The sequence below is a fragment of the Leptodactylus fuscus genome, chromosome 1 (assembly GCF_031893055.1).
Source record: "Leptodactylus fuscus isolate aLepFus1 chromosome 1, aLepFus1.hap2, whole genome shotgun sequence".
NCBI classification, from domain to species: Eukaryota; Metazoa; Chordata; class Amphibia; order Anura; family Leptodactylidae; genus Leptodactylus; species Leptodactylus fuscus.
Genome location: NC_134265.1, coordinates 215,809,009 through 215,953,187, shown reverse-complemented (window position 1 = coordinate 215,953,187; position 144,179 = coordinate 215,809,009). Strand labels below are relative to the sequence as shown.

Genomic DNA, 144,179 nt, shown 5'->3' with positions numbered 1-144,179 from the left:
AAACACTCCCTTTCTACGATACTGTAGTTTTTCTCTGCAGAAGTGAGTTTCCGACTCAAGTAAATGACCAGGTGTTCTGTGAAAGGACTGCGCCTAACCCCACATCTGAGGCGTCAGTCTGTACCACAAACTCTTTGGCATAGTTGGGAGTGATCAAGACCGGTTGTCTACAGAGGACCAATTTCAACTTTTGGAATGCCTGCTCAGCCTCTTCACTCCATTTGATGAGGCTAGACCTCTCTCCCTTGGTAAGGTCAGTCAGGGGAGCTGCAATACAGGCAAAATTGAGTATGAACCTCCTATAGTACCCCACAATTCCCAGGAAAGCCCTCACCTGCTTTTTACTTACGGGACGGGGCCAATTCTGGATAGCATCAACTTTATTTACCTGGGTTTTGATTACCCCCTTCCAATTGTGTACCCCAAATAACGAGCTTTCTCAAGGCCCAAAGCACACATTTTGGGGTTAGCAGTTAAGCCGGATGCCCGAAGAGAATCCAGTACAGCCTGGACCTTTGGCAAGTGACTCACCCAATCAGGACTGAAGATGACAATATCATTCAGGTAGGCTGAAGCGTACCTGCGATGTGGCCTGAGGATTTTGTCCATCAACCGTTGGAAGGTTGTGGGGCACCATGTAAGCGAAAGGCATAGTCACGTACTGGAAAAGCCCATCTGGAGTAGCAAATGCTGTATTTTCTTTAGCACTCTCCATGAGCGGCACCTGCCAATACCCTTTTGTTAGATCGAGAGTAGAGAAATATCTGGAAGTCCCCAACCTCTCGATCAGCTCATCTACTCTAGGCATTGAATAAGCATCAAACTTCGAATTTTCATTTAATTTACGAAAATCGTTACAAAATCTGCCTGTAATATAATAATAAATTTTATTTATATATTGCCAACATATTCCGCAGTGCTGTACAATTTGTAGGGTTCAAATACAGACAGAAAGATACATTACAAAGAAAGTCATTTCACACAATGGGACTGAGGACCCTGCTCGCAAGAGCTTACAATCTATGAGGTAGAAGGGGTGACACAAGAGGTAGCAGGGGCGGCATTGCTTATGCAGAGGTTTGTACCATCAGGTTTGGGAATCAGGACAATTGGATTTGACCATGCACTTTTAGATTCTTCAATGACCCCAAGGGCTAACATATCGTTAACCTCTTTTGTTATGGCCTGTCTACGAGCTTCAGGTACACGGTATGGCTTCAGATTGACTCGTACCAGCGGCTCGGTGACAATGTCATGCTCTATTAGATTAGTATGCCCAGGTGTCTCTGAAAATACATCAGTATTTCTCTGTACCAGTTCTTTTGTCTCCTGTGACTGAACCTTAGACAGAGTCTCAGCTATTCGTACATCAGGGCAATTATTACCAAGTGCACCCCTTGCTTTAGTGGCAATCTCTCTAAGGGTACTTACGGCGGACAAGGATTCCCTGTCTTTCCAGGGTTTCAACAGATTCACATGGTAGATCTGTTCAGGTTTCCTCCTGCCTGGCTGGAGGAATTATCTCATAGGGACCTTGCCACTTAGCTAGGAATTTACTTTCCACCATGGGCACGAGCACTAACACCCGGTCCTCTGGATTAAATTTTCAGAGCTGAGCTTCCTGTTATAAACACAACCTTGAGCCAATTGGGCTTGCTCCATATGCTCTTTTACGATTGGCATTACTGCTGCAATTCGATCCTGCATCTGGGTGATGTGCTCAATAACGCTACGGTAAGGAGTTTGTTTCTGTTCCCAAGTTTCCTTAGCAATATCTAATAGATCTCTTGGATGTCTACCATATACTAGTTTGAATGGCGAAAAACCTGTGGAGGATTGGAGTACCTCTCGAATGGCAAACATTAGATAAGGCAGCAAACAATCCCAATCCTTTCCATCTTTGCTGACCACCCTTTATAACATTCCCTTGAGGGTCTTATTAAACCTTTCGACTAGGCCATCTGTCTGGGTGTGGTAGACAGAGGTTCTTAAGTGCTTAATACCTAGAAGCTTACATATTTCCCTCATCACCTTAGACATAAAGGGGGTTCCCTGATCAGTCAGGATTTCTTTAGGGATACCTGTCCCAGAAAACATATAAAACAGCTCATTTGCGATCAGCTTTGCTGAAGTGTGTCTTAGGGGCACTGCTTGAGGGTACCGGGTAGAATAATCTAATACAACCAATATGTACTGAGGTCCCCAAGCAGATTTCACCAGTGTTCCCACCAAATCCATAGCTATATGTTCAAAGGGCACCTCTATAATTGGCAGGGGTACTAAAGGACTCCTGAAGTGTGAGACTGGAGCGGTCAATTGGCACATCGGGCAGGAGCTACAAAAGTCTCGCACATATCTGTCCACCCCTGGCCAATAGAAACATTGTAATATACGTTCTTTGTTTTTTTCATAGCCCAAATGCCCTCCCAGCGCATGCTTATGAGCTAAGTCTAGTACCACTTTGTGAAAGGGCTGAGGTACCACCAACTGCTCAATGACTTCATCTCTTATTTTACTTACCCTATACAACAAATCTTGGTTCATAGCAAAATAAGGAAACTCTTGGTCAGCCCCCGGATACTGGGGTGTACCATTTAGCACCTTAACATTTTCTCTTGCATGAGACAAGTTTGGGTCTCTGACTTGTGCAGTTCCAAAATTGTCATGTGATACCTCCTGCTGACCTTTAGTGTCACCAGCTAACACAGTCAGGGGCGAGCTATTCTCCTCTGGGACTGTGGCTACTGCTGGCACCAAACAGTCCGGGTGAAAAGGTTCAGGGTCAGCTTTGGGCAACCTTTCACACCCATCCCGATTTTCATCTGGAATCTTCTGGTTTTTCCACAGGTTCCAGAACACAGGAAAATCTCGACCAAGTATGATGCTGTGGAACAGAGACTGGACTACACCGACCTGGTGACAGACAGGTAGTCTCTATTGGGACCTCAGCTATTGGGTACTTTCTGATCTCACCATGGATGCACAAGACACCAACAGTATGTCCATTGTATTGTGCAGGGTCCACCAGAGTTGCACATACTAAGGTCACCACACTACCAGAGTCCATGACAGCAGACATAGTCCGGCCCCCCACAGTTACCACACACATCTGGGGATCACCATCAGTCGCCAGTTCTGCTAAGCAGGCAAGTTGAGTAAACAGTGAGACTCGCCAGGCACTGCTACAGTCCATGGGCTCACTGGTCAGAGGGCAGTGTGCAGCTATTTGTCCCATTTCATGGAACTGCCAGTAGCATAAATGGGATTGGTTACCACTTTGGGTTTTGGATTACATAGTTCCAGTTGCCTCACACCCCTGATGGTGGGTATTGTCTTACCAACTCTTGGGGATGTTGGTCTGGAGGAGTTCCTCAGTGGCCCGATATTTCTCTATGAGGCAAACTAGCTGGTCTGCTGTTGTGGGTCCTGCTTGGCCAACCCAGCATTGGACTTTAGGTGGGAGACACCGGGTGTATTTGTCCAGCACCACACGTTCAAGCATTTGGGCAGGGGAGGTTTCCTCTGGCTGAAGCCACTTCTTTGCCAGGTGGATCAGGTCATGCATTTGGGACCTGGGCGGAAGACTTTCAGAAAATATGATGTACCCATCTGGCACGAACATGCATATTTACACGGGCCAGGATCTCACTTCTGAACTTTGTTTAATCTCTGGCATCAGTTTCACACAGGTCATAGTATGCTTTCTGGGGTTCTCTGGTTAGAAAGGGCGCACGACATCAGCCAACTGTTCTTTTGGCAGCCTCTCTCGTTCAACCACACGCTCAAAAACATGAAGATACTCTTCTATGTCATCAGTGGATGTCATCTTCTGAAGTGAACCTTGCACAGCTGCTCGAGCAGTGGGCCTCAACGTCTGGGTCTCAGCAGAGGATTCTCCTCCCGTCTTTTTAGCAACCAAGGTTTCACACATCACAGTCAGCTGTTTCATCAACATGGCGTTCATCTCCTGCTGTTGTTTCTTGGACGCCTCTATAGCACGCTGTTGCCGCTTTTCAGTGTCCAGCTGGGCTTGCACCAGTAGTCTCACAACGTCCTCCATAGTGACAGCATCCCCCTTTGGCTCTCCTATGGCCTTCACCCAGGACATAAGGCGGTGGAGAAAAAAATTGGAGGAAAAAAAAAATAGGGGTCTGTCTCTTTAGGACTTGTTTTAAACTGGGCTTGCCCGAATCCGAAGCACCAAATGTGGGGGAGGTATGCTCAGCGGTAGCAGCAGCGGACCCAGACAGTCAGAGACAGAAGCCAAAATCAGGTTCAACAGGGTTTTAAACCTGTGCGTTTATTTTGCAAAAATAAAAGGAATTGGCAAACAAAATAAACCCAGGCCTTAACTTCAGGCAAAAATAGTCAACACAAATACCTGCCTGGGCAAATAAACAGCTATACGTGTGATTTGCTTCAGCCACACGAAAAAAAAAAACAACCAAAACAGGATCTGTGGTAAACACTAGTCTCACCAGATATCAGGATGTGTGGCCAGGAACTGGTTCCACCACTCTCCCCCAGGAACTAGCCAGGTCTAAAGTCTTTTCAGGCTTTATAGGCCTGTAATGAGGTCCAGCTCCCACCTGTGCATGCAAGTTCCTTCCTGCAGTGGAATAAGAAGGGTTAAACTCATAGGTGAGGTTTTGATACAGCCATGTGAGGACCTCAATTACCACACATAAGAGAGAAACCTAGGGGAGATATATCGTCCCTCCAGAACTTTCCCTGTCACTTTTTCACAGTACCTAGAAAGTCCCTCTGTAAATTGAATCTAGTTTTTTTCATTCTGTTCAGAGTTGTAAGATTAAAGTTCCTGCTCTCCAACTCCTCTGTCACAACTACGAGTTCCAGTGGAGAGACCGTTCTCTTCGCTACTTAGGCATTCACCTACCCTCCTCCTATGCAGCATTGTACTCAGTCAATTACCCTAGGTCAGTGCACACTGCAACCCAAAACCCACTAAATTATCGCAAAGTGCCAACACTACAATTTAACCTTAATACTCTGCGGATCCACAGTTATGGACATATACAATACAGTCGTGTGAATGGGGCTTTACCAAGCTTTCAATAATACAAACAACTTTGTACTGAAATGTAATAGTTTGCATTTGGTATTTTTAAACAATTAATGTTCACTATTTACATCACACCGAATCTGTTCTATAGTGACCGTGCAATGTTATTAAAGCCTGTACTAATATTACGTTTGCCATAAAACAGATACTGTGTGATATAAATAGTGATGGGGCCCCTACACAGTACAATCTGCCCCACAGTGAACCCCCCGCTTTACAATCTGCTCTACAGTGGCCCACACATAGTATTATTTGCCCCAAAGTGACGCCCACACAGTATTATATGCTACACAGTGGCCTTTGTACAGTATTATATGCTACACAGAGGCCCTCACACATGCTCAACAGTGGGCCCCTGCAAAGTATTATATGCTCCTGACTGGGCCTGAGCACATTATAATATGCTTCACTTTGGGCACCCACACAGTATTATATGGTCCACGGTAGACCCCCACACAGTATTATATGCTCCACAGTAGGCCCCCCCCCACAATATTTAATGCTCTACAGAAGAGACCCCCCTCACAGTATTATATGCGCCACAGTAGGCTACCCCCACACACAGTATTATATGTTCCACTTTAGGCCACCCCACACAGAGTATTATATGCTCACAGTAGACCCTCAGTAAGGTATTATATGCTCTATAATAGGCCCTCCACACAGTATTATATGCTTCACAGTAGGGCCCCCCACAGTATTATATGCGCCACAGGAAACCCCCCACTCAGTATTATATGATCAACAGTAGGCTCCCCAACACAGTATTATATGTTCCACAGTAGCCCTCCCCCTACACAGTATTATATTTACCTGAAGACCCATGAAGAACAGCCAGGCGTCCTTCTGACTGCAGGCAGTGATGACTTAAGTCATCGTGCCTGCGTCAGGGCAGAGGTCACACTCTGCAATCAATGTATTCCGCAGCCCCGTGGCCTACACAGCTACCCTCCTCCTGAGTTTAGGCAGGAGTATCATTTTAATAGCAGTGATCCACCTTATCAAGGACATATGAAAGGGATGCCAATTATCCAGGAGAGCTCAAAGATTACGGAACAGCCTAGGGCCATGTTGGCAAACCTATAGCATGGGTGCCAGAGGCGGCACTTAGAGCTCTCTCTGTTGCAACATGCACCATTGCCCAGATTGCTGACTAAAGGGGAATCTGGTAGTGGACTTCCCGTTAGTGAGTGATCTCTTCTTTCAGCTGTAAGTGCAAATTTGTCATTAAAAAATCAGGAAAAATGGGATTTCTGCACATCCTCATAATTTTCATCTCCAGATTTCTTTCTAAGTCCCCTACCAGAGCTACTACTAGTTATTACCACATCCCCTGCCACTATTATCTCTGACACCAACAATCACAGTCTGTGAATGTTTTTTATGTTTGTATCCTCCCCTGGGTCTCCGATTATTATACTCTGGGGTCTGATATTAGTGATAATGATGATTCTGATTCTTTCTTGTAAAAGACCTGGCAACATGACTTTGGGCACAGGCACCTCTATATACTGCTGGAAAGCTGACAGTGTGCTGAATTCAGCGCACTGTCGGCTTTCCTGATCTGTGCCCCGGGTAAAGAGCTATCGGTCCCAGTACTGTAGCTCTTTACAGTCAAAAGGGCGTTCCTGACAGTCTGTCAGGAACTTCCTTCTCCACAGCAGCGCCTATCGTGACAGACTGTCAGGAACGCCCTTCTGATTGTAAAGAGCTACGGTTAGGCACCGCTAGCTCTTTACCCGGGGCACAGGTTGGGAAAGCCGAGAGTGCCGCTGAGTGCATTATTAACAACTTTCCTGAGAATATACATATCCCACAGTGTAATCATTAGTATCATGTAAAAATTTCTTCTTTTTTACATTCATAATAGATTGCTCAAGATTTTCAGCTTTTTTTTCTATATTGGTTTTAAGTGCCAAAAAGTTGACATCCGATTCAAATTTTTTTAGCTGGTCATCTAGCCGAACAAGGTGTTCCCCAGTCACTGTGATCCGTGGACATTTCCAGCTGGCCGTGGGCCCTGTACACCTCCGGGTCCCTATTGCAGTCGCAGTCCCTGCGAGTATGATCGTTACGCCCCTGCTTTTGGGTAGCTTTTTGAATCCACATTGAATTTTATGTGGCATGATATATATGCACTTCTCCTGCTGCTCTTTTTACAAGTATTTATTACAGGCTGGTTACCTTTCATATTTGTGTCCATTGTGTATCACATGTGCATAATTATTTATTGGCCCTTTTGATAGTCTTCCTCGTGGAGTAATTTTTTTTCTATGTCCAGGCTATTTCTATCTTGTCAGGGTGTCCTGTGTCATATTTTTGTGCAGTTAGACTGCATTGGTGGACATTTGCAGAGGCCCCAAGATAAAATAAATAATTCACAGATATGACCCCATTTTAGAACCTAAACCCCTCAACTAATTTCTCAAGGGGTATTATTATCATTTTGAGTGCATGATTGCTTCCTGAAAATCAATGTGCAAAGTGGAAATTTAATTATTTAAAGAAATATGACATTTCAGTGCCCAATATGTTGCGCCTTCTTTGTTACTTTACATGCACTGCTAAAACTTTTCTTTTTCAACTGTAAAGGAGGGAGGGTTGACATTCCTCCAGTGCTTGGCAATAAGGGTCTTGGCTGCAGTGCAGAGGTAGAGGAACAGCCCAGAGGTCTTACTACCTAGGTGTCTGGAGGGGAGGTTCAGGAGATAAACAAGGGGACCCAAGGGGACCCCCTGAAAAAAAAAGAGCATCCGTCAGTCCTGACTTCCCTCCAGAAACCCAGGACCAGAGGGCAAGTCCAAAAAATATGATACAGAACACCCTCCGAAGAACTGCAACGCCAACACCCCGAGGGAATCGCTGGGTTCAAGGCATGAGGAGAGCTGGGGTGTGATACCAGTGCATCAGAAGTTTGTATTACGTTTCCCTGAAAGTCATGCGCTGGGAAGACTTCTGAGCGCGAGACCAAACAATCTGCCACCTCCCACCTAGACATACAGCGATGCCTAACAGGCGAGCCAGTCGATATACTGAAGAGATGAGGCCCCTACTGGAGGTCCCAACCTGACAAATCTTTTCAAAGGTCGTAGGGGGGAAAACTCCAGCAGAGTCAAACAGAGAACGTACAAAGTCAGCCACCTGGGAATAATGAAGCCACTCAGCCTGGGGAAGACCAGAGTTGGCTACATGGTCAGAAAAGGACCTGAGCTCCAACATCAAAGGGTCAACTATACCCGTAATCCAATAAAGGCCAGCCTCAGACCACACTCTAACCATGGCAGGAGTCAGACTATCCGGAAGGAGGGGGTTATACAAAATGGACACCATCAAAGAGCATGGGGACATCAGAGAGAATCGTATGGCACAGGCCGACCAGATGGATCGAGTGAAGTGAAAGGGGCCAAGCAAGTACAGGAGGGGGGGAGGGGGGGGCGAGGGGGAGAGCCAACCCACAAGAAAGCGTTGGGATGCATGGGCGCTAGCCAGAATTTCTCAATCTCAACCCACTTGGTATAAGCCAGGATGGAAGACCAAAACAGGATACAGTGCAAGTGAGTTGCCCAATAATAATGCAAGAGGTGCGGGACAGCCAGACCCCCATACTCCCTCCCTGACCGCATAACCGAACGAGGGATACGATGCCGCCTAGCCTGCCAAATGAACTGAAAGATGGCTTTCTGCAGATTGCGGAGGTCAGCTCAAGGGACTACAACAGGGAGCATCTCAAAGTAATATAAAAGCTTTGGAAGAAAGGTCATCTTCATCGCAGCTATTCTTCCAAGAAGAGAGGTAGGCAGAGGCTGCCACTTATCCAAAAGAGCTCAAAGGTCAAGGAACAGGCAGGGGGTACCGTATTTTTCGGACTATAAGACGCACTTTTTTTCCCCAAAATTTTTGGGGAAAAGAAGGGTGCGTCTTATAGTCTGAATGTGGCGCCTGGCATTCGCTGTAATAGAGAGGCGGAAGCCGGCAAGTGATAGATGCCGGGGCCTGAGACATCGCTGCGCTCCTCTGCCCTGCATGAGGCCAGCAGCGGGAGGAGTGATGCTATTACGCTCCTCCGTGCCCCCGCCGCTGGCTTCATGCAGGGCAGAGGATCGTAGCGATGTCTCAGGCCCCGGCGTCTATCCCTCCCCGGCATCCGCCTCTCTAGTACAGCGGATGCCGGGTCAGTATCGGTGGCCCCTTCTCCCACCGGGGCCGGTCCCCACCGGCCCCGTACCTGTGAAGTTGCAGGCCGGCTCCTGCGCGGCGATATCGCAGGAGCCGACATGTTCGGGTGACAGCCGGGAGCCTAATGAGGCTCCCCGGTCTGTCACTGCTATATATTAGTATGTGGGTCTATGACCAGCCGCCGTAATACTAATATACAGAATGTCCCATAGACGGCAATACACTTGTATTGCTGTCTATGGGACTTGCGATCAAGTGACCGCAGGTTCAAGCCCCCGGGGGGGAATAAAATAGTAAAGAAAAAAAAAAAAAAGCTTTAAAAATATGAAATAAATAAAAATTCTAAATCACCTCCTGTTTTTTTTTCAATGCAAGGTGATCTAAGCAATAGATATCCCCCAAAATGGTATAACTGAAAAGTACAGCTGGCCCCGCAAAAAAAACGCTCTATGCATCCCCGTACAGCTGCAGGGTCACCTGTCAAGGTGGCCTTGCAGCTGTTGCAAAACTACAACTCCCATATATTAAATATTTTACCAGTTTTTGCTTCAAAATTTTTTTTCCCTATTTTCCTCCTCTAAAACCTAGGTGCGTCTTATAGTCCGAAAAATAAGGTAATTTGCCGAATAGAGGGTCACATAAGTGGAAGAAATCTGAATCCCCAAGTAGCGAATAGAAGAAGTTCGCCACTGGAAGTCATAATTCGCCCAAAGGAGAGCAAGACTATCCCGTGAAATACTGTGTTAAGAGGAAGCACCTCAGTTTTTGAGGGGTTCACCTTGTGATCTGAGAGATCGCCATAAGCCTTAAGCAGACGCAGAAGGTTGGGGAGGGTAGTGGGGGAGGGTAGTGTGGGAGAATGTGAGGGTGAAAAGTACACTGTTCACAAAAAGAGAAACTTTGAACTCCCTGTCTTGGATCCCAATACCCTTGATGTCCGGATCGTGGCGTATCATAGCTGCCAGAGGCTCAATGCATAGGGCAAAGATCAAAGGGGAGAGAGGGCAACCTTGACGAGTACCATTACGAATAGGAAAAGCGGTCGAGGAGGCGTGAGGTAGCTTAAATGCGGCCATGGGTGGGAGTAAAGCGCCTGAATAGCTGCCAAAAAGGGCCCAGAGAACCCAAAGGCCCGCAATATGGCCAGCATAAAGGACCAATTTAGGCAATCAAAGGCCTTCTCAGCATCCAAACTTAAAAGAAGGGCCGGAGTAGAGTAATGGTTGACCACCTCCACCAAGTCCACAGTCCTTCTGGTGTTATCTCAGCCCTGATGGCAGGGAACAAAGCCCACCTGGTCATAGTGGACAAGGAGAGAGAGCTAAGCATTCAATCTATTAGCCAAAAGCTTAGTGAAGAGCTTCATATCCGTATTCAATAAGGCTATTGGGCGATAATTAGCGCAATCATGAGGATCTTTACCTGGCTTAGGGATCAGAGTAAGGAGGAAGCATGGAGCATGAAGCAGGGAATCGGGGAACCCAAGAGAAAAGAGTTAAAAAGGGTCAGGAGATGGCCAGAGAGTTCTCCCTGAAAAATTTTGTGGTAGTAATAGGTAAAACCATCCGGCCCCGGGGGTTTACCATTGGGGACATCTTTAATGACATCTGCCAGCTCCTCAGATGGGGGAGTTTAAAGATGTCAGAGCAGAGAAGAAAGGCGTGGCAGATGACAGGCCGCCAGGTACTCCATGAGCTGAGAGTGGCCGTCTGCACAAGTAAGCTTCTGTGGGAGCGGTAGGTTATACAGTTTGGAATAATAAGAGTGAAATGCAAGGGCCACAGCGTCTGGGTGGTGTTGGAGGATACCAGAGGAGTCACAGACAGAATGGGGGTAGAAGCTGCACGCTGATCCCTAAGGGTCCTAGCCAACAGCGTATGGGACTTATTGCCCCGCTCAAAAATCGTTGGCGGGAATTCAAAAGAAGCCATTGCACATGGCGAGTCTCCAATGCACGGAGATCTGCCCGAGCAAAGACAAGGCAACGGAGGTCCCCCAGGAATGGAAGGGTAGAAGCTAGGGTAGACATCAGAGATGCACCCCGGAGGAGATGATGAAGTCGGCAGTCAACAGCTGGAGCACAGGATTGAGGCGGGACCAGTGGAAGATCGGCCCAGGCAAGATGGGAAAATCTTGAGAACTAGAAAAAAAAAATGAAAGAAAAGGAGAGGAGAAAGAGGGAGGGAGACGCAAAAGGAAAAGACACAAAAAAACAAGAACACAAGCAAAAAAGCAACAAATGAGTAAAATACACAAATAGACCATATAGGTTGCTCAAGTCTAAATCGCCTGACCAGAAGCAAAAATCAAATGTCCAAGTGTGAGTCAACAAGGACACCTTGTGCGGCCAACTAGTAGACCCACAGCTAAACATAGCTCCCAGAAATGATGGTGCACGAGGGAGCCCCAGTGTGCAGGCCAAAAGCAACAAACGTGTGTGAGTAACACCAGTAACTGAGAAAAATTATGTGAGGGAAGGCACAAACCTGCCCCATCAGTAAAGCAGGAAACAGTCCGCAGGAAAAAGGAGAAAACGGGACCTGGAAAAACAGAAGACAGGCAATAAAGAGTCCACAGTAGCAACAAAAAATGATGTGAAGGCTAGAAGAGAACCCCTGGGAGAAACATCATGAACTTCAAACTTGCAAAGTCCACAGAAAGGATAGGGCAGTCAGGTTGGTAGAGGGGTGCATTAGGGGGGGATTAGGAGAGGGCAGTTGGCGCCTCCTCGGTTTCTGGACAGTGCCGACCTGAGGAAGGGGCGGAGGCAGGGCCAGCAGTTCCCAGTCAGGCAGATCTGGGGCCGAATATCCAAGGTAGAATGGAAAGGCTCCAAGTCTTCATAAACTCGAAGGGTAGCAGAGCGGCCCTCATGCCTAGCCGTCAGGGTGAAGGGAAAGCCCCAGCGGTATGGGATCTGGCGGTCTCGGAGAAGCTGAAGGAGAGGGCGCAGTTGTCTCTGCTTCTGAAGTGTGATCAGCGAAAGGTCCTGGTAAAGTTAAATCTTAGCCCCTCCTAAATCAATTTCATTAAGCCTATGGGCCTTAGATAATATAGCCTCCTTAAGCACAAAGTCATGGACAAAACAAACAACATCACGGGGGATGGAGCCAGTACCTTTCAGACACAAGGCCCTGTGGGCCCTAGCAACTTAATCTTCTGCGTGCAAGGCTCCTTCAAGATAGTGTTGAAGATGGTCTCCAGTGTAACGTGCAAGTCCTCCTTGTACGTGACTTCTGGGAGCCCCCTGATTCCAATGTTATTGCGCCTGCCCTGATTATCAAGGTCCTCCAGGTGACGCTGCATGTCATTGACAGCGTGAGAGTGAGAAACAACAGATTCCTGAAGTTGGGAAATATAGGAGTGGGTCTGATCATGATCATCCTTCAGGGTATCAACCCGTTGTGCAATGTGCAGAAAGTCCTGTCTCAGAGGGGAAATTTCTGTGCGGATTTCCGCTCAGCAGGAAGCTGTAACTTTAGCAACCAGTGAATCAAAATCCTCTTTAGAAGGTAACTGAGCAAGATAGTCCAACCATGGTGGAGGAGCAGAGGAGACTTGAGAAGGCTGAGGCTGAGGATGGGAGGAGAGCTGTGTGGAGGCATCAAAGAGCGATAGAGATGGGATCGCCTCAATATCAGAGTCCTCTTCCAAGGGGCACGGGGGAGAAGCCTGTGGCAGGCCAGCTGCAGGGGGTAGGATGGAGGGTCCCCCACAGCAATAGAAGGCACAAGCTGACAGGAAGGAGGAAGATGGCCCCAAACATGCAAGCCGGAGGCCTGAGGAGGAAGAGTCACGCTGGGGGAACAGAGGCTATGGAGCCCATGCTACCCTTAACAGATACCTGGGAGGACGTTGAAGCCATGCTGGAGGTCTGCGGAGTGGCCAAGAGGTCCAGAGGAGCAGGTCCTGCCGATGGAGTCCACTGGAGAGGAGGCAGACAGTGACAGCGCAAGAGCTGCTGCAGCGTTCGTTGCAGAGGCGGGTGGCACCGCCAGAGAAGACAGCTGCCGCCTCGAAGAGGATCGCAGGCCCTACGGACCAGGCTGCAGGAAGGCTGCAAGGGTAGGCTGACCAGACCTGTCGGCAGGAGGGGGAGCATTGGAGGAGGATGTCCAGAGGGTCCTCTTGCCAATGGGGAGGGTTCCGTTTTTGCGGCGGCAGAGCAGGAGCGCTGACTACACACGTCCAACTCCATCAACGTCCCAGCCACGCCCACTCCTAAAACTTTTAAGTGAGTTATCCTAGGTACAAAAAGTTGTATATGGGTGTGCAAACTGCTGCTTAGGCACACAGCTTATGAGCTTTTGAAGTATAGATTTAGAGGCACTGGTTTATGGACACCATGTTGTTTTTGCAGAACCCCAGAGGTTCCAGTTAATTGAAATTCTCCAAGATGTGAACTTATTTTGTAGGGGCAATATTCGAGTCTTTGCAAACATGAGATGGCATTATCTGCTCATCATAAAGGTTCACATACTTTTGCCACTCACAGATATGTTATTATTAGATCATGTTCTATGTTCTTATCAAACTGGGCACAGAAGGGAAGGAGCACTATTTGGTTTTTGGGGTACAGATCTAGACTTTGAGGTTTGTAGACAACATGCTGCTTTTGCAGGACACATGAAGTGGCAGTAAAAAAGATAAGATAAGATAATCCTTTAATTGTCCCACAATGGGGAAATTTCAGTGAAACAGTTTCATGGTTGGTACAGTAGCATATAACAAGAGAGAAACACATACAAGCACATGGCAGATAGAGAAATACTAGGAATCATAGCAACTAAAAAGAAAGAAACAAAGACACACTGCAGGATCATTTAGTTCTCTGTGTGAAGTGATGTTGATAATATAGCCTGACCGTGGTTGGAGGACACGAGGAGGGGGTCACAGAATGTAGCTATAACAGGCAGAAACATTTTTTTTTTTTTTTTGCAGAAGTGGGGGACATATGCAGCTATCACGATAACATATGGTAGTTCTTTGGTAGGTAGTGAAATCTCATGCTCACAGCTGATAGTCCACACTTCCATGCAGGTTTCTCCTTCACGTTTTGTCTGCCTCATGGTGACCATGCTGTCCCTAGCTCATGGGGGGATGGTAAGAGGCACATGTCCACACAGGAAATTTGAGCTCATTAGGTCTTGAGTCTTGTCCATGCTTTAACAATAGAAACAAAAGGAAAAAAAAAATACTCCACAGGGTCTTCCATTCGATTATTGTTGCTAATTCATAGTGCTAGGTTGCTTGAGTAGAGGATTCTTGAAGATACAGACAAAAAGAATGAAAAGGAAAGATAAAGGTCGCTCTCAGCTTGGAGCTCTGTATCGAAGCTGCCACTCATGCGGTGCCATCTTGGGAAGAATTGAAATACTCTGAGATGTGACCCCATTTTGGAAACTACAACCTTCAAGCAATTTATCAAGGTACGTAGAGAGCATTAATCCCTTCCTGCTGCAGCCTTCTTTAGACTTCCTGACAGAGCTCTATTTTTCTTTTTTTAAACTGTAATTTTTATTAAGTTTTTCAATAAAGTTTCATAAAATAAACAACATAAAAAACCAGCAACAACAACATAATATTTCAAAATAATAATAGCAGTCTAGGACATCATAGAATAGCCAAAGTAATGGTCACAGCAAACAAAAGACAATAGACTAGACAAGGGGAAGAGGGGGAGGAAAGGAAGAGAGAAGACAAGAGAAGTACAGGTGAGCAAGAGAGGGAAATCAAAAACCATGAGTAACACAGTAAGCGTCCCAGGATGACCAGGTAGAGTGGAACCTTCCAATGTATAATTTAATTGTGGCTGTCAAATACTCAAGACTGTGCCTAGCGAGAATTGACAGAGCCAGCAGAGAGGAGAGATAGTAGGATTGAGCTTATGTAACAATACAGGTGTATGGTACCAATACATAAGTATCTTGTGCTGGGTTTCTCGGAAGGTGATACAGGAGGAGGACTTAGCAGCCCGAGACCAGATGACCTGCCAGTGAGCACTGGAAATCCGACACCCCAGGGCCTCCTCCCATCTGGCCATATACCTATGATCCAGAGAAGAGGACATCTCCAACAAGGAGAGAAGCCTATAAATAGCAGAAATGAGGCCTCTAGTGGAGGTGCCTGCTCGGCACAATTTTTCAAAGGGAGGTGAGACCTGCAAGGAGCCCAACTGTGTTTTAACAAAGTGCGTTATCTGTCGATAAAGCAGCCACTTAGTGACCGGCATGTCCAACGAGGAAGTAAAATGCTCAAAGGGCCTGAGCTCCAAGGACAAGGGGTCAACCAGATCAGCAACGTGAAACAGGCCACGTCTGCCCCAAGGGTGTGCCATAGCAGAGGTGAGCCCATCCGGGAGGAGGGGGTTGTAAAGAAACAAAATCATGAAGGACGATCAGGAGGCTAATGGAAATTGCTTAGAGCACACATTCCAGATGTCTCTAGTGAATTTGATGGGACCAAGAAGAGGAGTGGCAAGTGAGAGAGGGGAACGCGACCACAGAAAAGCATTGGGGTGGACAGGAGCCAACCAAAGCTTCTCTACTTCAACCCACTTAGTGTAGGCCTGTGACGTCACCCAAAACGGAATAGTCCTGAGATGATCACAGATCTAGGAATACGGTGGCGCTTAGCATTCCAGATAAACTGAAATACACTCTTCTGAAGGGAGCGAAGCTCTCCTCTAGGTACCGCAACAGGGAGGGTCTCAAAATAATAAAGTTTAGGAAGAAGGGAGATCTTGACCACTGAGATTCTAACCATGAGAGAGATATGGCAGATAATTGCTTCAATGCCCCATGGGGACAGAAAAAAAAAGTTATAAAAAAGTTATAAAAAAGTAAAAATAAAAAATAAAATAAAATAAGTTTAACCCCTTCCCGCTGATGGCATTTTTTGATTTTCGTTTTTGACTCCCCTCCTTCTAAACCCCATAACTTTTTTATTTCTCCGCTCCCAGAGCCATATGAGGTCTTAATGTTTGCGGGACAAATTTTTCTTCATGATGCCACTATTAATTATTCTATATAATGTACTGGGAAGCAGGAAAAAAATTCAGAATGGGGTGGGTTTGAAGAAAAAATGCATTTCTGCGACTTTCTTACGGGCTTTGGTTTTACGGCGTTCACTGTGCAGCCAAAATGACATGTCCCCTATATTCTGTGTTTCGGTACGGTTCCAGGGATACCAAATTTGTATGGTTTTAAACCCCTTAAAAAAAATCCAAAACTGTGTTAAAATTTTTTTTTTCTAAAAGTCGCCATATTCCGACGGCCGTAACTTTTTTATACGTAAGTGTACGGGGATGCATAGGGCGTCCTTTTTTGCGGGGCCGGGTGTACTTTTTAATTCTACCATTTTCGGGAAATGTTATTGCTTTGATCACTTTTTATTCAAATTTTTATCAGAATCAAAACAGTGAAAAAACGGAGGTTTGGCACTTTTGACTATTTTTCCCGCTACGGCGTTTACCGAACAGGAAAAATATTTTTATAGATTTGTAGAGCGGGCGATTTCGGACGCGGGGATACCTAACATGTATGTGTTTCACAGTTTTTAACTACTTTTATATGTGTTCTAAGGAAAGGGGGGTGATTTGAACTTTTAATACTTTTTATATTTTTTTATATTTTTTTAAACTTTTTTTTTTTTTTTTGCATTTATTAGAACCCCTAGGGGTGTTGAACCCCAGGGGGTCTGATCACTAATGCAATGCATTACAATGCTAATGCATTGCAATGCATTGCAAGAAATCATCCTCTCTTTTGCAGGCTGCATAGACCAGCCTGCAAAAGGGAGAATTTGCAGACAAGCCTGGGAGCCTTGTACAGGCTCCCGGCTGTCATGGCAACATGCTCCAGGAGCCAGCGATCCCGGGCAAAATGGCGGCGCCCATGCGCCGCTGGGAAAATGGCGCCTCCAGCGCCTTTGACCGCGGTGCCGGTGGGGTTAATGCCTCCGATCGGTCCGGGGACCGATCGGAGGCATTAGAGCCGGTTGTCTACTGCTTAAAGCAGTAGACACCCGGCGGCTATGGCGGCCGCCCGGCTCCCGGGCGGTCGCCATAGTTACAGACCCGACATGCGCCGTACTATTACGGCGCATGTCGGGAAGGGGTTAAAATAGATTAGAAATAAAGCCCCCCAAATCCCCTTTTCCCTATATAAAATGTTTTATTATATAAAATAAAGAAAAATAGAAAAAAACATTACATATTTGGTATCACCGCGTCCGTAATAACCTGAACGATAAAATTAAAACATTATTTAACCCGAACATCATAAAAAAAACGTAGAAAGCCGCACAAAATAATGATTATTCACCACCTTTCCCTTACAAAATGTTCAATAAAAAGTAATCAAATGGTCAGATGAAAACCAAAATGGTGCCATTAAAAAGCAGAGGTCATCCCACAAAAAATAAGCCCTAAACCAGCTCTGTCTAGCGAAAAATAAAAATGTTATGCCTTTCAGAAGATGGCGATGCAAAAATAATAGATTTTTTTTCCCTACATTGAATTTTATTCTGCACAAATAGCAACGCATTAAAAAATCATATAAATGAGGTATCGCCGTAATCGTACCGACCCGCAGAATAAAGGTAACATGTTACTTATGCTGTTCGCTGCATGGGAAAAAAATAAATGCTAAAAAGCAATGCCAGAATTGATGTTTCCTTTTACATTCCACTCAAAAAGAGTTAATAAAATGTAGTCAATAAGTTACAGGCACCCCAAAATGGTGGCATTGAAAAGCACATCTAATAGCACAAAGAACAAGCCCTCATATGGCCACATTGCCAGAAAATAAAAATCTAGCTTGTACAATGTGAAGACAAAACCCCCAAAAGTCGCCAAATCATTAGGACATGGCTGCGATTAGAAGGAAATGTATAAGCTGTGCGAGCGTTTTCAGGGGACACCCCATATTTAGAGCTTATGAGAGATAATACACCAGCGCTGATCCCCCAGAATGCCCCTCTTCCCCGTCCGTGTCATAGGAGCTAGTGGGAAAATAGAATGGGATTTGGTATACCCAATTTACTCCACACAGCTTACATATTCACTTCGGGGTTACTAATGCTCACTACATCACTTGATAAATTCTTTGAGGGGTGCGGTTTTCAAAATGGGGTCACTTTCTAGAGGTTTCCACTGTTTTGACTCCTCAAGGGCTTTGTAAATGTGACATGGTTCCTGAAACTGATCACAGCCAGATCTGCCCTCTAAAAGCTCCTTGGCGCGCCTTCCCTTCTCCGTCTCGTGGTGCATCCATATATTAGCTTACACCCACAAGTGGGGTACTATGGTAGTCGGGAGAACTTGCATAACAAATTGTGGGATGCGTTTTCTCCTTTAACCCCTTGTGAATGTGCAAATTCTAGGGCTAAACGAAAATATTAGTAAAATAAAATCAAATTTGAAAATGTCACCTCCATTTTGTATTAATTCCTGTTAAGCACTTATAGGGTTAAAAGACTAGGTATATGTTGTTTTAGCTTATTTAAGGGGTGCAGTTTTGAAAATGGCACGCGGCACAAAATAGCGCCTTGTGTACGGTACCGGCTCCCACTGAAAACAATGGGAGCGTATACGGCCCGCAAAAGATCCGGCGGCGTGTACGTACCAAATGACGATCCACAATACTCCGTGTGAACCCGGCCTTAGTGTAAAAGTCCCCAGAGAAGCGATTTCATCTGGGTGATAGCGGAGGATCCCTCCACGATTGTGGACCGGATGGGGGACCGAAGAGGCCTGATGATCCCAAAGGGACCTAGCTAGCAATGTGTGAGCCTTGTTACCCCACTCTTTGTACCGCTGACAACTATATAATAAAAGACACTGGGTGGCCTGCGAGAGGACTTCTCGCAGGTCCGCTCGGGCAGTAATCAGCTGATGAAGTAAAACTACAGAGGGACGCTCCACCAAGGACTTAATATGAGTATGCAACGCTACCTCCCTAGCTCCCTATCCTTTTTCATACGAGTAGCCAAGGCAATGCCGTGCCCTCTCATCACCGTCTTATGCGCTTCCCAGAAGACTGAATGAGATTGAACGATTGAACTGACCCCACATTAGCACTAAAGTAGTCCAAGAGATGTTGACGGAGAGCTTCACGAGAGGGGAGGGAATGTAAAAGAGATTCATTAAGACACCAATGACATCTCCTAGGAGGGAGTGGAGTGGAGGACAGAGAGACCGAGACAGACCCGTGGTCCGAACACGAGATAGGCCCTATGTCCGCACCAGTCTGGAGACGAAGTGTCAAAGTATTACCAAAGAAATAATTGATCCTGGTGTGTGTGCTATGAGTGTGGGAGTAAAAAGTGTAACAGCGGGCAGTAGGGTTGTCAACTCTCCAAAGGTCATAAAGAGCAGCAGACCAAATAAGGCATCGGAACTCCCGGGCAAGGCGCACCTGAGTAGCACCCAAAGAACTATCCCTAAGGGACAGATGATCCACATGCTCAGAGAAGATCATATTAAAATGGACCTTTCACCATATCTGGGCACAGGCAGTGTTATATACTGCCAGAAAGCTGACAGTGCGCTGAATTCAGCGCACTGTCGGCTTTCCCGATCCGTGCCCGGTGTAAAGCGCTATCGGTCCCGGTACCGTAGCGCTTTGCAGTCAGAAGGGCGTTTCTGACCATTAGCCAGAGACGTCCTTCTGCCTCGCGGCGCCAATCGCGCTGTGCTGTGGAGCCGGGAGGAACGCCTCCTCCCTCTCCTGATAATGCTCGTCTATGGACAATCTGTGCGAGCAGAGGGAGGGGGCGTTCCTCCCGGCTCCACAGCACAGCGCGATTGGCGCCGCGAGGCAGAAGGACGTCTCTGGCTAATGGTCAGAAACGCCCTTCTGACCATAGAAGAGCTACGGTACCGGGCCGTAAGCTCTTCACACCGGGCACAGATCGGGAAAGCCGACAGTGCGCTGAATTCAGCGCACTGTCAGCTTTCTGGCAGTATATAGAACTGCCTGTGCCCGGATATGGTGAAAGGTCCTCTTTAAAGTCTCCTCCTAAAAGGAGAGCCGCACCTGGGAAGTCCTGAAGCCGCCGCAACACCCGCTTAAGAAAGGGAATCTGGGAGGAATTGGGAGCTTAAATATTACAGAGGACGATGGCTCGCCCATGCAAAAAGCCTTCCAATATAATAAAGCGCCCTTGAGGGTCCAAGTGTGAAGCTGTAACAGAAATGGGACAGGACCAAGACAGCAAGATAGCAACTCCCCCTTTCCTGCGATTAATTATGAAACGCTGAGTAAGCTACCGGGTAATAATGGCGAGCAAAATTGAAAGAACCCTTCTGGTCAAAATGTGTCTCCTGTAAAGAAGACCACATCCGTTCGGAGGGACCGGAGCTCGCGGAGCACGATTTGACGCTGGAAATTGGAGCCCAGGCATTTCACATTTAGAGTGACACACTTAGCCATCGGGGTCTAGCAAAATGACGACAGCATATGAAAAGCAAAAACCAAAACCAGCGCAATCAAAGGGAGGGCCAGAGGGAGGAGGTCCAGAGAGGCAGGCCAGTCACACAACAGCTGTCGACCGGGAACGCTAAACCTGTAAAGAGGACAACAAAAGGAAAACACAAAAGGAGAGGAGACATACAAGGGAACAAAAAATAGAATGTAAAACAAGAAAACACAAAGTGAGGTCATAATGGCCGGGACTAAATCTCCCGACCAGGGCTAGAAAAACAAACAAACACCCAATGACGGTGCAAACCAACACACCCAACGAGGCCAAAGTAACGCCTCGTAGCCAGGCCAAGCCCTATAGGAGGGGGGTTGAGGGACGGGCAGTGAACCGTCAATAGGCCAAAAAAAAATATCGCAGTAATACCACAGTGACTACGGGGAGGCGAGGTGCGACAAAAAGGAAAGGAAAAAAAAGGAAAACTCACATCCTGCTCAGCCCGCCGGGCAAATAACAACATAAAACAAAAATTATGTAAGACCAACCAACAAGCATATGCAAAACCATAAGGAATCCCTTAAGGGGAGAGAAGAAAAGTAAAAAATTAAAGACAGCCTCTGAATTCAGGAAGATGATGAGGTCCCCCGTTGGCCCCCGGAGGCAGGGTGTAGAGGAGGCGACTGGCGGGACGACGCCTGGGAGGCGGCGGGGGGGGGGGGGGGTGTCTGCGATTTCTCAATTCAGCAACTCCAGGACAGACACATCCACGGTCTCACAAAACTGAGCAAGATCAGCATGACCAGAGCTCTAATTTTCATTTTATACATGTCACTTTGTGATAATAACTTTAGAATGCTTTAAGTCACCAAAGTATATTTGAGACTGTTTTTTCATGACACTTTTTACTTTGCGTTAGTACTAAATTTTTGTCGATATGTTTTGAGTTATAATTATGAAAAAAAAAATTGGAGGTTTGGTAAATATTTGGACAAAATTGCAATATTCAAAGTTTGAAATGATCTGTTTTTCATACAGGGGCTAATTCCATTCTAAAAGGGTGCTGAAAAGCCTCTGTATTATGCACAACCATAAGTCCCCCCACTTTCAAAACTCATCCCTTAACCACTTCAGTAATGGGCCACTTTGTGGTCCAGGACCAGACACATTTTCGGGTTTTTTGTATGTGCGGTTTTGAGGGCTGTAACATTTTTCTCATATGTCTCATTCAACTAATTTTTGCGTCTTTTTTCGGGTACACATATGGCTTTATTTTTATGTTGTTTTTATTTTCGAATGTGTTTTAATTTTTTTATATATCCGGGAAAATATAAACATAATAGGAGGGAAATTGTGTCTGGTTTTCACTTTATTATTTTTTTTTTTAAATTTAATAACACATAGTTTTTCCTCTCCATTACGGTAATAAGTTTGTATGGTGTTATCGGGGGTGGGACTATAACCTTTAATAACGGCGGTTTTTTAGCGTATTAATTTATTTATTTTTTAAATTATTTCATTTTCATTTTTTTTTTTTACTTTTTTATTATATTTTATTTTTATTTTTCAGATTGTGTCCCCATAAGGTCATAAGAGACCTTTGGGGACATCTAATCACTTTTTTTTGTTAGGGAGGCTGATTTCCCCTGTAACTGAGGCTTCTACATTTAGCCTCAGTTGCAGGAGGAATCCAGCCTCCTGCACACTGTTCTTTACACTTACAGAGCTGATCTGGGTCCTGTAGGACCCAGCAGCTCTTGTAAGACACTGAGCCCAGCGGATCACGTGACCACCGGGTCAGAGGGCGGCCACATCATGGCGGCACCCATAGCCGCGTATACAGTGCTCATTGTATACACAGCGATCGAGAAGGCAGGGATGGGAATAAAGCTTCCTTGCCATCTCTATGGGAGCTCCAGCTGAAGTTACAGCCGGCTCCCAGCTTCAGCAGCAGCACGATCTCCGTGCAGCTGCTGTGTTCTGATTGGACGTATCGGTACGTCCTGTCAGAACTAGGCAACCAATTCCCGGATGTTTATAGTCTATGGGTGGTCCGGAAGCGGTTAAATAAGTGAAAAGAGCTTATGGGGAGTTTAGAAACCCATTAAGCGTTTCACAGGAATTAATACAAAATTGAGATGAATACACGTTTCTTTCACCAATATTTTCAGTTAGCCCTGACACACATTCACAAGGGCAAACAAATAAAAAGTCCCACAAATAAATAAAAATATATGTATATGCTAGCGGCTAGTACCGACCCACTCGGGTTAATAAATATCTAAAATTTATAAAGCTCGTTTCTATACTATATAAAGCTCATTTCTTACTATATTATGAAGCCAGGCACATGAGTGGTATGTAAGAAGGGTGATCGCGGGTGTGCCAAGCGGCTTGGTAAGACTGAATGCTGATGTCTGTAGCACTCATGCAGACGCCCTTTCTAATCCCAAACATGCTTCAATATCAATATCAATATTGCAATGCACAACTACAGCAGGTCCATCGCTGCACATGCACAGTTTATCTATACACACACACCAATAGACAGTGTATGCAATATTCCGTTTTCAAGCTTATTTTTTATATCAGAAGGTTTTTTTATATCAGAAGTTCTAGACATCATTATTATTGCTGGAATCATTTCAGGTATGGAGCATTCTCTCTCAGATACCAAAATTTAATTTTTTTTTTATTGTGAAAGATTCTCTGATCCCTCCCCAAAGGGGTGGATCTCACATCAGTCTTGAGGTATATAAGGTTCTGTATACACCTTTGTTTTTCATGTGCCAATTTGTATACACTTGATAAAGGGGGTATTCCCCAGACATGCATTGTTTGTAATTGGACTGCAATAAAGAATCATTTTGGGGTGAATACAGATGTCGTTACTATTTGGAATATAATTCCACTGGTGATCTTCATTGGCCCTTTGCTGGGCAGGTATTGGTGGAACTTAAGCCTTCTTATTCTCTATGCTAATCATTTTTGGGGTAGTGTAGCAAACTTTTTACCAAAGTGCTCGAGAACTGGTCTAATTTTATGTAGACGATCAAATCTTGGGTCATTTTGGGGTGGACATTGTGCATTATCATTGTAACGAACAACTTTTAGAATGGACATACGGGTCATGGCCATACGGTAGAGCTACAGGAAACACAGAGGAGACGCAGCTTGTGTCCCAAATATATATACTGACTTATAGGTGGTTCAGTGTGGGTTTGCAATAGGCTTCAGCCCCAAGTGTGGGTCCTGGCCTCGTAACATACAAGGCTGCAGAGCCTGCACTTCAGAACAGATTCTGGAAGTGAGTGGAGGTGCCTGGGTATGACCTGGAGAGCTGAGTTTTGGTGAGACCCAACTGGAATTTGTTGTGTTTTATTTAATTGTGTGGCCAGAAGTAAGCCACGCGTACAGTCAGCTTTATTCTGCATTAGTTAGAGCTTGGACGATCAGGAGTTTTGTTTTGCCTTTTGCCTGAAGTTAAGGTGGTATTTTATTTTGCTTATTTTTGTACCTGATGTGAAGCTTTAATTATTTTTTTTACTAAATAAACTTGTTTGCACCAGATTTTGTGTCTCTGTCTCTACCTTCCCCACAAGGGCAATAAAAGGGGGTCATAAACTGTGTGGGGGGCACAAATAGGGGAATCATATGCTGGGGGAATTAAAAAATGGGGTCATATACTGTGTGGGGGCCATAAAAAGTGGTCAGATACTTTGTGGGGGGCAAAAAAGGGGTCATATATTGTGGTGGGGGCCATAAAAAGCAGGGTCTTATACTATGGAGGGCAAAAAAAGGTTTGTTATACTATGTGTGGAACAAATAATATTTTTTGATCTGTCAATGCTGGGTCTTAATTAGGGGGGACCCATCATACATCCAATAAAAGACAGGTGGGTATCTTTTTAATTTTTGGGGGGGAGGGCACCAGTGGTGAACCTAGCCTCCCTGCTGCCTGAGGCGGACGATCGAAAGACGCCCCCCGTCCGGGGGGTGTGTGGGGGTGATGTTCATCTTTTGATCGTCAGCCAAAGACAACGGGGGGGGGGCATTACAATAAATACAATGCAGTAATACTTACAGGAGACGTCTCCCCACATTTCCAGTCTATTCCCTTTGGACCGCCATGACCACTTCTTTCAGCTGTGACTTGACTCTGTAAAGTTTGAAACATAGACATCTTTGACTCCTCAATTCTCCACAGCGGCCCCTGCAGCCTATATTATGCCCCACAGTGGCACAATAGAGGTTGCAGGGGGGCTGCTGTGGGGCATAATAGAGGTTACGGGGCCACAGTGGACCCTCCAAGCTCTATTATGCCCCACAGTTGCACACCCATGAACTATTATTATACTCAGGGGTCTTTTCAGACCCCCGAGTATAATAATCGGAGCCCCAGGGGAGATGAGGGAACATAATAAACACTGTTACTCACCTCTCCGGGACCCGATGTTAAAGAGGACCTTTCATGGGTTTGGGCAAAGGCAGTTCTAGGGCAGGCTTTGGGCCTATATGGTAATATTCCAGACCACGTGACGTCTGGGCATTACCATATAGGCCCGAAGCCTGCTAGGAGTAACATCGCATCCCGGAGAGGTAAGTAACATTGTTTATTATGTTCCCTCACCTCCCCTGGGGCTCCGATTATTATACTCGGAGGTCTGAAAAGACCCCCGGGTATAATAATGGCGGTAGTGGGATCGCGGCCTGCCCAGGCCTACTCACTGCCGGCCTCCGTGGCCTTTAGTACAAGGGGAAGCGGGGGCGGCAGTGAGCAGGTCTGGGGAGGTAGGTAAATAGGCCACTACCTGCTGGAGATACTCCAGCAGGTAGCGGTCTATTATAAAACAAAAAAAGAAGTTTTTATACTTACCGATCTTGTTGTTGCTCCTGCCGCCTCCGCGATCCTCTTCTCATGCAGGCTGACGTCTGCGTAGGCGGCATCACTAGGCCGCCTACGCACGCTGATACGTACTCAGACGTCTAGGTATCAGCGAGCGTCATCACGTGATGACGCCGCCCACGCTGATACCTAGACGTCTGAGTACGTATCAGCGTGCATAGGCGGCCTAGTGACACCACCTACGCAGATACGTAGACGTCTGAACCAGCGCAGAGAGAAGCAGCTCTCCTGAGCTGGTTCAAAGTAAAAAAAAAAAAAAAAAGTAGCACGTGCGCTGCCCCCCTCCCGTGCGCTGCCCGAGGCGGCCGCCTCACATCGCCTCATTAGAGGTGTGGCGCTGGAGGGCACCTTCAAATAGTTCACTTCAGGCAGCAGAGAGACTAAGTTCACCTACGGCACCGCCTACAATAATTTCCTATGCCACCTGACTACTTTGGCTAAAAAAAAAAAGCTGTGGTTTACTGGTCACATCGATCACCTATTGGGGGTCACCTAAAGGTGACATGCTGTTAGGGCACAACAGTCACCTTTAGCAATTTTTTCCACAGTCCCCACCAACAACACCAAGCCTCCTTGCTACTAAAGGCTCTATATATAGGTTGTGACTGACTGATCCAATGTAGGGGAGTCCATAAAGGCCATCTTTATTAGATCACTGTGTCTATTGACATGCCTTGTCTTTCGCGACGTGCCTTACTATTACAAGACTTTGCAGGGAGTAATTTCCAGCAGCACCATACTATAACAACAGATGTTGGAAAGGGGTTCAACTTCCCAGAAATGTATTAATGTTTTAGAAATTACTGCACAGCTGAAAAGTGAAAATTGCAATATTTTCAGAAATATGTTATTTCGGTTCATAATAATTTTTTTGTGGATTGTGACAGCAGAAATAAACACTCCAAAAACTATTTGGAAAGCCTGCTTAGCAACTTTTGGAGCATATGCTTTTTATGGCCCCCGCCACAATATATGACCCCATTTTTCACACAAGCTGGGCGAAACATATTGGTAATTGAAATGGTATATTTTTGGAAAAAAATGCAATTTTCGCTTTTCATCAATAGCTGCTCACTATGCCATATTCTTTAGGAGTAGAGATGAGCGAGTACTGTTCGGATCAGCCGATCCGAACAGCACGCACGCATTGAAATGAAGGGACGTAGCCGGCACGTGGGGGGTTAAGCGGCCGGCCGGCGTCAAAGCGGAAGTACCAGGTGCTTCCATTCATTTCAATGCGTGCGTGCTGTTCGGATCGGCTGATCCGAACAGTACTCGCTCATCTCTATTTAGGAGTATAGTGTCTCAGTGGTTCTAAAAAGTGATCCAGAATCCAGAAAAAAACTGTCCTAAAAGTCAAAGTGCGCATCCTTCTTCTATTCTGATCACTACTTGGGTTAAAATGATCACTATACTCATTGAGAAATTTGTTGAGAGGTGTAATTCATAAAACAGCAAAACATCTCATTCACATTCCCGCAATTGATGTCAGTAGTTGATCTGCGAATAAGTGAAGATCAACACTTTTGTTTTCAATAATTTCATATATCCCAATCACATTCTTCATAGACTAATATAGAGAAAGTAACTGCCAGAAAAGTGGAGAAGGAAACATATGCCTTTAATAAGAATATAGTACAAAGTTTCATATTTTAACCTATACTATTTTATGAACCATTTATGAACAGTTGGTTATACCTGGAGGTAGGTTTTAACCTTTAAGTACTATCATGGTGACTATCATAATGATATGTGTATGATAGTGGTGTATGATAGACACCATGATAGTACTTAAGGGTTAACTATACAGTATACTGCTTACTAATAGGGGTTGATTACATAGTTTGTGTTACAGGTAAGAACAAGAATGGAGATACATGTGAGCTAATGGAGACAGAATCAAAGAAAAGGAAGAATCAAATGAAAAGAATTTTTGCACAGCAGGATGATAGACACAGTGCCAAAGTGCACCAAGATACAAATAAACAAAAAACAGGATAAATACATACCAATAACAAAAGAGTGACAATAAGTAAGAAGTGGTAGAGTTAAGCGCCTGTAGTGCTTTAGTTTTTTTTGTATGTGAGATTTGGAAAATCTATGGGTTGAAGATGGAAGACCAGATCAGATGAGAAAGAAAAAGGGGCGATAGGAGACATGGTCCATTAAATCTTAGTCTAATTCTGTTTAGTGCACTTATACGAGTTTGCACTTATAAAGCTGTTTCACTGAACTGACCATGAAATATATCATAGAGTATATGCTTCTTTATGGAATGCCTAAGTATTGAAAACTGTAATTGACTATGCTTCTTGTGTTTTTATGGATTTCCTCTTGGTACTCTGGTTTCCTTCCACATTTTAAAAACATACTCAAAGGGAAAATAGATTGTGAGACCTATATGGGACAGTGACGAACAATGCCTGTAAAGCACTGCATAATATGTTGGTGCTATATAAGTAAGCTAAATAAATAACTACTATAATAAATGAACCATTGTGGCAAAAACAGGCCAGTAGGGACAGCATTGTGATGTTGACAGAGGGAGTCTCTTCCCTCTCTCTAGCTGCATAAATGCCACGGTCTGCAGCTAACATCAACATGCTGTGTACAATGCATTTTTGAAAACACAGCTTTTCCAATAGCTATTTTTCCCCACAATGAGTTTAAACAAAATCACATTCACTTTGATGGTACTGTAAAATGCTGCGAGTACACAACATGGGCCTTAACCACAGGGTGTTTATTAACTCTATGATACAGCTAACACCTGCTGATGCTGGGTATTAAATATGAAATTCCAGAGCCGTAAATGTAAGTCACAATGTGGAAAAGAGTTAAGTGACAACACTATATTTTTACTGTACAAATATTTAGTCAAAGCAATTTTTATTTACAATTTTGCAACACTACATATAAATATTCATATTTACAACTACACAACTCTCATATGTCATCGTACAGAGAGCATTTCTAAATATTTGGATTTAATACTATTTTCTAGGATCAAGAAAGGCAAGACTGATTCAATGTAAAGATGTCTGACAAACATAAAGGCTGTTAAATGATGAATACAAAAGATGTTTCATATCATTTAAATGTAATTTACTCCAAAATTGACTACTAATTTAATATTTTCTATTTGTGTATGAGTTTCTTTTACACAGCATAAATGAATGGCATCAGCAAAATTGTCAGCAAGACTTTAACCGTCTTTTAAAGGGGTATTTCCATCTGAAGAATCTTATCTATACTGCTAGCTTATGTAAATTCAACAGTTTTCCTAAATGCATTGCTTTAGAAATACTGCCTTTTTTGCCTGCTATCTGAGATTGTTTATTCATTATTGTTGAGACACCCGTCCTATAACTGATATAAAAAACAGGTCAGGAGGACGATTCACTGCTCTCTGAGGGGTCTGAGTACTCTTGCTGCTCTGTGGTCAGGACAATCAGTTCAGCTAATGTTAGGTTCACACTAGTATTTGGGATTCCATTCTTCAGTCCACTTGGAAACCCTATCTGCTTAAAAGAGGTTACCTGTGGAAACCTGTAGACTCCATAGACTATAATGGGGACTGATGGGTTTCCACCCAGTTTCCGCCTGAAATTGCTAGATAGAAAAGTTCTGCTTACAGGACTTTTCTCTCCACCTATTGGTTACAAAGTCCCTAAACACAAGTGTGAACCAACCCTTATTGCAGTTTGCTGATAAAAACTCAGACAGTGCCCATTATGTCCCTACGTAAACACAAAAATTACATTGAGTGTAATGCAAGTCTGTTGTCTCTGAGCATATATTAGGTTTCTAGTAATTAGATTTCTAGTAATCATAATAAATAAACTTCATAGGTGCTTCATAATGTTTTGTTCAACAAACAGTCAAAGCCCTCCCACCAGCTTGCTGAAGAATACAGAAAGTGAGAAGAAGAGACAGCAGGCAAAGGAGACGAGAGAGGAAAATGGGAATACTTTTAATTTACTTACATTTCTAAGCATTTCCCTATGTAATTTTTCATTTTGAATGGGTATTCAATCTGAAGGATCTTAGCTGCTAACTTATGTAAATTGAACAGTTTCCCCATATAAATTGCTTGCTATGCTATGTGACATTATTCCTCCAATTGTTTACACAATGTTGCCTTGGTCTCAAGATCTGGTTATGAAATGAATTTTGTATATGTCGTGTTTTTCATCCATTGCCAAGTATTTTACATTGACACATAGTCTTAAGTCCTTTGTTCGGAGCAAAAGCAGCTGAGCATCTATATCTCAAGCCACTAATGAAAGTGCTAAAGAGTTACAGGGCTTCACAACTTATGAAAAGTAGCAAAGCAGCAGAGCTTGAAGGTATATATATATATATATATATATATATATATATATATATATATATACGAAGGAATATATACAGTCCTATGAAAAAGTTTGGGCACCCCTATTAATCTTAATCATTTTTAGTTCTAAATATTTTGGTATTTGCAACAGCCATTTCAGTTTGATATATCTAATAACTGATGGACACAGTAATATTTCAGGATTGAAATGAGGTTTATTGTACTAACAGAAAATGTGCAATATGCATTAAACCAAAATTTGACCGGTGCAAAAGTATGGGCACCTCAACAGAAAAGTGACATTAATATTTAGTAGATCCTCCTTTTGCAAAGATAACAGCCTCTAGTCGCTTCCTGTAGCTTTTAATCAGTTCCTGGATCCTGGATAAAGGTATTTTGGACAAACAATTCAAGTTCAGTTAAGTTAGATGGTCGCCGAGCATGGACAGCCCGCTTCAAATCATCCCACAGATGTTCAATGATATTCAGGTCTGGGGACTGGGATGGCCATTCCAGAACATTGTAATTGTTCCTCTGCATGAATGCCTGAGGATTTGGAGCGGTGTTTTGGCTCATTGTCTTGCTGAAATATCCATCCCCGGCGTAACTTCAACTTCGTCACTGATTCTTGAACATTATTCTCAAGAATCTGCTGATACTGAGTGGAATCCATGCGACTCTCAACTTTAACAAGATTCCCGATGCCGGCATTGGCCACACAGCCCCAAAGCATGATGGAACCTCCACCAAATTTTACAGTGGGTAGCATGTGTTTTTCTTGGAATGCTGTTTCTTTTTGGACGCCATGCATAACGCCTTTTTTTATAACCAAACAACTCAATTTTTGTTTCCAAAATGAAGCTGCCTTGTCCAAATGTGCTTTTTCATACCTCAGGCAACTCTATTTGTGGCGTACGTGCAGAAACGGCTTCTTTCTCATCACTCTCCCATACAGCTTCTATTTGTGCAAAGTGCGCTGTATAGTTGACCGATGCACAGTGACACCATCTGCAGCAAGATGATGCTGCAGCTCTTTGGAGGTGGTCTGTGGATTGTCCTTGACTGTTCTCACCATTCTTCTTCTCTGCCTTTCTGATATTTTTCTTGGCCTGCCACTTCTGGGCTTAACAAGAACTGTCCCTGTGGTCTTCCATTTCCTTACTATGTTCCTCACAGTGGAAACTGACAGGTTAAATCTCTGAGACAACGTTTTGTATCCTTCCCCTGAACAACTATGTTGAACAATCTTTGTTTTCAGATCATTTGAGAGCGGGCTGTCCATGTTCGGCGACCATCAAACTTAACTGAACTTGAATTGTTTTGTAGAAAGAAATGGTCCAAAATACCTTCATCCAGGATCCAGGAACTGATTAAAAGCTACAGGAAGCGACTAGAGGCTGTTATCTTTGCAAAAGGAGGATGTACTAAATATTAATGTCACTTTTCTGTTGAGGTGCCCATATTTTTGCACCGGTCAAATTTTGGTTTAATGCATATTGCGCATTTTCTGTTAGTACAATAAACCTCATTTCAGTCCTGAAATATTACTGTGTCCATCAGTTATTAGATATATCAAACTGAAATGGCTGTTGCAAACACCAAAATATTTAGAACTAAAAATGATTAAGATTAATAGGGGTGCCCAAACTTTTTCATAGGACTGTATATATATATATATATATGTACTCAAATATATATATATATATATGTGTTTGTGTATATATATATATATATATATATATATATATATATATATGTATGTGTATGTATATATATGAATGTGTGTGTACATAGATTTATACTGCATCTACATTTGGCATTTGCATGTCTTAATGGCTAAAACAGAGCGTATGTGTCCATTTCTGCTTCTGAAAGTATGCGTTTCATATTCCAGTGGTACACAACCATTGCCTGATCCTTCAGCCCATACTAAGCAGTTATCCCTTTTCTGAGAATCCCTAAAAGAAAAACAAATATCAAGTCATTAGAGTGCTATGTAACATGTATCCACCCTGTACCCCAGGAAGTTGTGCCATAAACAACCTGGATAATGAGAGGAGATCAGATGTGCTTACCGGAGTAGACAATGATTTCCTGATGAACAGCTGCCTAAGCATCCTCCTACATCAATTTCCTGTAGGATTTACATGACAAAGACAGTCAAATTACACCTCCATTTCTGTATACAATACAAGAGGCAAATGAAAAACACTTATTTGATTAGTAGAAACCTTTTTGCATATCAACAACTGTTTCTGCACCACAGGAATCGTTCAAACGTAACTAGTTGGATCAGATATTAGGTGATTTGTGCAGAAAAAAAGTCAATTATTACAGGATTGTCACTATATATACATCAATATGTGTGGTTTTTTTTTTTTTTTGTCAAACATTTGGGAGAAAATCAAGCAGGTAAGTTTACATTCTTTTAGGTTAAGGCCCCCCCCGAAAAGCTGGTTTTGTTGCAGATTTTGTTCCCTTTTTTTTAGTTAAAGCCAAGAGTGGCTTCAAAAGGTATGGGTAATTTAAAATAAGCACTCATAGTTCTCCCCTTCTACTAAATCCAATCTTGGCTTTGGCTCAAAAAACTGCAGAAAAATCTTTAACAAAAACAATTTTTCTGTAACGCGGGACCTCAGCCTTAAGCTATTTTCACACGACAGTGAATTATGTTTTTTTTAATAGATGTCACACAGCAGCAATAAATTCGATTCAAGTGAATGAGGGCTATTCACATTATTGTTCTTTTGAAGGTACGTTGTAACAAAATATGAAAAAATGTCACAATATAAGGCGTGTTCTGTTCTGTTTCACAGATCCCTCCATACACTCAAATGTATGGCACATCAGTGAAGACAGGTGCCCATCAGGTACATGACAGCCATGAAAAATAAATATTTTGTATCGTTCGTTTTGCATCTCGGTCATTTGAATGTAGCCTTAGGGTATGTCCTCATGATGTATGGAAACTGCAATAGATTTTGGATTGTGAATTTTGTTGCAGATTCACAGCACACTATGTATAAACATATATTACATGCTTAAAAATATAAGGAAAATGTTTGTTTTTGTAACGTGTTAGCCAGTGGTTATGAAATATAAAAAACAAAAAACTTACAATTCTTCAGTAGGTGATACCTTTTTTAATGGCTAACTCATAATGATGACAGAATATGACGTTTTGAAGCTTACTATGAGCTTCTTCTTCAGATATGTCTATATCTATGTGTCTATATATGAAGAGGAAGCCCAGAGGAAGCTTTGAAACGTCATATTCTGTCATCATTATGAGTTAGCCATTAAAAAAGGTATCACCTACTGAAGACTTGCAAGTTTTTTGTTTTTTTTATGCTTAAAAATGTGCAGTGTAGGTCAGTTTTCATGCATTCTACTATTTTTTTCCACAGCATACGGATATTACTTAGCAAAATCTAATCCACTTTGTAAGTACAGAGAGATGCTTCAGATTTTCCACCTGCAAAGGCCAAATAAATCAGTAGCATGTCCAGTTCAACGTGAGCATACATTAGTTATTGATAGCTGTCTATGTTCTTAAATTGACAAAAGCAGCCACAGTCCAAGATCTTAAGTCAAATTAAAAATTTTTTGTTTATTCCATGTGTAGCAATGTTTCTATAGTAGCTATATTAGCTATGTTAACACTCATGAGTAATGTATAATCAATCTTAGTAATGTACCGTGTTTCTCCTAAAATAAGACCTACCCCGAAAATAACGCCATGGAGGCTCCTTGTAATTCCCACATTGATCTGGCATGATGGTCATTGCACCGAAACGTCCCTGCTTAACATTGGATCAATCATTCATGTATACCTAAATACCGTTTTTTTCCATGGCGCATCAACCTATGTTACCTTCACAATAAATGTATTTGTTTATTCATCACTGAATCAAGAGTGTGCAGCAGATAATTTCTTTTTTTGGATACTGATATGGTCAGAGAACCCATTTTCTGCTTGCACCTCAATCCAATATATGAGTGTGCGGTTCCACTGTTTTCTTACATTTGGTCTACCATGAAAATAAGTCCTAGCTAAATTTTCCAGGTATTTTGGAGTAGGTTAGAAATATAAGCCCTACTCCAAAAATAAACCCTGGCTAGTTTAACCCCTTCCTGACATCTGCTGGCAATTAAGGCAGATGCTGGGTACTTAAAGATGGCTGCAGCTACCAGAACTACTGTACTAGGTCTCCGTTGTAATGTACAGCAGAGACCCAGAGTTAAGGCCTGTAATCAGTGTGTACTCATTGTTGAGCGTGAACTCCTCACCCCTCCCCCCACAGTATTACAACTGCCCAGGGCCAGTCTGTGACCTCCTACCTTCCCTTCAACCCAAAGCAGCACACCTATACCCAGGGCTGGTCTCCACTGCCTTAGCCACTGTTCGGCGTCTGCGCTAATGTGCAGCAGAGTCCCAGAGTTAATGCCTACAATCAGAGTTTACTCTGATCGCGGGCATTGTTGAGTGTGAACCCCCCTCAAATCCCCTCCACCACAGCAACTGTATTGAGTCTCTGCTGAAGTGTACAATAGAGAACCGGAGTTTATGCCCGCGATCAGAGTCTCCTCTGATCACAGGCATTGTTGAATGTGACGCCCCCCTCCCAAAGTATTACACCTGCCCCGAGTCAGTCCGTTAACCCCCTAACAGCCACCCTGTTCCTTTGACAGCCGGGAACCTAATGAAGGCTCCCAGGCCTGTTATAGGAATATTACTATTGAGGGGGGGTCATAATATACCCCCCTCAATAGTAATGTGGAGAATCTCCCATAGACTGCAATATGTTGAATTGCAGTCTATGGGATGATTGCAGGTTCAATTCCCTAGGGAATATTAATAGTAAAAAAATAACAACCCCCACACAATAAAAGTTCAAGTCCCCTCCACTTTCACTACAAATGCATATAAACTAAAAAATTATGGTGAAACGTATACATATGAGGTATCCCTAGGTCTGAAATTGTCCGGTCTACAAACTTATAAAATATTTTTCCTGTATATTGAACACCATAACGGGAAAAAAAATCAAAAGTGCCAAACTGCCGTTTTTTTGCCATTTCACCTCTGATAAAAATGTAAATAAATAGTGGTCAAATATGTGACTGTTGTTCATGTAAAAAATTAAGACCTACCCCAAAAATAAGCCTTAGCTCTTTTTTTCGGAAAAAGAAATAATATAAGACCCTGTCTCATTTTTGAAGAAACATGGGTATAGCTGTTGTAAAAATAGAGCAGTTAACATGTAAATATACTATATTCTTTCCAACAAAAAAAAGAAATCAAATAACTAGGCTATCTTTATATACAACAGATGTATTTCAAAGATTAATCATTTAATTACCTTAAGCTTCTCCTCTTTAATGCCCTTGGCATTATATATGACTTCATAGTAATATTCAAGATAAGTGACCCTGTAGCACTTTTCCTTCATTTCACATGTTTCCACAGTCTGCACTACTTCTGCTCCATTTGGACTTTCAACAATTACATTGTCAAATTTGGTTGGGGCACACTGAAGACCTGTAAGTTATATTGTGTGTTATATTAATGAACCCACAGAAGAGAAATGTCAGAAACCAGTACATAATACTAGCTGTTGGGATCAACTGGTGCTGGAGCAACTTACTCATGTAACCATAGCAATGTTTGAAACATACAGTTTACAAGTAGCAATACAAATGAACATACTTGCATATTCATAACTGGTTGGATACTTTATGAAATCAAAAGTATATAGTCTGCATTTAAAGTTCATTATATATCAGTTTTCACAATTCAATTATACCTGAACTAACTGTTGGACTTGAACATTTCCCAGTATCTATTGTTGATTCAAAGGGTGTGTCTGGGAAGAAGGTCTTTAGAAATGGCATTCTGATGCACTCCTGTGGGTTGGGATTGCATTGACAGTCCTCAATCACCTCCACTTCTTGAATTCCCTGGAACAGCAAAACCCTCTCTAGTCCAACATTTGTTGGTTGACAGCTGGTCTCATGGGGACATGATGACTCTGAGCCTGATGTTAGCACTGTGTCAGACATTCTCTCTCGTAACTGTAACAATACAATATAAGTGTAACATGTTTTATGCAAAACAGAATCAGAAACAAAGAAATATAATGTACAAAGGGATAAATCACAACATTAACCTTTTTATTTTTCAGGAAGTCCAGCATTGATGAATGTTTTGGAAGCCCATGAAATCCGTAATTGTAAGAATTTAATCTTTGAGGGACTCCACAGTGGGATCTGCATAAACCAACATCCACACTTACAGGACTACCTGAAATATCTGTAAAGAATAATGAAAATTAATATTGTAAATGCACAAATAACATCACAAATAATAAAGTAGTTTAAGAGATACAGCACCAACACATCTTACAACAGTGGCCAGAGACATAAATTCCTACCTTGTCCAATATAGACAAAATTGCTTTGTCGTTTACAACATCCTCGTTCTGTAAACAAATTCCTGTTCATCACACCGTCATCTGCAAAAGGGTATACTACCATTAGATGACAGTAATCAAACACTTGGGATTGACATATCTTGGATTGGCTATAGTTAAGTGCGGTACATTATTTTAGAAAAATGTGTCAGCACTACAAACATATTGGTTAATAGATAACTGAATGAAAAAACAAAAAAAAGTTACTACTTTTCCAATGAAGAAACACAATGTGAATACTTACAAGCAGCAGAGAAGAAGCAAAAAAAAGTGCAGATGTTGAGCTTGACTAGCAGTGAGTACTCCATGTCTGATTCCTAATATTGTCTCCAAGATACTGGTTGAGTTTCTACACTTGCAGTGTAGACTTTTATATCCGTAGGGAGACAAATCTAATATGTATATTGGTGCCAATGCTACAATAAGAGGCTACTGGGATACTGAGATTGTAATCTTAATACAACACAAAAGTGGTGTCAAAGACCCTTAAACTAATTGAATTTCCCCACTCAAATGTCTCTGAAGACAGTGGTTAAACTCCACATCAAAGGGTTGCTTCAATACCAAATTACCCCCTAAGCTTGGCTCATCTTTTGCTTTTATTTACTTACTCTGCTTGAGGTGTGAGATCCAACTACTTTTGCTAGCCAAATGAAGCCTTAAGTAGCTTTAAGTATCTTCCATTTGAAAAGAAAGACAAGTGCTATTATTTTCTTGTTCTCTGTTGTCTCTTATCTGTAGTGATGAAAGCTTTTTTTTAGCTTTCATCACACTCCAATGTTTACGTTTGCTGTGTTTTATTTAAAAACTGAGACTTCAAGGGATTGTAGTCATGCAGCATGGAAAACAATACCTGCATTCTATTAAGTTCTACAGAAATATAGTATGTTATATAGGAATACATGAGTATCAAATTATAAAAAAAGTGACCATATAAGCGTATGATCACACAGCAGAATTATGCTGCAGAAAAACAAAGGGCGATATGCTGTCAATAATCTACATATTTTAGTTCTTCATTAGGATGAGGCCCCATGTTACAGAAATGCAGCTTTATTTGTTGCAGATTTTGCTGTGTTGTTTATAGCCAATAGTCAGGAGTGGCTACCAAAGGAATGGAAAATATATAGCAAGTTGTAATACTTCTACCTTCTGCGCAATTCACTCCTGGCTTTAACCCCTTAGTGACCGGCCATTTTTGGATGTTTAAGATAAGTTCACACATGGTTTTTTGGTCGAGAAACTGAGGTGGAGGCCGCCTTAGGTTCCGGACCAAGATACGGATAGCTGCGACTGGATACCGGTGCAGTGCACCGGCATCCAGTCGCACACTCCACCCCGGATTAGGACCAAATGTCGCTTCTTTTTCCGGGAGTCATGCCACTTTTGCAAAGCCCCTGAATTGCCAATAAAGTGGAATCCGCAGACATGTCACCCCATTTTGGACACTACCCCACTGATGGGATTCATCAAGTGGCATAGCAAGCATTTTTAACCCTTGAGTGTTGCATTTATTTAGTTTCCAGAAATGAATGTGCAACTGATAATGAGAAGTTAAAAATGAATTTTTTCCAGAGATTCACCATTTCAGTACCTGATATGTTGTGCCCAACTTATGTCAGCAGAGATACACACTCTAAAAAATGGTAAGTGGGTATCCTGGGCACAACAGCTTTTGAAATGTTCATCTCTGATATAAGTCGGACACAACATATTACGCACTGAAATGAAGTATTCCTGGAAAAATGGTCATTTTCACCTCTCACAATCAGCTTCGTATTCATTTATAGATAAGTTATAGCAACACTTAGGGGTTAAAAATGCATATCAGGGGATTCCCCTTTACTGGCGTTTCAGCTCTGCAAAAGTGTCATGGCATCCAAAAACCAAACCGTCTGTGCGCCAAAAACCAAATAACCCTTCTTACCTTCTGAGTCCGGCTGTGCCCTAATATCAGTTTATACCCACATATAACATTATGTACGTTATCCGAGGTACACCAGTGTCATACATGTGGCATAAACTGCAATACCTCATTTATATTATTTTTGTATGTGTTAGTAATTCTGCAGAACATTTGGGGACATAAATCAGTGTTTTTTTGCACTGCCATCTTCTGAGAGGCATAACATTTTTATTTTTTGGTTGACAGTGTTGGTTGAGGGCTTATTTTTGCGGGACAACCTGTGCTTTTTATCAGGGGCGGATCCAGGGCCGGGCAAGCCGGGCAACCGCCCGGGGCCCCGCGGCGCGGCCGGGACCTAACAAAATGGTCCCGGTCGGCATGTCCCGATTCCAACTGATCTCAGCGTTAAAGCAGGAGCTGACAGCTCCTGCTTTAAATGCCTATGTATTCAGCTCATCGGCGGTAGGACGCCGATGAGCTGAATACATAGGCTTTTAAAGCAGGAGCTGTCACAGCTCAGCTCCTGCTTTAACGCTGAGCTCCGGCATTTGTAGCCACGATGTGATGATGTCACATCGCGCCTACAATATGTGTATGAGGGAGAGAGCTGCGGGGGAACGAGGAATGGTGAGTGTGTGTGTGAGAACGGCATGACACTGGGGCAGATGGAGGGGGGAGAACAGCATGACACTGGGGCAGATGAACGGAGGGAGAGAACAGCATGACACTGCGGCAGATGAAGGGGGGAGAATGGCATGACACTGGGTCAGATAGAGGGGGAGAGAACAGCATGACACTGGGGCAGATGGAGGGGGGAGAACGGCATGACACTGGGGCAGATGAAGGGGGGGAGAACAGCATGACACTGGGGCAGATGGAGGGGGAGAACGGCATGGCACTGGGACAGATGGAGGGGGGAGAACGGCATGACACTGGGACAGATGGAGGGGAGAGAACGGCATGACACTGGGGCAGATGGAGGGGGGAGAACGGCATGACACTGGGGCAGATGGAGGGGGGAGAACGGCATGACACTGGGGCAGATGAAGGGGGGAGAACAGCATGACACTGGGGCAGATGGAGGGGGAGAACGGCATGGCACTGGGACAGATGGAGGGGGGAGAACGGCATGACACTGGGACAGATGGAGGGGAGAGAACGGCATGACACTGGGGCAGATGGAGGGGGGAGAACGGCATGACACTGGGGCAGATGGAGGGGGGAGAACGGCATGACACTGGGGCAGATGAAGGGGGGAGAACAGCATGACACTGGGGCAGATGGAGGGGGAGAACGGCATGACACTGGGACAGATAGAGGGGGAGAGAAAAGCATGACACTGGGGCAGATGGAGGGGGAGAACGGCATGACACTGGGGCAGATAGAGGGGGAGAGAACAGCATGACACTGGGGCAGATGGAGGGGGGAGAACGGCATGACACTGGGGCAGATGAAGGGGGGAGAACAGCATGACACTGGGGCAGATGGAGGGGGGAGAACGGCATGACACTGGGGCAGATGAAGGGGGGAGAACAGCATGACACTGGGGCAGATGGAGGGGGAGAACGGCATGGCACTGGGACAGATGGAGGGGGGAGAATGGCATGACACTGGGGCAGATGAAGGGGAGAACAGCATGACACTGGGGCAAATGAAGGGGGAGAGAACAGCATGACACTGGGGCAGATGAAGGGGGGACAATGGCATGACACTGGGGCAGATGAAGGGGGGAGAACGGCATGACACTGGAGCAAATGAAGGGGGGGGGAGAACGGCATGACACTGAAGCAGATGAAGGGGGGGATGGCATGACACTGGGGCAGATGAAGGGGGAGAACGAAATAAATAACTCCAAGAAACTCACCGTGTACCAATCCCTACAAAGGGACTACACCATGGCCACCTACCTGGAGAGAATACGCCACCCCAAACACAGGCAGACCCTGAGCCGGTACAGACTGAGCGCCCACAACCTAGAGATAGAGACGGGGCGATACAGGCAGACGTACAAGCCACGAGAGAACAGACTGTGCCAGCACTGTGACCAGGGGGCCCTAGAAGACGAGAGCCACTTCCTGCTACACTGCACCAAATACTCAGCTGTGAGGGCCGTCTACTACCAAAGACTCTCTGCCCACATCCCAGACTTCATATCTGCAGACGAGAAGAGGAAACTCTACATCCTACTGGGAGAAGAAGAGGCCACTGTGGAGATCGCTGCCCAATACGTGTCCAGCTGTCACCAAATAAGAGGAAGATGAGACTCCACGGACTGTTATATTTATCCCAATACACCCGCCCCACCCCCACCCCACCCGCCCCCACCTCCCCATATAGCAGTCACCAACGAAGAGGAAGATGAAACTCCATGGACTGTTATACCCCAAACCACCCACCCCACCCCTCACCCACCCGAGTCCAACCCCCCCCCCCACTTTACTAGCTTTGGCAATGCCAAATATCTATTCGGACGTGCCAATAAAGCTTTTTTGATTGATTGATTGATTGAAGGGGGGGAGAATGGCATGACACTGGGGCAAATGAAGGGGGAGAGAACAGCATGACACTGGGGCAGATGGAGGGGGGAGAATGGCATGACACTGGGGCAGATGAAGGGGGAGAGCAGCATGACACTGGGGCAAATGAAGGGGGAGAGAACAGCATGACACTGGGGCAGATGAAGGGGGGAGAATGGCATGACACTGGGGCAGATGAAGGGGGAGAACGGCATGACACTGGAGCAAATGAAGGGGGCGAGAACGGCATGACACTGAAGCAGATGAAGGGGGGATGGCATGACACTGGGGCAGATGAAGGGGGGAGAATGGCATGACATTGGGGCAGATGAAGGGGGGAGAACGGCATGACACTGGGGCCGATGAAGGGGGGAGAACGGCATGACACTGGGGCAAATGAAGGGGGGGGAGAACGACATGACACTGAAGCAGATGAAGGGGGATGGCATGACACTGGGGCAGATGAAGGGGGGGAGAATGGCATGACATTGGGGCAGATGAAGGGGGGAGAATGGCATGACACTGGGGCAGATGAAGGGGGGAGAACGGCATTTTTTTTTTTTTTTTTACTTTTTCATGTGTCCCTTTAGGACACTTGAATTAGTGATGCTTTGATAAAATTCTGTATTATACCCTGCAAGACACAGCATTCAGTGTCTTGCAGCGTATAGAGGAAGTCAGACACAGAGGGGGTCTGTAGCAGCCTGGGGTCACTGGCCAGACCCCGGGCTGCATTTTTGAAACACCGGCACCCTCCTATGTGGAGCCCCTGGTGTGGCAACCCAATATGCTGAGCTCTGATGGGGGGTTAAGGAGCAGTTGTTAGCTGTCAGATACAACGAACACTTGCTCCATTTACGTTGGCACTTACAGGGAAACCTTCCCTGATTGCTCGACGCAATTTTACTATAAGGCAGTCAAGAAGGACCTGTCAGTGCCGACGTGATTTTACTATGGGCCGGTCGTTAAGGGGTTAAAGAAAAACATGCTGCAAAATCTGCAACCACAAAAAGTTGCATTTTCGCAAAAAAAGTGACATAGCTTTAGTCATTTACATCATTGTTTTTAGCCTCTTCCTGCCAGTGCCAGTTTTGGACGTTCTGCCAGATTCCCATTTTACAAATCTGATATGTTACTTTATATGGTAACAACTCTAGAATACTTTAGCTCTGCCAAGTAATTCTGAGAATATTTTACATGATACATTGTACTTAATGTTAGTGGTAAACTTTGGTCAATATTTTTTGCATTTATTTATAAAAAAAAAAAGTTAACTTGGTGAAAAATTGAAAAAAAAAAAATCACAATTTTCAAAGTGCAAAATGCTCAGCTTTTCAGACTCATAGTCGCCAACTCAAATTAATTAATATTATCTACCATATCTCTGCCTTATGTTGGCATCATTTTTAATTATCCTTGAATTTATTTAGGAAATTAAAGAGGACCTTTCATCAGATCGGGCACATGCAGTTCTATATACTGCTGGAAAGCTGACTGAATTCAGCGCACTATTGGCTTTCCCGATCTGTGGCTGGTGTAAAGCGCTATCGGTCCCAGTACCGTAGGGCTTTACAGTCAGAAGGGCGTTTCTGACACTTAGCCAGAGATGCCCTTCTGCCCAGCAGCACCTATCGCGCTGTACTGTGGAGCGGGGAGGAAGCCCCCTCCCCTCCTGATAATACTTGTCTATGGATGAGCTGTGTGAGCAGAGGGAGGGGGCGTTCCTCCCCGCTCCACAGTACAGCGTGATAGGCGCTGCTGGGCAGAAGGGCGTCCCTGGCTAACTGTCAGAAACGCCCTTCTGACTGTAAAGCGCTACAGTACCGGGACCGATAGCGCTTTACACCGGGCACAGATCGGGAAAGCCGATAGTGCGCTGAATTCAGCGCACTGTCAGCTTTCCAGCAGTATATAGAACTGCATGTGCCCAATCTGATGAAAGGTCCTCTTTAAAAGGCTTACATTATAGGCTGGGGCCCCATGTTGCGCAAACGGCACAATTTAGCCACAGTGTTTTACAGTACCGGCAAAGTGGATGGGATTTTGGATCAATCCATCCACATACTGCAGAAAAAAAAACTGCAGCAGAAATGCTGTTATTTCAAAAACCATTGCAGCATGTCAATTATAGCTATGGAAATGCTGGTGTTTTCCATATACACACATGGGCAAAATTGTTGGTACCCATCTTTTAATGGAAGAAAAACCCACAATGGTCACAGAAATAACTTGAATCTGACAAAAGTAATAATAAATAAAAATTCTATGAAATGAAAAAATGAAAGTCAGACATTGCTTTTCGCTTTAACAGAATTTTTTAAAACTAAAACCCATGAAACAGGCCTGGACAGAAATGATGGTTCCCTTAACTTAATATTTTGTTGCAGAACCTTTTGAGGCAATCACTGCAATCAAACGATTCCTGTAACTGTCAATGAGACTTCTGCACCTCTCCACAGGTATTTTGGCCCACCCCTCATGAGAAAACTGCTCCATTTGTCTCTGGTTTGAGGGGTGCCTATTCCAGACAGCAGCTCCTTCCAAAGATGCTCAATAGGATTTAGGTCAGGGCTCAAAGAAAGCCACTTCAGCTTGCATTATTATTGAGCGACCCATTTGCGCTGTATTCCATTTTGGGCTTCTATCCCGACTTACACCAGATGGGTAGAGATAGAAAAGCTTTGGCTGGCACCCATGCATCCCAATGCCTTTCTGTGGGTTGACTTCCCCCCGCCCTACACTCTCCCCATTTGCTTGGCCCTATTCGTTTCACTTGCTCCATTTGGTCGACTTGCAAGGCCCAGTTTTCCCTAATGTCCCCGTGATCCTTGATGGTGTGCATCCTGTTCAATCCTCTTCTCCCTTCTAGCTTGTCTTCTAGTATAGTCAGGGTGTGGTCTAGGGCAAGCTTCTTTCGAATAGCTGATATGGTGGATCCCGTGTCATTGGAGCTCAGATCCTTTGATTATTTAGTGGCTAACTTGGGCCTCCCACAGAATGAGTGGGTTCACTACCCCCAAGTAGCCCACTTTGTCTGCTCCCTCCATGGTTCCTAAAGAGTCTCCCTCCCCACGGCCTTTGAAAGGATATGCCGTGCAGGCACTTCTACTAGAGGCTTCTTCTCCTTCGTGTACCAGCTTCTTTCCTCTCAGGCTGTTGGCTCTCTTATTAGGCATCGTTACATGGCTAAGTGGGAGGAGGCGGTTGGGAGGGCTATCTCCCCGGGACAGTGGCAGATTGTTTGGTCTCGCGCACAGAAATCCTCGCAATGCAAAACTTTCAGGGAGACACAGTACAAACTCCTGATGCATACCACACTCCGGCTCTCCTTCATGCTTTAAACCCTGCACTTCCCTCGGAGTGTTGGCGCTGTAGGTACCTTATATCATATCTTTTGGACTTGTCCTCTTGTCCTGGGTTTCTGGTGGGAGGTAAAAGCTTTGACGGATTCCCTCTTTTTGCAAGGGGTCCCTTTAGATCCCTTTACGTATATACTGAACCTCCCTCCCAGACACCTGAGCAACAAGACTTCCCGACTGTTCCTTCATCTCTGTACGGCTGTGAAGACTCTCATTACCAAGCATTGGAGGAGTGTGAATCCTCCCTCAGGTATTGAGCTCTTGGCCCGTATTAAGGACGTGAGGAATCTCGAATACTTGACTGCTAGCCTCAATAATACTTTGGACGCCTTCCACTCTGTTTGTTCCCCCTGGGATGCCCACTGTGCATTGAATGGTCTCTGACCCTAGAGCTCTTACTTCCTCTCTTTTTCCTTCTTTCCTCTCCCTTTTGTTTCTGTATGTTTGTCTCCCCCTTATTTTCTTGTTTTAATGTTTACTCTTCCATTTTAGGACTTTGTTCATCATTTAATTCGGGTGTGGCGGTTTCGCCTTTCCCGTTTATCATCACTTTTGTTAGCTCTGTTTCTTTGTTTTTTCCCCCCTTGTTATGTATAAAATTTTTCAATAAAAACTACAGTTGAAAAAAAAAAAAAAGAAAGAAGGCCACTTCAGAATAGTCCACTGTTTTCCCCTTAGCCATTCTTGGGTGTTTTTAGCTGTGTGTTTGGGTCATTATCCTATTGCAAGACCCATGATCTGCAACTAAGACCAAACTTTCTAACACTAGGCAGCACATTTCTCTCTAGAATCCCTTGATAGTCTTGAGATTTCAATGCACCCTGTGCCAAATACAGCAAAGCAGCCGCCCCAGAACATAACAGAGCATATTCCATGTTTCACAGTAGGGACAGTGTTCTTTTCAAGATATGCTTCATTTTTCAGTCGGCAAACATAGGGCTGATGTGTCTTGCCAAAAAGTTCGATTTTTGTCTCATCTGTCCATAGGACATTCTCCAAGAAGCTTTGTGGCTTGTCAACATGTAGTTTGGCAAATTCCAGTCTGTTTTTTTATGATTTGTTTTCAACATTGGTGTTCTCTTTGGTCGTCCCCATGATGTCCACTTTGGTTCCAACATTGACGGATGGCGCAATCTGACAATGATTTTCCTGGAGCTTGAAGGTCACTTTTAATCTCTTTAGAACTTTTTCTGGGCTCTTTTGTTACCATTCGTATTATCCGTCTGTTTGATTTGTCAGCAATTTTCCTCCTGTGGCCACGTCCAGGGAGGTTGGCTACTGTCACGACCTGAATTCTGGTAATAAAATTGTGTTATTTTTCTGGTGGGGATTCGATCCGGTGTTCTGTGGTCTTCGGGTAGTTTCCTTGCCATTAGTCCATTCTGTTTGTGCATTTGGTATCGGCCTTCAGAGTATGCTTGAGGTTCTTAGGAGCGAACCTCAGGTATTGGTCGTTGTCATTATCCTATGGGACGATTCTGGGGCCTTTATTAGGAGGAGGGCTGGCTTCACTAGTTGCCGGTTTTTGTAGTTACCACCTAGAATTCGTGGCTCTGGGAGGAGGATTGTTTTGGTAGTATTACACCTGACTTGGAAGTGGTGTGAGTGTTGTCTTGTGTGTGAGTCTGGTTTGTCCGTTTGTCCCTCCACACTTCAACTCTACCCTGTCCTTCAGTTCTGTTTGCCTGGCACTATCTTGTTGTATGTGAGGTTTGGGTTTCAGTTTGTTTTGCCCCAGTCCTGTGTTAACCCTTTCCTCACCACTCCACTGTCCCTCTCCTCATTCTCTTGTTGCGTATTGTGTTGTGCTGCGTGTCTATTGTCCAGCACACCCCATCCTGTTTGTTTTGTCTCCAGCTGCACCTTGGTTCCTGTAGGGGTGACCACCTTAGCATCCCCAGTCCCTAACTCTCTTGTAGCTCTCGCCCTGTCAGTTAGGCCTTCGTGTTAGAGAGCCAGGAGTTGTCGGGGCCAAGGTTAGCTTGGGAACAGCTGACCACCACCCGCAGGCAGGGCCTAGCTAGCCGCCGTAGCGTCAAGGGAAGTCTCCTTCCCCTGTTCCCTTAGCGGTGCAGTCTGCAGATCGGAGTCTGGGCATAGACACGAACTTGACAGCTACAGTCCCATGGATCTTAAATTTCTGAATAATATGTGCAACTGTAGTCACAGGAACATCAAGCTGCTTGCAGATCGTCCTGTAACATGCTTGACTATAATTTTCTTTCCTGAGACAACTCTTTCCTTCACTTCCTTGGGTCCTTGTTGAGTGTGGTACACACCAAGTCACCAAACAGCACAGTGAGTATCTGTAGCCCTAAATACAGGCTCACTGACTGATTACAAGATTGTAGACACCTGTGATGCTAATTAGAGGACACGCCTTGATTTAACATGTCCCTTTGGTCACATTATTTTCAGGGGAACCGTCATTTCTGTCCAGGCCTGTTTCATGAGTTTTCTTTTTTTTTAAAAAAAAAAAAAAAAAAAATTCTGTTGAAGCATGATTGAAAAGCAATGTCCGACTTTCATTTGTTCATTTTCATTTTTAGAATTTTTATTTATTATTACTTTTGTCTGAGTCAGGTTATTACTGTGATCATTGTGGTTTTTTTTTTCTCCATTAAACGAGGGGTACCAACAATTTTGTCCATGTGTGTAGGTATAATAGGGGCAGAAAGTCCTCAGAGGAAAAGTCAATGCATTGCAATGCAATGCATTTCCGTCGATGTCTTTTCCACAGCGCTTTTTGGCTGTGGCTCGCTATGTGGAGCCTGAGGATTACGAAGCAAATGTAGCACTGGGCAATGTAGTGAGTCCCAGCACCAGACACACTGATCAAATGGGAATAAACAGCGCTGAGCATCAAGCACACTCCATGCCGCACTATACCCGACCCCCCAGAGATGTTCACCAGAGCCTCTGATGGTGGGGATGGACTTGGAAGCTACTGTTGGGCAAAGCAGTAACAGGACAGAGGGCGTCGGACGTACAGTGAAGCATTATTCTCAGCAGACCCAGAAACTGAAATCACTTACCGGAAAACTTCCAGAGACAGGATGAAAGTCTGAAGATGCAGAAACAGCAGTACCAGAAGGTGGCAGCAGTACACCAATAGGGTAGTCATCCAATCCTAGTTGTCAACGAGAGGTCAGTGCAGTACAGAGGTGTAATCCTGGAGAGAGGTCAAACAAGCGAGTCGGTAGCAGGAGAGCAGAGAGGTACCAAATCATGATCAAGGAGCAGGAGTCTATAGGCAAGCGGAGGTCGTGGCAGAAGAGAATGGAGGTACAAATCAGGAGATGAGAGCAGAGCCCGGGATGTAACCAAGAAGTCAGGCAAGAGATACATGGAACACAGGAGAGGAGGAGCTAACAACCAGTACAGACCGAATAGCCAGCGGTGAACGGGAGTGGAAGTGAGAAATAAATAGTTTCTAACAGGCACCAACATTAATCCTTCACCAGAAGATGAGTCTTCTCGGCTAGTGTTAGGAGAAGGCCGGCAACCCCAGCATCGCCGCTGTGGAGGTTCCAGGACTCCTTACACTTAGTCTCAAACAAGAGCTTTCCAAATTTATAAGAAATTTCCAAACCCCATCTTTAGGACCACTTAAGTTCTGAATGGGATTTTAAAGACCTATACAGTCCCTGACAAAAGTTCTGTCGCTTATCCATGTTGTGGAATCAAAAGCTTATAAACTGACTTTAAATTCATCTATTGGTTTAAGAAATGATTCATATGAAAGCTGAAACCCTCCCAAATGTGTTTTTTATAAAGAAAATAAATTTGCCTCACTGGCGAAATATTAATCATTTAATGAACACAGAAAGGTCAGATTTTGGCAAGACAAAAGTTTTGTCACCTTGTCATATAATGTCTCCAATCCTAGTTTACAGCCTCAGCGGTGCTCACTAATTGATCTTTTAATTAGTGGGTGTGTATAAAAAGAACTCCAGCACCCCAGACCTTCACTTCAACTGTAACTTCACCTCTGACAGGATGCCAAAACTCAACCCTGCGACCAAAGCCTTGATTTTATCAAGAGGCTGAAGACCAGATCCACTGCAGAGGTGGCAGGCACCTTTAATGTGTCTCAGCGTCAAGTACAAAGAATTAAAAAAAAGATTTGAACAGACTAGAGATGTTTTTGGCAAGCCCAGGTCCGGCAGACCCCACAAGACAACTGCTCAGGAGGAACGTTTGTCAGAAAATCAGAAGCCAGCCCCTCTTCCACTGCAGCTAAGCTCCAACAGGCCTGGTCACCTCAAGTCCTGCAGGAGACCTACTGGAGCCCATTTGGATCCAAGATACACCCAGAAAACAGTTAAGTTTGGTGGTGAAAAGATCATGGTCTGTGGTTACATTCAGTATGGGGGTGTGCAAAACATTTGCAAGGTGGAAGGCAATATCAATAGCCTAAAATATCAATAAGTATTAGCTTCCTCTTACATTCCCAATCATAAAAGGGGTCAAATTTTGCCGCAGGCTAGTGCTCCATCTCATACATCCATCTCTACATGAAGATGAAGGTGCTCCAGGACTGGATAGCCCAGTCACCAGACGTGAACATCATTGAGCATGTTTGGGGTACGATGAAAGAGGAAGCTTGGTAGACAAAACCAAAGAATCTTGATGAACTCTGGGAGGCATGTAAGACTGCATTCTTCGATATTCCTGATGGCTTTATCAATAAATTGTATGAATCCTTGTCGAAAAGCACGGATGCCGTCCTTCAAGCTCATGAAAATCACACAAAATATTAACTATGGCTCTAATAGCACCACAAATTCATTCAATAATGTTATGAAACATATCTTTGTATTTGAACTGAATTATTGGTTTGATTTTCACATTACTTTATGTGGGCGAAAAAACTTTTGTCTTGCCAAAATCTGACATTTCTGTGTTCATTAAATGATCAATATTTTAGTAGAGATGAGCGAACACTGTTCGGATCAGCCGATCCAAACAGCACGCACCCATAGAAATGAATGGAAGCACCTGGCACGTACACTTTGCCGGCGGCCGGTCACCGTGCCAGGTGCTTCCATTCATTTCTATGGGTGCGTGCTGTTCGGATCAGCTGATCCGAACAGTGTTCGCTCATCTCTATATTTTAGCGGTGAAGCCAATTTATTTTCTTAAAAAAAACATTTGGGAGGGTTTCAGCTTTCATATGAGTCATTTCTAAAACCAATGGATGAATTTAAAGTCAGGTTATAAGCTTTTGATTCCACAACATGTGTAAACAACAGAACTTTTGTCAGGGACTGTACTTTAGAAATCCCCATATATCATTTTCGAAATTACTAGAGATGAGCGAGTAGTATTCGATCGAATACTCGTATCGGCCGAATACCACGTGGGAAAATTCCATTGAATTCAATGCAAAAACCTCCTCGTGCTCCTCATCCTGCTACTTCCGGAACTTGGAGCATCCAAGGTGTTGAACTTTGGTTTCCATGGAAACCGGAACAACATTCCCGTTTTTTCCCATAGACTATAATAGGATTCGATATTTGAACGAATATGACTTGCTCATCTCTAGTAATGACACCACTAAAATAATTCAAAACAGTATTTAGAAATTTTGTAAACCCTTTAAAGCTTTTCACGAGAATTGAAACTAAATGGAGGTGAAATTTAGACATTTAATTTTTTTAAAATATTTTTTTAACTTAGCCCTATGATTTACTCATTCACAAAGGGTTAAAGAAGAAAATGTACACCACAATTTCTCCCAAGCTTGGAAATATTCCATAAGAGGTCTTAAATTGCAGAGCCCCTAACATAGTAAGAAAAACAGAGATACAAAAAAAAGCATCATTTTCAAAAAGGCAAGCATTTTCTTAAAGACGCAGTATGTTAATTTTAGCTGTAGATTACCAATCTCTTTTTCCATATATTTAATAGGGGAAGAAAAAAAGTAAAGAAAAATGAACCAGAAGAAAAAAAACCCAATGCATTTTAACTGCGTTTTTTTTTTAGCTTTATTTCTTCAAGTGAGGCCTAAGCCTTACACTTGTAAAACCAGACACTTTTTTTTTTTTTTTTAATGTAGATTGTGAACCCCAGATAGAGCTCACAATGTACATTTTTCCCTATCAGTACGTCTTTGGAATGTGGGATGGAAATCCATGCAAACACGGGGAGAACATACAAACTCCTTGCAGATGGTTTTTTTTTTTACCCTTGGTGGGATTTGAACACCAGGACTCCAGTGCTGCAAGGCTGCAGTGCTAACCACTGAGCCACCATGTGGCCCCTAAACCAGACACTTTTGAACTTGTTTATTGAATTCACCATGATCAGGTCTTTCTACAGCATCACTGATTCTACAGAATTGCCTTTTTGGTTGGTGAAGAAAACTTTTTAGTTATAACCCTGCATATGGATAGATCATGGAAGAGACCTTGTATTGAACTTTGATTTATTTAGATAAATATGTGACTTTTGGAGATGTAAAGCAAACAGACGGTGTCTGTATGCAGCCTCTCCGCAGGAAAACCTTTTTTTTTTTTTTTGGACACAAAGTTCTGCACGTCCGACCAGTAAAAAAAAAGAGTCTGGCGGTTTGCTTTTAAAACTGACCACTGGGAAGCTGTCCACTATGCAGTTTCTGCAGAACAAAAACACATTTGGAGATGTGTAACATTTTTATTTTTCGGTTTACAGAGTTGGTTGAGGGCTTATGTTTTGCGGGACAACCTCTGATTTTTATTGACAGTTTTAGGGGTATATATGACTTTTTCAAAACTTTTTATAGCATTTTTTGTAATGCAAAAACCTTTATTTCCAGTGTTTTTTCCCCGATGTTCACTGTGCAGGTTAAATATTCTTTCAGTTTTATTGTACAGGTTGTTATGGACGTGGTGATACCAACGATGTATTGTTTTTATTAATATATATATATATTTTTTTATATAATTCATTTTACATAGGAAATGGGAATTTTGCGGACTTTATAACTATATGAATTTTTTTTTCCCATTTTTTATTTGTCCTATAAAGACACCTGAGCCAGTGATCAGAGATAATCGCTGGCTCAGCACTATAGGCTGCAATACATATGTATTGCAGTCTATGGGGAAAGTTAGCCTGACTTCCTCCATCGCAGGCAGGATAAACCAGGTACTTGGGGGCCCAGGTAGCCTGGGGTCACTGGCCAGATCCCAGGGTGCAAATTATAGATGCTGATACCTCCCGATCTCACCATGGGGATACCGGCAGCAACATGACAGAACTCTTTGGAATGCCGCGGTCATGTTTGACCACGGCATCCAAGGGGTTAAAAAACCCCATTGGAGCTCAGCTCCAGTGGGGGATTAAGGAGAAGGGTGTTGGTTGTCAGATACAGCTAACACCCTCTCCTAATGCTGCCAGCGGCATTCTGTAACTCAGACAAATCCCTAGGATGCCACGGTCTCTATTGATCGTGGCATCTTAAGGGTTAAACAGCGGGGATCAGTGTTTTGGAAAGCACATTTTGTTTGCAGATAGATATTGCTTCAACATGCACTTTAGTTGTATACGTGAATTTTTGTGCGATCTCTGTTCGTTACAAAGTTTCAAGAAGGTGGTTGTATATATGAAATATTAATTAGGGTTTTTTCTGAGCAAAAAACATTTTCAAAAAATGTCAGTCAGTACCATTAATAAGTGAATCCAAATACCTTTAGCAATGTTTTGAGTAATTTCTGGGTTTCTCTGTGAGCGCCCTGCATCTTCTGCATTTGTTTACATGGGTAGTTTCTAGTGACGAGCGAGTAGTATTCAAATACCTCGGCGGCATAGGAATGCGTGTAATCGGCCGAACACCAAGGGGTTAAACGTTTTGAATATGATGCATTTAACCCCTTGGTGTTCGGCCGATTACACACATTCCTATGCCGGCGAGGTATTCGATCAAATACTACTCGCTCATCTCTAGTAGTTTCCTGTTCTGTTTTCCTACAACTTCCATGATGCATTGTGCTTCACTCAGCGCTGACTCACACTATCTCTCTCTCTCACTCCCTGTATTCCTAGCTAGCCCGCCCACTACTAGCCTTTCCCAACTAACTAAACCATAACCCCCACCCCATCATACTTACCTGTCTTCCTGTCCAGCATTGTCTCCAGAATAACCTCTGCCTGTACTGTGGTACTTCAGGAAATATCATCCGAGACTGTTCGATCAGACCCCCCACACGAGTGGAAAAGCTTCACTGCCTGAGTGGTTGTCAGAAGAACCACTCAGTGAACCAGGTATTTGCCGGAAATACCTAGTTGACTCTGTGTCTGCAACAAACTTTGTCAAATTTTCGTTATGTCTCAGTTTTAGGCATTGAGCTTTTGCCACTCGACACTCCACTGGCCAGGGGTAAGGTCCAATACAAGACACCTTTAAAGGGGTTGTCCCATCACAAGGACCCTATCTATACTGCTTGTTAATGTGGATGTAAGACTTTTCCTAAATACACTGCTTCAGCAAAACTGCTTTGTTTGTTCACTATCTTACTTTATTCAATTCATTGTTGACACAGCCCTTGACTTATCTGCTCTAAAGTCAAGTGATGTATCTGTCTGCTCTCAGGGGGGAGGGGCTAAGTGCACAGGAGTGAGCCTGTGTTTCTAGCTATTCCTGTGTTTACACCACGTGACCTTCCTGCTCTCAGATAGGGGAGAGGAGCTGCTTTCATTTCTTCTGTTCTCCCAGTTATCAGGCTAGCTAATTCAGTTGTGTTCATTATGGCAGAGACAGGCAGTCTCTGTATGTAACACAGAATGGAGTTGCTGCTGCCTGTACTTCATAGTCCAATATGGGTGGGCGGAGCTGCACGTAAATTTTGGGGCGGAGCTAAACGGCAGGTTACATGTGAAACCCCGCCCACCAAATGATGCAAGAAACCAGGAAGAAAGAAGATTTTACAGCAGTAAAGACTGATGAGTATGCGACATGGGAATACCCCTTTAATTGCTTTGCAAGCGGGCTCTACACATTTGAAGGTAATAAGCATTTTTGTTATGGGGCATCTGTCTTCCGATATTATTTTGGGTTTTCCCCGGTTGAATCTCTATAACCCTATTTTTGATTTGGGTAAAAGGGAGTTGGTAAAATGGGGAGATCAGTGCACATGCCACCGTATTGCTTTGCACACCTTAGATTGTGTCAGGGTGGATACGGTCTCAGCTACTAAAGGTTGGGAATGCACCTCTAGTCTTAACAAACGAAAATATCAGAAACGCCAGACGAATAAAAAACTTTTGTTTGGTCCTCAAGCGGCTGTTGTTGTTCAGGGAGATCTAGAATTCAAGACAGAGAAAATTATGAATCCCTCCAAAACTGGTTTGTCTGGTGAGGATCTAGTGGTCCCTCATAAAAGGGGGAATACTGTAATATCTCTGCCTGTTCGGGTCTCTGCTCCAACCTCTGCTCGCACACTGCGGTACAGGAGCTGTGTTCAGTTTGATTCTTTGCTTAGAGTTTTTTGTTGCTCTGTGTGAACACTGCTCTATTACCTATCCTCTGTAATTGAATTTCCACCACATGTATCTCCTGCACATTGTTTCCCTCTGTCCATCAAATAGTTAATTTTAGCTTGCCTCTGTGATTGACAGCCTGTTTACCTATCAAGTCTGGGGCATATCCTGGACTTCCTATATACAGGTCTTCAGCCCACACAGGTTTGCTGGCTATATTGACTCTGTCCTGTGACTTTGTCTTCGCTAGTTTTATACTTCTCTTACTTTTGTATTACTGACCTCTAACCTTTTGCTTCTCTTGTGACTACTCTTTTGGATTACAATTTTGTACTGCTTTGTTTCGCTGGCTTTGACCCTATTATTTTATACGTGTTTTGTGTGTGATTGTACAATTGAATATGAGTTTTAGGTGCAAATATGTTTTAATGCATTTTTAAAAAAAATAATACCGTGATTCCCCGATAGTAAGACAGCCCCCGATAGTAAGACGTAGTGGGACTTTTGGGGGGGTAGGCTAATGTAAGACGTACCCCGAAAGTAAGACATAGTAAACCAGGGGTCGGCAACCCCTGGCACGCGTGCCGCTCTTGGCACACGAGGCATATCTGGCTGGAACGGCAGCAGCTGCAGCAGAGGAGCGTCCCTTCAGTGCTTTCAGGACGCTCCTCTTTCTCTGGCTGCTCTCTGCCCACCAATGAGAGGAGAGAAGTGAGCTCAGGGGGCGGAGCTTATCCCTATAGAGATCCAGGTCCCGCCTGCAGTGAGGGCTCCTGCCGTCTCCATAATGCACACAAGAGACGGAGCAGAGCAGAGGGAAAGAGAAGCTCCCAGCAAAGTGAAAGTGAAAAAAGAAAACACCAGGTACATGCTGTACTCTGCCTATTAATGTCAGACATTTAGAGTTATTAATTTAGTTTCAGTAACTCCATGTGCCTGACATTAATAGCAGTTAACCCCATCATGTCCTCCCTCACATTAACCCGTCGACTTTTTTTTTCCAATATAAGACATACCCCGAAAGTAAGACATAGTGGGACTTTTGGGGGTAAAAAGAATGTAGGACACGGTCTTACTTTCGGGGAAACACGGTCAGTCAGGTACGTCCTTCACAGCAGCGCCTATCGTGCTGTACTGTGTGAGCGGGGAGGAACTCTTTACCCGGGGCACAGTTCGGGAAAGCCGACAGTGCGCTGAATTCAGTGTCAGTCAGCTTTCCAGCAGTATATAGAACTGCCTGTGCCCAAATCCGTGAAAGGTCCTCTTTAAAGCATACAACCTGAGGATTACATTTGTCTCAATGAGTTATTGATAGCTATGTTCAATATGACAAATTATTTTTTTGAAAAATACATTAAAACATATTTGCACCTAAAACTCAATTGTACAATCTGTACAATTGTATCTGACTGACTGTCAGGAACGCCCTTCTGACTGTAAAGAACTACGGTACCGGGACAGATAGCTCTTTACCTGGGATACAGAGCGGGAAAGCTGACAGTGTGATGAATTCAGCGCACTGTAAACTTTCCAGCAGTATATAGAACTGCCAGTGCCCAAATCGGTGAAAGGTCCTCTTTAAAGAAATATATGGGGTTTAGGAGTGCACATGCTTTTTAAAGTGTGTATTCCCTAAAGCGTGTATTTTATAGGGTGAACCTTTTTTTTTTTTTTTTTTTTAACATTTCCAGCTTAAGGCTAAGGCCCCACATAGCTTTAAAAAAAAAAAAAAAAAAAAAAATGCATTGTGTTTTTAAGATTTCATCCGGGTGCAATTCTTTATCACAATATCTTTCATCTAAATAAACAGCAGACTGAATGGCATTGTCAATACTGGGCACCGATTTGTCTTTTTTTTGTGACAAGTTTCTGTTTCAGCACATTGACCCTGGACCTCTTACAAGTTTTGCATAGCATCTTATCCTCTTCCACATTCCGTACAGTATCACCAGAATAACCCTGGATCTAATTCACCAATGGGGATGGTCTTCGTCCTTGTCCCTGCAAATTTCATGAAGAGCAAGTGGAACCTGCAAAATTTAAAACCCAGAAATGAACGTGGTAAACAAAAAGCTGGAAGTAAATTTGGAAATAAAAAGTAATCAAAAAGACATATATAACCGAAAATAACGGCAATAAAATGCCACAATAAAATTTTGTAGGGGCAATTTTAGGGTCTCTGCAAATGTGACATGGTGTACAAAAACCAACAATCTAAATCTGCACTCCAAAAGCACATAGAGCTCCTTCACATCTGTCCTCCCTGCTGCATGCCCAAACAATAGTTTACACCCACATGTACGACTCTGGTGCATCCCGGATAATGTGCTTAATGTCATATGTTGGTATAAACTGCTGTTTGGGCACAGTCAGGCACAGAAGGGAAGAAGCGCTATTTTGTTTTTTTTGGAGCACAGTTTGGTTTTAGGACATCATGGCACTTTTGCAAAACCCCTAAATTTACCAAAAAAGTGGAATCCGCAGACATGTCACCCCATTTTGGACACTACACCACTGAAGGGATTTATCAATTGTCGTGGTGAGCATTTTTAACCCTTGAGTGTCGCATTTTTTTTTATTTTGCAGAAATGAATGCGAAGCAGATAATGTAAATTTAAAATAAAATTTTTCCAGAGATATGTCATCTCAGTGCCTGATATGTTGTGCTCAGCTTATGCCAGCACAGACACACTCTGGATGCCATGTCATGTCTGCAGAGCCTGTAAAGTACAAGAAAAGTGTATTCCTCAAAAGGCAGACCTGGGCAAAGTCCGGCCCACGGGCCATATCCGGCCCTCTGAATGATTCAGTCCGGCCCGCACAGCTTTGATTAGGGAGGCGTGTCTAGTGGGCGTGTCTTAGTGCCGGCTGAAGATGGATATGTAGAGCGTGTCAAAGTACTGAGAGATGTAAGGAGAGCTGCAGGGTGGAGAGAGAGTGTGTGTGTGTGAGTGTGTCTATATGTGTGTGTGTCTTTGTGTGTGTGTCTATATATGTGTCTGTCTGTCTATATGTGTGTGTGTGTGTCTATATGTGTGTCTATCTGTGTGTGTCTAAGTGTGTGTGTCTGTCTATATCTGTCTGTCTGTCTGTGTGTGTGTGTCTCAGTAACCTAGGGGCAGAGATGGAAGGGGAATGTTACACTAGGGCAGAGATGGCAGATGGAGGGGGGGGACATGAAACTGAGGGAGAAATGGGGGGGACACATGAAATGGGGAAAATAAAGGGGGATATGAAACTGAGGGAGAAATGGAGGGGGGGGGACATGAAACTGGGGGTAGATGAAGAGGGCACTTAGACTGGGGGGACATTAAAAAGTGGAGGTAGCTGTAGGGGGACCTGTCTGCCTCTAGTTGCCCCCAGTTTAATGTCACCCTCCAGCTACCCCTACGGTTTAATTTCTGCTTCCCGATTTTAATGTCCCCCTCTAGTTGCCCCCAGTTTCATGTCCCGCTGCAGCTGTCAATTTATTGCCCCCCTCCAACTACCTCCACTGTTTAATGTCCCCCTCCACCTGCTCCAGTTTCATGTCCCCTCTAGTTTCCACCAGTTTATACTGGGGCACCAGGTCAGGGACTTAATACTGTGGGGCAGTTGGAAGGGAACATTATAATGTGGGGGCATATAATGTACGGTTGACTGTAGGAGGATTGTACTGTGTGGGGGCACATGGAAAGATGATTGGGAATGGGCGGAGTCAACGTAGAAGTGGGTGAAGCTAAATTTGCCGTGGCACGGCCCTCTAACATAGTTTCAATTTCTTATGCGGCCCCATGGGAAAATTAATTGCCCACCCCTGCTCAAAGGAGTGACTCCATTTTGAAAACTTCACTCCTCAAAGAATTTATCAAGGGGAAAGGAAAGGGATACAAAAAGATATCCAAGGAATTGATAATGTCAGTCAGCAGTGTTCAAACTGTGATTAACAAATGGAAACTCAAGGGCCCTGTAAAAACCAACCACGGTCAGGTAAACCAACCAAAGGCCACAATAAAAACCCACACAACATCAGCTGAAATACAGGACTCTCTGAAAATTATCAGTGTGGCTGTTTCAAGATGCACAATAAGAAGACACGAAAAATGGGCTGCATGGTAGAGTTGCCAGAAGAAAGCCATTACTGCACAAATGCCAAAGAATCTCGCCTTCAATATGCCAAACAGCACAGCGACAAGCCTAAAAACTTCTGGAACAAGGTAATTTGGAGAGATGAGAACAATTGAAATTTTTGGCCACATCCATAAATGTTACATTAGGAGAGATGTCAACAAGGCCTATGATGAAAGGAACACCATTCCTACTGTAAAGCAGGGAGGTGGATAACTGATGATGTGGGGATGTTTGATCTTCAAAGGGACAGGAAACTTGGTCAAAGTTAAAGGAAGGATGAATGCAGCACGTTATCAGCAAATACTGGATGCAAATTTGCACTCATCAGGCAGGAAGTTGCGTGTGGGACGTACTTGGATGATTCAAAAAGAAAACGATCCAAAATACAAGGCCAAGTTGACCTGTCATTGGCAAAAAAAAAAAAAAGTGAAAATTCTGGAGTGGCCATCTCAGTCTCCTTAACTCAATAGGAGCCACTCTGGGGAGATCTCAAGCACGCAGTACATGCAAGACAGCCCAGAAATTTACAGGAACTGGAGACTTTTTGTCATGAAGAATGGGCAGCTTTACCATCTGAGAAAATAAAGAGCCTCATCCACAACTACCACAAAAGCTGTCATTGATGTGGAGATCGCTGCCCAATATGTGTCCAACTGTCACCAAACAAGAGGAAGATGAGACCCCAAAGACTATTAAACCCCCCATCCACCACCCAAAGACCTTTAAGCCCCCCCCATCAACCACCCACCCCACCGATAGCCACACGTCCCAAACAAGAACGACGAGACCCCAAGGACACACGAACTCCCAATCCACACACCCCATCCCAACCATTCTTTGCTTTGGCAACACCAAACGTTTTTCTTCGATCATGCTAATAAAGCACCTTTGTATCTCGATGTTAAACTTTTGAACAGGGTCATTATGTTTTGAAAAAAGAGAAAAAACAGAAGTTTGACAATAAATAGCTTCAACCAACCACTATCCATGAGTGGAGAAAAATTTTGTGTGTTATCATTCATATTCTCTGACAAAAGGCCCAAACCCCCAAATCTGCCAGGGTATGTAAACTTTTTAGCACAACTATATGTTTTAATGTCAGTTAGCTTTTCCTGGCACTGGATCGGCAATTATGAATATTGTTAAACAGGATGATGTAATATATTATATTTTGCTATTCTACAACATCCCCCATCCCCAGACTAAAATGGATAGTGCAATATAAAATTTTACAGGATGACAACATACAATATTCACCTATTCTACAATATGTCTACCCCACAGTCCTAAAGAGGATATAGTGCCAACATATTCCACAGCACTTTATAAATCGTAGGGTTCAAGTACAGACAAGATGCAGTATTACATAGTAATAAGTCAATTTATACAATGGGTCCTGCTTACAAGTGGTAGAGGAGGTGACACAAGAGGGAGCAGGGACAGCATAGGAAGTAGCATTGCTTATAAAGTGGTTCAGTCGCTTTTGTGATAAAGGTTATTTTTATTACGCAAGTACATATAAAGTTGTATGAGCCGTGTCACTGTCAGCAGCCAGTGTCATTTAATGTGCAGATGGATCATAGTTACAGTCCGATATGGCATCATATCCTGTGGGAGCATGAACAGTGGAGGGTTAGTTTTAGGGCTTCTAACTGTGTGAAGGTTCAGATTAGTAATTGTGATAGGCCAAATGTTCCTTTAGAATGTGCTTGAAGCTGTAGAAATTAGCATATATGACATCAACACTATAAGGAGTCCACCTATGACTGTCTATTGGCTAAGAGGCTGTAAAGAGATGTAAATGTCACAGACAGATGAAATCGGCAGATGAAAAAGAGGACCATTTTCCACTGCCGGTTTCATTTTTAAAACATCAGTTTCAGGGCTAGTTCACACGTAGTAATTTGGTCCGGATTTTGGTCGCGGGAATGGGCCTAGTCCGGAGAAGGGTGTGTCTTCAGGTCGAATTGCGAGGAGACTCAGCCTGAAGAATGAGCATCTCGCTTCTTTTTTTCCGGGAGCCGGAAGAAACAGCTCCCAGAAAAAAGATCTGAGCGACTCCCATTGATTTCAATGGGGGCCGTCTTTTTGGTCAGGGTTTTGAAGTGAATACGGCCTCAAAACCCAGAGCAAAAAACTCTGTGTGAACTTACCCTGTAAATTCCCATGGAGCTTTTTGGTCTGGAACCTGAGGCGGAGGCCGCTTCAGCTTCCGGACCAAAATACGGGTAGCCGCGACTAAATACCAGTGCACTGCACCGGCATCCAGTCGCGCGCACAGCTCCAGATTAGGCCCAAACGAATGGGCCTAGTCAGAAGGGAGTGTCTTCAGGCGGATATTGCGAGGCGAATCTGCCTGAAAGAATGAGAATCTCGCTTCTTTTTCCGAGAGCCGGAACAAACGACTCCTGGAAAAAAGAACTAACTGGCTCCCATTCAATGGGAGCCGTCTTTTTGGTCAGAATTTTGAGGCGAATACGGCCTCAAAATCCTGACCCAAAAACTCCATTTGAACTTACCCTTGCTCTATAGTCAGCCTGAGGGCCCTTTCACACGGGGCAAAATGGCACTGTTTATGGCACCAAATTTACTGCATGTAAAAAAAAAACAAAAAAAAAACACGCATCCCATTGATTTCAATGGTTGCCACTTGCTTTTTTCTATGCACAGAATTTACCAGTAAAAAAAAAAAACGAGCGGCACTTAATCAGTGCCTTTCAGGTAACTGCAATTTAGAAGTAAGCAGGGAATATACTGTTGGACGGAACTGAAAACCAGGAAGTAGAGAAGAGATATGAGACTAGTGAAAAACTGAGGGGGCATTCACACGATGTAATGCGGCGTTGATTCTGACACAAACTCGTGTCTCATATTTCTATGTCATGTAGTTTGTTATGCCTAAATTAGCATACAGCCATTATTCCTCTATAAAAGCTAAGTAACATGTAATAAAAGGCTGAACACGTTGATATACATCTAGGATGTGTGGCTTTGTGTTTCCTGCGCTCGGCGGCCATTTTGTTTTAATTTGGAACCTACAGCATATGCTCCCTGGGGTGTTTCCCCCAACAGGATTCTGTTTTGCAACGCTGATTCTGATGAGTTTATGTGTCAGAATCAATGCCGCGTTACATCGTGTGAATGCCCCCTGAGATAAGAAACCCCTTTAAAGACCCTAGCAATGTGTCTTATTTACAGAGTAAAGGGGTTGTCCAGGAATTACAGATTTTTTTTTCCCAGGAGGCTGAGGAAGTTGAAAAATAAAAGAAACTAAAACATACCCTCCTGTCCCTGGAGCAACGGTATCCCTTGCCACTGTCCAGTGGTGCCCAGGGCTCCAGAGAAGGACAGGTTCAGAAACAGGAGAGTGGTTTTTTTATTTTATTTAATTTTTTACTTTCCCCAGTCTCCTGGCAAAAATCTTTAATTCCTGCACAACTTCACTTCGTGATTTGGCCTGAAGACACACCTTCCTCTGGACTAGGCCCATTCATTGGGCCTAATCCGGAGCGGAGTGTGCGGCTGGATGCCAGTGCAGTGCACTAGGCTTTCAGTCACGGCTACCCGGTTTTTGGTCCGGAACTTGAGGCGGCCCCTGCCTCAGGTTCCAGACCAAAAAATTCCATGTGAACTTACCCTGAGAGCTGCAAAGTTCCCCACTCGAAACTCCCCACTGAATATAGCTATTCACCTGTGCCCAATCAGTGTAATGCAATGCTCTGATTTGACATTCTATCAGCTTGTGTTTATTCATTTACCATGGCATGAAAAAAAAACAACTTGTATGAAGCAGATGTGTGTATGTAGCCTAAAGCGCCATTTTTTATTTTTATTTTTTTAGATTGTTTACAAATTCTTGTTCAGGAGACACACAACTAGTTTAAAAAAGAATTTATTTTATAAACAAAAATAATACTAACAAAAGGTAAATAATATTAAGTATGCTTTAAAATACTCAAGTGATCTTTCCCTCCCACCCAAAAGTAGTCCCATGGCAATTCCATTACATTCTCTACATAGCAATCAGAATTCACAAATACAGTGGTCATTAAGTGAGTCAATAGCTTTGAGTAACCATTGTTTAAATTTTTTTTTTCTTTTTCTGAAGGGTGCTTAGGAAATTTTTGTCACTTACATTAACTTATTTCCCGTAAGCAGATAACGTTCTAACATCTTTCCTAAGAACACACAAAATATGCTACTAACAAGAGTCGATGTGGTATACAATGCGTTTACTATGTACTATAAACACTAGATAGTGAGAGTGTGGAGTAGGCACTATAATGAAAAATTGTGTGCTCAACAGTTATACTTCAAATTAATTATACAAAATCAATAATTGCACAATTAAAATGTTTAATATCTTTAGGTAATCTGACCTTTTTCAAAATCCTACTCTACTGAAAATTTTCCGTGACTGCACAGTTCTTCGTTAAAGTCAGTTTTTTTGCTAAAGTTTAAAAAGTTATGTATCTCTTTCATTTTTATTACATAAGTATCTATTTTTATAATATATTTTATATCTATCTCTATATATCTATCTATATCTATATCTATATCTATATCTATATATATATATATATATAGTCTAGATAATATTCTAATAGATATAACCTAATATATACAGTATATAGAAATGATATAATAGAATACATTATAAAAATTTATATAATAAAAAGTGTTCCATAAATTGCCACACACAATATGAAAAAAACCAAAAAACAAAAACACCACACACAACAGTTACACTTTAAACCACTGTAGATCTTTTCTTTCGTTTTTTTTAAGTCCCATATATTTTGAGGAAAAGAGAGCCATGAGGTTTTCTTGTATTTCAACTTTGGGTCAATCCAATGCACCTGGTTTAAAAACAAACAAAAATGAAAAAAATAAATAAATAAAATTTTTAGTTTTACTAAACTTCATTCAGAATTTGCGTCTGTATTACATTTTTTTTTATAAACTTTATTAACAGATTTTGTCACACTTTTGTGAAATCCTGCATCTCTATTCTTTCCCTTGCTTCTGTATTGACAGTTGTTCCTACCTTCCTGAATCTAGGCTAGGTTCACACACGTTCGCCGCTTCCTTTTAATAGCATTACTAATGAGTACTTTACAGCCTATTTCTAAGGGCATTGCCAGGGAGACTTTCAGTACACATGTACTTAATGTTGAAGCATTTACCAGAAGGAGAATGGTCACTTCAAATGGCTTCAAAATGGTTATGGTATCACAAAAAGCTGAAATTTTTATATTCAGCATGGACTGCTACATTTAAGTTCAAATTCCCGACTGTCTTTTTAACTAGTGATTAGAGATGAGCAAAGTTTAGTAAAAATTTGATTCGGCCGTTTCTCTGGATTTCACAAAAAGATTTAATTCTTTCCAAATTGGTTTGCGGCAAATAACCGGTTAAGGACCGGGCCCAAAAGTAGGTTAAAGACCAGGCCTCATTTTTCAAAACTGACGTGTCACTTTAAATGGCAATAACTTTGAGACGCTTTAACTTACACAAGTGATTTTGAGATTGTTTTTTCGTAAGACATTATACTTCATGTTATTGGTAAACACTAATCAATATTTTTGTATTTATTTATAAAATAAACTAGGAAATTTGATGGAAATTTGGCAAAAAATTGCAATTTTCAAAATGTAAAATTCTCTGCTTTTCAGGCAGATAGTCATACCGCATGGAAGGGAAGGAGCTACACTGGGTGTTTGAACAGCAGATTTTGCTGGAATAATTTTCAGGCTCCATGTCTCATTTGCAATGCCCTTAGCGTACCAAAACAATGGAAACCCCCCAAAGTGACCCCATTTTAGAATCTACACCCCTCACAGAATTCATCAAGGGGTATAGTGAGCATTTTGGCCTCACAGCTGATTCACAGATTTTATTAACATTGGGACGTAAAAATGAAAAATTACTTTTTTTTTTTCCAATGAATCGTCCGTTTAGCGCCATATTTTTAATTTTGCAAGTAGTTAAAGAATTAAAAGCCCCCCACAGTTTGTTATACAATTTCTTCTGAACACGGCAATACCCCATATGTGGTCATAATCTGCTGTATGGGTACATGGTGGGGCTCAGAATGGAAAGAGGGCTATTTGAATTTTGGAGGGCAGATGTTGCTGGAATAGTTTTCAGGTGCCATGTCACATTAGCTGAGCCCCTAAAGTGTCAATACAATGGAAACTCCTCAAAAGTGACCCCATTTCAGAAGCTACACTGTCAAGGAAAATCAATTGTATCATCATTTTGAGCCTAAAATACGTCCCAAAAATTAATGTACAGATTGAAAATTGAAATTTTTAAAAATATGCCACTTCGGTGCCCAATACATTGCACCCACTTTGTGTTGTTAGAGACCTGCACTCCTAAAACTATTAAGTGGGCCATCCCGAGGGGCAAAAAATTATATATGTAGGTGTAAACTGCAGCTTGGGCACACAGCAGGACTCAGAAGGGAAGGAGCACTGCGCTTTTTAGCTTTTGGGGTACAGAGTTAGAGGGACTTTCTGGGTGCCATATTGTTTTTGCAGAGCCCTGGAGGTGCCAGTAAACTGAAATTCACCAAGAACTGTCCCCATTTTGTAGGGGCAATGTGCAAATGTGACATGGTGTCCAAAAATTAAGAATCTAAATCTGCACGCCAAAAGCACATATCTCTCCTTCACATCTGCGCCCTGCTGTGTACCCATATGGCAATGAATGCCCACATGTATGACACTGGTGTACCCCGGATAACGTACTTAATGCCATATGTGGGTAGAAATGGCTGTTTGGGCATAGCTGGGCACATAAGGGAAGGAGCGCCATTTTGGTTTTTGGAGCACAGTTTGGTTTTTGGACGTCATGCCACTTTTGTAAAGCCCCTGAATTGCCAATAAAGTGGAATCCACAGACATGTCACCCCATTTCGGACACTACCCCACTGATGTGATTTATCAAGTGGCGTAGCAAGCATTTTTAACCCTTGAGTGTTGCATCTATTTAGTTTGCAGAAATGAAATTGCAACTGATAATGAGAAGTTAAAAATGAAAATTTTCCATAGATTCGCCATTTCAGTGCGCAGAATGTTGTGCCTGACTTATGTTAACAGAGATACTCCAAAAACTGTTAAGCGGGTATCCCGGGCACAACAGCTTTTAGAGCGTTCATCTCATACAATGCGGGAACAACATATTATGCACTGAAATGATGTATTCCTGGAAAAATGGTAATTTTCACCTCTCACTATCAGCTTCATTTATGTATAATAAGTTATAGCAACACTTGGGGGTTAAAAATGCTCTCTGTACCCCTAGATAAATCCTTCAGGGGTGTAGTTTCCAAAATAACGTCTCATATCAGGGGATTCCACTATACTGGTGTTTCAGCTCTGCAAAAGTGTCATGGCATCCAAAAACCAAACTGTCTGCTCCAAAAACCCAATAACCCTTCTTCCCTTCTGTGTCCGGCTGTGCCCTAATATCAGTTAATACCCACATATGACATTACGTATGTTATCCTGGGTACACCAGTGTCATACATGTGGCATAAACTGCAGTTTGGGCACACAGCCGGGCACAGAAGGGAAGGAGCGCTATGCGGCTTTTGGAGTACAGATTCTGTTGTTTGGTATCTGGACGCCATGTCATGTTTGTAGAGCCTGTAAGCTACCAGAAAAGTGGATTCCCCAAAGGAGTGACCCCATTTTGAAAACTGCACCCCTCGAAGAATTTATCAGGGGGTGTAGTTAAAATTAGTATCCCAGACGTGACTGCACAGCGGATGGCGAAGAGGGAATATATAAGCTGTGCGGAGAACTTTGCAAACACCACATTCCCTACTATGTCCCAGTAGCTCTTATGATTGGTGGAGTCACTGTGGGAGTCACTTTGGGGGTCACTTCTGGTGTCTTTACCCTCATAAGCTGTAAATCTGGGGTGTCCCCTGATATATGCTCACACAGCTTATGCTGGGTGCACAACAGCGTCTGGACTCCGTTATCGTTTCCGTCTTCTGCATGCAGAAGACGGAAACCTGTCGTGCAGAGTCCGGCCGTGAGCGCCGGTGAGCGTTTTATGCTCTCCGCGGCTAAATAGTTTATTTTTAAACCGGACACAGAGTACTGTATGTTCGACTGTGTCCAGTTTGAAATAAAAGCGGTTTCGCCACGGAGAGCATAAAACGCTTACGGGCACTCACGGCCAGACACTTTTCAAACCCATTCAAATGAATGGGTTTGAGAGATGACGGCAGGTTTGTCGTTTTGTGCAGAAAATGGAAACCTGCAAAACGGAATCCTGGGTGAAGATGTGAACGAGCCCTTATATAATCCCATCGTGACGCAGCCAGTTGTATTCTAATAATTTGGCGATTTTTGCTTGTTTTTGTCTTCACATTGTTAGATGCTATATTTTCTTTATTTTCCTGGTGACGTGGCCATATAAGGGCTTGTTGTTTGCGGGATGACATGCATTTTGTAATGACACCATTCTTGGGTTTCTACATCTTATTGAATACATTTTATTAACTCTTTCTTGCTGGATATAAAAATTTTTTTTTTCGGTTGACAGTGTTGGGTGAGGGCTTATTTTTTGCGGAACAACCTGCGCTTTTTATTGGTACTGCTGTTGGGTGCATATGACTTTTTGATCACTTTTTATAGCATATTTTGTAAGGTGAGATGGCGAAAAATCATTACTTCCGGCAAGTTTTTTAGTTTTTTTCCCCGTTGCTCACCGTGTACATTAAATATTATTTCAGTTTTATTGTACAGATTGTTACGGACGCGGCGATACCAAATATGCATTGTTTTTATTACTTTTTAGTGCTTTTTTGATAGAATACATTTTCTATAGAGAAAAAGGGATTTTTGGGCTTTATAACTATAAAATTTTTTTCATACACTTAGGACACTTCAATAAGCAATACTTTGATTGCTGACATAGTATGCAATGTGAGACACAGCATGCATGTGTCTCACATTGCATACTGTAGCAGGATGTCAGGCTGGATCACCAGGTATGTGGGGGCTCCGGGCAGCATGGGGTCACTGGCCAGACCCCAGGCTGCCTTTTACTGATACCGGCACCCCCAGATCTCACCGCGGGAGGTGCCGATCATGACATATTGTCGGTGGATCTCTTTCGATCGTGCCGTTTCACGGCGCAATCAAAAGGGTTAAAATGTCCAGTTGGACTCAGTTACGACTGGACGTAATCCCCCCCCCCCCCCCCGTAACCAGAGAAACTGTATATTGGTGCAGAACAATATGCCTTGCAGTAACACATGGGGAGTCTGATGTGGAAGTCAAACAATAAGTATTACACAAGCATGACTGGCTTCGCTCTTAAAACCGTTGCATACCTTACTTAATTGGCAACAGTGGCAGAGTGTGGAGATTGCATCAGCCTTATGATAACATACAGTGGGGTGGCAGCAGCGTGAGTAGGCCACAGAGTGGCAATTCAATATAAGGTGGAGGTAGCAACAGCCTTAGGAGGCCACAGAGTGACCCATTGACAGAGTGTGGTAAGACAGCATGCATTATTTAATCTGCTGCATCAGGCATTGGTGGGTGGAAATCCTGGCTGATCCATGCTGGATTCATTTCACAAAGGTGAGCCTCTCCAAATTTTGGGTGGACAGGTGAGTTCTCCTTGGGGTAACTGCTGCCACAATACTGGCGGGGTAGGACAACTTTTCTAGGGCAAACTTGGCCACTTATGGCTACAAATCCAGTTTTGGCTACCCAGAAGTCCAGTGGATCTTCCACGACGGGAGGCAGGGTGTACCCTAAGAATGCCACCACCTGCTGGTTTGAGTTCCTACTTTGTGTCTACAACCCCAGGCAAAAATTATGGAATCACCAAGTCCCTGAGTATGTTCCTTCAGTTGTTTAATTTTGTAGAAAAAAGCAGATCACAGCCATCTGGCTTTAAGAAAAACTAAAAGAAATCCGGAAAAATAATTGTGGTAGCCAGTAACAGTTAGATTTTTAGAACAAGCACAGGGAATAAGTTATGGAATCACTCAATTCTGAGGAAAAAATTATGGAATAATAAAAAACAAAATAACACTCCAAAAACATCACTAGTACTTTGTTGCACCACCTCTGGCTTTTATAAATGCTTGCAGTCTCTGAGGCATTGACTTAAGTGATAAACAGTACTGTTCATCAATGGTTTACATTCAGAAAAGCTAAAAGAAAGCCATTAACACCTAAACAGAAAAAAAACAAGGTTACAATTGGCTAAGGAAAGGCAATCGTGGACTGTGGATGACTGGATGAAATTCATATTCAGTGATGAATCTCGAATTTGCATTGGGCAAGGTGATGATGCTGGAATTTTGTTTGGTGCCCTTCCAATGAGATTTATGCAGACGACTGTCCAAAGAAAACATGCAAATTTCCAGTCGATGATATGGGGCTGCATGTCAGGTATTTTGTTAGTTTTTCACGATTCCATAATTTTTTCCTAAGAATTGAGTGATTCTATAATTTATTCCCTGTACTTGCTCTAAAAATCTAACTGTTTCTTAAAGCCAGAAAGTTGCCATTTGAAATGCCTTTAGTTTTTTTTCATGGGTGTGATCTGCTTTTTTTCTAAAAAAATTTAACAACTGAAGGAACATCCTCAGAGACTGGTGATTCCATAATTTTTGCCAGGGGTTGCAGCTGCTGATGAGCAGCTTCTTCACTATGCGGGTGAAGAAAGCTATTCTTCATCGACTCTAGGCTCAGGCTGCTGCTGCTAGAGCCCATACTGCTACTGCCACCCCCTCCCACAGCTGCCATGCCAATGGAAGTTGAGCGCTCAGGGCCACCCAGTCAGACATGTGAGAGGATGGACGATGGAGCAGATAGGCAGCGGCCAACTTGCTATATAGCATGTCTCTATAGTAGTTCAGTTTGTCTTCCCTCTCAGTGGTTGTAAAAAAGGCCCCCAATTTTCCCTGGTAACAAGGGTCTAACATGGTGGAGAACCAATAGTCATCCCTCTGCCAAATTGTGACAATTTAGCTGTCCCTGCACAAGCAATTGAGCATGCATCGGGCCATTTGCGCAAGTGACTCCGAGGGACTCCCTGCATCCATCTCCACTGCATACTGCAACGGTGTGTCTGGGTCATCTGCCTCACCCTCATCATCTCCCTCTTGCTGTTTCGGTTGCTCCTGCTCCTCCTCTCCACCCATTTAGCTAGACATTGCTTGTGCCCCAATGTCCTCCTCATCCTCCTCCAGTTCAGCTCCAACAGGGCTAATGTGGCCGCACGATGTTGGCGCCACATCTCCAGTCCTCAAACCAGTCAGATTGAAAAGAATCTTTTCCAGGATGTAAATCAGTGGAATGACGATCCCGTAGTCCTGGCAACTGACTAACAAAGTGGGAACGAGCAAAATGGGAACGAGCAAACAGCAGGTGTCATGCATAAGCTGCCACTGGCTAATGTTAAAGTTACATAGGGGAGTACATGTGAGAAGATGTGACAGTAGCCTTATGAGGCCCTATAGTGACCCAGTGGCAGAGTGAGGTGAGGCAGCATGGATCATATAATCTGCTGCATCAGGCATTGGTGGGTGGAAATCCTGGCTGATCCACACCTAATTCATCTTCACAAAGGTGAGGCTCTCCAAATTTTAAGTGGACAGGCAAGTTCTCCTTGGGGTAACTATGGCCCCTGCTGCACTAAACATCCGCTCTGATGCCACACTACTGGCCGGGCAGGACAGCTTTTGCAGGGCAAACTTGGCCTGTTGCAGCCACAAATCAAGTGGATCTTCCACGACGGGTGGCAGGGTGCACTCTAAGTATGCCACCACCTGCTAGTTCATGTTCTGCTCTGTGTCTAACTGATGAGCAGCTTCTTCACTACGCAGGTGAAGAAAGCTGCTCTTCAGCGACTCTAGGCTCAAGCTGCTGGAGCCCATATTGCTCCTGCCACCCCCAACCACAGCTGCCATGCCAGTGCAAGTTGAGCACTCAGGGCTCCCCCAGTAGGACATGCGAGATAATGGACTAAGGTACAGATAGGGAGTGGTTGTCCTCCCTCACAGCAGGTGTAAAAAAAAAAAAAAAAAAAAGTCCCCATTTTACCCCAGTAGCAAGGGTCTAACATGGTGGAGAGCCAGTAGTCATCCTACTGCCAAATTATGACAATTTGGCTGTCACTGCGCAAGCAATTGAGCATGCATTGAGCCACTTCACAACTGACTCTGAGGGACTCCCTGCATCCATCTCCACTGCAATACTGTCAGTGTGTCTAGATCATCTTTTTCTGGTAGCAGGGGTCTAACATTGGGATGACTACTGGCACTCCACAATTGCGATCAGCTACATAGTCATCCATTAATGTCTGCAGGTCACTGATGTCCTCCTCAACTGGTCTGACTGCTCGCAACACCAGCTCCCACACCACTCTCCTCATCACTACTACTGGAGGAAACGGCGGATGTCTCCACCAGATCTAGGCTGGGTACTACCTGCTGACTGTCCAGTAGTTGCTCATCCTCACAGTATACTGGATCTGAGCCCACAGAATAGAGTAATTCTCTAGCTAAGGGAACAGAAAAGGACAGAAACAGGTTGAGGACACCTGAGGGCACAGGTCCTGCTCCTGGGCCATGCCAACTAAGGGTTGTGTCTAACGAACCCACAGACTCCTGGCTGGGGGTGTGTGATATGACTTGGGATGAAGTGGATGAACGAGTCTTCAACCATTGAGTTACTGTTCATGACACGACTGCAACTTGACACTGGGAGCTTAGGCCTCTGTAAGTGACCCCTGGCTGACACGCCCCCTTACTGTGCTGCGAACTGTGTCTGCGCCAGAAACATTTAGCCCTGTGGCCCTCCCCTGTGCATGGCTTGTCACCTCTCTGTCTGACATGCTGAGAAATGGCCTGTAATTTTATACTGGGAACAAAATGGTGAATATGTCCCCAATTTGTTTCCCCACTATTAAATGTGAGAATAATAGGTAACTGTGGAGATCAGATTGGCATCTAAGAATGATTGATTTTTCCCATGACTGTATTAAGAACTGGCTTGTAATTCTACACTGTGAACACTATGGCTAATAAGCCCCTAATTTCTTTCCTCGCTAATAAACGCCTTTAAAAAGGTGTGAGAACAGAAGAGTGCAGGTATTAGTGGATGATCATTAACACTTTTTTTTTGCTGGAAAAGGCTTTTTGTGTTCCACCTTGAACACACAGGAATGAGTAATGAGCAGCATTATAAAGGCAGTGAGTGCTGCAATGTGTATTACGTTTCTTTCTGTTAATGACACTGCAACCAACCCAAATTCTCCTTTGATTTGCTCCCTATACTTTTCTTTCACTTGCAATCCTCTTTCCCTGAACTTCTATCCATTTTCAATCACTGTTCCTAGCTCCTGCTGAAGTCTGTTCCTGCAATAAGTGTGATGTGAAATGACTGTACCTAAAATAGCTGCTGGTTTTCATAGAGCTGTGACATCACAGGGGCGGCCGGCTGCTGATTAGTTGCACACTTGCAATTGTGGGTGATCCTGTGTTCCCAGAGTTCCCTGCCCCTTGTCCCAACACGTTCAGCAGGCATTTTATTAAAAAATGTGATGAATTGAAACTGAAGCAATCTGGATTCTTGGCAAATCGAAAACTTTCTGAAATTCAGATCGAATTCCACTTCTGCAGAATCAATTCGCTCATCTCTACTAGTGATATAGCTATTTTTTATTTTTTACAGGTAGAACTTCCAAGTCATTTTGAAAATCTCAGCTTTTTTGTAATACCAGAACCATTTACAGTAGTGTTCAAAATAATAGCAGTCCAATATGACTAACCAGATTAATCACAGTTTTTGGTATAAATTCTATTATCACATGTCAAACAATTTACCAGTTGCTGCAGTAGATTCTTAGAAAACCAACAAACTCCGCATTCATCATATGCAGGTTTTTGAGTCTGTGTATTTGAATAATTAATTGAAAGCGGGCATGTTCAAAATAGCAGTGTGGGGTCAATTAGTAAAGTTAATCTTTCTGTGGAGAAACGGGTGTGAGTCAGGTGGTCCTTATTTAACCCCTTCCTGACATCCACCATACTTGTACAGTGGATGCCGGGTGTTTAACTATGGTGGCCACTCGAGTCAGTTTTATACAGCAGACACCATGAGCTTGTAGCCTAAGGGCCCGTGCACAAGGAGTAAACGCGCGCTCATTTTTGCATAATACACGTGTAAAAAATACATGTAAAAATCAGACTCGCATTGACTTCAATGACATTTTTTTACACGTGTGTTATGTAAAAATGAGCGCGCGTTTACCCAGTGTGCACGGGTCCTTATATAGAATGAAGCTACGAGGCTATATTGAACATTAATATTACAAGAAACTAATTTTCATAAAGACAAACCTCTGAAATACATGAGTCCCCCTTTGACAACAATAACAAAGGATTAAGTCCCGCCCTTCCTATTTCCGGTCGAAGATCTCTTTCCGGTTTTGAGAGTTTGCCATGTCTAGCAGGGGTATAGGCATACTGTTTCGTGGTTACGACGAGCCTGCTGCAGAACCTCATTTGCTAAATGCTATACAGTATATATATTTATTTGCCGAATGCTATATATATGTATAGCATTCGGCAAATGAACACTGATTCTGCAGCAGGCACGTCCTTGCCACGGGCAGGCAAGAGTTTTTCTCATTGGAATGAATAGTCCGATGTTAGACTCCGCCTCCTCAGACGAGCCTCTGGCAGAACCAGCGTTGATTGGCCAAATCACTGGCAACTGGCCAATCAACGCTGGTCTATTCATTTCAATGAGAAAAAGTCAACTGGTAACAGCATACTTACCTGCTCGTAGCAAGGACGAGCCTGCTACACAATCAGCCTTCATTTGCCGAATGCTATACACTGTATAGCATTCAGAAAATGAGGTTCTGCAGCAGGCTCGTCGTAACCCGAGGACCATACCCTGAAGTACATACCCAGCCCTGGTTAATTCACTAAGGAACAGGAAGTCTTCTTGCCGCCCTTCCATTGCGCATGTGCCAACCGGAAGTTCGCAGGGGGACTCATGTATACACTAATCAGTCTTTTCCTCCCATTTTTACCATCTCATCTTCTTCCAACCATAAAGGGATCATGGTTGCCATTGAAGACTCTGTCTTGTGATATTAAGTCATGCATCTCTGACCTTGCAGGTAGCTATATTATCTTACCATGTGAAATCAACATTGCATACACCTAGTCAATGAATATTTCCCTAAGGGCTAGTTCACACGTGAACTGCCCGCGCGGGTTTTGACACGGAGAGAGACGCGGTGAGCCGCGTCTCTCTCTTGTCAAAACCCGCCTGCCGCGACCATCGCTGTCGCGGCTTAACCCTCTGCTGTCGGCTTAAATGAATGAGCAGACATAGGAGGGAGCTGCCGGGGGCGGAAGAAAGGACATGTCCTTTCTTTTCTCCGCTAGCGGCAGCCCGCCGCTAGCGGAGAAAAGAAGCCCGGCGGTCTCCATAGACCACCATTATAAGGGGAGGTTTTGGACGCGAAATCCGCTGTCAAAAACCTCCCCTTATACTCACGTGTGAACTAGCCCTAACTCTTATCATGGCTGCTTTTTTCTAAAGTAGTTATTATTGACCCTAAACCCTGAGTTGGCTTAGTTGGAACTCTACTGGTCATGACTGACAACAGTGAGTGTCTCTCATGTTAAATTGCTAATAGTAACCCAGAAAATGGTGTACCTGTGTTAGTTTCTTGTGAAACAAACATATTTGCCAGTAGCAATCAGATGTTTACTGCACCTTTGGGTGGTGAAAAATTTAATCTGAGATGGCTGGTTTCAGAATTGTGAGCTTACAGTATGAAAGGGAGGTGGTAAATGGTGTCATCGGTCCCGCTGTTGCTAAGAGTGACATAATTGAGGCTGAATTTTTTGGACAAGCAGCGACTGTGCTGCTGAATGGCTTAAGAGAAATGAGAATCCGCAGATCAGAAACAAATATGATTTAACTGTCCCACTATTTAACTGTGACAGTATACATGTTGAGGAGGTGACCATTAGTGACGTTAAGGATTCATCCATAGTATACAAAAGATGTGTGAAAACGTTGTTACATGTGGCAGAAAATGAACTACGATGTGGTACCAGTGAGGTGAATGCACTTATGACTATGTCCTGGGAAACTAGTGAAGTACACAGTACTAAGCAAGATGGCCCTGACAATTCTGTAAAGCTGGAAGTTGTCAGTTGTAAAAATCTGTTATGTAACCATGTGGCGTAGACATGATACATGTGTGTGGTACAAATGAGGTATGTGCACAGACAATGAAGTTGCAGTGTATTATGTCCCACCCGTAGGGAAGAGTAAACATGAGGAATTTGGAATTAAAAGATTTGAGACAAATGGCTAAGGTGAAAATGTTCCAAGAACCTGCGGTTGATAAAGTACTTTGAGTATGGCTATGGTTCAATGACACAGAATGGTCCATGTGTGGATGAATGTTCCTGACTAGAGATGAGCGAACAGTGTTCTATCCAACTCATGTTCGATCGGATATTAGGCTGTTCGGCATGTTCGAATCGAATCGAACACCGCGTGGTAAAGTGCGCCATTACTCGATTCCCCTCCCACCTTCCCTGGCGCCTTTTTTGCTCCAATAACAGCGCAGGGTAGGTGGGACAGGAACTACGACACCGGTGACGTTGAAAAAAGTAGGCAAAACCCATTGGCTGCCGAAAACATGTGACCTCTAATTTAAAAGAACAGCGACGCCCAGCTTCGCGTCATTCTGAGCTTGCAATTCACCGAGGACGGAGGTTTCCGTCCAGCTAGCTAGGGCTTAGATTCTGGGTAGGCAGGGACAGGCTAGGATAGGAAGGAGAAGACAACCACAACAGCTCTTGTAAGAGCTAAATTCCAGGGAGAAGCTTGTCAGTGTAACGTGGCACTGACGGGCTCAATCGCCGCAACCCAGCTTTCCCAGGATCCTGAATGGAATACACTGTCAGTGTATTCCCGTATACCCGATATATACCCCCGATACCCGTTCCAACGGTGTGCCCCCCCACCTTCACCCCAGAAATACCCTGCAAGTCCCCTAGCAATAGAATTGGGGCTATATACACCCACTATTTTTGCTACTGCCATATAGTGCCATTGTCTCACTGGGAATTCAAAGAATATATTGGGCTTACATATAACTTCAATTCCAGGGAGAAGCTTGTCAGTGTAACGTGGCACTGACGGGCTCAATCGCCGCAACCCAGCTTTCCCAGGATCCTGAATGGAACACACTGACAGTGTATTCCCGTATACCCCATATATACACCCCAAATCACCGTTCCAACGGTGTGCCCCCCCACCTTCACCTCAGAAATACCCTGCAAGTCCCCTAGCAATAGAATTGGGGCTATATACACCCACAATTTTTGCTACTGGTATATAGTGCCATTGTCTGACTGGGAATTCAAAGAATATATTGGGGTTACGTGCACCCACAATTTTTACTACTGGTATACAGTGCCATTGTCTGACTGGGAATTCAAAGAATATATTGGGGTTATAAATACCCTCATTTCTTGCTACTGCCATATAGTGCCAGTTTCTGACTGGTAATTCAAAGAATATATTGGGGTTACGTGCACCCACAATTTTTACTACTGGTATACAGTGCCAGTTTCTGACTGGGAATTCAAAGAATATATTGGGGTTACAAATACCCTCATTTCTTGCTACTGCCATATAGTGCCAGTTTCTGACTGGGAATTCAAAGAATATATTGGGGTTACGTGCACCCACAATTTTTACTACTGGTATACAGTGCCATTGTCTGACTGGGAATTCAAAGAATATATTGGGGTTACGTGCACCCACAATTTTTACTACTGGTATACAGTGCCATTGTCTGACTGGGAATTCAAAGAATATATTGGGGTTATAAATACCCTCATTTCTTGCTACTGGTATATAGTGCCATTGTCTGACTGGGAATTCAAAGAATATATTGGGGTTACGTGCACCCACAATTTTTACTACTGGTATACAGTGCCATTGTCTGACTGGGAATTCAAAGAATATATTGGGGTTATAAATACCCTCATTTCTTGCTACTGGTATATAGTGCCATTGTCTGACTGGGAATTCAAAGAATATATTGGGGTTACGTGCACCCACAATTTTTACTACTGGTATACAGTGTCAGTTTCTGACTGGGAATTCAAAGAATATATTGGGGTTACGTGCACCCACAATTTTTACTACTGGTATATAGTGCCATTGTCTGACTGGGAATTCAAAGAATATATTGGGGTTACGTGCACCCACAATTTTTACTACTGGTATACAGTGCCATTGTCTGACTGGGAATTCAAAGAATATATTGGGGTTATAAATACCCTCATTTCTTGCTACTGCCATATAGTGCCAGTTTCTGACTGGGAATTCAAAGAATATATTGGGGTTACGTGCACCCACAATTTTTACTACTGGTATACAGTGCCATTGTCTGACTGGGAATTCAAAGAATATATTGGGGTTATAAATACCCTCATTTCTTGCTACTGGTATATAGTGCCATTGTCTGACTGGGAATTCAAAGAATATATTGGGGTTACGTGCACCCACAATTTTTACTACTGGTATACAGTGCCAGTTTCTGACTGGGAATTCAAAGAATATATTGGGGTTACAAATACCCTCATTTCTTGCTACTGCCATATAGTGCCAGTTTCTGACTGGTAATTCAAAGAATATATTGGGGTTACGTGCACCCACAATTTTTACTACTGGTATACAGTGCCAGTTTCTGACTGGGAATTCAAAGAATATATTGGGGTTACAAATACCCTCATTTCTTGCTACTGGTATATAGTGCCATTGTCTGACTGGGAATTCAAAGAATATATTGGGGTTACGTGCACCCACAATTTTTACTACTGGTATACAGTGCCAGTTTCTGACTGGGAATTCAAAGAATATATTGGGGTTACAAATACCCTCATTTCTTGCTACTGCCATATAGTGCCAGTTTCTGACTGGTAATTCAAAGAATATATTGGGGTTACGTGCACCCACAATTTTTACTACTGGTATACAGTGCCATTGTCTGACTGGGAATTCAAAGAATATATTGGGGTTATAAATACCCTCATTTCTTGCTACTGCCATATAGTGCCAGTTTCTGACTGGTAATTCAAAGAATATATTGGGGTTACGTGCACCCACAATTTTTACTACTGGTATACAGTGCCATTGTCTGACTGGGAATTCAAAGAATATATTGGGGTTATAAATACCCTCATTTCTTGCTACTGCCATATAGTGCCAGTTTCTGACTGGGAATTCAAAGAATATATTGGGGTTACGTGCACCCACAATTTTTACTACTGGTATACAGTGCCATTGTCTGACTGGGAATTCAAAGAATATATTGGGGTTATAAATACCCTCATTTCTTGCTACTGGTATATAGTGCCATTGTCTGACTGGGAATTCAAAGAATATATTGGGGTTACGTGCACCCACAATTTTTACTACTGGTATACAGTGCCAGTTTCTGACTGGGAATTCAAAGAATATATTGGGGTTACAAATACCCTCATTTCTTGCTACTGCCATATAGTGCCAGTTTCTGACTGGTAATTCAAAGAATATATTGGGGTTACGTGCACCCACAATTTTTACTACTGGTATACAGTGCCATTGTCTGACTGGGAATTCAAAGAATATATTGGGGTTACGTGCACCCACAATTTTTACTACTGGTATACAGTGCCATTGTCTGACTGGGAATTCAAAGAATATATTGGGGTTATAAATACCCTCATTTCTTGCTACTGGTATATAGTGCCATTGTCTGACTGGGAATTCAAAGAATATATTGGGGTTACGTGCACCCACAATTTTTACTACTGGTATACAGTGCCAGTTTCTGACTGGGAATTCAAAGAATATATTGGGGTTACGTGCACCCACAATTTTTACTACTGATATATAGTGCCATTGTCTGACTGGGAATTCAAAGAATATATTGGGGTTACGTGCACCCACAATTTTTACTACTGGTATACAGTGCCATTGTCTGACTGGGAATTCAAAGAATATATTGGGGTTACGTGCACCCACAATTTTTACTACTGGTATACAGTGCCATTGTCTGACTGGGAATTCAAAGAATATATTGGGGTTACGTGCACCCACAATTTTTACTACTGGTATACAGTGCCATTGTCTGACTGGGAATTCAAAGAATATATTGGGGTTATAAATACCCTCATTTCTTGCTACTGGTATATAGTGCCATTGTCTGACTGGGAATTCAAAGAATATATTGGGGTTACGTGCACCCACAATTTTTACTACTGGTATATAGTGCCAATTTCTAACTGGGAATTCAAAATGCGCAAGGCTCCCGGAAAGGGACGTGGACGAGGCCGTGGGAATGGTTCTGGGGAGCAAGGTAGCAGTGAAGCCACAGGGCGTCCCGTGCCTACTCCTGTGGGGCAGCAAGCATTGCGCCACTCCACAGTGCCAGGGTTGCTTGCCACATTAACTAAACTGCAGGGTACAAACCTTAGTAGGCCCGAGAACCAGGAACAGGTCTTGCAATGGCTGTCAGAGAACGCTTACAGCACATTGTCCAGCAGCCAGTCAGACTCTGCCTCCTCTCCTCCTATTACCCAACAGTCTTGTCCTCCTTCCTCCCAAAATTCCCAAGCTTCACAGAACAATAACCCCAACTGTCTCTGCTCCCCAGAGCTGTTCTCCGCTCCTTTCATTGTCCCTCAACCTGCCTCTCCACGTCACGATTCCACGAACCTAACAGAGGAGCATCTGTGTCCAGATGCTCAAACACTAGAGTCTCCTCCATCTCCGTTCGATTTGGTGGTGGATGACCAGCAACCCACCCTCATCGACGATGATGTGACGCAGTTGCCGTCAGGGCATCCAGTTGACCGGCGCATTGTGCAGGAGGAGGAGATGAGACAGGAGTTGGAAGAGGAAGTGGTGGATGATGAGGACACTGACCCGACCTGGACAGGGGGGATGTCAAGCGGGGAAAGTAGTGTGGATGTTGAGGCAAGTGCAGCACCAAAAAGGGTAGCTAGAGGCAGAGGCAGAGGTCAGCAGCTTAGGCGAAGCCAGGCCACACCCGGAATCTCCCAAGATGTTCCAGTTCGTACCCAGCCCCGAAAAACTCCCACCTCGAGGGCACGTTTCTCGAAGGTGTGGAGTTTTTTCAAGGAATGCGCCGAGGACAGATATAGTGTTGTCTGCACAATTTGCCTCTCGAAATTGATTAGGGGCTCTGAGAAGAGCAACCTGTCCACCACTTCAATGCGCCGTCATTTGGAATCCAAGCACTGGAATCAGTGGCAGGCAGCAACGGCAGGACAAAGGCCGCCTGCCGTTCACGCCACTGCCACTGCCACTGCTGACTGTGCTGGCGATGCACTCCAGAGGACGAGCCAGGACACCACTTCATCTGCCTCCGCCACTTTGTTGACTTCTCCCTCATCCTCCCCTGTTCCTGTCTTATCTCCTTCTCCTGCACCATCAAAGGCACCATCAGGCGCTTCTTTACAACAACCCACCATCTCTCAGACATTGGAGCGGCGGCAGAAATACACTGCTAACCACCCACACGCGCAAGCCTTGAACGCCAACATCGCTAAACTGCTGGCCCAGGAGATGTTGGCGTTCCGGCTTGTTGAAACTCCCGCCTTCCTGGACCTGATGGCAACTGCGGCACCTCGCTATGCCGTCCCTAGCCGTCACTACTTCTCCCGGTGTGCCGTCCCCGCCTTGCACCAGCACGTGTCACTCAACATCAGGCGGGCCCTTAGTTCCGCGCTTTGCACAAAGGTCCACTTGACCACCGACGCGTGGACAAGTGCATGCGGACAGGGACGCTACATTTCACTGACGGCACACTGGGTGAATGTAGTTGAGGCTGGGACTGCTTCCCAAACTGGCCCGGTGTACCTCATCTCCCCGCCTAACATTCCTGGCAGGGACACGAGAAGAACACCCCCCTCCTCCTCCTCCTCTACCGCCTCCTCCTCCGCCACCTCCTCCGCCACCGCCTCCTCCTCCGCTGTTAGATTGACCCCAGCTACGAGTTGGAAACGTTGCAGCACTGGCGTTGGTAGACGTCAGCAGGCTGTGCTGAAGCTGATCAGCTTGGGGGACAGACAGCACACTGCCTCCGAGGTGAGGGATGCCCTCCTCGATGAGACGGCAATATGGTTTGAGCCGCTGCACCTGGGCCCAGGCATGGTCGTTTGTGATAACGGCCGGAACCTGGTAGCAGCTCTAGAGCTTGCCGGACTCCAACATGTTCCATGCCTGGCCCACGTCTTCAACCTAGTGGTGCAACGTTTCCTAAAGAGCTACCCCAATGTTCCAGAGCTACTGGTGAAAGTGCGGCGCATGTGCGCCCACTTTCGCAAGTCGACAGTAGCCGCTGCTAGCTTAAAATCTCTCCAGCAACGCCTGCATGTGCCACAACACCGGCTTTTGTGCGACGTCCCCACACGCTGGAACTCAACGTTTCAGATGTTGAATAGAGTGGTTGAGCAGCAGAGACCTTTGATGGAATACCAGCTACAAAACCCTAGGGTGCCACAAAGTCAGCTGCCTCAGTTTCTCATCCATGAGTGGCCATGGATGAGAGACCTTTGTGACATCCTACGGGTGTTTGAGGAGTCCACAAGGAGGGTGAGCTCTGAGGATGCGATGGTGAGCCTTACAATCCCGCTCTTGTGTGTTCTGAGAGAATCCCTGATTGACATCAGGGATAACTCAGATCACACAGAGGAGTTAGGGATAGCATCCGATCCGTCACAGCTGGAGAGTAGGTCCACACATCTGTCCGCTTCACTGCGTTTAATGGAGGAGGAGGAGGAGGAGGAGGAGGAGGAGGAAGAAGAGTTGTCCGATGATGTGATGGTGATACAGGAGGCTTCCGGGCAACTTCGAATCGTCCCATTGTTGCAGCGCGGATGGGTAGACATGGAGGATGAGGAGGAAATGGAGATTGAACTTTCCGGTGGGGCCAGAGGAGTCATGCCAACTAACACTGTGGCAGACATGGCTGAGTTCATGTTGGGGTGCTTTACAACCGACAAGCGTATTGTCAAAATCATGGAGGACAACCAGTACTGGATCTTTGCTATCCTTGACCCCCGGTATAAAAACAACATCTCGTCTTTTATTCCGGTAGAGGGGAGGGCCAATCGCATCAATGCTTGCCACAGGCAATTGGTGCAGAATATGATGGAGATGTTTCCAGCATGTGACGTTGGCGGCAGGGAGGGCAGTTCCTCCAGTAGGCAACCAAGTTCTCACGAAGGGGCACACTGTCTAAGGTCTGGGACACCTTGATGGCACCCCCTCGCCAAAGTGCCGCCACGGAGGGTCCTAGTGTCACCAGGCGTGAGAAGTATAGGCGCATGTTGCGGGAATACCTTTCCGACCACAGCCCTGTCCTCTCCGACCCCTCTGCGCCCTACACGTATTGGGTGTCGAAGTTGGACCTGTGGCTTGAACTTGCCCTATATGCCTTGGAGGTGCTGTCCTGTCCTGCCGCCAGCGTCCTATCTGAGAGGGTGTTCAGTGCAGCCGGTGGCATCATCACTGACAAGCGCACCCGTCTGTCAGCTGAGAGTGCCGACCGGCTCACTTTGATAAAAATGAACCACCACTGGATAGAGCCTTCATTTTTGGGCCCACCTGTGTAAAGCACCCCAACATGAAACTCCATGTCTGTACTCAACCTCTCCAATTCCTCCGCATCCTCCTACTCATCCACCATAAGCGTTGCACAATTCTGCTAATACTAGGCTCCCTCCACCCTGATTTCCCCCAACTCTGCTGGTTAGAGGCTCCTTCCACCCTGCTTTCCCACAACTCTGCTGGTTAGAGGCTCCCTCCACCCTGATTTCCACCAACTCCGCTGGTTAGAGGCTCCCTCCACCATGAATTGGTCCAAACTGGGCTGTTTAGCGGCTCCCTCCACCATGAATTGGTCCAAACTGGGGTTTTTAGAGGCTCCCTCCACCATGAATTGGTCCAAACTGGGGTTTTTAGAGGCTCCCTCCACCATGAATTGGTCCAAACTGGGCTGGTTAGAGGCTCCCTCCACCATGAATTTGCCCAAACTGGGCTGTTTAGAGGCTCCCTCCACCATGAATTGGTCCAAACGGGGGTTTTTAGAGGCTCCCTCCACCATGAATTTGCCCAAACTGGCCTGTTTAGAGGCTCCCTCCACCATGAATTGGTCCAAACTGGGGTTTTTAGAGGCTCTCTCCACCATGAATTGGTCCAAACTGGGCTGTTTAGAGGCTCCCTCCATCATGAATTGGTCCAAACTGGGGTTTTTAGAGGCTCCCTCCACCATGAATTGGTCCAAACTGGGGTTTTTAGAGGCTCCCTCCACCATGAATTGGTCCAAACTGGGGTTTTTAGAGGCTCCCTCCACCATGAATTTGCCCAAACTGGGGTTTTTAGAGGCTCTCTCCACCATGAATTGGTCCAAACTGGGCTGTTTAGAGGCTCCCTCCATCATGAATTGGTCCAAACTGGGGTTTTTAGAGGCTCCCTCCACCATGAATTGGTCCAAACTGGGGTTTTTAGAGGCTCCCTCCACCATGAATTGGTCCAAACTGGGCTGGTTAGAGGCTCCCTCCACCATGAATTTGCCCAAACTGGGCTGTTTAGAGGCTCCCTCCACCATGAATTGGTCCAAACGGGGGTTTTTAGAGGCTCCCTCCACCATGAATTTGCCCAAACTGGGCTGGTTAGAGGCTCCCTCCACCATGAATTGGTCCAAACTGGGGTTTTTAGAGGCTCCCTCCACCATGAATTGGTCCAAACTGGGGGTTTTTAGAGGCTCCCTCCACCATGAATTTGCCCAAACTGGGCTGTTTAGAGGCTCCCTCCATCATGAATTGGTCCAAACTGGGGTTTTTAGAGGCTCCCTCCACCATGAATTGGTCCAAACTGGGGTTTTTAGAGGCTCCCTCCACCATGAATTGGTCCAAACTGGGGTTTTTAGAGGCTCCCTCCACCATGAATTTGCCCAAACTGGGCTGTTTAGAGGCTCCCTCCACCATGAATTTGCCCAAACTGGGCTGTTTAGAGGCTCCCTCCACCATGAATTGGTCCAAACTGGGGTTTTTAGAGGCTCTCTCCACCATGAATTGGTCCAAACTGGGCTGTTTAGAGGCTCCCTCCATCATGAATTGGTCCAAACTGGGGTTTTTAGAGGCTCCCTCCACCATGAATTGGTCCAAACTGGGGTTTTTAGAGGCTCCCTCCACCATGAATTTGCCCAAACTGGCCTGTTTAGAGGCTCCCTCCACCATGAATTGGTCCAAACTGGGGTTTTTAGAGGCTCCCTCCACCATGAATTGGTCCAAACTGGGGTTTTTAGAGGCTCCCTCCACCATGAATTGGTCCAAACTGGGGGTTTTTAGAGGCTCCCTCCACCATGAATTTGCCCAAACTGGGCTGTTTAGAGGCTCCCTCCACCATGAATTGGTCCAAACTGGGGTTTTTAGAGGCTTCCTCCACCATGAATTGGTCCAAACTGGGGTTTTTAGAGGCTCCCTCCACCATGAATTGGTCCAAACTGGGGTTTTTAGAGGCTCCCTCCACCATGAATTTGCCCAAACTGAGCTGTTTAGAGGCTCCCTCCACCATGAATTGGTCCAAACTGGGGTTTTTAGAGGCTCCCTCCACCATGAATTGGTCCAAACTGGGCTGGTTAGAGGCTCCCTCCACCATGAATTTGCCCAAACTGGGCTGTTTAGAGGCTCCCTCCACCATGAATTGGTCCAAACGGGGGTTTTTAGAGGCTCCCTCCACCATGAATTTGCCCAAACTGGGCTGGTTAGAGGCTCCCTCCACCATGAATTTGCCCAAACTGGGCTGTTTAGAGGCTCCCTCCACCATGAATTGGTCCAAACTGGGCTGTTTAGAGGCTCCCTCCACCATGAATTGGTCCAAACTGGGTTTTTTAGAGGCTCCCTCCACCATGAATTTGTCCAAACTGGGGTTTTTAGAGGCTCCCTCCACCATGAATTGGTCCAAACTGGGGTTTTTAGAGGCTCCCTCCACCATGAATTTGCCCAAACTCTGCTGGTTAGAGGCTCAATCCACCCTGATTTTCAAAACAAATGTTGGTGCCAACCTCAACTTACTACAAGGGCCAAATTCACTGCTGGTGACAAGCTCTCCTCACTGCAAGTGCCAAATACACATGTTTCAAGGTGTTTTCCTACGGTCAGAGAGGTGGTATTGAGTGTGTAAAGTGTGTAGTTGTTAGGCTGTGATGTTGGGGTAATAGAGGGTCTTTGGTGTGTTAGATGCCCCCAGACATGCTTCCCCTGCTGTCCCAGTGTCATTCCAGAGGTGTTGGCATCATTTCCTGGGTTGTCTTAGTGGACTTGGTGACCCTCCAGACACAGATTTGGGTTTCCCCCTTAACGAGTATCTGTTCCCCATAGACTATAATGGGGTTCGAAACCCGTTCGAACACACGAACATTGAGCGGCTGTTCGAATCGAATTTCGAACCTCGAACATTTTAGTGTTCGCTCATCTCTATTCCTGACCACTATAAACCAGTGCATGAGTTGAAGGCTACAGCTGAAACTACAGGCACTGCATGTGAGATGAATGACATTATTAGGGGTAACAATTTCTACACTACCAAAAATAAGACAGGTCTCCACAGTACAGAGAATTTACCCATGAAGAAGAGTCAAGGTGCTTATATGACATATCATGGTATACCGTACAAGTTGTATGATATTGTATCCCAAAATAGGAATTTTGACCCTGGGGATGAGAGTGAATTCCATGATAAATTTAACCAGCGTTTATCAGGGGGGAAGGATATGTGGCAGTGTGACTGCTGGAGCAGCATGTTTTTGCCACTGGGAGGTACAGAAAAATCTGATTTTCACCCTGGGAAAGCAGAATGGAAAAGAAAAGTCTCTGGAATGTTGGATGTTTCAATTGGTTTGTAGACAAGTTGTTAATGAAATTAATTAGCAGCCAGGTGGAAGGGATTTACAAGCAAAGTGTCAACACTTCCCATGATGCTCCCTTATCTGGGGGAAGACCGGATGTGCAAGGGCCTGTGGGAGCAAGAACCACATGAGTTGGTAAGAACTACTATGTTTGTGTGGAGGCCCAGGGTCTCACACTGAATGTGATAGTTAGTAGCCAGATGGCTGAGGATTTATTTTCTACTGTGATATATATGCAGTTTTGCTGTGAAAACAGAAGAATAAAGCTGGCTGAGGTCAGTTTGGAACCAAATTCACTGTGTTAAAATGCTTCATCAGCATTCCCTCATGGCAATACTGCAGCCAAATATAGCGGCGGAAAATGAGTAATTTCTCTTAATTTTCCGCTATGTGAACATACCCTAAATAAAGCTCACTCTCCAAGGATGCAGTAGACATGAAGACTGACGTGTGTGTGTGTGGTCTGCTATTACACAAGACTCTCTGCAAGTAAAACCTACTACAGTATGTTTATTCTGAGTTATCACAGTGTAATCTGTGACATTACATAGGACTGCAAGTAACACATACTTTGCAAAACGATGGTAAATATACAGTGGCGGCCAAAAAAAAAAAAAAAAAAAAAAAAAAAAAAAAAGCACCACCAGTGGATTTTGTCAAATGTATGTGATGCGTATAAATTGAGTCCCTACAAATGATATGTATACCTCCTACTACGAAATCGAAATGTCACGTGACATCATGTACAAAATTGTCAAATACTTGTCATCCAGGAGAGAAGAGGATAGAAATGGAAAAAGACAAGAAAGCATTTTCGCTACAATCATTACATTTTGTGAAATGGTGCAGTTTTTTTGGCCGCCACTGTAGGTACCACTGTGAGTTAATAGAAAAGTTTATCACCGCTCAACCACTATGGTTAAAAGACATCTTTAAATTAGTGTGAGATGAGAAAAAACAATATACCATGCTATTTTCGGGGAGGAATGGGTGTCAGATTTCAGGGAGGTTTTTTTTTTTGGCTTTTTCCCCATAACCATAATGAGGGCTTGTTTTTGTAGGTTGAGTTGTATTTTCATTCCTAGTAATTATTGTTTCATTAAATGTATTGATAAATGTTTAATCCCTTCCCGCCGCGGGCATTTCTCAATTTTCATTTTCCGATTCCCCCCCCCCGCCCCCCCTCCAAAGCCCATAACTTTTTTATTTTTCCGCTCTCAAAGCCATATCAAATCTTAATGTTTGCGGTACACATTGTTCTTCATGTTAGTACTATCAATTATTCTGTACAATGTACTGGGAAGCTGGAAAAAAATTCAGAATGGGGTGGATATAAAGAAAAAGTGCATTTGTGCAACTTTCCTAGGGGCTTTGTTTTTACAGCATTCACTGTGCAGCCAAAATGACATGTCCCCTGTATTCTATGTTTCGGTATGATTACGGGGATACCAAATTTATATAGTTTTAGTCACATTTTAACCCCTTCAAAATCCATTTTTTTCTAAAAAAAAAGTCGCCATACTCTGACATCCATAACTTTTTTATACTGCAGTGTACGGGGAAGCATAGAGCATTTTTTTTTTTTTTTTTTTTTTTTAACGGGGCAGGGTATACTTTTTACCATATATACTCAAGTATAAGTTGGCCTGAATATAAGCCAAGGCCCCTAATTTTACCACAAAAAACTGGGAAAACATATCAACTCGAGTATAAACCTGGGGGGGGGGGGGGGGGAATCCACCATTGCAGATAAAAAGTCTGGCCATGTGCATTTCTGTGCATTTCAGCTTAGTAACCCATGTGCCCCATAGTAATAGCAGTTAACTCCATCATGTCCCTCACATTACCCCCTGTGTGCCTCACATAAGAGTTACTGATATGTGGGACATATGGAGATAATTAGGTATCTTCATAATTAAGGTCCTTTATTAGTACTCTCATGTGTCTCACATATTAGTAACCCTTATATGTGGCACACAGGGGTTAATATGAGGGACATGATGGGGTTAACTGCTATTTACGTAAGGCACATGGAGTGAGGGTCCATTTACAAGGAGTAAACGCGCTCATTTTGGCAAAATACATGTGTAAAAAAAAAAATACACGTGTATAAGACTCCCATTGACTTCAATGATATATATATATATATATATATATATATATATATATATATATATATATATATATATATTTATATTTTTACACTTGAAAAAAAACACGTCAAAATACACATGTAAAATGTCATTGAAGTCAATGGAAGTCTTATTTTTACATGTGTATTCTTTACACGTGTATTTTGCCAAAATGATCGCGCGTTTACTCTGTGTGAACAGACCCTTACTGAAACTAAATTAATAACCTCAAATGCGTGACATTACTACCGTGTTTCCCTGAAAATAAGACAGCGTCTTTATTAAATTCTTATCCTAAATATAGGACATGTCTTATTTTCGGGGGGATGTCTTATGGAGCGGGGCTACTTACCTTCCCCATCTTCATAGCAGCGCTGGTGCTGCTGTTGATCGCGGCGGCGGAAGTGGTAGGCGGGGCTTAGCGAGGTTGCCGGCAGTTGCCGGAGAACCTCACTTTATGGGCATTGTAACCGGCTGAATGCTGTGCACTGTGTTCCATATGCACAGAAAAGCCAGCTGCTGCGATACCACTGTTCTGGCTGCTGTGGGATGAGCTGGGAGAACCAACTCCCCGCAGCATATGCACAGCGGGCATCTCCCAGCATATCCTACAGCAGAAGGGACAGTGGCTACAACATACGGTATCACAGCAGAGGCAGCAGCCGGCTTTCCTGTGCACACAGAACATCACGCACAGTGTTGTGCTGCAATAGTTTTTGGGTGATGTCTTATTTTCGGGGGTGCCTTATATTAGGCAATTAAACAGAAACGTCCCCCATGCCTTATTTTCGCGGGATGCACTATTTTCGAGGAAACACGGTAGGAATAGCAATCCCAGCAGGTACCTGTATGTTTTACTTTCACTTTATTCTAGCTTCCTCTCCTCGATGCAGGGCAGCAGCAGGGGCCTCCTGGGCTTTCATCTCTCTTGCTAGAGAAGGGGGAGTATCCTATATCATTACTGTAGCACTAAAGGACCTCCCCTCGTTTAGTTTATGAAGGTCCTTGCAGGGCCGGTGCTGAGTTTCTCATTTTGCCACTGCAAATGCATTGGTTAAGGAACCGATCGGGGAATCTGACAAATGCATTTGTATTAACAAAATGAGGATTAATAGCTGGGGCTTTGGGCCCACCGAGGGATTCACCGATTCCCCGATGGGCTAGTCCGACCCAGAGTTGGACCCTGACTGTAGTATTTACGGTATATGATTTTGGGGAATTGCTATTGCTTTGATCACTTTTTATTCAAATTTTTATTAGAACAGTGTTTTATTAAAACAGTGAAAAAAACTGCGGTTTGGCACTATTGACTTTTTACCCGCTACAGATTTTAACGTATGGGAAAAATATTTTTATAGATTTGGAGACCGGGCATTTTTGGACACAGGGCTACCTAATGTGTTTCACAGAATTTAAGTACTTTTATTTGTGTTTTAGGGAAAGGGGGAGATCTGATTTTTTAATACTTTTTATTTTTTTTTTATTTATTAGACCCCTTCGGTTTCAAGACCCTACTGATGCATTGCAAAAATCCAGCATTTCCATAGTTAAACAGCCGGCATCCGCTGTACTAGTACAGTAAATGTCGGGAAGCGGTTAAAAAGTATTTAAAGAGTGAAATGGGTCTGATTTTACAGAGGAAAATTCAATAAAAACACCAGTACGAAACTGGCAATGGTCTCACAATGTAAACAAGTATTACAATCATTGGCTCCCACACGCAGACAGGATTTCTTCTGCACGTGGCTGCCAGGACTGCTCCTCTTAAATGCAGTGAGGAGTAGCAGAGTTTGTCATGCACTCCATTTCTAAAGAACCATAGTAAAAATCTGTTACTCAAAAAAATAAATAAATAACTCAAAAAAACCCACACTATATAAAGTTCCACTTTTAGGCCATGCTTACTCGCTGCAATCTGCCATAGATTTAGCAGGGAATTCCGCGCTCATTCTGAATCACCTTTGCCTTCAAAGAAAAAAATAGGCATCCTGCTCAATCTTGCCATGGATTCTGTGGCCCGAGACCTCTCGGGACAGCTGGCATTGCTCATCAGCAAAAATCCTTTATATGACAGTTAATTCGTGAAATATAAAATTTAACTTTTAATAGATGCAGATTTTTTACCCAGATGTATAACTTTATATCTATAACATATCGTAGAAATAGTGGTCAAAAGATAAATCCAATACAATATCTATAAAATATATAAATTTTATTAAATAAATACTAAAAAATACATTTCAGCAGGGCAGATGGAAAAAGCAAATTTGAACCATACAAACAACAAAAGGACAAAATAATAATGCAGTGTATGTACTAAATCATAAATCTGACAGAATATCTAGAATGAAGGTACAGACACAAATAACTAAAACTACACACCAGGTGACATGGCATATAAGTATATCACAGATGATATGTCAGGGGGTATACTAAACAGTCAAAGTGACCTCAATGGCAATATACATAATATATGTATACTACTGAACCAGAAATTTGTACCACAAATAATGTGCTGGACAGAAGCAACAAATATATAAATTACCAATGACTATAAAACCCACTGACTCGTAGCTAATATAGACTACAGAAAACCAGAACAGGTATACAGCATATCCCACAGCAGTATATCAGCACAAAAAATGATCATTGCCAAAATTCAGAGACAAGTGGTATACCTGTAGCCATGGTGTATAGAAAGCAAGAAACGGATCAAAAGGACTGTGCCCCAAGCGCCTCTACGCGTTTCGCCTATTCAGACAATAGGCGAAACGCGTAGAGGCGCTTGGGGCACAGTCCTTTTGATCCGTTTCTTGCTTTCTATACACCATGGCTACAGGTATACCACTTGTCTCTGAATTTTGGCAATGATCATTTTTTGCGCTGATATACTGCTGTGGGATATGCTGTATACCTGTTCTGGTTTGCTGTAGTCTATATTAGCTACGAGTCAGTGGGTTTTATAGTCATTGGTAATTTATATATTTGTTGCTTCTGTCCAGCACATTATTTGTGGTACAAATTTCTGGTTCAGTAGTATACATATATTATGTATATTGCCATTGAGGTCACTTTGACTGTTTAGTATACCCCCTGACATATTATCATCTGTGATATACTTATATGCCATGTCACCTGGTGTGTAGTTTTAGTTATTTGTGTCTGTACATTCATTCTAGATATTCTGTCAGATTTATGATTTAGTACATACACTGCATTACTATTTTGTCCTTTTGTTGTTTGTATGGTTCAAATTTGCTTTTTCCATCTGCCCTGCTGAAATGTATTTAGTATTTATTTAATAAAATTTATATATTTTATAGATATTGTATTGGATTTATCTTTTGACCACTATTTCTACGATATGTTTTGGTGTTTGCTTTATATGTGGTCTTTTCATTTATGAGGAAATGGTTTAAGTGTTGGTTCTTAACTTCATATCTATAACTGGCCATAGATTTTGCATGTACTGTACGTCCAATTGATAAAGGGACACCACAAAGCAGAATCAGTGGGTCACAGCACTAATCCAAGTTACTTTTGTGGTATAAAAAAAGTTGCAAACATCGAGTTTGCAACTTTTTCAATGCAACAACAGAAATAGTCTAAAACGGTGCTTTGATGCCGCCCTCGTCACTTTCCTGAAAGACTGCTTGGCATGACAGGTTACCCAGTTTACTTCCTACTTTTTTTTTGATCATTTATACCAATTTACCGATGTGAATTGTAAATATTTATATTACTCAACATTACGTGACAGTTGAGAAAGTGATAAAACCCCCCCCCAAAAAAAGGGAATAGATTTTTAATGCATTCATTTGGTAAGCAATATTTTATATTGACCAATACATACTGTACGTTGTCCTAGTCTGACAGTGTCGCTAAGGGGGCATTCACACTTGCGCCTGCTGTATGCTCGCCATGATTCCACCATAATTGCACAAAACCAGATTCAATCCGTTTTTGTGTAATTTCAGCAGAATCACGGCGATCAGACAGCAGGAACAAGTGTGAACGACCCCTTAAAAGGTTCAGACCTGAAGGATGTAAACACGCAAATCATCAATGTTAAAGGTGTTAGCCCATTTCAGTCCAATAATGAGAGAAAACCATTTATATAATGAAAAGCTTTACAGTTTTCAGATGTACTTTCTGTATCTCTGATTGCTATCGTTCCTTCTGCTTAATTCTAGTTGAACGAAATCAGTCCATAGTCATGTTATAGGCATAGCACAGTAATCAGACATCTGCCTAATAATAAGTTGGGCACTTGTGTATACATCACATATTGGACTGAAACTGGACAGCCACTTTAAATTGAAAAAAAAAAAAAAAAAAAAAAAAATTTTTTCAAAGAAACGACAATACAGAAAACACACTTATCTCTGTTCCATACATTCAATTCAAGCAATATTATTGGTACACTCTACCATAAAGCAGTTCCAAGTGAGCCTAGTACAATATCTTTTTGTTTTTAAAAATATCGGTTAAAATCTTCATTTATAACTTACCTTCCAAAAATGCAAATTCATCAAAAGAGTCAACTGCGATATCTGAAATTTGAAGAAGAAAATATTGTAAAGAAAAAAACAAAAACACTATAAAGTGGTGGGAATATGTTGGTGTTATATAAAATACATTCTATCTATAGGATATGTGCACTGTAAACCAGACTTGCTAGTTGTAGAAAATCAATTGAAGAGTTTCTCAAATTCAAATGTGGTGAGAAATGCCAGAAATGGAGAGGGTCCCCCCCCCCCAGGATTATTCAGTGGAATAATAGGTACAAGTAAGCTGCTGTATTCACCCATTTGTAGAGATCAAACGACATTATTTCCAGTTATTAATTGTTTAATGCATTTTTTTTTTTTTTTTAAAGAAAAGAACAAAAATACTTGTGGCAGTGAATCAGACAAATCCAGATTACTGGTGGAACCAATATGACAAATGCATTAAACTTTGAAACGAACCACCATTATTCACAAAGTCAAACAGAAATACACCCCACCATACCATCCATCTACAACTTGGTCTTAGACATTTTCAACCATAACATTTAGATCTTTTAAAGTCTCATAGGGACATTCCATATTTTACAACAACCACCACCAACAGATATACGGAGACATATAGCTGCAGCCAGTAATCCAAGGAGGTTCTATTATTTCGGGACATAGGTTTCATCGTGCAAATGAGAAGTGAAAAGATAGAAGTATTACTTATTATTACTTTGTTTCTAGGAATCTCCATGAGAGTAAACAAAGCATTATTTAAAGGGGGTGTCCCGTCACAAGGATCCTATCTATAATGCATATAAATGTGAACGTAAGATTTTTCCTAAATACACTGCTTCAGCAAAACTGCTTTGTTTGGCCACTATCTCACTTTATTCATTTTTTTGTGGCCACAGCCCTGACCTATCTGCTCCTGAGTCAAGTGATGTATCTGCTGCTCTCAGGGGGGAGGGAGGAGGGGCTAAGTGCACGGGAGCGAGCCTGGAGAGGGGGGGGTAGTTTACCCTTTGGGGGACAGGTGAAGCTAGCAACATTGCTATGTGCCTGCCCTGAATGAAGCAACCAGCGGCAGAAGCGATGCTGCTATTCCGGGGCGGGGGGGCGGAATAACAGCATCACTTCTGCCGCTGCTGTCTTCATGCAGGGCAGGCACATAGCGATGTTGCTGGCTTCAACTGTGCCGGCATCTAACTCCCCGGCATCCGCTGTAATAGGCGGATGCTGGGGACTGTTAGACGCTGAAACAGGCACATCGCTATGCTTCTGCCCTGCATGAAGACAGCAGCGGCAGAAGCGATGCTGTTCCGCTCCGGGGTCACATATACAAAGCCAAGCGGCGAGATGCCACCGGCCCTGCGTGCACGCTCATACACCAGTCTACCCTTCACAATGCTAATACAGACCCGCAGGGTGTCGGGTCTGTATTCGCATTGTGAAGCCTAGACTGGTGTATGAGCGGGCACGCAGGGCCGGCGGCATCTCGCCGCTTGGCTTTGCATATGTGACCCCGCCCACCAATGACGAGACAAAGCCGGAAGACTGAAGATTTTGGAGGAACGAAGACGGGTAAGTATGCGACGTGGGAGTACCCCTTTAAGTACCTAAGGCAATACAATACACGAGTACACTCAAGTGCTAGGGGTGCCATCACGGAGGATTCCATAAACTGAATTACCAGGAAGAACCAATTTATTTTCCCTAGTCATCATCCAAAGAGAAGAATACCAAAAAAACACCTCAGGGAGGAGCAACAGCTTGTAATACTTGTCTCCCAAGGCGGAGTTCTTCCAGGGAACAAAGATGGCGTTTAACACCTTCCCAACATCCGCTGTACTATTACGGTGGATGCTGGGTCTTTATCCATTTCCTGACCACCCGTTGGGTATACATGTCCCAGTGTTGGAACTATTGTTCAGTTTTATAAATAAATAAATAGTATTAAAAATTCAAAATCACCCCCCTTTCCCTAGAACACATATAAAAGTAGTTAAAAACTGTGAAACACATACGGGTCATTCCATGTCAAGTGATCCAAATAGGAATGTTTTTTTTATACCTGATGTTTTTAGATTTTTTTTATTTTTATTTTTTATGAAGTACAACTTAAGTTAATTACAAATAAAAAGTTTTGAATTTTTTTTCTTCATCAGTTAATTTTTTATAGACTTCTAAAGTTTTGAAAAAGTGTGAATTTTGGCCTGGTATGGCTTTACATTTTTTAACATATCTTGGGCTAGAATTAAGATAAATAGGTGGGAGAGGCATCATTTTTCTCAGAGCGGTACCGGCTTTCATTTGATATGTCACAAGCAGTGCCGCACCTCCCATGAGGCGACCTGAAGCGAGCGCTTCAGGCGGCGCTATGCCAGTGCCTCTGGAGGGCGGCATTTTTGCCGACCTAAGCCAGTCCAGGACAAGCTGTCCTGGACTGGCTTAGTGTCACCGTGTCTGCAGCCCGACACGGGAAACGAGTGGTGTATTGGGTGGTGTATCACACGCAGGCAGAGAGCAGCCTGCCTGCTCTCTGCCTGCGAACGTTGTTCGCTCCGATAAGCCCCGCCCCTTTTCACTTGGCCCCGACTCCTTTCCGATCGGCCCCGCCCCCTTTCTCGAGACCACGCCCCCTCCTCCGGGAAGGGGGTGGGGGGTGGCTTTCTGACGTCTGCTTCAGGCGCCAGAAAGCCCAGGTTCACCCCTGGTCACAAGACAATGTTTCTTCATATTTTGTTTTGGAGAAATCAAATTAAAAATTTTGATGCGCAATTGTGAAAAAAACGTATGTTTTAAAATTGTAAAAAAATGCATGTGTGTTACTTGTGTTCTTGGTTATATTTGTACAGGTTTTCAACTTGGGACCAAATTGGGATCAATTTTTTTAAACTACTGTGTGTGTGTGTGTGGGGGGGGGGGGGGGAGCAGTGTGGAGCACATTGTACTGTGTGGTGGCCACTATGGAGCAGACTTTACTGTAATGTAAATAGTGAACATTAATTGGTTAAAAGTATAACAAAGGCAAACCTTTACATTTTAGTACAAATATGCTTGTATCATTGAAAGCTATGTAGAGCCTCACATGACTGAATTTGGCTGGTCTGTAACTGTCCATAATTATGAATTGGCAATTACGGTCAGTTTTGAACACATTCATTTCAAAGGGGTCGTGCACATGTTCTGTTTTTTGCAGTCTGTTTTTTCAGACCTCAAAAAAAAAAAAAAAAAAAAAGGCATGTCATTATATGAACCGCATTTGCAGACCTGAAAATGCGGCCCCCAAACATGGCTTCGGTCATGTGAATAGGGCTTTATTGTTCTTTTGTTATTTTAAAGACAAAATGCAAGAGTTTCTTTTTCTAAAATGAAGCCTCACTATTAAGGTTAAATTACAATGTTGGCACTTTGCAATAAATTAGTGTGCTGAGTTGCAGTTTGGGCACTCTGTCTCAAAGATTCGCCATCAGTGTCTGACCCATGAAAATAAGTGAATAAATGCAACAATTTTGTCTCATAGCTAGAACTCTGGCAAAAATCTTAACAACTGAGTTAAGGAGGGAGATAAAGCATTTAGAATCATGTGTGGACAGGTACCTCCTTGGCTTCCGCAAAACAATGAGGGTTGCATGCATAGATTCTGATAACATGCCTCAGTCCAAAGGTCGTTAGTGAACAGTTCCAGCAATATTGATTTTAAGTACATCACATCTGCATTTTACCCATCCCCCAAACCATACAGGCCAGGAATCTCTCCAGGTGATAGATTGTATCACAGGTTCTTTATCCTACTCAGTATTCATGGCATCCAAATGAAATGCCTGAGCTGCTGAGACAACACTAAGGAAGTCAATTTAAAAAATCCGTAATCACCTGAACAATAGAACAGCATCACATTGCTGCAGCTGCGATAGCAGAGTATTATGTACTTCTACTGTTAACCCAGTCAGACACTTGAGTCCATGATTAATTAAAATAAAGTGAGGATCTAAGTAACCATAATATAACAGACCCAGGGATACTGGAGGGCATGATGTGGAGAGCACTTCCTCCCTCAGGCTCCACTCTTCCAGGTCATAGTATATTCTACTGTCTGGGTCCCTCTGTTAATCTGCAGATCTCTGAATTTGTTTAGACAGTGCGGCCTGGGAGCTAACTAGCAGATTCGAGGGGGGGGGGGGGGGGGGGAAGCAGTCAAGTATGAAATATGGCATTAGGGGTAACGAAGATTATTAAATTGCTCACTCCAGAAGTTCACAATAACTTAAGTGACTTCACTGCAATACTAAGCAGTTATCCCTACAACCACAAAGAGGTAAAACAGTAGCAGAACTCTGTCCTCAGAAGAGCCAGTGTTCTCTACAAATTATTAATGTTAGAACACTGCTGTGGTCACTGGGATTCTGCACACTTCCCTGAAAAATCTATTTAAAAAAAACAAAAGGAAAAAGTCATTTGCATTAATACACGTGAGGCACTTTATTCAAAGCATAAACTTACTTTATCAATGACCTGGAACAATTTCTACCCTCTTACATGCGCACATAGGAAAAACCAAATTGCTCTCACACAATTGGACATTTCATCCATTTACAACCGGGTCAGGGGACACTAAAGGTGTCTGGCTTCAAGAATCAAATTATCAGCTGCTTACTAGATGGTATAAAACTCCGGCCAGGAAGGATGGGAGGGAAATACTTGGGGGTCCAACATGGGTTTGTGTGGCCCGGGGGGGGGGGGGGGGGGGGAGAGACAGTGGCACGGCGAGGCTTCGGGAGACAACGCAGGCTCGGCGTCCAGGTTACGTGTCGGAAAGCAGAGGAAACCGGGGACGCCGCGGCCACAGGGCAATTGGGGTGGGGGTCCGTCGCAATGCTGCTGCTGTGTCGTGCATAAGAGGGGAGGGGGCCACAGCAGAAGTCGCGGGTGTTGCTAGTACCCATATGTGGTTGTGATCTGCTGTATGGGTACATGGTAGGGATAGAATGGAAAGAGGGCTATTTGGTTTTTGGAAGGCAGATTTTGCTGGAATAGATTTCAGTTGCTCTGTCGCATTTGCAAAAACCCTAGAGTAATAATACAATGGAAACCCCCAAAAGTGACTCCATTTTAGAGACTACAACCCTCAAGGAATTTATCAAGGGGTATTATCATTTTGAGCCCAAAAGAGTTTCGCAAAAATTAATGTACAAATTGAAAATTTAAGTTTTTAAAGAAATATGCCATTTCGGTGCCCAATATGTTGTGCCCACTATTAAGTGGGCTTTCTCAGGCACAAAGAAGTTGTATATGTGGATGTAAACCGCTGCTTGGCCATACAGAAGGGCTCAGAAGGGAACAAGCAATGTGCTTCGCTTTTGGAGTACAGATTTACAGTGTTGGCCCAAAAGTATTGGCACCCCTGCAATTGTCAGATAATACTCATTTTCTTCCAGAGAATGATTGCAATCACAAATTCTTTGGTAATATTATCTTCATTTAATTTGTCTTCAATGGAAAACCACAAAAAGAATTGTCAAAAAGCCAAATTGGATATAATTCCACACCAAACATAAAAAAGGGGGTGGACAAAAGTATTGGCACTGTTTGAAAAATCATGCGCTGCTTTTCTAATTTGTGTAATTAACAGCACCTGTTACTTACCTGAGGCACCTAACAGGTGGTGGCAATAACTAAATCACACTTGCAGCCAGTTGAAATGGATTAAAGTAGACTCATCCTCTGTCCTGTGTCCTTGTGTGTACCACATTGAGCACGGAGAAAAGAAAGAAGACCAAAGAACTGTCTGAGGACTTGAGAAGCAAAATTGTGAGGAAGCATGAGCAATCTCAAGGCTACAAGTCCATCTCCAAAAGACCTGAATGTTCCTGTGTCTACCGTGCGCAGTGTCATCAAGAAGTTTAAAGCCCATGGCACTGTGGCTAACTTCCCTAGATGTGGACGGATAAGAAAAATTGACGAGAGATTTCAATGCAAGATTGTGCAGATGGTGGATAAAGAACCTCGACTAACATCCAAACAAGTTCAAGCTGCCCTGCAGTCCGAGGGTACAACAGTGTCAACCCGTACTATCCGTTGGCTACTATATGGTAGGATACCCAGGAAGACCCCACTTGATACCCAGAGACATAAAAAAGCCAGGCTGGAGTTTGCCAAAACTTACCTGAGAAAGCCAAAAACGTTTTAGAAGAATGCTCTCTGGTCAGATGAGACAAAAGTAGAGCTTTTTGGGAAAAGGCATCAACACAGAGTTTACAGGAAAAAAAAAAAAAAAAAGAGGCCTTCAAAGAAAAGAACACGGTCCCTAAAGTCAAACATGGTGGAGGTTCCCTGATGTTTTGGGGTTGCTTTGCTGCCTCTGGCACTGGACTGCTTGACCGTGTGCATGGCATTATGAAGTCTGAAGACTACCAACAAATTTTGCAGCATAATGTAGAGCCCAGTGTGAGAAAGCTGGGTCTCCCTCAGAGGTCATGGGTATTCCAGCAGGACAATTACCCAAAACACACTTCAAAAAGTACTAGAAAATGGTTTGAGAGAAAGCACTGGAGACTTCTAAAGTGGCCAGCAATGAGTCCAGACCTGAATCCCATAGAACAACTGTGGAGAGATCTCAAAATGGCAGTTTGGAGAAGGCACCCTTCACATCTCAGGGACCTGGAGCAGTTTGCTAAAGAAGAGAGTGGTCTAAAATTCCAGCAGAGCATTGTATGAAACTCATTGATGGTTACCGGAAGCGGTTGTTCGCAGTTATTTTGTCTAAAGGTTGTGCTACCAAGTATTAGGCTGAGGGTGCCAATACTTTTGTCCGGCCCATTTTTAGAGTTTTGTGTAAAGTGATCAATGATCTGACTTTTTTTTCATCCCTTTTGTGTTTTTCCATTGCAAGCAAATTAAATGAAGATATTAATACCAAAGAGTTTGTGCTTGCAATCATTTTCTGGAAGAAAATGAGTATTATCTGACAGACTTGCAGGGGTGGCAATACTTTTGGCCAACACTGTAGAAAGACTTTCTGGACACCATGTTTTTGAAGAGCCCTGGAGGTGCCAGTACATTGGAATTCCCCAAGAAGTGACCCCATTTTATAGGGGCAATTTTAGAATCTCTACGAATGTGATAAGGTGTAATAAAAACCAACAATCTAAATCAGCGGTCCAAAAGCACATAACACTTCTTCATATCTGCGCCTTCCTTGGATCCCAAGAAGCAGTTTAAGCCCACATGTATGACACTGTTGTACTTAATGCCAAATACGGGTATAAACTGCTGTTTGGGAACAGAAGAGGGAAGGAGCACTATTTTGGTTTTTAGAGCACATTTTAGTTTTTGGATGTCATGCCAGTTTTGCAGAGCCCCTGAATTGGGAGAAAAGTGGAACCACAGACACATAACCCCATTTTGGAAAGTACACTAGAGATTTTTCAAGTGGGGTAGCAAGCAATTTAAACCATTGAGTGTTGCATTCATGTAATTTCCAGAAGGAATGCACAGCCGATAATGAAAATGGGAAATTGCAATTTTTTTTAATTTTTTTTTTTATGTAGATTGTGAGCCCCACATAGAGCTAACAATGTACATTTTTGCCTATCATTATGTCTTTTTTGGAATATGGGATGGAAATCCATGCAAACACGGGGAGAACATATAAACTCCTTGCAGATGGTTTTATGCCCTTGGCGGGAATTGAACACCAGGACTCCAGCGCTGCAGTGCTAACCACTGAGCCACCGTGTGGCCCCTCGGGAAATTGCAATTTTATCCATAGAAATGCCATTTCAGCGCCCAATGGGGGTTAAACATGCTCTCTAGATAAATTCCTTCAGGGGTGCAGTTTCCATAATTGGGTCACGTCAGGGGATTCCACTTTACTCGCATTTCAGGGTTTAGCAAAAGTGTAATGGCATTCAAAAACCAAATACCGCTCCTTCCCTTCTGTGCTCGGCAGCAGTTTATAACCACATATGACATTAAGTACATTATCCTGGGTACACCAGTGTCATACATGTGGGAATAAACTGCAGTTTGGGCACACAGCAGAACACAGAAGAGAAGGAATGCTATTTGGCTTTTGGAGCGCAGATTTAGATATTTGGTATCTGTATGCCATGTCATGTTTGCAGAGCCTTTAAGATACCAGTAAAGTGGAATCTCCTCAGGAGTGACCCCATTTTGAAAACTGAATCCCTCAAAGAAATCATCAAGGGGTATAGTAGCATTAGTATCCCAGACGTGAATGCATAGCGTTGGTGAACAGTGAATATGTAAGCAGTGCGCAGTACATTGGGTACATGAAATTCCCTACTATTTCCCCAGTAGTTTCAATGATTCAGAAATTGCTTTTTACCGTATATACTCGAGTATAAGCCTACCCGAATATAAGCCGACCCCCCTAATTTTACCACAAAAAACTGGGAAAACTTATTGACTCAAGTATAAGCCTGGGGGGGGGGGAATGAAGCATCTACTGGAAAATGTAAAAAATTAAAATGGTCGGAGTTTTTGGGTGCAGTAGGTTCTGGGAAAGGGGAGGGGGTGTTTTGGTTGTCTGTCTGCCCCTTCCCTGAGCTTGAGGACTGCTCCCCCCCCCCCACTTGGAATTCAGCCTGGCTGAATATAGGGTATCTGCAGTGCTCCTATTAACCCCTATATTCAGTAGACTGAGCACTCTCAGACACAGGGATACCTGATGTGTTTGTGTTTCGCAGTAATTTTCTACTTTTGTGTCTATTCTAGGGAAAGGAGTAATTTAGAACTTTTTATTTTTTTAAAGCTTTTTTTTTTTCCACTATTTTATGGGAGACTCTATACATTGATATTGATGCGTATATACTCGAGTATATACGGTAAGTTGTGTGAGGGGTCTCTGGATTATATCTGATGGCAGATGCTTGAAGCCTCCTCCAATCAGCTGTTGGATTGGGCTGCAGTTGAGTGCTACAGCCACTTTATTGTTTGCATGTATATGCTGAGTACACTTGCACACTGCCAAATTATTAGCAGCTGTGTAGGGTGATATAAAAATGTGTGTATAAAAATGCATAAAAACTCTATACCCAGGTCCTTCCGTTGCAGGGTTTTCCTTTTTCCTCTTTGAGCATACACATATGCATCTTTGGCAATAGTTTCAATGAACAATTCCTGTTAAGGACAAAAAAATAATTAATATAAATTTGAATACAGGAGAAGCTGTACGATAAAAGCTGTTTATTTAGCATCACTTTAACTGAACTTACACAAAAGTAAATGTAATAAGTAACAAAAATAACACCCTCACATTATTCAAAATTGCGCTAGCCACAATAGAGTGCAAAAGGGGAAAAATACATTAGCTTAAGAACAAAACTGGAGCACAGCCATATAGAGCATGTCAATATCAATTACAAAAAAAGACCATATTTCAGTCAACTGGCAGCACTCACTTGCATTCAACAATGGAATTGTGTGTGCTCATTTTGTCTCTTTTTACCTTGGAACCACCCCATTATCACAGCTCTTATAGTAGGTAAACACCACCACTGAATTATAAATGGTTTACAATTCTTTAATCCAGGAACCTCATAATAAGTAAGTGCCATGGCAACATTATAAGTTTTATGATCCTTCATCTGACTACCATGACAAAAACAGGACCAAACACAGGAATTTTTACAATAATTGTAAATAAATATATAATCAAAACATACAATATACGTAAGAGACAAAAAGATCCATCATTATTAAATAGAACATCATTCAAACATTTTAAACTTAAGTCCCATTTGTCAGATTGTTAGTCTCACTTGGTATAAAGAAGAGGTGGTGATCATACTACAACTTCAGTATAGTCCATTATTACAGTGCCATGAAGTAAAGCACAGAGCAACAGCAATAAAAACTATGCCACCACTAGGTAGGATGTGAAAAGGTTATCAACAATACAGCACCCCATAGAAAAGAGATATGGCCAAAAACCTGGCAGCACAGTGACTCAGTGGTTAGCAATGTAGCCTTGCAGCATTAGAGTAAATAAATCCTAGAGTTGCTATAAATAACTAGGGCTCCTCAGAGGATGCTCACACTGAGTTTTTTTGCAAGCGGATTTTGACGCGGAAGCCGCCGCAAAATTCGCCTCCCATTCATTTCAATTGGGAGTCACTTGCAGTTTTTTTCTTCAGTTAGGGGGAAAAAAAAACAAAAAAAACATGCCCTATATTCATGCAGATTCCACGGCTAAGTCAGCCGCAGTGTCTGCGGCTTGAGACTCCCTCCCATTCATTCGGGCCTAATCAGGAGCGAGATGCGGCAATAGGCTGCCGATGCACAGCATCAGCGTACCGTTGCAGCTAGCCGCACGAAAAAGCCACACGGTGGGAAAGGTTTTTGTTGTGTGAACTAACCCTAAAGTTCACCTATAAGAGCATGCTAGTAAACTTCAGTCAGCCACAAATGCTCACACTTGGAAAAGTTGCAGCCTGTTTCCTGATCTTTTCAGGAGCATCATGCCTGCAACCCCTAGGGTTCTCGAGTCTTTGGACCATTTGGGTGCTAGGAATGGTGATGTTAAGTAAATGTTATTACACAAGGAGAATAAATGGATTGTTACGCTAAAAACATCTCCCATTTGGTTTTAATGAGGTTGTAAGCTTTTTTTTTTGTAAGTTCTAGTGTTATCTTTGTTTTCAAATAAATATTTTTATTGGAGTTTTCAGTATAACATAGCAGACTAAACATAGGAAAATAGATTAAAGAATTTTCCTGTGGCATGTAACAACTAAATTTGTACAAAAGTGTTGCAAAAGATTGTCAAAAAGCAGAAAGTTATTGCTGTGTAATACTACAGTCGGTCACCTTGTACCAATGACGAGATCATACTAGAATGGGTAAGAACGGTATGTTTTTTTTTTGTTTTTTTTTTTGGGGGGGGGGGGGAGTACGTAGAGAGGGGTTAGGTGGTTGTGGGGAGACAGAGATAACAAGGCGAGAATGAAAGAGAAAGAGGAGGGTTTCAGGTGTGATAGAGATAGACTTTTTCATAACCGGTTGGATGTGGACTAAACGCCTAACCAAAAGGGTTGGATGTTGGGGCAAAAACCACCAAATATGTGTCAGTGTTCCTTCCTGGGATTTGCAGCGGCAGCAGACTTTAGAGAGCAAAATAGCGTGTGGGAAAGCCAGGAGGGGGAGCAACACCATCTTGTTAAAAGTTTGTAGTGATTTTCTTGGATCCTTACACACTGGGAGTGGCCATGAGCTGAGAGAAACACCACAATCTCCTTCTGTGAGAGCGTAAGTCCCAATTCCAATTCCCATGAGGTGAGAAAAGCTGGTTTTGTAAAACTCAGTTGGATGGACGTATCTGTGTAAGATGGCTGTGATCTTCCAGGCCTGAGGGGAGCTAACTGGGAGAGCTCTCTCGAAGGGAGAGAGATGTTTCCTAAATCCTTTTAGTTGAAGAAATTTGAAGATATATTCCAAATGATTCTGATGGAGAAAGGGGAGTTGAGTCTCTTTGTCAAGTTGAGCGATGGCTTGGGAATGTAGATTGGGACCATTTTGAGTAAGGACATCCCAAACGGTGAAGGAGCCGAACTTGTTCCAGAGGTCTCTGTAGGCCGAAAAACGTGTGGTCACTATAGCAGGGAGCAGACATATTGGTATCAGTAGGGAAGGGGCAGGAGCAATAGAGTAACTGAGATGACGCCAGGTCTTGCATGCACCGAGTATAAGAGGACCTAGATTTTTAGGTTGATAACTTTTGGAGCCGTACAGCAGAGGGACAAAGATAAGAGTGCATAATGATGGGATTATTTGTTAGGGCCCAGCAAGTCGATCCACCTAAAGAGCTATAGAGATCAGGTAGGCCAATTCCTCCCGACACTTCCCTTTTTAACAGAATAGAAACTGATAGTCTGTGGCATTTGTTTTTCCATAGAAATCTTAAGAAGATACTGCACATCGATTTGAAAAAAAGACTTGGGTAAGTGGATAGGTAACATCCGTAGTCTGTAGAGGACCATGGGAAGGATGTAGGCTTGTAGCAAGTTACAACTACCGAACCAATACAAAGGTAGGGAATTGTAGGAGGAGAGCAGGATGTGGATTTCGGTTAGAGGTGAGGAAAAATTTTCTTGATATAAATCTTTTGGGTCAGAAATTAGGCGGCTACCCAAATATTTAATGGAATGAGAAGACCATAGAAACGGGGTGTTAGATTTACACCATTTGACAACTGGTTGCGTGAGAGTTATATGTAGGATCTCAGATTTCTCAAAGTTCACTTTGTATCCCAATAATTCACCATATGATGTAAAGAAGTTGAGTGATTGTCTGTAGTTCAGACTCCAGCTCAGAGATTAGGAAAAGAACGTCATACGCAAAGGGCTTTCGCAGAAACTTTAGAAGTGCCAAATTGAAATCAAGTTATTGTCGGGTGAAGATGAACAGCTTGAAGCATCGTTTCGAACACTAAAATGAAGAGGGATGGGTATGAAGGTCAGACGTTTCTAATATCAAAGCTTGGCGACAAGGTGTTATTCATTTTGAGTCTGGCTGAGGGATTAGAATATAGGGAGAATATTGCTGTGATAAATTGTGAGGGATAGAGTATTTTTTAATATTGCCAATATACTCTGTCAAATGCTTTTTCTGCATCAATACCTAAAAGGCCCAAGGGAGAGCTAGTTTTGCGTGCATGAGCTATTGTATGTATTAGCTTAATGGTATTATCCTTTCCTTCCCTACCTTGTTCTTCATTGATAAGAGATGGTAGTGAAGGTTGAAGCCTGGTAGCAAGGAGTTTAGCCCAGATTTTAAGATCTACATTGAATGAAGAAATCAGCCTATAGTGTTCTAACATTGTTTTTAGTGGGGAGGGTTGTGTTGATTAGGGTTTTTTTTTTTTTGTTTTTTTTTTTTAATATTGTTGCCCTAGCTGCTGTTAGAGATTGATATCTGCTTTCTCATTTACCATGCTTGTTAAAGCGAAGATTCCCTATTCTATACGAAATGTTAATTTTTTTTCTCTCTAAACATTGCACTTATTGGTTCATATAATTTATTATTTTGGATAGATTATACTGATGAATTTGTCCTTTAGTCACTACTATATGCAAATAAAAAAAAAAAAAAAGGAGTATATAAAAAACCCCCAAAAAACTGTTGACCTGTATTCACATACTTGTACCAATTCATATGCACTAGGGATGAGCGAACGGCGTTCGATCGAATTAGTATTTGATCGAATATCAGGCTGTTCGAGGTATTCGATTCCAATTGAATACCACGCGGCAAATGCAGTAAAAATTTGTATCCCCTCCCACCTTCCCTGGCGCTTTTTTTGCACCAATAACTGTGTAGGGAAGGTGGGACAGGAACTACGACAACATAGGCATTGAAAAAAAATTGGAAAAAGCCATTGGCTGCCGAAATCAGGTGACCTCGGATTTATGAGAATAGTCGCTGCCATCTTCGTCTCATTTTGCAGCTTGGAGACATAGGGACAGAGATCTGCAGAGGGCTAGATAGGTATGAGCTTCTGCTAGGCAGGAAAAAAAAAACAAAACTGAACAACAGCTCTTTTCAGAGCTACACTGCAGCGCGAGGAATCAATGTATGCCCAATCCAGATATCCACGGTGTGTACCCCCAAACGCCTAAGTGGGATTCACAGCAATTGTCAGGCTATATACGCTCAATCCTGTTTGTAAAGGTGTGTACCCCCCCAAACCTAAGGGGGATACACAGCAATTGTCAGGCTATATACGCTCAACCCAGTTTGTAAAGGTGTGTACCCCCCAAACCTAAGGGGGATACACAGCAATTGTCAGGCTATATACGCAACAAACCTAAGGGGGATACACAGCAATTGTCAGGCTATATACGCTCAATCCAGTTTGTAAAGGTGTGTACCCCCCAAACCTAAGGGGGATACACAGCAATTGTCAGGCTATATACGCAACAAACCTAAGGGGGATACACAGCAATTGTCAGGCTATATACGCTCAATCCAGTTTGTAAAGGTGTGTACCCCCCCCCCCCCCCAAACCTAAGGGAGATATACAGCAATTGTCAGGCTGTATATGCTCAATCCAGTTTGTAAAGGTGTGTACCCCCCAAACCTAAGGGGGATACACAGCAATTGTTAGGCTATATACGCTCAACCCAGTTTGTAAAGGTGTGTACCCCCCAAACCTAAGGGGGATACACAGCAATTGTCAGGCTATATACACTCAATCCAGCTATCCACAGTGTGTACCCCCCAAATCTAAGTGGAATACACATAAATTGTCAGGCTATATAGGCTCAATCCAGTGTTTAACCCCTTAGTGACAGCCCAAAAGTGCGTTAAGGCCCAGGCCTCTTTTTTCAAAACTGACATGTGTCACTTTAAATGGCAATAACTTTGAGACGCTTTAACTTACACAATTGATTTTGAGATTGTTTTTTCGTAACACATTGTACTTCATGTTAGTGGTAAACACTAATCAATATTTTTGTATTTACTTATAAAAAAAAAAATAGGCAATTTGATGGAAATTTGGAAAAAAATTGCAATTTTCAAAATGTGAAATTCTCTGCTTTTCAGGCAGATAGTCATACCACCCAAATACATGAATAAATATTATCTACCATATTTCTGCTTTATATCGGCATCATCTTTTGACTGTCTTTTAATTTATTTTGGACGTTACAAGGCTTACAAGTGTAACAGTGATTTTCCAGATTTACAAAAAAATTCCCCAAACTAATTTTTTTTAGGGACGACTTCAGTTCTGAAGAGGATTATAAAGGCCTATATACCGCATATACTCGAGTATAAGCCGACCCCCCTAATTTTACCACAAAAAAGTGGAAAATCTTATTGACTCAAGTATAAGCGGGGGGTTGGGGGGGCTTCAACACATTTAAATATGTGAAAACAAAGAAATGAAGGACCTAAAATGTCTCGAGAGAGAGAGACTTCTATGTATGTGTATAGCAACAGATGCCCAACTATTATTAGATAAGAAGATAAAAAAGGTAGTTTTGATTGTAGCCATTTATATCTTTGTATAGGTAGATAGATAGATAGATAGATAGAAACTTCTATATATTATTAGAAAAAAAAAAACCTTGTCAAAAAATTGAGCACAGATGCGATCAGTAACGTCATTGACTAGCGAATAGATACTGCATATATAGATGTGTGTGTATATATATAATATATGTATATACCGTATATAACTAAATAAAAACTGGGAAAACTTATTGACTTGAGTATAAGCCTAGGGGGGAAATGCAGCAGCTACTGGAAAATTTCAAAAATTAAAATGGCCGGAGTTTTTGGTAGCAGTAGGTGCTGAGGAAGTGGAGGAGGTGTTTTGGTTGTCTGTCTGCCCCTTCCCTGAGCTTGAGGACTGGGTCCCCCCCCCCCCCACTTGGAATTCGGCCTGGCTGAATATAGGGTATCTATAGTGCTCCTATTAACCCATTCCCAACAGAATAGGAGCACTACAGATACCCTATATTCAGCCTGGCTGTAGTCAGACTGAATTCCAAGTGTGTGTGTGGGGGGGGGGGGGTCTGCCCCTTTAAGCTCAGGGAAGGGGCAGACAGACAACCAAACCCCCCCCTCCCCCCCAGCACCTACTGCACCCCAAACCCCGACCCTCCATCAATATCAATCTAGTATTTAGCCCCTATCCTATGGATAGGGGATAAATAGTTGAAAGATCACCCTTACTTATTCATTTCAAGGAGGGGGGGGGGGGGGGGGAGTGGAAGGGGATATTGTTATATACACTCCAGACACTGTATTGTTTGCACATTCTGCTGCAGTTGTTCCAGGAAGAGAAGGTTGTCCAGCAGGATGCCCTCACTGTCCGGCTTCTGAGACAGCTCCAGGTGATGGTTCAAATGCAGCTTCTTGTCGCTCTTGACCCCGCCAGCATTGTCACTTAACTGCGCAGAGTCAGCAGTTTTGGCGGCAAGGTCCACAGGGAGTGTAGCAGGATGCCCTCACTGTCCGGCTCCTGCGGCAGCTTCAGGCTGGTGATCGTTCAGGTGCAGTTGCTCCTCGCTCTCTGCCTTCAGCTGCCGCCGCTCCGGACCTGCTGGCAGCGCCATCTTCCTGTGGACTCGACGTTGAAACTGCTGACTCTCTGCACAGTTAGTGACGATGCTGGGGCTCCCCGCAGGTCCGGACCGGCATCAGCTCAAGGCAGAGAGCGAGGAGCAGCTGCCCCTGAACCATCACCAGCCTGGAACTGCTGCAGGAGCCGGACAGTGAGGGCATCCCGGTGCACTCCCCGTGGACCTTCTGGCTGGAGTGCAACCTACACCGTGCAAACAATAGTGTCTGGAGTGTATATAACAATATCCCCTCTGCGCTTGAGTCGCGTATAAGCCGAGGGGGACTTTTTCAGCACAAAAACTGCTGAAAAACTCAGCTTATACGGTAATAGAAACCTCCATAAATCACCCCACCCGAAAACTGCACCCCTCAAATAATTCAAAACAGCATTTCATAAGAATAAAAATATGGAGGTGAAATTTAGACATTTAATTTTGTTTCACTAATACATTTATTTAGATCTAAAATTAACACATTTACAAAGGGTTATAGTAGAAAATGCATCTGACAGTTTATCATGAAATGTCTCCCGAGCACAGAAATACCCCAGATGTGCGTGTAAACTGATTTTTGGGCAGACGGCAGCGCATGGAAGGGAAGGAGCGACACCTGGTGTTTGAACAGCAGATTTTGCTAGAATAGTTTTAATGCGCCATGTCTCATTTGCAGAGCCCTTAGAGTACAAAAAAAAAAAAAAAAAAAAAGGAAACCCCCCCCAAAAGTGACCCCATTTTAGAAACAGGAAATGAAGACCGATGGATGATAAGGATACTGCACTACTCCCAGAACGTTGAGTCAACATGCACTTTATTGAGAATTCTTATACACGACGCTAAATGACAGCGTTTCGGGGGAATACCCCTTTCTCAAGTGTACAACCAATATACACACAAATCCTATTAACACATAAAACAAAAACTAATATAAGCATCATTTTCAGAGAACAATCAAAAATATAAAAAATGCAAAAAATGCATTTTAGAAACTACACCCCTCACAGAATTCATCAAGGGGTATAGTGAGCATATTGACAGCAGCTGTTTCACAGATTTTACTAACATTATTATTATTTATTTATTTATATAGCACCATTAATTCCATGGTGCTTTACATTGGAATGTGTAAATGAAAAATGACTAAAATGTCACTTTATTCCCAAAGTTTTCATTTTCACAAGGGGTTAAAGGAGAAAAAGCCCCCCACAGTTTGTTAAACAATATATCCTGAACACGGCAATACCCCATATGTGGTCATAATCTGTTGTATGAGAACATGGCGGGGCTTGGAATGGAAGGAGCGCTATTTGGCTTTTGAAGGGCAGATTTTGCTGGAATATTTTTCAGGTCCCATGTCGTATTTGCGGGGCCCCTAGAGTACCAATACAATGTAAACCCCCTAAAAGTGACCCCATTTTGGAAACTACACCCCTCATAGAATTTATCTAGGGGTAGAGTGAGCATTTTGACCTCACAGCTGTTTCACAGATTTAATTAACATTGGGACGTTAAAATGAAAAATTAATTTTTTTCCAATAAATTGTCGCCTTATTTTAAGTTTTTGCAAGTAGTTAAAGAATTAAAAGCCCCCCCCCCCCCAGTTTTTAACACAATTTCTCCTGAACACGGCAACACCCAACATGCGGTCATAATCTGCTGTATGGGTACATGGTGAGGCTCAGAATGGAAAGAGCGCTATTTGGATTTTGGAGGGCAGATATTGCTGGAATAGTTTTGAGGTTCCATGTCACATTTGCTGAGCCCCTAAAGTATCAATACAATGAAAACCCCTCAAAAGTGACCCCATTTTAGAAACTACACCCGTCAAGGAATGTATCAAGGGGTATTATGATTTTGAGACTAAAAATGCTTCCCAAAAATTGAAAATTTTAAAGAAATATGTCATTTCGGTGCCCAATACATTGCACCTACTTTGTGTTGTCAGAGACCTGCACTCCTAAAACTATTAAGTGGGCCATCCCGAGGGGCAAAAAATTATATACGTGGGTGTAAACTGCTGCTTGGGCACACAGCAGGGCTCCGAAAGGAAGGAGCACTGCGCTTTTTAGCTTTTGAGGTACAGATGTAGAGGGACCCTCTGGAGGCCATGTTGTTTTTTGCAGAGGTTACAGTAAACTGGAACTCCCCACGAAGTGACCCCATTTTGTAAGGGCAATTTTAGAGTCTCTGCAAAAGTGTCATGGCATCCAAAAACCAAACCATCTAAGTCTGTGCTCCAAAAACCAAATAACCCTTCTTCCCCTCTGTCCAGCTGTGCCCTAATATCAGTTTATACCCACATATGACATTACGTACGTTATCCTGGGTACACCAGTGTCATACATGTTCCCTAATATCAGTTTATATCGCATATGACATTACGTATGTTATCCTGGGTACACCAGTGTCATACATGTGGCATAAACTACAGTTTGGGCACACAGCATGGCGCAGAAGAGAAGGAGCTCTATGCGGCTTTTGGAGTACAGATTAAGATGTTTGGTATCTGGACGCCATGTCATGATTGTAGAGCCTGTAAGGTAACAGAAAAGTGGATTCCCCAAAAGAATAAACTCATTTTGAAAACTGCACCCCCTCAAAGAATTTATCTGGGGATGTAGTGAGTATTATTATCCCAGACGTGACTGCACAGCGGATGGCAAAGAGGAAATATATAAGCGGTGTGGACATTGCAAACAGCTATTCCCTACTATGTCCCAGTAGCTCCTATGATTGGGGGAGTCACTCTGGGGGTCAGTTCTGGTATATTTTCCCGCATAAACTCTAAATATGGGGTGTCCTCTGATATACAATCACACAGCTTATATATTCCCTTCCTGACGCACCGAAATGTGTTCTAATGATTTGGTGATTTTGGGTTTTGTTTTTTTTTTTGTCTTCACATTGCTAAATGTCTTTATTTTTTTGGTGACGTGGCCATATAAGTGCTTGTTGTTTGCGGGATGAGATGCATTTTGTAATGACACCATTTTTGGGTGCCTACAACTTATTCAATACATTTTATTAACTCTTTTGTGCTGGGAAAAAAAATAAAATAAATTGTATTGGTATTGTGTTTTACCTTTAAAATTTTCCGCCATGCAGCGTATAGTATAAGTGACATGTGACCCTTATTCTGCAGGTCGGTACGGTTACAGTGATACCTCATTTATATTATTTGTTTATGCGATACTAATTCTGTAGAATAAAAACATTTGTGGACATAAATAATTGTTTTTTTAGCATCACCATCTTCTGAGAGGCGTAACATTTTTATTTTTCGGTTGACAGTGTTGGTTGTGGGCTTATTTTTTGTGGGACAACTTATGCTTTTTATTAATACTGTTTTGGGGTACATATGACTTTTTGATCACTTTTTATAGCACATTTAGGTGAGATGGCGAAAAATCACTACTTCTGGCGGGTTTTTTTCCGCCGCTCATCGTATACATTAAATAATTGTTTAAATTTTCTTGTACAGGTTGTTATGGACGCGACAATACCAAATATGCTTTTTTTTTTTTTTTTTTTTTAATAAAATTCATTTTCTATAGAAAAAAAAAGGGATTTTGGGGCTTTATAACTTTATTAATTGTTTTAAAACACTTTTTCCACTTTTTTTTTTAAACTTTTACATGTGTCCCAAAGAGACATTTGGATCAGTGATGATTTCATCACTAATCCTGCATTATGCAGTGTGAGACACAGCATGCATGTGTCTCACACTGCATAACAGGAAGTGAGCTGTGCGGACGGCACAGACTCACTTCCAGAAGACCCGGCAGGATGAAAGAGGTAAGTGGGGCTCAGGGCTGCCTGGGGTCACTAACCAGACCCCAGGCTACACAGTACAGATACCGGCACCCCCCGATCTCACCACGGGGGGTGCCGGTGAGACAAACGCCGGGAAACCACTTGTTTGCCGTGATCATGTTTGATCACGGCAATCAAGGGATTAAAACCTTCAATCGGTGAAAGCACCGAATGAAGGTTATGGAAAAGGGTGAGAGCAGTCGGTAACAGCTCTCACCCGCTTCCGGGCAGAATTACCATGACATAGTATTACTTCATGGTGCGCTAAGTACCTAGCGCCCAAGACGTAATACTACGTCATGGGTCGCTAAGGGGTTAAAGGTGTGTACCCCCCCCAAACCTAAGGGGGATACACAGCAATTGTCAGGCTATATACGCTCAATCCAGCTTTCCACGGTGTGTACCCCCAAAAACCTAAGTGGTATACAGAAAATCTGTGTACAGTATATATACGCTGAATCCAGCTTTACTGGTTGTATTCCACTCCAAAATAAAAGTGGTATACAACTAAATATAAAATAGCATCTCTGTTTATGGGCTGAAGCTGAATGGTGGGCCTGACACTGTATACGCTGCTGGGGAAAGTGACAACTCCAAAAGAGGGGTAAAAATTAATCTTGGGGGTGGCACGGCTGAATTGGCACTAATGGGCACAAAATAACATCTCTGTTTATGGGCTGAAGCAAAAGAATGGGGCATAAACTTAAAATGCAGGGGCCCCAATTTGTCTCTAACTCAAGAGAGCATAGACACGCAGGTTCTATCATGCAGTTACAAGTAAAAGAGTGGCTCTGCAAGTGACAGTTGGGGTTCATTGTGTACACTCTATGCCACCATGATTTTAAGGAGACGTAGGGTTTTCATACTGACTGCCAGATTTGGAGTTGGGAAGGAATTTTTTCCCCTGAAATGGGGAAATTGGCATAAGCCTCATGGGGATTTTTGACTGGATCAACACTGTAGGAATTGGAGGGTTATAGGTTGGACTTGATGGACTAATGTCTTTATTCAACCTCATCTACTATGTAACCAAAAAGGCTAACTGCGGGGCATACTTGCACGCCCTCGCCAAACTCACCCAAACCTCAGCTGGGGGAAGCCTCCACTCACCTCAAGGGCCACAGGTCCATCTTCTACACCCAATAAATGTAAGGCGCAGAGGGATCAGATAGGACAGGGCTGTGGTTAGCCAGGTACTCACACAACATGCGCCTATACTTTTCCCTCCTCGTGACACTAGGCCCCTCAGTGGCGGTAGTTTGGCCGGGGGGGGGGGGGCATTAACGTGTCCCAGACCTCGGAGAGTGTTCCCCTGGTGGTTGTGGACCAGATGGCAGTTGTTAGCCTCTTGGAGGAAATCTCTGCCACCAGCGAGGGTTTACGGAAGCATTTCCATCATATTCTGCACCAGTTGCTTGTGGCAATCATTTATGCGATTTTTCCTCTCCCCTACCAGAACGAAGGTCGAGATTTTTTTCTTATACCGGGGGATCAAGGATTTCAAAAATCCAGTATTGTTTGATCTCCATGATGTGAACTATGCCTTTGTCTCTTGAAAAGCAACCCAACATGAAGTCAGCCATGTGTGCCAGTGTGTTACTTGGCATGACTTTGCTGCCCCCAACTGTAAGGGTCACTCTCCATTTCCTCCATTTTACACTCCCCTTCACACCATCCGTGCTGAAGCAATGGGATGCACTGAACTTCCCCTCAAGCCTTGTGTGGGACAGTGACGTGAAATGCCACTTCATCCCCCTCGTCTTCCTCCATCAGCCAAAGGTGTGAAGATGACAGGAATGTGCTATGAATGTTTTCAGCCTAGCATAGCCTACTTTTCACTTACGAAAATGGCCGCACTTTCACCAGTATATCAGGCACAATGGTGTAGGTTTCAAAGAACCTTTGCACCAACAAGTTGAAAATGTGGGCCATGTGTGGACCGTGTTTGCTACCAGGTTCCAGCCATTATCACATACGCCAACATGCCTGGGCCCAGGTGCAGCGGGGAAAACCACATTGCCGTCGCATCGAGGATGGCATCCCTAACCTTGGGGGAAGTGTGTTTTCTGTCAGCCAAGCTGATGATTGTCCTGTGTTTGCTCTCTCCCACTGAGCCCAGGGCTTGCCTTCCAAATGATGGCGCATGCCAGAGGTGGTAAGGTTTTTCAGACCCCCTACTCAGTTTAGACTTGCACAATGTGCAAACCGCACTAAGTTTGTCCTCCGCGTATACATTGAAAAATCTCCACACCATCGAGGAACGTGGCCTCGATGGGGGAGTTTCTCTCGGGTGGCTAGAAAAGGGAACATCTTGGGCCTTGCTGCCTCTGGCCTGGCTTCTGTGAAGCAGCTGTCCTGTGCCTCTGGACATGCCTCTGCCTCTAGCCACCGTTTTTGCTGCTGCGCTTGCCTCCACATCTACACTGCTTTCCCCCCTAGACATCACCCCTGTCCATGCCTCTGCCTCTAGCCACCTTTTTTCCTGCTTAGCTTGCCTCCACATCTAGCCTGCTTTCCCCGCTAGACATCACCTCTGTCCATGTCGGGTCGGTGGCCTCGTAATCCAGCAACTCCTCTTCCAATTGCTCACGCTCCTCTTACTGCAAACCACACATAACCACAGCTTGCCCTGACGCAACTGTGTCATCATCACTGAGGCCCAGAAACGCTGGTTGCGGGTCCACAACCACAAATTTGCAAGGAAATGGCGGATGCTCCAGTATTTCGGCAACAGGACACAAAGTCGTATGGTAGCTCCTGGGATTTGGGAAGTGGTTCAACAGAGGGAGAGACAGTAAAAGGACCCGAAAAGAGATCCTGGGAGGGGGCAAGGGTGGAATGAGTCTTTTGGGAAGATTAGGCATGTTAGGAGGAAGGAGGGGCAGACTCTTGGGTATGAACACGACTGCAGGTAGTGGCTGACTGGCTGGTGGAAAAGCAGCTGGAAGCATTATCCGCTAGCCATTGTAACACCTATTCCTGGTGCTCGAGCCTGGTCTGCATTGTACCCTACACTGCTTAACGCTGCTGTCAAATCAGGAATTGTGATGAGCGAATGCTAAAGTTTCTTTCAGTGGGTCATTCCGTGTCAAGTGAACCAATGATTTTTCCCTCCATATTTTTAATTCTTTTGAGATTTTGTTATTTGGTAATAGTGTGTCAGAGAATGCAAAATGTGAAGAAAAAAAAATTCTACAAATTTTTTTTGATTTTTAATTGATTTTCAAAGTTCAGAAAAAGTGTGAATTTCTGTGTTGCCTGCCTTTACATTTCTCCTCATAACTTAGGCTAGAAAAAAGATAGAGAAACAAAATAAACGCCATTCTACTCAGAACTATACAGGCTTTCACCAAATATGTCACAAGAGTGTCTTTGTTAATATTTTACCCATGTGAACGCAAACGCAAAATTTTAAAACACATTTCTGAAAAAAAACGTTTTATTTAAAAATTTCAAAAAAATGCACATGGGCCTGCTCTGCTCCGAGCCACATCTGTACCAAAATTCAAGTTGGGATCGCGATGGGATAATATTTTAAAATATTACTATTACAGTGTCATTCCGAAAATCTTGAATTCAGATCTGTTCAGTCTGTGGTCTAAAAGTGTGGGGTCTATATGTGAGATATGTACAGAGAATGATCCACCTCACAAAATTTTAATGTTAACTAGTGTCAGACTAGCAGTATACAGGTCCTGTAATCTGACACTAGAGTGGGACCATCTCTCTCAGAGGTGTGTTATTGTAGTTCACCTCAGATAACCACAAGAAGGGAGGTTCTAATCTTCATGTTTGATGCATGTCCCTTATTATTAAAGGTAGAGTAATTAATACAGAAGTCATGTTGTTATGTTCTCATATTGCATTGCTCAGTATATGTTGGTGCAGTCACTGATGTAAGGAATGACTGAGGACTTGATGCTAATGTACAATTACGAGGTAGTATGGTAGGACACTTATTGTAGTGCACCTCAGATAACAAGAAGGGAGGTCCTATGGACAAGATTACATTTCACTCACTAGAAAGGACAAATTGATGATAAAAGGCCAGTAGTTTAAAAATGTCCTAATAATTGTTTGATTAGTTCATATTTTATAGAATGAGGATTTTCTACTGGACTATTTTTCTTAATAAATGACATGTTTAGTGATATAATAAAAAACAATTGTTACATGTAGAAATAGGTGTTATAAATATTGATTCTTGTACTCTTGTTAACATATAATCAGGATGAGACTATCGCACTTGAGGATATGAGCAGCTTTTTTCTTTCGGTTTGTTCAATGCTTTCAGGTTGAAAATGCTGAACAATTTGTGTTCTGATGATAAGATGTATTTGTTCTGGCACTTACAGTATTTGTTTTTTTATGTTTTTTTATTGTTGCATATAAATGTTAAATTCAGCAAGTTGTAATTTGAAAAGAAAAAAGGAAGAAGCTCACACAAACATAAAATCAGTTGATTCAAGGCTTAAATTTTTTTTTTTTTTTTAAATTGATCCCAATTTGGTCCCAAGTTGAAAACCTGTACAAATATAATCAAGAACACAAGTAACACAAATGCATTTTTTCACAATTTTAAAACATACTTTTTTCACAATTGCGCATCAAAATATTGAATTTGATTTCTCCAAAACAAAATATAAAGAAACATCGTCTTGTGACATATCAAATGAAAGCCGGTACCGCTCTGAGAAAAATGATGCCTCTCCCACCTATTTATCTTAATTCTAGCCCAAGATATGTTAAAAAATGTAAAGCCATACCAGGCCAAAATTCACACTTTCAAAACTTTAGAAGTCTATAAAAAATTAACTGATGAAGAAAAAAAATTCAAAACTTTTTATTTGTAATTAACTTAAGTTGTACTTCATAAAAAATAAAAATAAAAAAAATCTAAAGACGTCAGGTAAAAAAAATATTCCTATTTGGATCACTTGATATGGAATGACCCCAGTTTAAATTCATGTTTCTGTCCATATTAATGTAGAGGAAAGAAGGTTTCAAATTATTTATCCACTTTCATAGAGGTTCTAGTGAGTTTGTAAAGGATGGGATAGGATTTCACATAAGTCTGCCACCCATGGGCACTGATGATGCAGAAACTGCGGGAGCCGACTTTGATGAACCCTTGGGTTTTGGAGATAAAACTCCATCAAAGGTCTCTGCTGTTCACACACCCTGCTCAACATAAGGTATCTAGGGTTTCAGCGTGTGGTGACCTCGCACAACAGCCGATGCTTCAGGCAGATGTAGGCGTTGCTGGAGTGTATTGAGGCTAGCAGTAGCTACTGTAGACTAGCCAAAGTGGGCGCACAAGCGCCACACTTTCACCAGTATCTCAAGAACATTGTGGTACGTTTTTAAAGACCGTTGCACCAATAAGTTGAAAACGTGGGCCAGGCATGGACCGTGTTGGAGGCTGGCAAGCACCAGAGCCGCTACCAGGTTCCGGCCATTATCGCACACGAAAAAAAATGTCTGGGCTCAGGTGCAGCGGCGAAAACCACATTGCCGTCTCATCCAGGATGGCATCCCTCACCTTGGAGGCAGTGTAGCGTCTGTCCCCCAAGCTGATGAGCTTCATCACGGCTGCTGACGTCTCCCCACTCCAGTGTTGCAGCGCTTCCAGCTCGTAACTGGGGTCGATTTAATGGCAGCAAAGGAGGAGGGTGGTGTTTCAGCACTCCTGCCAGGAATATTGGGCGGGGAGACAAGGCAGGCTGCCAGAGTTTGCAACCCGGTCACATTCAGCCAGTGTGCACTTGTCCACGCGTCGGTGGTCAAGTGGAACTTTGTGCAAAGAGCAGAACTTAGGGCCCGCCTGATGTTACAGGACACGTGAAGGTGCAAGGCTCAACTCACCCCAAGGGCCAAAAACACTGCTGGTGAATTTTGTTCAGTTCCAAAAGACTCTGTGTTTAGATTTGGCTCAGTCGCAGCTCTAGAACATGCCGCCTTGGAAGGCAAGGTTTCTTTTAGTGGCTCCATCTCAGCAGGATGATGATGATGAAGCTTGGTTAAATCTGATGTCGGAAGGGAAAGTGGTTTCTGATCTACATCTAAAGTACTGGAGCATGTTGTTTGGACTATTAACACCTGATCAGAACCCTGTAGAGGTAATGTAGAGTCCGATATTAGAGGACCATTACCGCTAGTAGTGGTTGCAGCCAATTCTCCACCTTTGCGTTCCTCTAAATAAAAGTTACCCCCATGACTTGATGCCAAATTTCACAATCAAAATCAAGGTCAATGTCTGGGTCCTCACTCCAATCCACTGCATCAACCCACACAATGAGAGTGATGGTTTTGGAACCACCGTTTTAGGGGCTAACAATTTTAAAGGGGCTAACACTCCGCCGGTGCAAGGCTCAACTCACCCAAAGGGCAAAAAACTCTGCTGCTGCAAGGCTGAACTAAGTTAAAGGGCCTAAAACTCTGCTGGTAAAAGGCTGAAGTCACCTAAAGGGCCTGAATCTCTGCTGGTAGCTCAGCTTAAGGGCCTCTAACTTAATTTGGAAGGGTTCACGTTAAGGGCCAGAAAAGTGAATTTTTGAAGGTCTTACCACATCACACACATCCACAATGACAGTTAAGGGTGGGTACTGTTGGATTTCCCATTGCCTATTCCATCTGTGGTTGTCATGGGCAATGTGATTTAAAGGGGTGCTTGGTAATGTTTCTTTAGCTTTAGTTTCTGTCCATCCAATTGGGGAGGAAAGAAGGTTTCCAGTTACATTCCCACTTTGATAGAGGTGTTTTTGAGTGTGGAAAGTGTGTAGTTGAGTAGTTGATAGGTTGTGATGTTGAGGTAAAAGTGTGACTTGGGCGTGTTAGATGCCCCCAGGCATGCTTCCCCTGCTGTAACAGTTGCATTCCAGAGGTGTTATCATTTGCTGAGGTGTCATAGTGGACTTGGTGACCCTCCTGAGTCGAATAGTGGTTTCCCCTGAAACGAACGGTTTTTCCCCATAGACTATAATGGGGCTCGATATTCGTTCAAATAGTCGATTATTGTGGGGCTATTCGAAACGAATAACGAATATTTCACTGTTCGCTCATCTCTAATATGCACAAATTCATATGCATTTTAATTTCACTATTACACTTTGTTTTATATACATTTTTTCTGTTTTTTTCATTATCTATTAATTTATTTTTTTACTTTTGGAATGGTTTTATTTTTGGTTGTTTATTTGCAGTTAGGTCTGTAATTGATATAATTTATGCTCAATTGGGGATATGGACATATAGGCTGGATGCATCCTGTAGTATGTGCTAACTCCTGTGAGATTCGGAAGCACTCTTTAAAGATCGTATGCCTCTCTGCAGATGCTGACGGGTTTGGAGTCCAGTTTGTGTAATGGAAAAAAATAAATAAATAATCATACCCCGATGTATTGATTGCTGCCACAAAGCCTGGCCTTTTACGTCTAAAAGTGTCAATGTGTTTGGCACAGGGACTGGGTCTCCGTCATACCTATCGCTAGATATCTGTCCTGGCACTAGCCCATTACGTGGTACTTAGTATATGTTACGGTCATGTGTTTGAGACTCGTATTTGATTATTTTTGGCCTCTATATAGGAAGATCTTGGAACTTCTATATTATATATGATGGTATATCATTTGTAGGATTATTTATTAAAATATATACCTCAATCCATATACACACACAGTAGACATTTTAAACAGCAACAACCCCAATACAGACACTTGAAGTGACTAAATAATATAGAATGGTTCTTATCTGAACAGCTTAAGGAGCTCAGGCTGCTGTGTGCGGAGCTTTCCAGGCACTGTAGCGCTAGCACATTAAAACTAGAAGGACCGTGCCAATACCAATATTATCCCATATAACATGACCACCACATATGTGGAGGGATGACTACCGAAAAGTACACTTTGAGTATGCATGTTCAGGTAAATAGTACTAAAATTGCCTCACAAAAACAATTTTTTGCATTATATCAGCTGTCAAAATCCATCTCATTTGCTACTGTCATACATCATGAGAATCAACCCAGCTGTTAGTGATCCAGTATCTAGAGAAATACTGGTAAGTGAAAACGTTAACAAGTTAGGGAGCGTTCACACTACCGTCTGTGTCCGACAGGTAGTGTCCGCTCCTAGTGTCCGCTCCTAGTGTCCGCTCAAAATCTGGCACGGACATTAGGAGTGGACACTAGCTGTGTCCGTGACACCTGTCATTTATTTAAATGGGCATCGGGTGCGTTCTTTTGCACTCCGTGCCCTTCCTTCTCTGTCCGCATGTAAAGATGTCCGACTTTTCAAGCGGACAGAAAAACCTGACATGTAGGGTTCTTCTGTCCGCTTGAAAAGTCGGACATCTTTACATGCAGACAGCGAAGGAAGGGCACGGAGTGCAAAAGAACGCACTCGATGCCCATTTAAATAAATGACAGGTGTCACGGACACAGCTAGTGTCTGCTCCTAATGTCCGTGCCAGATTTTGAGCGGACACTAGGAGTGGACACTACCTGTCGGACACAGACGGTAGCGTGAACGCCCCCTTAGCCAAAATCGAAAATAAAATGTGTACTTAGTCACATCAATTATTTTGCATCAATGCCACCCAGATTACATTGCCATTGGCTAAAGGATGTCACTAACTGTACTCCATCCAGTCAGGATTGCCCATACATGAATAACCAAAATTCAGTGTATGGCATATAAATAGTGTGGCGGGCAGGCACACAACATGTAAAAAGGAGGGTGTCCTAGAATAATCGTTCATTAATTGCAATCTAAGTACCATATATACTCAAGCATAAGCCGACCCGAATATAAGCCTAGACCCCTAATTCTACCACAAAAAAACTGAAAACCTATTGACTCGAGTATAACCCGAGGGGGGGGGGGCAATGCAGCAGCTACTTGAAAATTAAAAAAATTAAAATGATCAGTTTTTGGGTGCAGTAGATGCTGGGTGCTGAGCTTGAGGATTTATTTTTCCCCCACTTGGAATTCAGTCAGGCTGAATATAGGGTATCTGCAGTGCTCCTATTAACCCCTTTCGGATGAAAGAGGAGCACTGCAGATATCCTATATTCAGTAGAGCGGGCACTTTCAGACACAGGGATACCTAATGTGTATGTGTTTCACAGTCATTTTCTAGGGAAAGGAGTGATTTAGAACTTTTATTTTTTAAAGCTTTTTTTTTTTATTACACTATTTTATGGGAGATTCTATACATTGATATTGCGGCTGGTCATAGACCTCCCCCCCCTAAAAATAAAAAAAAAATTTCACAGCCAACTGAAAAACCTAAAACCCAAACTCCGATCACAGAATCATAGATTGCCATGTAATTCCACAAATTAAAAAAAATGCAACCAAAAATTATATATATGATACTGTGCAAATCTTTTAACCCCTTCCTGCCGACGGCATTTTTTTGATTTTCGTTTTTAACTCCCCTCCTTCCAAGCACCATAACTTTTTTATTTTTCCACTCAGAGCCATATGAAGCCTTAATGTTTGCGGGACAAATTGTTCTTCACGATGCTACCATTAATTATTCTATACAATACACTGGGGAAAAAAATTCAGAAAAGGGTGGAGTTGAAGAAAAAGTGCATTTGTATGAATTTCTTATGGGTTTCATTTTTACGGCGTTCACTGTACAGCCGAAGTGACATGTCACCTGTATTCTATGTTTCGGTACGATTCTGGGGATACCAAATTTATATGGTTTTATTTATATTTTAACCCCTTAATAAAAATCCAAAACTGTGCCCAAATTTTTTTTTCAAAAAGTCGCCCTCTTCTTACACCCGTAGTTTTTTTTATACTTCGATGTACAGGGATGCATAGGGTGTCTTTTTGCGGGGCCAGGTGTACATTTTAGTTCTACCATTTTGGGGAATTGCTTTTGCTTTGATCACTTTTTATTCAAATTTTTATCAGAGGCAAAACAGTCAAAAAATGGCGATTTGGCACTTTTGACTTTTTCCCACTATGGCATTTACCGTACAGGAAAAATATTTTTATAGATTTGTAGAGCGGGCATTTTTGGACACAGGGGTACCTAACATGTATGTTTCACAGTATTGACATACTTTTACATGTATTCTAGGGAAAGGGGGTGATTGCAATTTTTATTCATTTTTTTTCTCGCATTTATTAGACCCCCCTAGGGCTCTTGAACCCCAGGGGGTCTGATCAATAATATAATGCATTACAATGCTAGTGTATTGCAAAAACTCTGCTCTTCTACTGCAGGCTACCTAGCGTAGCCTGCAATAGAATGACAGGCCGGGGAGCCTTCACAAGGCTCCCCACTGTCATGAAACGCGCTCCAGGTGCAGTCGACTGCTGGCAAAATAGCGGCACCCATGCGCTGCCAGGAAAATAGCGCCTCAGTCAACTTTGCGCGAAATTGCAGTGTCGGCACTATGTCCGCGGGCATGCGCAGTAAGTTCGGTGAAGTTCGCCGAACAGAGCGTACTGTGCAGGCGTCCAATGTCAAGCCGAAGAAGGAAGGGGCAGATGCAGAAGACGACAGAGGCGGCGCTGGAGTCGGTTTTCGAGCAGCAATGGGGACGCCCCCATCGCATCTCCTGCGCTGGGGGACGCCCCCATCGCTGCGAGAGAACTAATTAGCATACCGGTACAAACCGGTATTTTGAACGAACGGCGCGGAGGAGAGCACTTCCAAAGGTAGTAGACGAATAGCCTTTCGAAAGGCTATTCCGACGTGTTACCTAGAAAAAAAAGTTTTTTAATGGTAGAATCCCTTTAATGATTATATTCTATTTGCTCAAATATACCTATTTAAATTTTAGATACCATGTTCTGTCAAGTGACACTAACATTCTCAAAATAGGACAATAATTTAAAATGAAGGGATACTTTATTGTACTGTAATATTGAGACTTTTTGTCCTTTACTTATATTGCATATATTAATTAACAATATGTACTCTTTACTGTTATATCTCTCTGTATTATGAAAATGGATTTCTGTCTGTCCTCTATGCACGATCAAACGACTGGAATGATCTTTACCACATTTGGCACACAAATACTTAAGGTATCTGGGAAGGTTTAAGATGAGACCTCAAAACTCACTCAGATGTACCGTTCCGGAGATGCAGCTTTCCCAAAACACTGATCCCCATTAGCCAATACAAACCTGCAAGTCTTTCACTAATATTCCAACTGCCATACACACAGTCACTCCACATGTACAATCCAACACTAATATCCAAACAGAGATACACACATCAGAAGATTAGATACACGGCTCAACACACAGTACCACACGCCATAGGATTAGATGAGCGCATCTGCACACAGTACCACACGCTGGAGGATTAGATACGCACGTCTGCACACAATTCCACACATCGGAGAATTAGATACACGCATCTGCACACGCTGGAGAAATAGATACGCGCGTCAGCACACAGTACCACACAATGGAGGATTAGATACGCACGTCTGCACACAATTCCACACACCAGAGAATTAGATACACGCATCTGCATGCGCTGGAGAAATAGATACACGCGTCAACACACAGTGCCACACTGAAGGATTAGATATGCGAGTCTGCACACAGTTTTACACATCTGAGGATTAGATACACGTGTCTGCACATGCTAGAGAAAGATACGCACGGCAGCACATAGTATCACTCGCCAGAGGATTAGTTGGTGCGTCTGCACACAGTTCCACATGCTGGAGGATTGGATCCGTACCGCACATCAAAGCTTTAGTCCAGGTTTCCACAGCAACACAGACATTTTTCTTCACAGCTGTAAAGGGGCAGGGTGCTGTGGATGACACTGTTACATAAGGTCACATTCACACAGCTTTACTCCAGGTATCTATAACAACCGATTGCAGGTTTTTCATCTGATATCCAAAAGGGGATAGACATGATCACATGATGCTTATGGACAAAAAAAATAATTATATATATATATTATATATATATATATATATATATATATATATATATATATATATATATATATATATATATAAAATATACCTGTGTGAAGCCAGGTCCTCCTGCTAGTTATATATAAATCCCATGCTGATATGCAGTTCTGTTTATACAATGAAGTGACAGCTGACACACCCTCCATTAACCCCCAGTCCGCGCTGAGCTCTAATTGGAGGTTTTAACCCATTGGATGCCAGAGTCAATAATGACCATGGCATCCAAGTGGTTTCCGATAAGTAATTGACACACACCCCTCCCATTTTCCCGAGATGAGATTAGGAGGTGCTGGTTTTATATTCTGCAGACCAGGATCTGGCCAGTAACCCCAGTCTACATAGGCTGACCTCCTCTATACATATGTAAACACGTGTACCGCAGTGTATAGTACTGAATCAGCGATCAGTGCATCTCTGGTTCAGGTCCATAGTGGGACATCAAATATATGTCAAAAACATAGTGAAAAACACAGTGAACTATAAAAAAAAAATATATATATTATATATATATATATATATATATATATATATATATATTAACCACTTCAGTACCGGGCCAATTTGTGGTCCAGGACCAGACACATTTTAGGTTTATTATGTATGTGCGGTTTTGAGGTCTGTAAAATTTTTCTCGTATGTCTTAGTCAACTAATTTTTGCGTCTTTTTTCGGGGACACATAGGGCTTTATTTTTATGTTATTTTTATTTTCAAATGTGTTTTAATTTTTTTATATCCAGGAAAATATAAACAAAATAGGAGGGAAATTGTGTCTGGTTTTCAATTTATAATTTTTTTTAATTTAATAACAAAGTGTCACTGAAAAACTTTATAATATAGTTTTTCCTCTCCGTTATGGTAATTTTTATTTTGTATGGTGTTGTCGGGGGTGGGGCTATAACCTTTAATAACGGCGTTGTATTAGCGTATTTATTTATTTTATTTACTTTTTTAAAAAACTTTATTATATTTTTATTTTTTTTCCAGATTGTGTCCCCATAAGGTGATAAGAGACCTTTGGGGACATCTGATCACTTTTTTTTGTACTTGAGGCTGATTTCTCCTATAACTGGGGCTGGTACATTTAACCTCAGTTACAGGAGGAATACAGACTCCTGCACACTGTATACACAGTATGCAGAGCTGATCTGAGTCCTGTAGGACCCAGCAGCTCTGGCAGGACACTGCTCCCGGCGGATCACGTGTCTGCCGGGTTAGAGGGCAGCTGATTTATGGCTGCGTCCATAGCTGTGTATACAGTGCTCATTGAGTGCTGTATACACAGCGATTGAGAAGGCAGGGGAGGTAATAAATCTGCCCTGTCTTCTCTCTGGGAGATCCGGCTGAAGTTACAGCCGGCTCCTATTGAAAGCAGCTACACGATCTCTGTGCAGCTGCTGTGTTCTGGTGGACGTACAGGTACGTCCTGGCAGAACTAGACAACCACTTCCCGGACGTATATAGTCTATGGGCGGTCCGGAAGTGGTTATATATATATATAAATAATGATGGCTCTAAAATGCCAATTTCTTATATTATAAGACCCTAAAAGTTAATTTAAAATAAAATAAATAAATAAATGAAGCAGGAGTTATTTTTTCCCCCCTGCATTTTATCCACTTGCATTCTATTTTTTTTCCACTGTCCACAGCTTAATTAGACTTTTAAAAGTGTTAACTTTTGCCTGGACAACCCCTTTGATAAAGTTTATTCAACAAGTTATAGACATCCAAAGATGGTGTACAGGTAGTCCTCGACTTACGACGTTGATCCGTTCTTGCGCAGCGTCGTAAACCGAATTTCGACATAAGTCGGAAACCTACCATATGACGCCACGTAGGAACGGATCAAAGTGATTTAGTGTGCAGCGGCTCGGAACCGAGGAAGACTGTACCATATACAGTACAGTCTTCCTCGGTTCCGAGCCGCTGCACACTAAATCACGTACTGTACAGGGAGAGCTGGCAGCTTGCGTTTATGCTGGAGCTTACTTTTTCTCATAGGAATGCATTGGCCAGCGTTGATTGGCCAGTGTACAGCATTCGGCCAATCAACGCTGGCCAGGAGGCGGAGTCTAATATCGGACCACAATGGAGACTGCTGTGGTCCGATCTTAGACTCCGCCTCCTCACAGACGAGCCTCCGGCAGAACCAGCGTTGATTGACCGAATGCTGTACACTGGCCAATCAACGCTGGTCAATTCATTCCTATGAGAAAAAGTAAGCTCCCTCGTAATAGCAAGCTGCCAGCTCTCTTCCGACGAGCAAGGACGAGCCTGCTGCAGAACCAGCGTTGATTTGCCGGAGGCTTGTCCTTGCAGTTTTCTGTTACGAGGGAGCTTTACTTTTTAGCTCATCTCTAGTCGTAACCACGAAACCCGAGGACTACCTTGTAATTTCAAAATGCATCTCATGCTGCAAAACAAACCCTCATGTGGCTACACTACCAGAAATATTTACCGCCTGTACAATATGAAAACAAAACAAAAAAAAAACAAAAACAAATCGCCAAACCATTGGAAAACAACTAGCTGCAGCACGAAGTGAATGATTTGTGAGCCCCAAATTTAGAGCTTACAAGGAAAAACAAACCAGAAGTGACCCACAGAGATACCCCTCCAATCATGGGAGCTACAGGAGAAATAGTAGGGAATTTGGTGTTTTCAATGTACTCCGCACAGCTTACATATTCACTTTTCACTAACCGCTGTGCATTCACGTCTGGGATACTAATTCTACACCCCTTGATAAATTTTTATGAAGGATGCAGTCTTTAAAATGGGGTTACTTTCTAGAGGATTCTACTTTACTGGTACTTCAGAGGGTCTGCAAAAAAAGACATGGTTGTCAAATACCAAATATCTAAATCTGCACTTCTAAAGTCACATAGCGCTCCTTCCCTTTTGCGTCCCGCTGTGTGCACAAACTGTAGTTTATGCCCACATGTATGACACCGTTGAACCCAGGATAAAGTACTTAAAGGGGCTCTATCAGCAAAATTATGCAGTTCCTTCCGGAGCGCTACTGCGCAGGCTCGCGAACTGCCATTATGTAAAATGGCGAGCGAGCCTGCGCAGTAGCACTCCGGAGGGAAGCGCTACTACGCAGGTACGGGATTTGAAGAGAAGAAGCCGGAAGAAGACACGGAACCAGAGGGCGTTACTACAAGAAGACAGAAGAGGCAGGCGTGCCCAAAGCCGACGTCGCATCGTGCATTTGCATATATGTTTTAATGCTTTTATTTAAAAACGGGACTGGGGTTTAATATAACATTTACGGTGCCTGAATAGCCTTTTATGTGGGGCTCTATTAGCATAATTTTGGGAATAAACTGCTGTTTGGGCACACAACCAGGCACAGAAGGGAAGGAGTGCTTATTTTGGCACTAGTGAGATAGTTCTCCACAACAATAAGGATTGACTACCAGTAGTGCTGGTTTCTCACACACAGATCAGGTAGTCCCACTGACTGCCTCTGGTCACCAGGGGGAGCCAACTGCTACACTTCGCTGCAGTGGAACGCTGCTGCAATGACAAGAGGCCTAACAAAGGAGTGACACATTTTGGGTTTTTTTCAGACTTATTTTTTTACTTTTACGTTCAGACCCCTAGGGACTGTGAACCTAGGGGTCTAATCTTTCATACTATTCTAATGTATTACAGTGAACAGTAAAATCCATTAATTTCCAGTATCAGCTGCCTATGGCAATGAGAAGCCTGGGAGCCTTCAATAGGCTCCAGGCTTTCTTGGCACCCAATCAGTCAAAAGATGGCGACTTCCATGGCACCTGCGCACGTTAATCACGTTAACAACTGCCATCAGTGTCGGCACATATCGTAGCTGTTAGCGGCATGTGCTGACTGTATTATACAGTCGGCATTCGCCGTGTAGAGAGCGCTCAGCTCCTGAGCCCTCTACATACACCCTCATACAACAATACAATGACATATTACTACATTCTTGGTCTTAAAGGGGTATTCCCATGAACATAATATCTATATTTGTAGATAAAAAAAAAAAAAAATGTTTTGCAAATATAAGTAGTTACAAATTCAGAGTTTTAAAGATCTTCTCTATTATCTTAGTGGTGACAGTCTGTTGTCTTGATCAGTTGCCAATGGATACGACCACAAAAGCAGAAGCGCTCTGTGGTCTGGGACTTGTCAAAACCCCAGCCATGATTTTCTTATAGTAGCTGGGTTATCAGGCAGGGATACTACATGTATAAGAAGATCTCCCGAAACTTCTAACAAATCTGGCCCCCAAAAATAAGACTCATATTCAAATAAATAAAATATTACAATATTTATTAATGAATAGTTAAAATTTAATTCAGCAGAGTGGCTGAAATACAGCCAACATAAAACACAAAAGACACCAGGAGACCAAAAGGATAATCGGTCTTGTGTAATAAATATAACAAATATCAAAAGATATAGGAATAGATAAATACAAAAATACACAAGCCAAATGGGCAATACAAAATAGAACCATATATGGACTACCCCTTAAAGTTTGATTCAAGATAATGCTCAAAAGGAACATGTATGATACACAATGATAAGAGGACCAAAAAGGCCATAAATATTAGAAGATAAATGGTGAATACCACTACCAATACAGGCTAAAGGTCCATACAAAACTAGTCAAACATCACACATTGTTCCTGCTGACAGGGGTAAAGTAGTCACATAACAAGCATAAGTCCTATATCTGTAACCATGATGTATGTATACCAAGATAGGTCAATCACAACCCAGGGGGCCCCGGAGCCGCCTCTACGCGTTTCGCCCGCAATTAGGCTTCCTCAGGAGGCATAAGATACATACAAACAATCCCACTCATATACTCACTAATTAATTGGTGGTTCAGCGTGAGAGCGCGCGAAAACGCCGCGATGCCGGCGTGAGGGCCGATGCGCGCATGCACACACACAGTCGGCAACGTCATACACGTGCCTGTCAAGTGACCGCAGAAGAACGTGATCGGGTCTTACGAGCGCCGTGCGTCTCTCGCTCGAGTGAAAGATGTCATGGCAACCCCAATCACATGACTATGGGCAAAGCAAGTTGCTAAATAGAAAAAATAATAATACACATATATAACAATCGGTCACGGATGCAACAAAAGGTGTAAGTGATAAGGATGTATAAGACCGATTATCCTTTTGGGTCTCCTGGTGTCTTTTGTGTTGGCTGTATTTCAGCCACTCTGCTGAATTAAATTTTAACTATGCATTAATAAATATTGTAATATTTTATTATATATTTGCATATGAGTTTTTTTGGGGGGCCAAATTTGTTAGAAGTTGTGGTGTTTGTCTTATTGTTATTGGCCTTTGGTATGCGAGGAAATTTTGATATTTGTTAAGAAGATATCCCGGCCACAATAAGGAAATCATTGCTGATTTTCTGACATTAGAAAGATCTTGCATTCATGGTGGTATGCATTGGCAACCGATCAGAACCACAAGACTGTAACCAGAAGATATTTAGAAAAAATCCTTAAAACTCTGCTAAATATTTACTTACTTATACTTTCAAAAATGTTCAACTTTTAATTATCTACAAACTTAAAAATGGTTATATACATGAGAATACCCCTTTAACCACTTCAGTACCGGGCCAATTTGTGGTCCAGGACCAGACACAGACCAGACCAGTCTCAGTCAACTAATTTTTGCGTCTTTTTTCGGGGACACATAGGGCTTTATTTTTATGTTATCTTTATTTTCGAATGTGTTTTAATTTTTTTTATATCCAGGAAAATATAAACAAAATAGGAGGGAAATTGTGTCTTGTTTTCAACTTATAATTTTTTTTAATTTAATAACACAAAGTGTCACTGAAAAACTTTATAATATAGTTTTTCCACTCAGTTACGGTAATTTTGATTTTGTATGGTGTCGTTGGGGGTGGGGCTATAACCTTTAATAACGGCGTTTTATTATCGTATTATTTATTTATTTTTTTATTATTATTTTATTTACATTTTTTTTAAAAAACTTTTTTATTATAAGGTGATAAGAGACCTTTGGGGGCATCTGATCACTTATTTTTTTGTACTTGAGGCTGATTTCTCCTATAACTGGGGCTGTTACATTTAGACCCAGTTGCAGGAGAAATACAACCTCCTGCACGCTGTATACACACCTTATAGAGCTGATCTGGGGTCCTGTAAGACCCAGCAGCTTTTGTAAGACGCTGCTCCCAGTGGATCACGTGTCCGCCGGGTCAGAGGGCAGCTGATTTATGGCAGCGTCCATAGCTGTGTATACAGCGCTCATTGAGTGCTGTATACACAGCGATCGAGAAGGCAGGGGAGGTAATAAATCTGCCCTGTCTTCTCTCTGGGAGCTCCAGCTGAAGTTACAGCCGGCTCCTATTGAAAGCAGCTGCACGATCTCCGTGCAGCTGCTGTGTTCTGACTGGACGTACAGGTACGTCCTGTCAGAACAAGGCAACCACTTCCCAGACGTATATAGTCTATGGACGGTCCGGAAGTGGTTAAGAGGCTAAGAAGCGCTGATCCACCAATTCTAACTGACAGTGGCTGCAAATTCAAGCCATAGCTTATTTTGGAGAAAAAGGGTAGCACTGAAATAAGGTTATTTTGGTCCAGTTATTATAACATTTCCAAGGTTCTACCTGCAGTTGAGTTCAGAAAAAATATCTCCAAATCAGAAATGCTATTATTACACTCTGGGGTCTCTTCAGAATATAATAAGCGGAGGCGATCAAACATTTAAAAAAAAAAAAAAAAAAAAAAAAAAAAAAAAAGATACCGTGTTACTCACTTCTGGGGTTTGGCACGACTCGGTCATCTATAGCACTTCTACCTGACCCCAGGGAGACGTGGAATCATGACGCATAGATACAAGCGTCAAAATGCTGCTTGACCCATGTGACCACTGATGCCCAATCACAGGCTTCAGCGAGTCTTCTGACATGTCAAGGACCAAAAATAGAAATGAGTCGCTACAGAACCCAGGAGAGGGGAGTGACTTTTTTAAAAAAAATGTTTACTCACATCCTCTGGGCCACTGCTTATTGTACTCTGTGGTTTAACCCCTTCCCGACATCAGCCGTAATAGTACGGCACTGCCGGGAAGGACTTCCCGCAAACCACCGTAGTACTACGGCGGCTGCATGGTGCGCACGCAGAAACTGTGTGTGCACTATGCCCTGCGGCTGTCAGCCGTAACATAGGGCTGAAAATGCCCTGTAACACCCACGGCCGGAAATGCGTCCAATCGCGGGTGTTAACCCCCGAGATGCCAGTCTGAGATCTCCGGGGATCGGGACATGATGGTGCCGATCGGCACCCCCGCGACGTTTTATAAGTTATAAAAAAGTAAAAATAAAAAAGTTTAAAATAAATTAGGGATTTTTGGGGCTTTATTTATTTCTTTTTCCCATATAAAATGACTTATGTAAAATAAAGAAAAATAGAAAAAAAAAAAAGTTACATATTTGGTATCACCGCGTCCGTAAAAACCTGAACAATAAAATTAAAACATTATTTAACCCGATCATAAAAAAAATGTAGAAAACTGCACAAAATAATGATTATTCACCACCTTTCCCTTACAAAATGTTCAATAAAAAGTAATCAAATGGTCAGATGAAAACCAAAATGGTACCAATAAAAAGCAGAAATAAGCCCTCAACCAGCTCTGTCTACCGAAAAATAAAAATGTTATGCCTTTCAGAAGATGGCGATGCAAAAATAATTGATTTTTTTCCCCTGAATTGAATTTTATTCTGCACAAATAGCAACGCATTAAAAAATAATATAAATGAGGCATCGCCGAAACCGTACCGACCCGCAGAATAAAGATAACGTTACTTATGCTGTATGGGAAAAAAATAAATGCTAAAAGCAATGCTAGAATTGATGTTTTCTTTTACATATCCACCCAGAAAGAGTTAATAAAATGTAGTCAATAAGTTACAGGCACTCCAAAATGGTGGCATTGAAAAGTACATCTAAGGGTACATTCACACTGAGTAAACGCTAGCTTATTCTGAACGTAAAACACGTTCAGAATAAGCGGCGTCTAAAGCAGCTCCATTCATTTCTATGGGAGCGGGGATACGAGCGCTCCCCATAGAAATGAATGGGCTGCTTCTTTCACTCCGTGCAGTCCCATTGAAGTGAATGGGGAGTGCCGGCGTGTACGCTCCGGCATGAGCAGAGCTTGCCGTATACGCCGGCACTCCCCATTCACTTCAATGGGACTGCACGGAGTGAAAGAAGCAGCCCATTCATTTCTATGGGGAGCGCTCGTATCCCCGCTCCCATAGAAATGAATGGAGCTGCTTTAGACGCCGCTTATTCTGAACGTGTTTTACGTTCAGAATAAGCTAGCGTTTACTCAGTGTGAATTCACCCTAAGGGTGCATTCACACTACTGATACGCTGCCTGATTCTGAACGTTAAAATACGTTCAGAATCAGAACGTATAAAGCCAGATCCCATTCATTTCAATGGGAGCCGGCATACAAGAGCTCCCCATTGAAATGAATGGGCTGCTTTTTTCACTACGAGCACTCCCATTGAAGTGAATGGGAAGTGCTTGCGTGTACGGCTCGGAATGAGCAGAGCTAGCTGTACACGCGAGCACTTCCCATTCACTTCAATGGGAGTGCTCGTAGTGAAAAAAAGCAGCCCATTCATTTCAATGGGGAGCGATCATATGCCGGCTCCCATTGAAATGAATTGGATCTGCTTTATACGCACTGATTCTGAACTTGTTTTAACGTTCAGAATCAGGCAGCGTATCAGTAGTGTGAATGCACCCTAATACCGCAAACACCAAGCCCTCATATGGCCACATTGCCAGAAAATAAAAATCTAGCTTGTACAATGTGTAGACAAAAACCCCAAAAGTCGCCAAATCATTAGGACATAAGTGGCTATGACTAGAAGGAAATGTATATGCTGAGCGAATGTTTTCAGGGGACACTCCATATTTAGAGCTTATGAGAGAGAATACACCAGCGCTGACCCCCAGAATGCCCCTCTTCCCCATCCGTGTCATAGGAGATAGTGGGAAAATAGAATGGGATTTGGTGTACCCAATTTACTCCGCACAGCTTATATATTCACTTCTGGGTTACTAATGCTCACTACATCACTTGATAAATTCTTTGAGGGGTGCGGTTTTCAAAATGGGGTCACTTTCTAAGGTTTGCACTGTTTTGACACCTCAAGGCCTTTGTAAATGCAACATGGTTCCTGAAACTGATCACAGCCAGATCTGCCCTCTAAAAGCTCCTTGGTGCGCCTTCCCTTCTGCGTCTCGCTGTGCGTCCACATATTAGTTTACACCCACAAGTGGGGTACTATGGTAGTCCGGAGAACCTAACCCCTTGCGAATGTGCAAATTCTAGGGCTAAACGAAAATATTAGTAAAATAAAATCAAATTTGAAAATTTCACCTCCATTTTGTCTTAATTCCTGTTAAGCACTTATAGGGTTGAAATACTTGATATATGTTGTTTTGGCTTATTTAAGGGGTGCAGTTTTGAAAATGGGGTGATTTATGGGGGCTTTAATACAAGGGTCTTTCAAAACCCCTTCATAACTGGATTAGTCCCTTAAAAAATGGGTTTTGGAAATTTCTTGAAAATTTTTATCATTGTTGTTTCACTTGTAAACCTTATAATGTCCGTAAAAAATGAAAGGGTGACTAAAGTTTGATGCCGACATAAAGCAGAGATCTGGGACGAGATTTATGATATAACTTTGGCGGTCTGACTGTCTGTATGCAATGCACATCATTTCAAACTTTATAAAATGCATATTTTTCAAAATTTCCACCAAATTTCCTATTTTTTTCATAATTAAACACAAAACATAACAAAAATTTACCACTAACATGAAGTATAATGTGTTACGAGAAAACAATCTCAAAATCACTTTGGTAAGTTAAAGCGTTCCAAAGTTATTGCCACATAAAGTGACACGTCAGTTTTGAAAAATAGAGCTTGGTCAGGAAGTCAAAAAGTGCCATCGGCGGGAAGGGGTTAAAGAGACCCAAATGTATAGTAGCAGCTTCACTTCAAACATGACAGAGTTTGAGGAGATCTTTTCTTCCCTTATCCATATACTGCTATAAAGTACATTATAAAGTTTTGAATCTGAAATATGAGTGAAATAGTCTTTCTAAAGGCTATGAAGTATGGGCTTATCTAAAAATGACTTTTCCCAATGATAGAGCCCCTTTACAGAAGACCTTTCATGTCCTCAGCACATGCGGCTTTACATACCACTAGAAAGCCGACATCAGCTTTCCCATTATGTGCCCCCCAGTGAAGAGCTATCGGTGCCGTTACCGTAGCTCTTTAGTGTCAGAAGGGCATTTCTGACAGTCTATGAGAAACACCCCTCCTGACAGTAAAGTCCATAAAGCTATACTGTCAGAGGGGGCATTCTTTACCGCCCAGCCATGACTTTGAGCGGTGAGGAAACCCCTCCCACCCCGACAGCACTTGTCCATAGACTAGTACTGGGGAGGGGGACATGTACCTTACCGCGTCATGGCTGAGCGGTAAAGAACGCCTCCTCACAGTATAGCATTATGGACTCTACTGTTGGGTGCGGTGTTCCTACGGTAACGGCACTGATAGCTCTTCACCAGGGGGACATAATGGGAAAGCTGTCTGCTTTCTTGCGGTATATAAAGCTGTGTGTGCTAGAGGATGTGAAAGGTCATCTTTAAAGGGATTCTACCATTAAAAAACAATTTTTTCTAGGTAACACGTCGGAATAGCCTTTAGAAAGGCTAGTCGTCTCCTACCTTTGGACGTGCCCTCCGCCGCGCCATTCGTTTGAAATACCGGTTTGTATTGGTATGCTAATTAGTTCTCTCGCAGCGATGGGGGCGTCCCCCAGCGCAGGAGATGCGATGGGGGCGTCCCCATTGCTGCTTGAAAACCGACTGCAGCGCCGCCTCTATGTTCTTCTGTATCCTCCCCTTCCTTCTTCAGCTTGATGTCGAACGCCTGCTCTGTTCGGCGAAGACTTTGAGGAACATACCGCGCATGTGCGAAATTGCGGTGTCAGCACTATGGCCGCGGGCATGCGCAGTACGTTCGGCAGAGTTCGCCGAACAGAACGTACTGTGCAGGTGTCCGACATCAAGCTGAAGAAGGAAGGGAGGATACAGAAGAACATAGAGGCGGCGCTGCAGTCGGTTTTTTCGAGCAGTAATGGGGACGCCCCCATCGAATTTCTCCTGTGCTGGGGGACGCCCCCATCGCTGCGAGAGAACTAATTAGCATACCGGTACAAACCGGTATTTCGAACGAACGGCGCGGCGGAGAGCACATCCAAAAGGTAGGAGACGAATAGCCTTTCCAAAGGCTATTCCGACGTGTTACCTAGAAAAAATAGTTTTTAATGGTAAAATCCCTTTAAGAACAAACAAGAAACCCAAGATTAAATAGCCGGCAGCCAAATTCAGCGCACTGTCAGCTTTCCTGGTATGCAGCCTGATGCTGGAAATTTTGGCACCGATGTGTCCCCACTATCAGAAGGGCTGTGAGGAACGTCCCCCGACATTACAAGTCTATGCAAGAATACCACCTGATGGGGGCGTTCCTCACAGCCCAGTAATGATGAAACATCGGTGAGGATGTGAAAAGTCCACTTTGAAAAAAAGAATGACCTAAATGGCCTGGCTCACATCTGCGCATGGGTTTCCGTTCGGGGAGACCCAATCCTCATATTTATATATTAAAAAAAAAAAAAAAAAAAAGCAGTTACCTTAGGAAATCCGCAGACCCTATAGTCTATAATGGGGTCCGCGTCGTTTCCTAACTGCGCAGGCTCACTCACGAACTGCCATTAAGTAAAATGGCGAGTGAGCATGCGCAGTAGCGCTTCGGAGGGGAGCGCTACTACGCAGGCGCGGGATTTGAAGAGAAGAAGCCAGAAGACACGAAACCAGAGGGCGTTACTCCAAGAAGACAGAAGAGGCAGGCGTGCCCGAAGCGGACGTCACATCGTGCATCACCGCCCATGGTGCACGTTCAGGTAAGTTTTGCATATATGTTTTAATACTTTTATTTAAAAACGGGACCGGGGGTTACTATAACATTTACGGTGCCTGAATAGCCTTTTTAAAGGCTATTCACGTATATGTGGGGCTCTATCAGCATAATTTTGCTGATAGAGCCCCTTTAATTTAGGCTCTATAAAGCACAATGAGCAGCCGTCAGATATCATGTGGAAGGCTTGTACCCCAGTGACACATACAGAATATTAAAGACGTGCCCGCCGTTGCAGCTCTTGTCAGGGCCTCACCGTTGCTTTGCTGATGATAAACACAGCCTCCTGACTGGCAAGAGACAGGTCCGGATCCGACTTCATTAGAGCCTTCACTCTTGACAATGGAAGTTTAACCAGCTTCTGTGAGGTAACTGTCGGCGTTGGCGCCACTGCGTTCGCATGTTCTTCGCTAACAGTTGTACTCTTATCGTTCTCACCACCCTCCTGCACAGCAACAGCAACCGAAACCATGCTCTTCTCTCCGTCAGCAGCCATGAAGAAGATCGCGGGAAAATATCACGTGACTTGTAATCGTCTAGGTTAGTGAGTAACGACGGCTTCCTATTGGTTCTTGTAACATACGGGCACCCGCGGGTGGACGCTGAGTGTTGTGTACTGAGACTATGCGATGCGCAGTTAATACTGAGAGGATTTTTGGGTTGTGTTGCGTTCTATTAGTTTATGCGGGTGTACCTGGAAACCGCCATACTGTTTATACAAGCTGCTTTACAAGACATCATGTTCCATATTTTAAATGGATCATAATTGAAGTATAAAGTGATCTTTTAGGAATATTTGTATATGTTGTATATATATTTGTGTGTGTGTGTGTGTGTGTGTGTATATATATATATATATATATATATATATATATAATATATAATATATATATATATATTCATATTCAGGATTTGATGAGGATTCATTATGTACAGTGTCCACACTTGGCTGGGTTCACATCTGCGTTTGGCTCTCCGCACGAAATCAGTTTTTGAAACGATCTTAAAATCCTCAACAGCTGATTTCAATGAGTTGTAAAATCCATCCGCAGGTCTGCGTCAGTCCGGTATCCACTCTTCTGAACAGAGAGAAAAGTCAGACTTGCAATTCTTTTTCTCCGTTCAAAAAAAATAAGGCTTCCAGATAGACAGCAACCCATCCGGTATTTTTAAACATTGAGGTATATGGAAAGTGGATTACGAACAGATAGCAATCCATTTTTTCCTCTGGACATGCTTGGAATGAATCAGAGAAAAGAAAAAAAAGCAATTGGTCAAAAACAGACATAAATTATCTATTTTTTTTTGAACGGTCACCCTTTGACTAAGCGTCTAAATCAGGGGTGTCAAACTCGCAGCCCACAGGCCAACTGTGGCCCTCGTAATGATAGTTTGCAGCCCCCGATGGGTGCCAGGTGTTTAACTATGGTGGCCACCCGGGAGTCAGGCGGCCGCCATAGCTGCCGGGTGTCTACTGTCACAGGAGACACCCAGCGCTAATGCTTCCGGTTGGTGCCCGCACCGATTGGAGGCATTAACCCCTCAGGCGCCTAGGCCATTTTGCCGGTGATCGCTGGCGCCCGGAGCATGCTCCAGGGCCGACATCACGTTGGCATGACAGCCAGGAGCTTCCCTGTCTGGTCTGCAGTGATTTTCTTTTTCAGACTGCACTATACAGCCTGCAAAAAAAAAAGACAATTTTTTGCAATGTATTGCAATGCATTAGCATTGTAATGCATTGCATTAGTGATCAGACCCCCTGGGGTTCAAGACCCATAGGGGGTCTAATAAATGCAAAAAGAAATTAAAAAAAGTTTAAAAAATTAGAAAGTTTAAAAAATTCTAATCACTCCCCTTTCCCTAGAACACATATAAAAGTAGTTGAATACTGTGAAAGACATACACATTAGGTATCACCGTGTCCGAAAAAGCCTGCTCTACAAATCTATAAAAATATTTTTCCTGTACGGTAAACACTGTAGTGGGAAAAAAAAGCAAAATCAGATAAAAATTTGAATCAAAAATGATCAAAGCAAAAGTAATTCCCCAAAATGGTATAACTAAAAAGTACACCCCGCCACAAAAAAAAAGACTCCCTATGCATCCCTGTACACGGAAGTATAAAAAAGTTACGGCTGTCAGAATATGGCGACTTTTCGAACAAAAAAAAGGGAAAACCTGATGCGGCCCAGACTCTACCTACAGCGGCCCCTGGATAAATTGAGTTTGAGACCCCTGGTCTAAATAGACAAATTCAGGTATCTGTTGTGTAACCATTTAGAATCCTTTTTGTACCAAACTGTTTTTCTCTTAACCCATTAAGGACGCAGGGTAGTTTGGGCCTTAAAGGGATTCTACCACTAAAACACATTTTTTTCTAGTTAACACGTCGGAATAGCCTTTAGAAAGGCTATTCGTCTCCTACCTTTGGAAGTGCTCTCCGCCGCGCCGTTCGTTCAAAATACCGGTTTGTACCGGTATGCTAATTAGTTCTCTCGCAGCTATGGGGGCATCCCCCATCGCAGGAGTAGCGATGGGGGCGTCCCCATTGCAGCTCGGAAACCGACCGCAGCGCCGCCTCTATGGTCTTGGGTATCCTCCCCTTCCTTCTTCAGCCTGCGCAGTACGCTCTGTTCGGCGAAGATTGCCGAACGTACTGCGCATGCGCGAAATTGCGGTCCCAGCCATAGTGCGGGCACTATAAGTATAAGCCCCTAATTTTACGACAAAAAACTGGGAAAACTTATTGACTCGAGTATAAGCCTAGGGGGGAAATGCAGCAGCTACTGGAAAATTTCAAAAATTAAAATGGCCGGAGTTTTTGAGTGCAGTAGACGCTGAGGAAGGGGGTATTTTGGTTGTCTGTCTACCCCTTCCCTGAGCTTGAGGACTGTTTTTTTTTCCCCCCACTTGGAATTCAACCTGGCTGAATATAGGGTATCTGCAGTGCTCCTATTAACCCCTTCCCGACTGAATATGAGCAGTGCAGATACCCTATACTTAGCCTGGATGTAGTCAGGCTGAATTCCAAGTGGGGGGGAAAAAACTCAGTCTCGGGGAAGGGGCATTTAGACAACTTTTTTTTCCCGGTACGGCATTTACCGTACAGGAAAAATATATTCATAGATATGTAGAGCGGGCGTTTTTAGACACAGGGATAACTAACGTATGTGTTTCACAGGATTAACAGTATTAGTTTTAGGGAAAGGGGGAGGATTTGAATTTTGAATACTTTTTATTTACTAATACTTTATTTTTATTTATTTTTTTTACTTTTTTAATTTTTTTTTTTTGCATTTATTAGACCCCCTAGGGGTCTTGAACCCAAGGGGGTCTGATCACTAATGCAATGCATTACATTGCAAAAATTGTCATTTCTTTTGCAGGCTGCATAGAGCAGCCTGCAAAAGAGAAGCACTGCTGGCCGAGGAGCCTTTACAGGAGCTCTGAGGGGAATCCCCGGCAAGAGCTCTGAGGGGAATCCCCAGCCAGCCGGCCGCGCAGGAGCGCTGAGGGGAATCCCTGGCAAAAGTGCTTCTGCCAGGGTCTGGCCGCAGTTCCTATATAAAGGATCGCCCTTGAGAGAGCGGTTGGACCAGCTCGCTCCTCCCTCCAGCAGCATGGCGGCACCTGCCCGGACCCCTCGTACCAGGACATCGTAGAGCATCTCCACTGTAACACTTACAGCGGAGATGTCCTAGCTCATGCAATCTCTGATTGCAGGGAGCTCCGATATTACTGTTGTAAAAGTTACAGCGGAGGTGCCGGTAGGTATGGTGACCGCTCTGAAGCAGAGCGGCGACATTAGAGTTACAGACCCGGCATCCAGACACCGGGGCGGGTGCCGAGCCGCAGCATCGCCACGCTCATAGCAGGAGCGTAGCGAAGCTGTTAATTTCAAACTGCAGAAGTACTTAGGTACTTCTGCTAGCAGGCCCGGAACGCAGATACACGCCGGGTACGGGCCTGAGCTTACGTGGCCACGTCACTCGGCATGTGATGGAGTGGGGGGTCTGTTTTCCAGGCCTGCTAGCAGAAGTACTGTAAATACTTCTGCACTTTGAAATGAGCAGCATCGCTACGCTCCTGCTATGAGCATGGCTATGCTGCGGCCTGGCACCCGTCCCGGTGTCTGTATGCCATAACATAAATCAATGATTTTTGCATTGCCATATTCTGTGATGCATAACATTTTTATTTTTCGGTTGACAGAGTTGGTTGAGGGCTTATTTTTTGCGGGACAACCTGTGCTTTTTATTGGTACTGTTTTGAGGTACATATGATTTTTTTGATCACTTTTTATAGCATATTTTGTAAGGTGAGATGGCAAAAAATTATTATTTCTGGCGTTTTTTTTTTCGTTTTTTCCCCCAACGTTTACCATATAGGTGAAATAATGTTTTAATTTTATTGTACAGGTTGTTACGGACGTGGCGATACTAAATATGCATTGTCTTTATTAATTTTTAGTTTTTTTTTTTTTATATAACTCATTTGATATAGGAAAGGGAATTTTGGAGCTTTATTAATTTATTTATTTCACAAACTATTAATTTTTTTTTTTTTTTTTTTTACACTTTTTTTCACATTTTTTATTTGTTCTATAAGTACACTTGGACCAGCAATACTCTGATTGCTGGTCCAGTACTATAGCCTTCAATACACGTGTATTGTAGACTATAGAGGAAGTGTGTCTATGCAGACGCATAGACACACTTCCGGCAGAACGGCAGGATCAATAAGGTAGACGGTGGTCCTAGCAGCCCGGGGTCACTAGCCAATCCCCGGGCTGCATAAAATTCATCAGGGCACCCCCGATCTCGCCACAGGGGGGTGCCGAGGGGGTCAGTATATCGCGCAACCATTTAGATACGATGGACATGTTTGACTGTGGCATCTAAAGGGTTAAAACCGGCGATCGGAGCGGCGCCCTGACCGATGGTTTCATGGGGCAGCTCGTCCCAGCTCTTGGCTGTGTAACACAGTCGGGTGCCGGGAGTAATGTCGCAGGCACAGCTTCTGTGCCCGCGCCATTACTGGTCAGTAGTATTACTGACCTGAGCGTTAACATAGTACTTGCGAGGACGTACTATTACTGAGCTGAGCGTTAAGGGGTTAAAGAGGACCTTTCATGGGTTTGGGCACAGGCAGTTCTATATACTGCTGGAAAGCCGAATTCAGCTGAATTCAGCGTACTGTCGGCTTTCCCGATCTGTGCCTCAGGTAAAGAGCTAGTTGCCGGTACCGTAGCTCTTTACAGTCAGAAGGGCGTTCGTGCTGTACAGTGTGAGTGGGGAATTGTAATTTTAATGGATTTGTGACAGTTCAGCTAGTGTCCGTTGCTAAAATTTTGTAACGGACAATAGCAACGGACACTACTGACAGTCACCAATGATAGTGTGAACGCCCCCTAACTGATCAGTTTAATGGATTCTTTATTTTAATAAAAAAAAAAAACTGATGCAAACCAATGTCAATTAATACATCAAAGAAACTGATCTGTTAACAGATGTGCATCAGTTTTTTGCTAAAAAATAAAACAGATCAGTTTTTTATGTTTAAATCTGCCCCACCACATGTGCTTCATATAATACCATCAATGATCAGGGAGGGTGTGTGTGTGTCAAGCAATCGCTAATGGCTGCCCTTGCACGTGTGCTATCCCTGATGGTATTAGTTGAAACACATGTGGGGGGTAGCAGAAGAGCTGTCCCCCAAGCAGTACAAGTCACAGCACAATTTTTTTTTTTTGTTTCTTCTGCTGTAACTTGGAGTGCATGGGGATTGTTCCTCTGCCACCACCCACATGTGCTTCACCTAATACCATCAGAAGTAGCACACGACTGGGGGGCAGCCATTAACAACGGATTCCAGGTTTTGTCCTGCCGTCCCGGTCGGCAGAAGGTGTGTCCCGGTTTCAACTCATCTGTATCTGGAGGTCACAGATGAGCTGAATACATTGGTAAATGAAGTAGGAGCTGTTAGCTTCGCCACTGTGCTCCGGCCCTCATACTGCACTCCTTGACTGAGACTGCAGACAGAGCTGCAGGGGAGCAAGGAGAGGTGAGCATCAGTGTTTTTTATGTTAAACATTGAGGGTAAATTAAGGGAGAACATAATGAAGGGGGCACATTAAACTAGGGGCAGATGAAGGGGTGCAGATTGAGGAGGACATTAAACTGGTGGCAGATGAAGGGGGGGTTATGAAATGGGAAGTAGAGCTGGAGGGGGGACATAAAACTTGAGGGGGGGGGCAACGATGAAGGGGGAATATGAAACTGAGGGCAGATGGAGAGGGGGCAGATGACAGGGGACATGAAACTGGGGGCAGAGATGGAGGGACATGAAACTGCGAGCAGAGGTGGTGGGGGGACATGAAACTGGGGACAGAGATGGAAAGGGGACAAGAAACTAGGGGCAGAGATGGAGAGGAGACATTAAACTTGGGGAGTAGCTAGAGGGGGACCCCTAGTTGCCCCCAGTTTAATGTCTTCCTCCAGATACCCCTATGGTTTAATGTTCCCTTCCAGCTGCCTGAGTTTAATATTCCCCTCTAATTGCCCCCAGTTTAATGTTCTGCTGCAGCTGTCATTAATTTATTGTTCCCCTCTTACTACCCCCACTGTTTAATGCCACCCTCCAGCTGCTGCAGCATCATGTCCCCCTCTAGTTTATCCCAGTCTAAACTGGGGTACCAGGAGAGGAAACTGTGAAACGCCGGCGCTAACTTCTTCTCCTGGCTTGCTGGACCCAGCACTGTGTTCCTAGGAATCCTGTTCCAACTCTGAGGTCAGTCATGGGCCGTCCACCTCACCTATGCTCCAGGCAGGGCCGGCGTTAGGGGGGGCAGCTAATGCATAATTGCCCAGGGCCCCCAACTCCAAAGGGGTCCCGGGATCCGCAGCACCAGAAGATTGGTCTGATGCTTCGGATCAGGGGAGCCCTAGTTAATACTAGTGTATTACTGTGAATGTCTATGATAGACCAGGGAGCTGTAGTCCCTGCTCTGACATAGATCACTGTATAGAGCACTCCGGAGAAGTACCTGGTGACAAGGGGGCGTGGTGTAGTGACATCATCACAGGACCTTCTCCGGAGGCCTCTAGCGGGGAGCCTGGGAAGGTGAGTTAAAGGTATTTACTGACAAATTGAAAGGCTTTATTATTGATAGGAGGCAGATATTTACTAACAGGGTAGAAATGAGGGAACACTATTCAAAACTCCCGTTTCGAATAGCATGCTCCCATAGAAATGAATGGACGTAGCCAAAATCTGCGTGTCGGCCGCTTCCATTCATTTCTATTGGAGCGTGCTATTCGAAACAGCTGTTTTGAATAGTGTTCGCTCATCTCTAATAAGGAGGATTTATTGTTAACCATAGGGGGACTATTATTTAAGGAAGGGGGGGGGGGGTTAGTTCCCCTAGCTTTATTAGCAATAGATCCTCCTTATAACCCCTCCCCCCATATGATAGTTCCCCCAGCTTTATTAGATATTATAAATAAGAATAAATATATGTGTGTGTTTATAAGGAGAGAATAGTATTAATAACTCTAGGGGATCTATTATATAAGGGGGGTATTTATGAAAAAGATCTGTTCATAATAAATCAGGGGGAGGAGGGAATATCTATCTATCTATCTATCTATCTATATGTATATATACACAGATATATAGAGAGAGGAACTATTATTATAAAAAGGGGTCTAATATATATCGCATTGACAAGTGGTGAGCTTATGAAAGCACGCGGACCCCATAATGGGTTGAGATCAAGAAGCTTTGGTTGGCAACAGTTCACCCCAAAGCCTTTTTGTGGTCTCTTTCTCCTAGGGCCTATCTGGTATGATGTTTTCTATTGACCTCGCAGCGCTCCTCCATGGTTTCCTTCCTCTATAATCCACTTCTCCTGGTGGGACTGTCGGCTGCTATGGTTCATTCCTGGAGCAGGCTAGGCCTCTTCCACCTTGCTGACCTTATTGACACACTGATTTTGGAGACCCTTTGTATATTTTACTTCTAACCTGCACCTCTGAGTGGTTTCACTATAATCAAATAGCCCACTTTATGACCACCATGTTTGGAATCCAACAGGCTTCTATCCCTACTGCTTTTGAGATGTTATGTAGTGCTGGCACTTCCACTAAAGACCTAACTTTGGGTATCTATGAACTCCTCTCATCACTGGAGGGACAGTCTTCCCTCTCACACAATTATATGGTCAGGTGGTCTGAGACCCTAGATAGAACAAATCTTGATCAGTCAGTGGCAGATTATTTGGTCACAGGCACGCATAACTTTCTATGAGACCCAGTACAAGCTTCTCATGCATTGGTACCACACCCCAGCCCTGCTTCACACCCTCAACCCTGGCCTCACCGACCTACATCGATACCTCTGCTCAGTGCAGCACTCCGTGAAGAATGGACTGCCATTCCCCAAGAAACCTTCCAGCACCTGATTGAACGTATGCCTGCAAGAGTGGAAGCTGTCATCAAGGCTAAGGGTGAGCCAACACCATATTGTATCCAGCATTACCTATGGAGGGCGCCACAAACTTATAAGTCATTTTGAGCCAGGTGTCCGGATACTTTTGATCACATAGTGTATGTTTTCTATAACAACTTAAGAGACTTCTACACGCACAGCACCTCACAACTGGCTGATACAAGAGGCTATTAAAGGCTGGTTGACCGATCATGTCATCTTCCAGCTCTGCTCCTTTCTCATGATTCTAGTGGCAGCCACCATTTGTCAATTGCTCCAAAATAAAGTTTTGATTTCCAACTTTTGTGAATTTCAGGTGAAATATAGTTCACTGCAAATCAGTTTACCCATCTCTATTCATGA

General features: G+C 43.3%; 3 protein-coding genes across 3 annotated transcripts in view; all 3 read right to left on the bottom strand.

Annotated features, from left to right (window-relative positions):
* The window catches only part of LOC142213419 (bone morphogenetic protein 2-like), an 11,700-nt gene extending 10,133 nt beyond the window's left edge, over positions 1-1,567 (bottom strand). The window contains exons 1-3 of the mRNA XM_075281776.1: positions 1,558-1,567; positions 1,086-1,358; positions 581-867 (exon numbers count right to left, since the gene is read on the bottom strand). Coding sequence (XP_075137877.1) covers positions 581-867; positions 1,086-1,358; positions 1,558-1,567 — 570 coding nt within the window. The remainder of the gene's footprint in view (positions 1-580; positions 868-1,085; positions 1,359-1,557) is intronic.
* A 30,162-nt stretch (positions 1,568-31,729) lies between these two features.
* On the bottom strand, positions 31,730-36,426 carry LOC142213316 (uncharacterized). The gene is made up of 6 exons (XM_075281664.1): positions 36,357-36,426; positions 36,093-36,235; positions 35,730-35,997; positions 35,286-35,464; positions 31,998-32,056; positions 31,730-31,880 (listed from the first exon to the last, which is right to left on the bottom strand). Exons 1-6 carry the CDS (start codon positions 36,424-36,426, stop codon positions 31,730-31,732), a joined length of 870 nt encoding a protein of 289 aa, XP_075137765.1.
* Positions 36,427-62,436: 26,010 nt separating this feature from the next.
* POLE4 (DNA polymerase epsilon 4, accessory subunit) lies at positions 62,437-135,952 on the bottom strand. Its single transcript, XM_075283688.1, has 4 exons — positions 135,586-135,952; positions 100,460-100,544; positions 91,413-91,454; positions 62,437-62,607 (listed from the first exon to the last, which is right to left on the bottom strand). The coding sequence occupies exons 1-4, from the start codon at positions 135,823-135,825 to the stop codon at positions 62,594-62,596; spliced, it is 381 nt and encodes a 126-aa protein (XP_075139789.1). The 5' UTR covers positions 135,826-135,952; the 3' UTR covers positions 62,437-62,593.
* Between the last annotated feature and the right edge of the window lie 8,227 nt (positions 135,953-144,179).

Bases quoted from the DNA above. Each gene is read 5' to 3' on its own strand.
- LOC142213316 (XM_075281664.1), bottom strand. From the start codon at position 36,426: ATGAACAGGAATTTGTTTACAGAACGAGGATGTTGTAAACGACAAAGC. The intron at 36,236-36,356 runs GTAGGAATTTAT...TATTCTTTACAG, and splicing joins TTTTGTCTATATTGGACAAG to ATATTTCAGGTAGTCCTGTA. The intron at 35,465-35,729 runs GTATAATTGAAT...TATAACTTACAG, and splicing joins AAGTCCAACAGTTAGTTCAG to GTCTTCAGTGTGCCCCAACC.
- POLE4 (XM_075283688.1), bottom strand. From the start codon at position 135,825: ATGGCTGCTGACGGAGAGAAGAGCATGGTTTCGGTTGCTGTTGCTGTG. The intron at 100,545-135,585 runs GTGAGGCCCTGA...TGTCCTTAACAG, and splicing joins TTATCATCAGCAAAGCAACG to GAATTGTTCATTGAAACTAT. The intron at 91,455-100,459 runs GTATAGAGTTTT...TTCAAATTTCAG, and splicing joins CCTGCAACGGAAGGACCTGG to ATATCGCAGTTGACTCTTTT.